General features: G+C 37.8%; 1 long non-coding RNA gene across 3 annotated transcripts; it reads right to left on the bottom strand.

Annotated features, from left to right (window-relative positions):
- Nucleotides 1–37899: 37899 nt before the first annotated feature.
- On the bottom strand, nucleotides 37900–97086 carry LOC116735571 (uncharacterized). Of its 3 annotated transcripts, XR_004342399.1 has the most exons (7): nucleotides 97017–97086; nucleotides 93211–93399; nucleotides 92417–92474; nucleotides 91072–91747; nucleotides 52583–52858; nucleotides 41540–41604; nucleotides 37900–39200 (listed from the first exon to the last, which is right to left on the bottom strand). It is a non-coding gene; the product is annotated as an uncharacterized LOC116735571 (long non-coding RNA). The 3 variants fall into 3 exon arrangements; XR_004342400.1 differs by lacking the exon at nucleotides 91072–91747; XR_004342401.1 differs by lacking the exons at nucleotides 91072–91747; nucleotides 92417–92474; nucleotides 93211–93399; nucleotides 97017–97086 and adding an exon at nucleotides 68796–69000.
- Nucleotides 97087–144179: the final 47093 nt, after the last annotated feature.

Here is a 144179-nt window from a genome sequence, read left to right on the forward strand (position 1 = left end):
ATCTTGTTTGGTACTCATTTTTATTAAACATTTCAATTTTGTGTTTGTTTTTACGTCTAATTATGTAAGGTGACCTTGAGTATCCAGAAAGGCGCGTACAAATAAAATAATTAAATAATAATAATAATAATTATTATTATTATTAATAAAACATATTTTTTATAAAATTTATATACTGCAGCTTTAAGATGTAGCTTTGCTAATGTTTAATTTAGCTTTTTCACAATTTTCTTTTGGGCTGTCACATATAAGACAAAATACATTTAAGTTTGTCATGTTTAATGTGACCAATTGTTAAAACGTCTCAGGGATATGAATATTTTTAAGGGTATTGTAGTTAAAATCACATCATTCAGGAAAAGAAGGGGTGTGCAAAAAAACTGACATTACACTGTCGTAAACATGACATAACACCTGTCATGAAAAAGAAGGCATATTCATGAATGTTTATGACAGTTGTCATTAAATGTCATTATTTACAGAGTTACATGTCATGACAACTTCAGGTTTATGACAGTTTCATGTCATTCTCATACGCGTTCCCTCAAATAAGTGTTGCCAGGAAGGAATGCAACAGAGTTAGTGTATAAAGTAGGTTTGGTTTCTTCTTTTATGTGTCAGTGATATGAAATTTATGACGACAACATACAGTATGTCACAATTTCAAAAAGAAAAACAATTATATTTTCATCCTTCTGTATTTTCCTGTTTTATGATTTGTGTTTGAATTATAGAAATGTGTTCACATTAATATGCATCAATCTTCATGTGTTAATCATGTATTTCTAAGTTCTAGATCATTTCTGCACATTTAAACTAGAGCTGAATAAGCTAAGGTGTAGCTTAATTGTTTATCAATCAGTGATCTACAATTCACGATAGATATGGATTTCAGTCAATTTGAAAGGAAGAAATTTAGATTTCAGTAAGTGACATTCCTCCCTTCCTGCTCCCCTCTGCCCCACTGGTGAAAGGCGCCTCCCACATATGACAGTACAAATTAATCAAGATCCCAGACAAACTTTCACCCATCCTGAAACAAAAGGGTTCCCCAGTAGGCCTCTCTATGGTCTCACTGGGTAATCAGCTATGCGTGCAAGTCCATGTGCATGTGAACACACAGTAATATCAACAACTTTATCCGGTGTCATAAATTATTTATCATGCATTAAACATGAGCAAATATCTGTGTCAAACCAGCAATGTGTATTTATGTTCGCATGACTGTGTTTGCTTTGTAGCAGAGTGTGTTTGTACATGCATGTGGAGGAGAATGTGTTTTATGTTGAAGGGGGAGAGGTCTCAGCAGGAGGTGGAGATCAGCTGTGTGCAGGTTGCCGTCTTTTACCAGCGATTGGTGGTGGGGGGTTAGGATATGTCGGCCCTGTGTGTGGGAACCCTGAGCTCCTCACTTCTCATACATTGTTCTCTGGCTCCTACAAACCGTTAATGCCACAAAAGATGCTCAACCTATTGTGGCCCAGGGACAGCTGAGGGGGGGAGACCGCTGGGGCGGAGGCAGTCGAGGGAGGAGAGGTCTAGCCTGACCTGATCCTGGTTTAAATGCCTTAGTTACAGACCCTCCTTTCCTCTTCTCTCCTGTCCTTGCTCAACCCTCTCTTCTACTCTTTATTGCTCTCTCTTCACTTGGCTCTGCCACTTAGCTCCTCTCAAGAGGATTTGGCCAGGCTGGATTTAGGGGGTTGATGCTTATCATACAAAAGAATTAAACTAACTATATGTAAAATCTTTCCGTTCTAGACTAGTACAGCTAGGCTGAGAATTTCTGGAGGAGGGCCCATAGGTGATGTTATATTTTCATTAGATTTTTGATGGCAAATGGGGCACCAATAGTAAGAACTCATGGGTGTTTGTTATGCAAATCCTGATTATGTCTTTAATTAAAGCTTTGGGTGGGGTGGGAATCAGGGATGGTGGGGAGGGGGCGGGGACGGAGGAGAATGTGTGAAGCTGACACTGATAGATCTTCATGTCCTTACAGCTATAAGACAATAATTCTCAAGTCCGACCCAAACTGCAGATCTGGGGCTCTGGGGGATTTGAACAGTTTACCAAGAGCAAGTTAGGTTTAGGGATTGGGGTCGAGTGCTTGAATCTGTGATACAACTCATTCATAGAGCACTCCTCTGAATTATTTACCGACCAAGTAAAAATTTGTAAAAAGTCTTAGAATAAATGCATTTTTTTTTATAATTATCATACAGTTTTAAAGTAGGAGGAAATGAATTTATGTCAAGAATATTTTTTTACATAAATTAAATACACTGCAACTGGTATTCCATGTTAATACTTTACAAAAATATTAGTTGTTTTTGTAAATAGAGAAGAATTTTTAACCATTTGTCTTTGAGTAATCTCTCTAGGGTGCTGAGTTCTCTCTTATAGCCTATTTGTTTTAACTCAAGAGCTTTTTCTGTATGATCTAGATCTAGGAGCTGGAAGTGGAGTCATAGGAGGTTGATTTTGAGTCTGGTAGACAATTCCCATTCAGTGATTACCTACTGTATATATCCTGTTGCCATGCAGAAACCACCAAGATTTATATTTGACATGTTCTGAAGTTTCCCTAACCCTAACCCTGGCACTCTAGGCCTTTAGAATGAAAACAAACTCAGATTTTCTAGACTTTACAGTTGGAATTAGGTGTTTTAAAGATAATCATTGTCTATGTTTCACCAGATGCAACTAAAATCTGCTGAAAACAACCAGTTATTTTCAGACGTTTATATTGAAACGACAGCCATATAACTACCGAAAGCACTTAGGTGACACACCAAATGGTAAAACCAATTAGACAGACAAAAAAAATTACCCTAATTAAAAAAATATAATTAATAGAAAGCGATAAATCAATTTAATGTAGACAAAGTCATTCATGTGGATTAGCAAGAACCTACAGTCTACACTTGGGTTTGGATAGACTTGAATCCACATATAATCTTATTTTTTTTATATTTATTTTGCCTTAAACTTATGCAATTATAGCTAATTTCCTGTAACAATTTACTTAATAGGACCAACACATCAACCCTATGGAATGGTGATTTAATGTTTCCTTTTTTACAGGTACTCATACTCGTCATCCGTTTCTCTGAAAGTAGATTGTGATGATAGCAGTCTTAGCATTTCCCTCTCCCAAACTTCCTCCTCAATGTGAGCCAGCAGAGCGACTTTGTCCTTCCAGTATATCCGGAGCCATTCCCTGGGCCTCCTCCTGGAGGGCAATGCCAGAAACACCTGCATAGGGAGGCATCCAAGGGACATCTAGAAAAGATGTCCAAGCCACCTCAGTGACCCCTTTTGATGTTGGGGAATAGGGGCTGAACAGATGGCTGAGCTCCTCACCCTAACTCTAAGAGGGTTACCCTGTGCAGGAAAGTCATTTTCAGGATATCATTCTTTCTGTCATACTTCATGACCCTAGGTAAGGGTAGGAACATAAACCAAATGGTAAACTGAGAGTCTCCCCTTTCGGTACAGCTTTCTCTTCACCACAATGGACCCATGCAGTGTCCGTATTACTGCAGTGGCCACACCTGTGCCCAAAAGAAATTATCCTCTGTGACGCATAATATAAACCAGGGAAACTTAATGTCTTATGAATTAAAAGTTGTTCAACTTAATTTTCTGTGTGACATTCTGCTACTTCAATTAGAGATTAATCTAGTTTTACAAGTTTACATCTGTACCAAGGAACAAATTCATTTGGAGGGTAATGTATATTGAAACACTTTTCTTAATATTTTTATTCAAGCCTCAAATTCTCAAATAAGTTGGACTGAATAATATTTTTCTTTTAAACTAGCATAATTGATTCTTCCAATAATGATCAGTTGCTCCAGGTTTTAGTACTTTAAGTTAACATGAACCACAAAAGAGGAAGCCAAAAAACATTTGTTGGGCTGTATCAATGGTCCAGCCTCAGGATCTGGGCTGTTAGTCACTACCAGAGTTCTGGTTTTCATGGGAAGATTCAATGCCTGTGGACCAGATGTGATTCTAATCCAACTGGGGTGAAAGACAGGAACCACTGCAGGCACAGCAGACTGACGGAGGAGGGGTCAAGTGTGTGCAAGACACCTCCCAAAACACCTTATTACATCCTCCTGTAGGTGGTGACTTCCACATGAATGTGTACATGTGTGTCGTAACTGACTGCTGCAGTTAAAGGGACACTGCCACTTGGATAGGAAGGGGTTGTTGCAAAAAATCCTGAGAACTTCTTTTTCTGCCTTTTGGCATAGCTCTGCTGCTCCTCAGAACCATGCAGTGTTGCCCCCCTGTAGCTTAAGCCCCTGTCTCTTTTTGTCCGCAGCACAACAGTCTGTGGCATTCCATGGCAGCAAATCTGGCTGTGCTGTCACATGGGGGAGATTAGCCAAACTAAGACCTCAATAGAATGCTCACTTTACTTAACCGTTCCAGCAGTACCACCCCGCCCGCCACCACCAACACCATCCACCCGCCGCCCAGCCCCAAACCATGCTTCTCTAACACCCTCACACACGCAGTTTAACCATTCATTGTCTAGACAGAGTGTTAATCAATTATTGTTCGTGTTATTAGGACTCATAGCAAATTTTCTTTCCTCATTATCACATTCCCAGTGATAGCCATAAAACTACCAAGCAATGAGCATCATATCCCAAAGGCCCTGTGCAGTGGTTCTTGTTACTTGATGCAGCAGATCTATTCTGTTATGCAACTGTGGCTTCATTTGCCTTTTGGCTCCTCCGGTCTAGTTCCCTTCTTCCATAATCCACTTATTCTCTGTCACAGATATTCAACTGATTGGTTTTTGCCACACTGCCACACACACATTTCTTAACCGGGAGAGGACAGTAGGGATGGAGGATCTTCCAGGGGAAAAAACACAAAAACAAAAATATACGACAAGGCATAGTCAGTCCTGTTACATGCAGGCTGAAGAGAACTCTCTCCTGAGGTACGGTGTTAGAACAAAGACATCTTACTATACTTGCAGACAAAAAGTAAAACGCATATGGTTCATGTTTGGAGCATGTCAGACTTACACCATTTGCCCCTATTATGCATCCCCCACAGATTCATTTGCATATGCATTCATGCCTACATGGGAATATTGAATTAGGATTTACCAGAAACTTTCCCCAGAAAACCACCTTTAATCCATTTTACATCAGATTGGAGTTAATGCGCTGAATGAAGACACTTTGCACTGTGTTATATGAACAGAATCTAATGGTTTTGATTTTGAGACTTAAGACCGTTTTTGGTTATCACTGAAGTGAATCAGTTTTTCAATTTGGATTGGCCCAGCAAAGATGGGAAAGGCCCAGAAGCAGATTGGTGTAGGAGCCTATGAGTTTGCAGCTGGAGACTTAGGGCTGTGGTTGCAACAGCACAGAAAATAATTAGGTTTATTTTCAAGTAATGGTCTGCTGCCCAGAGCAGCAACATAGCTAAGCACAGGCAAAAAAGTATTTTATCGCCGCCACATAAAAAGGATCTCTCTTACCGACTCCCAAAATGGATGTCATTAATGGACCAGGACTGGGTGCAAAGAGGTGAATGTAGGGACATTTGAGGCAGGGAGAGGGAGAGGCCTGATAGAATGGAGAAGAATGTATTAGTGAGAGCTGCCCATTCCAGAGTGGTGAGCCACTCAGGTTGCACCTCAGTGGCACTGCCTCTCTCACCTGTTTTCCATTATATCTGCAGCAAAAGTAACAGTAAACCTTCAGCCATTAGGCAAATATGATATATTTGCTCTGAAGTCATATCCTTTACCTGACGTACACTGTAGGTGAAGAAAATCATAAAACCTTAGCTAAGTGTGCAACACAAGCAGGGATTAGTCATGTTCTTAGGATGTTAATACAATTTCCTTCTAATACATATCTCTTAAACTTTTTCAGTCATAATATGAACATTCAATGGTTTTATTGGAATTTTATTTGTTAAACAAAAACAAAGTGGTGCATAATTATGAAGCAATTATGTGTGACTTATTTTTTTATTTTTACAAATAAATTTCTAAAACGTGTGAATAGCTTTTGCAGTCACCTCCTGTTGCTCTGACAACCCTAAATAAAGTACAATCCCAGCTGTTCTGTGAAAGGTTCAGGAGTTTTTCAGAGAACAGTAAGGAATGAAAACATCAAGCTACATAATACATAGACCTTTAAAGAGGAGTTGTAAAATAATAGATCGAATCACCTGAAAATAAAATAGGTATAACTCAACTTGAAACAAGGTTGTTCCTCAAAAATGACAAGTCAGGTGAAGGCAATATTAATTACAGGAGCAGCCAAGCGATCTATTGTAACCCGGAATGAACTACAGAGATCCAACCAAGAGTGGACCAGACTATTGCATCAACCAGTCTGTTGGCTTTAACAGAACACTTGAGGTCATGGCTTTGCACATGGAAGACGGTAAGACCTAACACACATGAAAGCCTCCAAAGGTAATTAACCTTCCCCTTCTAGCTAACCTAGAAGGGGAAGTGTGACTGGAGTAGTTATATCACATCACTCACAATATCTCTAAAGCACAAGCAACACCATCTTTGAGGATCAGATCAAAGGTCTGGTCTTGTCTGTGTCAAATTCTATATGGTCAAAATAATGAAGAATAATTAATTTATGCATTTATTGTGATGTTTGAAAATCCTGCTGCTGAACCTTGCATGTCCCTTAATTAATTTTTGGGTGGATGCCTCAGTCATAAAGCAGTATGAAAAATAAGGTGCCAGAGTTAAGTTTTCCTCCCCTTTGTCAGGATTTTGTTTCTGTCTTTGAATGAACTCTACCCCTCCTGTTGGCAGTTGACCCAGTTCTTATAGGCTGGCTTTGCAACATGGAGGCCTCAAGCATATCCAGCATGCTCTTTGTGGATTAATCCTAATTCATCACCGACAGGGTTATGGGATTATGTGAATAAAGAAAAAAGACAAGAAGAGGTATTTTTTTTAGGGAGACCATGGAATCTCTTGGTCATACATGACTTGTCACACATGCATGCATAATTTGGAAAAGGAGCGAAAAACGCTTGGCTTAAAGAGCTAGCTTGGGCACCTGAGATGTCAGGTTCCTGGCTGCACTGTTTTAGATTATTATTACTGCTTTCCATTTGCTCTCACTTTCCATTCACAGCAGCAGAGGTTTCACAAAAGGTTCACTATTTTAACACAAGTGTTTCACAATGAATATTGTTTGCAATAACACTGCTGGAAAAAAGCTGCTTTAGATATTTTGTCACATCACACCCATAAATTTTATTTGGGTTTTATGTAATAGACCAACACAAAGTAGTGCGTAATAGCGAAGTGGAAGGACAATAATACAGTTAGTGAAAACCTACTGTGAATTTGTGATTAGCCTCCTTTGTTTTGTTACTTCCAAATAGTTCTTAGCCTTAAAAACCAGTAGAAATTTGAATACATACAGTACAATACATCTAGTATGGGGATGCCTCAGGGGTTTGTTAAAGAAAATTAGTGAGCAAAGAGGATTATCAAGACCAAATAACACACCAGACAGGCCAATAATACACATTAGTTTTGGCAAGATTTAAAGTAGGTTTAGGTTAAAAAATTTTCTAAAACAATATATCAGACCCTGAACATCTTACAGAAAATAATTCCATCCCCACGGATGGGAAACAAACCGGTACAACTTCAAACGTACATCGACATGGGCACTCACCGAAACTGATCAGCAGGTCAAGGAGACCATTGATCAGAGAAAGATCCATACTAACTCTAGAGGAGCTACCAAAATGCACAGCTCATGCAGAAGAATCTGTTGACAGGGCCAATCTCATCATCAAGGATTAATAGTCAAACATTTGAGTTTATAGATCTGCAAAGCTGGTTTTGGCACACCAATGATGTTTAAAAATTTCAAAATTATATCTTGTTCTTCCATTTTACAACAATGCAGAACGTCATGTTGGCCCATCACATGAATTCCCAATTACACACATTGAAGATAAAATAAGTTCAAAATATATGAATACTTTTAATTGCACTTTAAATCATATCATGTTTGGTAATGTTATTCTAGACTAACAAACTTTTCACAAATTGTGTCACACTATCTGATGTTGGGGCTTTGTGGCTGGTCTAACAACAAAATTGGTATTCATAGCGCATCCTCCACTTCTGCTTGCTCGCTCTCTGCTGAGTTCTCACCATAAATTTGGCTCCCAGAGAATTGACTTACAAAGGTTTGAATACTTCTTGTTTCTCTTGCTGGACTGCATGTGTGTTCGGGTTACATGTAAGATAACAATACTTGAGGTTATACGGGTTTACTTAAGGTTAAGAAACTTTAGGTGCAAAACGTGTAGTCCAAGAAGTGAATTTAGAATTTCCAGAATAACCTCAACCTATTTGATTAATCTTTTGTTAATTTCTTTCTTCTTTTTATAAGGTTGCAGGGAACTTTTTGAAATTGCTTTTTTCAGTTCTCTTCTGGTCAGATTCCTTAAACTCATAATGTAGATCATATTTGTTGCAACCTTTATAACCAAGTGGGATTTTTTTTTAATCCTTGCTGTCATTTTGAAAAAGCATGCTACCATACCATGCTGCATATGAAGACAAGGGAATAAATGTGCTTAAACAGAAGCTGTAAATCCCCACATCAAAGTGGTGCTTTGGCAATGTGCGAAATCTGTACTATCCGTGGCAAAGGGAGTGTACCTCTTAAAGCCGCAGGACACTCCCAGCTAGCTCTGGAGAAAGCAGAAACACTGGCCACAGAGGTTATAGCATATACCACTCTGAAGTAAACTGTCACGTTCCTGACGTCACGACGCAGTGGAAATGAAACAAAAGGAGGGCCAGTTTAGACGTAGCGGCAAACTCATGACTTCCCGTTTAAGCCAGTAAAATGCAAAAAAAATGTGTTGAATGATCTCACTCTGTTCAGACAGACATGAGAACAAAGAGAGAAGTGAAAGTGCATGTGTGCAGTCAGGACATAGTGATGTTGTCAAAGTGTTTTAAAAATTAGACATCTTTCCAATGCTGCTCAAGGACACAAACTTAAATATGTGTACTTATCAGAGGTGGGGACTCGAGTCATTAAAATCAAGACTTATGACTTGACTTGAAAAAATGCTCAAAGACTCGGACTTGACTTTGACTTTCACACCATTGACTTGGGACTTGACTTGACTTAAAGCTCTTTACTTGAAAAGACTTGATATTTTACGCAAGTCAAATGTTTAAAACACATATTTATAAAGTGGCCCCATTAATTAATTTCACTCATTCCGTATTAACAGGTACAGACTGTCCTATTTTTCCACACTCCGTATATGTGTGCGTATGCTGCAGCACAAACGAGAGACGAAAAAGCGCTCAAAGCATATGTGCTCCTCTGAGTAATTTCTTTTGGGTACATCAATCATGAAATATCCAATTAAAAACGGAGTGAAACATGCAAAACCTGCAAGACCAGGATCTCAGATGGAGATACAACAACTTCCAACTGTTTGGCATTTGAAGTTACACAAAGAGGTAAGCGGTACTTTTCTTTTACTATGAGACAACTGACTAGGTAACATCGTGCTTGCAACTCTGGGTTACGTTGGTGATACCACTTATCTTTCACTTGTCTGCCATGTTTAGTCATGCTGTATATCCGGTGATTCAAACATATCCACATTAATGTGCACCGTGTTAGCACAGGAAGCCGGTGGATAGTGAGCGAGGCTCCCGATCAGAAAGCAGGTTCTGTACCTGAACTCAGGGAAGAGAGTTTCTCTCTGTCCCCTCATAATGATGAACCGGGTCCAGTTCCATCACAGGATGGATGGTGTATTCATAAGGGAAACTATGGTTTCTTACACCAGTTTCCCACCCTGCTCCTGTATTAGTATTTTCCAATAAATATCCCCTTCTCCCCCCATGGCTCTTAGTTTTACCCCCCTCTTCTCTCCTCTGACAGTAGCACCGGACAGAGACATTTCCCATATTCTCAAATCCAAAATTTGACAAGTATGGGTGTATCTGAAGACATCTATGTTGGGAAATTATATTGACAATAAATAAATTGTTTACTGAAGTCACTGCATTAAGTCTACTGTTTTTTCAGTTATAATTCTTCAAATGGCGGCGTGATGGCTGTTGAAATACCATCTCCAAGTGATATAATTTCCAAGTGGTATAATTTTGCTAGAAAAACAAATCAAAATCCAGTAATTTTGCTATCCTTCAGAAATTGCTGTAAAAGTAAAAAAATTGTACAATTGTAAGGATCCTGAATGTATCGTTGTGGGGTAATTCTGAGTGTTTCTGGATGACAATGCAGCACATTATTTTGTGTCTTGGTTAGTGATTCTGGCAAGCTTGATTAACGCAACATGTTTTTATCAATGCTGAGATGTGAATTTGGCTGTAGATTTAACCCCACTTGGACTGACATATTTATTTTACCATCACATCCAAATTCAAAACCACTGTGCTTTATTTACAATGAGTGCATTGTGTGTTTGATTTTAAAAAGAACACAGTTTATTATTTACATTTTGCATAATTGGAACATTGTTATAATGACTCCAGAGGACTTAAAATTCCAAGCTCCTGACTTGAGTCTTGACTTTACTTTCGCCTGTCTTGACTTGAAACTTGACTTGACTTGACTATCTTTACTTGAGACTTGACTCGAACTTGAGGACAAAGACTTGAGACTTACTTGAGACTTGCAAAACAGTGACTTGGTCCCACCTCTGGTACTTATTGCACATATTTTTATGCTGAATTAAAAAAAAAAAGTGTCCAAAACGGGGAAAAAAGAAATCAGTTGAAGGATTATTCCTCACAAGTACTTTATATCAACGCACATGACCGAGTAGAATCTGTTTTTGTGCTACTGAGACAATTTTGCTGTATGTCTGCATCACAATGTTGCAGAGGTAAGTAGTAAATCTACGAATACCTAAACGAAAACATTCGCTGTCTCTAAATCACACCAGATTTGACCAATGTCACCATCTCTGTGTAAACAAACAGTAAAGCACATGTTTTGAAAGTCCGTGGTGAACGGTGCACATGCTAGGGGGAAATACAGAAGCCACATTGAAGGCTTTTGGTCGCATGAAGTCATTTTCTTGAACACAGTGGAACGTAAGTCCCACACTGGGTATCCGTTTCCACTTTCCTGCTCCTTGCTGGACAAATTGGTTTGAGTCAAATTTAAACTCTGGCTTTGCTCCATGTTATATTTTTCACAGCGATTACAGATTACATGACACTAGAAATCTTATATAACCCTTTTGTAGCAATGTTCCTATGTCGATGGCTGATTAGAGTTGTTTCAGAAGATCAACAAAATCATTAAAAGCATGAACTGATCTTGGTACCAGCTGAACATTATTTACAAGCAAGAATATTTCAGTGCTGAAATTATTTGGAAAGTTTCTTTTTTTCAACCAGGCTCCAGAGTTATTAATTGGCCTCTTGTTAATGTCACAAATTAGGTCATCATGAACTCTGCAAGAAACATGGATATATGTTTTATATCACCATTGGTCTGATAATGTTACATTCAGAGGGTGATTCATGATCACGCTCATGGATGAATGAATGAATGGATGGATGGATGACTGTCTCAATTGCTTTTTGCTACTCTTAATATTTCGTCCATATTATCCAAAATATAAAACGATCATCAGTGACTCAGCATTTTTTCACAGGACTGTATTTTATATTAGTGGTTCTTCTGGTTTTTTTTTGTTTGTTTTTTTTGTCTGATCGCATTTTCCCCTCCATCCCTTAATTCCCTTTTTTTGTTTGTTTGTGTTTTTCACCTTAAATAGATTGTCAGCAGTTTTGTTTGGCAGATAAATTGCTGACCTGTGAAGTTCAAGAGAATTATTTATTAAAAATAAAAATATAGCCATTTCAGATCATGAAGTTGGAGATCATAGCGGTTCAATGTAATCTTAATTAAACGGTCAAAACCTCAACAGGTCCTCCCAAACAAAGAAAAAGTCTTCGGACTATTGGATGTACTCTATACACAATGGTAGTGTTCAACAATATAAATGCCCTGAGTTTGTGTTTAATGTGCATTCCCATGGTATCAACTGCCCAAGGTGCTTGCCAGGATGTTGCCGTCCCACACAGCCATTTCCTCTCAGGATTGGGTGATTGACAAAGACACAACAGGCCACAGAGCCAAAAAGGGCCAGTGCTTCACTGCCAAGCACTCCGGGTTACAGAGGCATTCCCAAACTGAACAAAGGCGTTAAGCAACTGGAGATACAGGCACATATCAATTTCAGTTTTAATGAGCACCTTCTGTACTCAGGCTTAATAAGCAGAGTCACCAGCTATCATCTGTGTGTGAAGAAACATGAAAAAACACATTTTATGGGTGCTGTTCTAGGACAAGCTTGCAGTTATAAGATTTATACTTTGATAATGACAGCTCAGTTTTTCTGGATGTCAGTAAATCACGTCGTTTAGCTATCAAATTCATCTCATCACAGCGAAAGGGCTTGATTGTGAGGTAATGTGTATCGGAAGCTAGGGAACTTCAGGCTGAGATTTTAAGCTGCCTCCTGGTGTAAACATAAGCATTGTTATCCAGGTTACAGCAATGAGACGTGACAAAGGCTCCTTCCATCCCCGCTCTATCTTGTAGGGTAACTTCGAGGAGCGATACAATCAGACGGCAGCGATAACATCATATGCAGGCTCCCAAACATCCCTCCATGAACAATATTGCTAATTTGTTTCTGTCATTCTCCTCCCCCGCAGTTCCTCTGGGTGTACGTAAGGTTTCTCTTCTTTTTTTTTTGTCAACCAAAAGTTATAAAATCAGTACCTGAGTGCGTGTGTGTGTGTGTGTGTGTTTTGTTTTTTTTAATAAACCTGCATCATCATGTTGGTGTGTGGGCATCTCAAACACAAGCCTTTTCCACTTCCACGCAGTAGCTGATGAGCTCATCATGTCTGAGGTAGATCGGCCTCTTTGACAGACACTGTTAATGTTTCAGTACGTTTGGATGCAGTGGCTCACAGTTGTCTATCATTAAAGAAAACACTTGACTATCTCCATAGAGATGGTAGCTGACAGGCCTTTGTCATCCAGCAGGCTGTTTATTATCACGTCACCTCTCCACCCACTCATCATCTTTGATGTAAAATATCCACAACATTCATTATTACACTTTTTTCACTTTTATGATTTACTAATTAGTAGAAACCCTCATCTCCAATTTTAACATGTCCCAACTGGAAGTAATGGTAAAAGAAGCAGCAAATCTTCTTTTAACTGCAATGTTTTTTTACCTTTGGCAAATGTAATAAAGTGAAAGTTTTCAATCCAAATGAAATATAAAATAGAAACATAAGTGTTCATAAAATCACTTTCAAGTCTAAAGACCTACATAAGCTGATTTTTTTCCCATAAAGCAAAGCTGGTAGGTATGCAGCCATTTCAACTCAATGTAATTTACAAGACAAATAAAGTAGCACATACTAGCTACCATGTGTCAACCACCCATCTGAGTTTGCTGAACTCAAACTATTAGCTCATGGGCTCTGTGTGACTCATATTTTCTGAATTGCCTCTTTTCGGAGATGCTGTGCAAAAACAAACAAATATGACGGTGAAAATGTTCTCAGAGGAAGGTACAAAGGTGCTTTTTAGGTGCAGTTGATTGACAACTATCTCTCACTCCTGGCATCCAATCAGAGTGAAGAGTGAGCTTTCCTCGTAAATAAATGAACAACAGGCAGACATTTTCCTAATTTACATGATATGGCCAATGAGACACATTGAGTAACAAATATTGTTTCCTTTTTTTTTGGGAGGTATCAGCGTTTATAAGATTATTAATAAATAAGAACAAATCAAATACAAACTAGCCTGACACCAATTTTGTTATGATAAACATGAAAAAAATTGCACTACGGACAAACATGGAGCTTGACAATGAAGACTCAAATACTCAAGTGTCTAAAGGTTTTGAGTAATCCCTTCAAATAACTGATTTCAGGTTTGCCAATCACCTCCCTGGAATCCAGCATTACAAACTGCTTCTGCTACTTTAATCTTAATCAAAAATAGCATGACATGCAGCACATGTATTGTTATCAATAAAATGCAAAGTTAACCTACAGGAAATATAAAAGAATAGTAAGGCAGATGTTTCTTCATCTCTATGGATCAGGAAAGAACAACCTACCTAGTTTTAAACCATTGCTGAAGTTGTAGTAATAATTAAATTATTTACAATGGCTGGAACTGTGACAAATTTCATCCGACAAATAGGTTGGATGATAACATACAATTAAATATCTTGCCACCATGTGAAGAAGGATGGATTAGAAGGAGAAGCAAATAGAAAATTAAATAAAATCAGCCAAGCTCTCTTTCAGAGAACCGTAGTAAAATTGCAGTCAAATCTTGAGGTCCACCAAGTATCTAGGCCAAGCTTTTTATATCTAACTTTATTTTAAAGGTTTAAAATATGTCTTTGCATGTCAAATTCAACACTATTTACTTTGTCTTTTTTAATTAGGCCTTTTATGCAGAGATGTCAGAAGTTAGTCTTCTAGGGTCAGTATCCTGCGTGTTTCAGTCAAAACGTTTAGGCAGGCTTCTGCTTTGACAAGCTGAGGAGGCATTTGGACCATTTTAATCCTCTGTGTTGAAGCAGACACATCTCAAACTGACAAGACACCAGTCCTTAAGGGTTGCAGCTGGACATGCATGTATTACATCCATCCACTATGTTTCCACACAAGACAGCGTCCTTGTGGACAGAACATATGTTGGATTCATAAGTTGGGATTTTTTGTTTTACCAATGCAAAATACTTAGCAGTGTGCTCTTGTAAATTTGATTATATCATAAAAAAAACTTGCACTGCCACACACCCAATCCGTTGATTTCGTTCTCATTCTCTTTTTAATTTCCACCTTAATTCCAAAAGCTATGCAGTTATAAAGTAGCCAGTTAGCTCTGGAACAAATTTAGTCTCCTTTAAACGTCAAAGCGAGACTTTTCAAGTGATTAATAATAAAATCTGCTATGTTTTGAGATATGAATGGGATTTATAAAGCTTGCTTGATCCAATCTGTTCATGAGCTTCAATTGTCAAAATACTCATGGATATAGAGGAAAGCACTGCTTTTGTGTTTTGTCAACATTCGGAAGGTGAACAACGCATTATCGCACTTTATATCTCTTAATTGCTCATTTTAGTTTGCAGGTCTTATGCATGCACCATGTGCACAAGCACAAGCAAGTGTACAAAAAACAAATATAGAGCATAGACTGGGCAATCAGATATAAACCTGCTGACAGTCCGTTTGGAGTGATATTCTGCAGCTACAGTAACAGGTCAAACAAGTCTGAGCAGTGCACTCTGTATTCATACACTTTTTCACTGAGCTTGGCCTGAAGCCTTCAACACAGTAGGCTGAGAGAGCAGGGTGGGGCTCAGCTTACTTATAAACTTGGTACCAGATCTGCCAAGGCAGCACAGTAGTCTTTTATATTTACTTTATATCTTCACTGTGAACTTCAATCTATCTTTATTTTTATTTTATTTTACTTTTCTGAGCAAGTTTTGTTTATTCTGTTATTTTATTCCTGCTTCTTGAAAATTTTGGAAATCCTAAGCTGGCCTGTGCTGCAGAAGAAAAAAAAAAAAGGAGTTGTGTTCTTCCCTCTTGCTGATTAGGCCGGATTCATTGTCAAGCAGTTTTACATCACCAAGACAACATCTACATAAGCCTGTCCTCCCAGTGAACTGTGATCTGCACCCTGACGAAGCGAAGGGGAACAACAGCCCTTATGGCTACGGGACAGGTAAATTGCACTGGGAGACAAGGCGCTGTTTGTGTCAGACAGAAACATGACACGTTCTAATGCAGGAAGTATGCCATTTTTCTTTGGATTCTCTCATTTCTCACTGTAAACTAAAAAAAATAAACCCAGAAAAATGAGCATTGCAGAAACAATGCTGGCACCATTGTGTCTGTGAAGTTGTTGTTTTTGAAAAACAAGGTGATATGTGACTGACAAGCAATATGTTCCCAAGACTTATTTTCATGTCCCATCATGTATAATATTTCAGCATGGTGTGAACAAGAGAAGGATATTGCTAATCAGCGTTGCATCGTGGAAAAAAGGCCCTTGAAGCTGCAGGGTGTAGGTCACATCATAGCACACATGGAAATGAAGCCAAAGTTATTTTCTTTTGTTTTTACAATTGCTTTGCACGTCACAAAGGGTAACTCTGTCAAACTGTTAAGTAAAGAGCTGGCTCAAACCAAATGCACTCATTAAAAAAAAAGATTTTACTTTCCTGTCACTTCAGTGTGCTCCATTACAAAATACTTTTTCTCAGTCATTTTAACATGAAAGTCAATAATCAGCATCCCATAAATCTTTGCCAATTTGTGGCTGTTTAAACTTGATCTGAAGAAAGACAAGTTTACAAGCCAGTGATGAAGAAACATTTAGCATCTGGCACCTTTAGCGAAAGACATGGCTAGACAGCAGAGCCTATAGCTCTACAGTGTCTTGCAAAATTGCTCCCAACTACTTTTCGAATTTTGATGTATTACAACAACAAAAAAATCAAGTATTTTTAGAAATGTAGATGAAAACGTATAACAAATTAATACATAATTAGATAGTTTCTAATGATTTAATTTTATATTTTAGTAAAACATTTAGAATCTGCCCTTTACACTAAAGCTCATTGACAGGGTTTAAACCAATATATAATAGTAAGGAAAGAAAAATGTCCAGTTATTGTTGGTTAAACTAAATTGGTAACATTATCACTAGTAACACAATCTAAATTAAATATTTTGCTGACATTGGGCAAATCTAACATCAGTACAGTTTTTCTACAAAGGCCTCAGAGGTTATTAGAGAACATTACTGGAGCAAGAAACGTGAGAAACAAGTCAGGAGTACAGTCGTGGAGAAGTTTAAAACATGGTTAGGTTATTATAAACATTCCTTTAGAAATTATTTTGTGCAGTACCACAAATTAGCAAAATTATTTTAAATTTCACATAGCCTTCTCTGACATAACATGGTATGCATTCACTTAGATCTCGACAGATTATAAATTATGACCAAAACAAAAAAAAATGTCATTTGGATAGACATGTTGAATTATTTGGGAACATGGCAAGAAAGCACATGCTGCTACATGTACAAAAATCACAAATTTTACCCATATTACACACAAATTTTAAATAGTAAAGAAAAGCTAGAAGAAGGGCATTGGTAAACCATGGTGGTCCTCTATGCTCTAAAGAAGCTGGTCCAAGTTCATTGAGAGATGCATAAAAGTAATCCTAAGAGAAAATCTGCAGAATATTGGGCAGTGGCTCAACTTGTAGCAGGACAATGAAACTAAACACTTCATCATTGTTCAGTGCTTTGTGTTGTTTTTTTTTCAATGAAATCTTAATACAAGCCTTTTTGTGTGGTGGTAATGTAATAAAATGTGAGAAATTCAAGGGTGTGAATACTTTTGCAAGGCACTGTATATGCCTTAAAATGCAATCCAAATATGAAAGCCATCATCATGTAGCCCATTTGACAGTGATTATGTAACACATCACATAATGGCACTATATATGAGTGCCAAAATGAGAAGACACCAGTGATTTTTGCTGTGTGAGAAAGCTAGTCCACTATTCATGGATGAGATCCTGAGAGATTTTAAGTTGAGTAATCTATATGAGTCTTATGGATCCCATATGTTCTGTTGCCTCTTTGCCAGACCAGAAGATTGCAGGATGATGAGGTGTTAAGATGTCAGATTTCCGAGAGAAGAGGACAAATGCAAACAGCATGAGAAGAAGATGAAATAGGGGGCTCAAAGTGTTGGAGATTCAAAATCAGTTCACATGCAGCAAGCCAAGTTTTAGGCTTGGGCTCAAAGTCTATGACCTCACTGCTCTGCGGAGAGTGGAGCTGTTCGACAGTCTTACTGAACCAGTCCCTCTGCTTTGTGTGGTTTTGTTCAAGACAGATCAAGAAAACAAAAATGAAGCACAGAACATGGAGGTGGCCTAGTGGCCCCAAAAAAAGTAAATCTGAGCCAACCATCAAGTGCTTGCTTGCGGTTGTCTCGTCTGGTCAATGCTGGGCAAGGAGCGGAACATTTCCCCACCCATCACAGAGGGCTTACCCTAGGTTCTCACACAACTATGTCAGAAACCCCTCTTTATGACCCAGACCTTACAGTCTGTGGAGGGGCTGAGCTGCCATGGTGTGGTACTGGTACAGGAAATGGAGCCAAAACAAAGATCACTGCCAAATAACGCAGCACTACATGAAAAGTAGAGAAAGAGAAAAATGGAAAAGCAAGAATCTTTTCTACAATAAAAAGTAGTGTGCCTGGCTCTTGGGCTGATAGAAGAAAAAAAACAAACTTGCTTTTGTTTTGAAATATCATCATGAGAGAAGCCTTAGCTTCAAACTGTATTAGTAAACAAGGGGGATTGTTGTTAAATCTGCATTAACTAGCAACTGCTGAAGATAAAAAGAAAATTCATGGGAGAGCTGCAGATATGCAATAATCAGGCAAGGAAGTCAAGGGAAAGGAATAACATTGAATTTCTATATGATGTTGTAGAGGTTTGTTGTTGTTGAATCAAGATGATGACCATGTGAGGAAAAAAAGGCAACAAAAGGCTTCGAAAGTTTTCCAGAGCTCTGGATATTTTTACATGTAATATTCGAGAAAATTTGACTCACCAGTTGCAGTTTTTTGCACCAAGATTACACCATCAGCAATCTATGAATTCAGTCTATCAATTGTCAGAGCACAGTTGTTTTTGCATCAACAAGGTCAACCAAAACACTGTTATACAGTGTTCATTATGTTATGCCTCAATGCATTTATATATGTTTTACCTAACCAAATAAATGAAATAAGATGCGGCTGTTTTTCTTTTTTTCTCCAACCATTTGTGCATTTGTGTCCACAAACTCATAAATTGTGAAACTTGTGGTCAAATATTTGTCTGCTAGGTCTCACTGTTTCATTTTGGTTGATCAGTGATAGTAGTACATTTGATTTGTATAATTATCCATCTTAATCCTTAATATGTTTCATTTCAACTTTCTATCCAATATTACTTGTAAACCAGGTCAATGACATTGTACCAGATGCACTGTAGACAAAGTGAGACATAAAGTGTGAATTGGTTTATAACTCTGACAAGCGACATGTGGTAACTTTCCCTCCAAGCTTACATTAGAAAGTAATTTCTCTCTTTGTAGATTTTATTTCTCTCCCACTGAGCTGAACCTTCTCCAGCAGCTTACTGTAGCTCTAGCCAAGATGCTAAATAGTCCCAGGTGTTGTCAAAGCTAAGCTAACTCAGTCAGCAGTTACCTTACCTTGAGCTGCTTGCAGCCTTCACTAAAAGATCCAAACTTTACCATAAAAGTAAATGAGCTAACCTTTGTGCAAGCTTGTACATTGATGTATAAAATGTCAGTCACAAAATGTGGTCGGTTTGTCTTGGTAGTACTTATGTAAGCTTTCCAAAAAGAGGCCTACTCTGTGCTTACTGACAACTACAAATGCAGTGCATGCAATATTGTTGGAAAACCTGACAAAAACAAGACAAATTGGTTGTCCTCTGTAAACCCTGTCTTGTTGAACCTGTATATTCACTTCCTTTCTATGGACTTCCTGATTCTCTGTGAGAACTGCTGCACTCTGCTAAAATTAGCAAGGAGGAATTAACTCTGCATTTAATCTGAGTTGCAGGCCCAGATGGTCCTCATACCTGTTGCTTTTTCAAGATTAAATGATATGCGTCTACTTTGATGCAATTCCCACCAGCATTGCGCTTTAACAATCTGTAAGGTGAGGGTTTTTGGTCATGCAGGCAAATGCGGTCTGCGCACACTTACGTGGCCATTTGCCAGCTGTTTCGGGGCAATCTGCATGCAGACATGGGCAAGTGGAGGCAGGAGTATAGCAGCTACGTGCCTCCAAAATGGTTTACAGAGGCCAGACCAAGGAGCATGGTGGGAAGAATATCTTCAGATAAATCCTCTATAACTTGCACAAGGGCCTACATTAATGTAGATATCTTACACACTATGTAAAAAGTAAGTAACATGCAAGTCCTTTCATATCAGATCCACACAGTCCTTTGCTGAGACATATGCTTTCAACCAGTCTCTCTTTTTGCTATTTTTACTGACCCGCTTTTAAGTAAATAGTCAATCTACAACTGTGCAATTTGCATGTACATGACAAAAGAGTCAATGACTATGTTCAGAGTTTAAAATGCTAAGAATTTATTTACATTCCTTTGTAACGTTTTCTTTTTGTCTTGTTTTTTTATGGCTATGCAGTTTTGGGACTTGTAGATGTTGTATACTGCAAGTATTGCTTCTAATATTTATGTGGTACACTAGTACAGAAAGATATTGCTGGTCTTAAATCTTTAGCTGTATTTAAATACAGCTAAAGATTTTGGCAGTTGCACAGAACACTAGTGAATACAATAAAAAGTAATAAAAGAAAAGAACACAAGCACTTTTCAGTGTCCTCTCTTACAATTCTGACATAAACCACTGAATTTGATGTGTTGGACGTGTAAAATCAATCAGATCAGACACCAGCTTTATCCAAGGTTAGACTCTTGATTGGGTAATCAGTCCCTCCAGATGTCTCCTCAGTATGCAGTCAAATTCTCAAGAGTCTTGCTAATGACCTAATTATTTTGTCTCAGTTGTACTGAAGCACGGACACATCTAAAAGGTGCAGGACGCCAGACCCCGAGGACTGGAATTGCAGATCCCTGGGATAGCTATTACGCTGCTTGATAGAAAAAATATTTTTGATTACTGTTTCTTGTTAATTATTTTTAGAATCAATGATTAGTCTCATTATAAAGTGGTTCTGAAATTAATCCTGACCCTGTGAAATATCCAAATATCGTGGATCAGTGGAAAGTTTGAGGAGTCATTCTTCAAACTGATTTTGAAATTCTGAGATTGATGGAGTTTGATAGATTATAAGACTGACTGTTTTAATACAACTTATAGTAGTCTAAGGCAACTTGCAAGGCAGCACAAATTGAAAAAAACTAAATATATAAGAGTCTGGCCTGTCAGTTTAAGCTAGAACATTTGATAAAATCCATTGATAACAGCTTTTAAAATGATGACATCATTATTTCCATTCTTGCTATCATCACATCACTTAAATATCTTTGTCACTATTTCATCTGGCTTCATGCCCAACATGGGTCGACTGTGCTCCTCATCCTTACCTCCAACATGACATAAACCGTGTACCTGCATACCCACACAGAAACGGCAACCTCTGCCCTGAAGACTGAGCCAGGGTGTGTAGCAGGCAGCGCCGTCAGAACATGCCACCGCACATCAGCCTTCTTACAGGCCTTTTTAACTTGCTGGGCTTGTCTAAACCTGAGAAAGAGACATTACAAAGCTGCTCTCTATCTTTAAATATGACACTAATCTTTTTGATATCAGTTTACATCAGCAAAACCCAGGAAAAGAAATGCACAAGGGAATGACACAAATCTCTTCGACTCCTCTCCCCACAGCTGCAACACTTAGATTAGATGAAAATCATATGCGAGAGCTCTCAAAAAGGAAAGGACATAGCCAGCAATCACAGACAATCTCTGCAAGCATTACAGCTTTATTCTTATTATCATGAGGTAATTTACTTAATTGTACTATCCCCAATAAATTCTCTGTATTTTCTATGTTTTTTAAATTTCTCAAGCCTTCAATTTCCGCGTTGCAGGGTCAACCAGGGGCTACAACCGACGTCATCTGATCTTGACGTCTGATTTGTTGTAGTGTTTACTTCGGCAGTAAACTCATTCACCTAATGTTTGTTTATTAAGCCACATAAGTACAAGATGCTTGTCAGAAAATATAAATGACATCATGACAGAAAAGCTGCTCATCAGAAAGCACTACAACCATGTTCTCCCTGCTTAACAAACACATGAGGCAAATTTGCAGAAATGTGGATTGCTCCCAGTAGGCCATGAGTTATGAGGAAATGAAACTCAAGCTCTCTTTTAAAGCAGTGTCCTGTGGAGGGAAGCCCACCAGTGGATGGGGTGAAAGGCCTTTAGGTCCTGTGGTCATCATTCGAATCAAGAGTCTAACCGTTGGGAGGTCGTCCAATTGTGCTAGTCACGTTGAAATGAATGATGTGCATCCTTTTAAAGTAAAAGAAGAAGTCAAATGATCGCAGTGTGCTATATTTGTTCCAGTAAAAGCAGCTAAGACCAAATTTACTTATCCTAAAATGTCTCAGTTGGTTTGTTTTCAAATGCTGTCTGAGCTGATCAGTAAGTGATGAGTGATTGAGTGAGTGAATAATTCAGGTGGAATTTGAAAAAACGTGCAAAACGAGTTCTGTTTCCTGTCAGCTTCTTGGAGCTTCTTTTTACGATAAAGGGAAATAGAGCTGCACCGAAAATCAAACAGTACTTCTAAAACACACACAGAGTTTGGCTAAAAGCTGATTTTGTGTTTAAACCTCTACAGAAGCTAAAATTGAGTCAATATGTCCACAACTGACAAGAAAATGATGTGTGCATTTCACCGCCTTGTCTTCACTTGCAAGTTAGGAGAGAGGGAGAAGGAACTACGGCTCTGTATTGCCTTGCAAAAAGTCGGTGGGTGGTAGAGGTGGAAGTCCAGTGGAGATAATCCTCAGCTTTTGCCCTAAGTCCTGTGCACGACGGCCAGATCAGGGGCTGATAGAGTAGCGGTCCTACCCCGTGGCAGTCTCCCTGCCTTTAGCCACCCACCTGACCAACCCAGCAACCCTGCAGCATACTGCCTCAAACACTCAGCCTTCAGCTATAATCAGCAGATGCTGAGCATGTCCTGCTAATTCTGGCTGAATACATTTTGAGCCAGCTTTTGGTGTGACTGTGTTCTAAACTTCCCTGGTCCACAATGTATAATCCACTCTACAAATGCCTTGCTCCTTTCATTATGATACCGAGCTGCTGCAGAAACAGAAAAATTAACCATCAGACTGCTACACAGCATTCTGTCTCAAACTGTTAAAATGTTGAACTGTTGTACCACCAATCAACAAAACCACAGCTGTCAATCCACACTGACAGGCCAGGCAAGAAGGTGTTAAAGACAAAAGCTTCCAAGAGACCCATGGTAATTGGAGGAACTGCAGAGGTCCACAACTATTAGTTATGCACTTCAAAAATCTGGCCTTTGTGGAAGGGTGACACAGACATAGCCATCATAGAAAGATAGCCATAAGATTCCTTGTTTGCAGTTTTCCACCAGCAATATCGAAGACACAAGCGGAAGTAGGTACTCTGGTCAGATTAGACCAAAATAGAACCTTTTAGTCTGCATGCAAAGCATTTGGAAAACTAACACTGTGCATTAGTCTGAGTACACCCTTCCAAAAGTAAAACACGGTGTTGGCAGCATCGTGTTGCGGAGATGCTTTCTTCATCAAGGACAGAGAAATTTGATGCAGTTGACCAGATTTCTCAAGAAAACTCAATATTGGAGGAAAGCTTGTTAGAAGGTGCAATTTAGGATGAAAGTTCACCTTCCAGCAAAGCAACAACCCAATTCATACAGCAAACGCTGCAGTAAAATTGTCAAGATTTAAGCATAGTAATGGGATAGAATGACCCAATCGAAGATCAAATCTAAACCAGTGATGGATCCCTTTCAATCTTAGAAAGACATTATGAATCCAATCTGACTGAGTTTTAGTTATTTGCTAAGACGACTGAGCAAAGATTCTTAGTCTTTGAATGTGCAACGATCGTACAGATTCACCTCAAAAAAGATTACTTTATTCCACCTCAGTTATTCAGACTTAATTTAAATATTTTCATAAGACCGTTTAAAGTTATATATATATATATATATATATATATATATATATATATATATATATATATATATATAAACTACAGCAACAGCTTTGAATATGTTTGCAAGGGACTGCAGCTTTCACATTTCATTGTTTTATTGGCTTTACATATTTGTGGCTTACCTAAAAGCAATATCTTGTTTTTGTGTAGACTAATTATTTTACAGTTATGTCAATAAGGCAGAATAACTTACATCTTTTATACTTTACCTGATGCCTGAAGTAATAAGGATTGTTGCAATTGAATGAAAATGAAGCGTCCCATGTATCAGAAGGCAGGACACACAGGGTCAATGGGTAATGTGTTCAATATGGCAATGGGTTTTGCCCAGGGGAGAGATGAAACTGAAAGGTTAACCTGGGGCAGGCAAAAGGCCGGATAACCCCAGAGCACCACTCCAGGCTAAGGCACAGTTCAGCTGGAGACTCTTAGGAGAGGCTTCTCCAGCCTACACATTAGCCTGAGCCTGGAGCTTATGACCAGCTGTTGCACTCACCAGCAGTGGGAAGAAGAGGTAAAAACAGGATATGCACCAATCCCAAGACACTCCTTCCCTCCTACACTATCTGTTAGTAATCAATCACACCACTTTCATGTGGAAGCATTAAATAGTTACAAATAATATCCTCAATTGTCTTTCTTAACACCAAATTAAAATAAGGTCAAGAACTCAAATAAAAAAATATATGCAGCTTTCCTGGCCAATAACTTAGTATATATCACGTCTTCCTGATAACCCCACCACCGCCATCGTCATTATGGTCATCACACTAATCATGTGATATGTGAATCTTGGCTCTGGCTGACTGTGGTAGATACAGCTTCACACTGTCTTTCAGCAGGACTTTAACCCGCCGAGGTTGTAAACACATAAAGCAGAGTTTAGCACATGTTATGCTGAAGGAATTTTTCAGATAGCTAAGATGACTGTTTCCCCAGTCTAGGCCACAATGTCACTATCACTTCCCTCTTTCTCTTATATTGGGTTGACTCTTGCTCTCCCATCAGTCAGGGGAGTTCCCAGGTGACTTAATGGGTGCAGAGGGTGAAATGTGAGAATAGTGTGCCATAAAATTGATGATTGTTTGATGTAAGGCATTTGATGGTCTTAACAAGAGCATTTAACAGTTTTGTTTTCTCACCAACAAGAAAAGCGGGGGGAAAAATGAACACAAATGTACAGTAATTTTCATGCTCCCAGACAATAAGTGGTTTCCTATATAATCCATGACAAACTTGGCCCTGGTCTTGACAGGTGCCAGATTACACTTACCTCCAAAAACTAAGACTGTCATTCAAGCTGGTTTGGGTGGAGATGAGACATTTGCTGGTCGTCGTTCTCAGGAAGATTTGCTGTGGGACTGTTTTTATCCACGAGTGAAAACAATGAGACTTCCCAGAAAGAGCTGAATCGTGGCATGCACTGTACCATACTCCTGACATAAAGACACAAATAAGGCTTTCACGGCACGGTTGTAGGTTTATGCTTTTTCTCAAACTGAGCAATGAACACAGTGGCAGTCACTCTAAAAGCCGTTTTGCTGCTGCAAGTGTGAGACATAAAACTATAATGTTTTATGAGACATAGGTTGCACTTGGCAGTTGCTGGCACCCTGATAAAAAAAAAGTGTAAAAAGCCATCTCGGTAAAAAGAGAGGAAAAAAAGCAAGTTTAAGAAAAGATCAAACCTGCTGCTACATTCAGATCTTATATTATGCTCACCATAACGTAAGATCTTCAACAATATGGAACACTGTTGTGTGTTAGTATTATATAGAAACAAAATGTCATAATAAAATAATCAATTTAAATAAATGGAACAAGATTTTTCTTAAAATTTTTTACTATAATTAAAAAAAATAATCATTGTGTCTCAATGTTTTAAACTTATGACGCTCTTTTCCTTGGTGCTTAATACTGTATGTCCCTTTGTGCAGTGAATAGAATGTTAAGGAAGGTAAAAAAATATATAAATATCTTCAGAGCTCACTGCTTAGAGAATGGCAGCTAAGAGCAGAACCTTTGGGTCATCAGCTTTCCATGACAACCATTAAATCCAATCTAACTGGTTATTTTGTGAGGTTTGTCCTACCATAACAAATGTAAGTGTTTTGAAAATGGTAAAAACACAACTAAGATTCTGTCCAAATGAGGCAAAAACGTAGCTTTTCTGTAATAAACATATACAATCTAAATAATATTGTCGGTGTGGTTGAAGATCACTCTGTTTTTATACTCCTACCTTGTGACATGTTTTAAAAGACTAAGTGGACTGTTGGGGTTATTCTAAGTATTTATGGTTATGCTGAAATTAAAGATTTGATTGCTCTATTTTTTTGTTTTAGATTTTGTTCCTGCAATTCAAGTTACACAAGCAACTTAAATGTTGTTTTCCCCTGCAATCCAGTAAGCGTGCAGGGCACTGTTTGTTATTTTAACCAAAGACATAAGTCACTTTGGATTTGTGGTCAATGCAAGTTTGAATAAATATTTTTGCATTGATGTAAAAAGTGTCACATTTCTTGCCAAGTAGATATCAGTGGGTTTCCTGATTGCTAAACATTGATAAAAACTGAATCAAACATTTTTTAATTCATAAAACTATTCTGAAGTATGCTTTACAACGGATGAACTCAATGACTGTCCTTTAACATATTTTGATTGATGATGAATGATAATCTGTTCCAACTTGTTCCATTTTCATCTGCATGAACTTATTTTCATGCAGATGAAAATTGTTCATATGTTCATATGTGAAAATTAACTAAACCATTTTAGCTTTAAAAAGGAGTTTTATTCTGCACTAAAAGCAACATCTAATATGCAAATTGGCTGATAATCGAGCATTGTCCCTGTGTTGTATATGACTGTGACATTCCATAAAGAAATATTAAAGGCGCTGGACCCTGAACTTTCAAAGAAATATGAAGCTCATGAATTTCTGGCAGGAACACGGACATTACTGGGCTCTCTGATTAGATCGTGAAACATCAACTTTCCCGGCTACATTTCAAGCAGGACGAACAGGTAGACAAAGCGGCCTTTGAAATACAAACGCCAGGGAACAAAAAGCCTGACTCCACAGGATTTCGACCATCTTCTGTTTCAAGATAAAAGCCGGCCTGAATTTCTGTGCACACACAGCGGGCAAGCTGAATGTTGAGCTTTTCTCCTCTATTATGAAACCAAAAATGAATATTTACAAAAACATATTGAAATGTTGCTTCTTTTCTCTGGCATTCTTTTAGTAAGAGTGGTAAGGTGGTGAGGTGAGTCAGTGAATTCACATGTTGCTGCCTTTGGCCCCACTGGCTGTCTAAACAAAGGCTCAGTACCGTCTGAACTGATGGCTATCGACCAGCGCCAGGATAAGAATGACAGATCTTATCTGGCTCAATGATTGGCTATCTGAGATCGATGTCTATTTAGCAAATATGTGCACAGTGAACAGGAAGTCTGTTTTCTGATGAGCTAAAAATTTAGATATAATGTAAAAAAATTTGTAAAGATTCAAATTGATCCACAATATTTAGACTGTTGCACCAAAACTTTGTGCAGTGTGATTCATGATCATAAGAGTTCTAGGTGTTCTTTAGCTCTCTGCCAGTTTTAGATATCAGCCACCTAAATTCAAGTGCTGCACATAAAAATGAATTTATGTGTGTGTCAAGAGGTCAATGCTTCCCCACCCAAAGGATTCCTGCAAGTTGGGAACCACCACAGTGGTCAATGCAAAAACATTGCATTGCTATGGCTACATAATGTCACAGTTTCTTGAAAAAGAAATAAACTAATCTTTCAAGCCAAATACATTTACTGTATTCTTAGATTTTTAAAAGTCATCAGTACTCTGCTGCATCTAGGATTAGTCTAAATTATACAAGAATTTAACCCTAAAATGTGGAATCTGAGCCAGTGGCATGCACATCTGGCTGAAAATGCTTTTACCCTTATTGATGAATGACAGCAACAACTGCTGACAATATTTTATATCTCATTAAATATGTTGGTTATTACTCTGATGCTTCTATAACCTTTCCTTTCTACAAGATCTATTAGGATTGGATTTTTATAATAAATATAGCGAAAGGTGTTTTCTCTGACAGTCCTCACATCTGAGTTCGCTATGCACTGTACTTTAAACTTGATGGCTGTGGATTTGAACAAATGTGTGAAGTTATTTTGAGGAAATCTGATCTTTAAACTGTAATAAAGTTGATGACGCAAGTAGAATGTCACCCGATTTCAAATTCAAGGTTTATTTTCTTCGCTTCCATACAGTTGATAGGCACTACAAAATACATTTAAAGATAATTTATCAAACACTGACAATTAAGTCACATCTCATGTGATGATTATTGGTAAAATCTGTATTTTTTTGTCATGGCTCTCAAAAGGAGCCATGTCTGCATAACATACAGACTTGCTCTGTATGTTATCCTACTTGTTACTATTCTGTGAAATAAGAAAATTTTGATTGATAATTCTGTTTGAGGACCCACATATGTGGGTCAGAACTCGCTCTGCTCTGTTCAGTCACGTTGTTCAATACCACACTCCCTCATCCATTCCATTATGGATGGATGAGGGATGACTGCACTGGTGTGGAAACAGAGTTCCCAAATTAAATTCTCCAAAATTATTTTTTTTAATGCGGCACTTAGAGTAACTATAATGCAAAATTTGGATATAGCCACTTGGGCATGGACACATACTCCAAGAAGCTCTCTGCAAACCATTCCAGAGATACTCATAAAGCTTGGAGGTCTGTCATTACTGAGTCTGCAGAAGATTGCTGACCTCTGCGCACTCTGCGGCACAGACAGCTTCTACAGACCCTGCTTTCTGGTTTTATGTGGGCTACTGTTGCATGTACGGGTTGCTGTCATTCCCAATCAGCTCCACTTCATTGTTTTCTAAGAGATTGAAGTTATGCCCTGGTGGCCAGAGCTGAAAAAAATATTGAATTGCAATTATCACAGAAAAATCCATTCAACCAAAATGATTATTCAAAAGAATACCAATGCAATAATTAGTAGATCATATTTTAAGTGCCATGGATGCAAATATGTCATGAGAATAATACATGTCATCTGTTTGTTGAGATTCATGCTAGAAGTATGTTTTTAACAGCTGAATTAATAAAGTCCAGAAAAGATGGTGGTAAGATTGTGATGGAGAAACACATGGGAAAAAAACAAGAACAATTTTGGTTCTTCAAAACTTATGGAAGTCTTCACTGCATTACATGTTTTCTTGAGATTGTCCAACTTTACCTGTGGCCATGGAAGTGCTTGCAACTTCAGTGATTTGAAAAGGTGAGTGGATGCTTTTGGCAATGTAGTGTTTCTCATTTAAGTCATGACAAACAATACAAAAGAGAGAGGGAGCAAAGTATGACAGATGCATACGTTTGTCTCTATCATAATGTTCAAAAAACCTTTCTAAAGATGGAAAGTGTTTCATGTAAAGCTATAGTTTTAGGGGCAGTAACTCTTCCTCTGCCACCTACTAAGTATCTTTATACATTTATTTTTTTAAATTTTCTAATTATTGCACAACTTAGGGTTTCAACAATGACTTCACCTCCCATTCAAGATATATATTTTTAAATCTACAAAATCTGAAAGTAAGATTTATTATTCAAGCTCTCATCTTATATCAAACACTGTGATACTTCATTTTGAAAGCTTCATGTTAAAACATCATTTATCTCTGCAGCTGACAACTTGACACCATCTATCTAAATTCACCACAGACATAATGAGACTTCCTGAACTGACAGTGTTTTCCGAGGTAAACTCCAAAATGTCCCCGGACCTTCTAGCGAAAAGGGTGAGTGCTGACCTGACCTTTGACTTTACTTTTTTCAAAGGGAGAAGAAATGAGCAACACTTGTAGAGAAATTCAACTCTTGAAAGTTCAAGAGTGTTTCACCTAAATGCAGTGGTTCCTCTTTGACAGCCAGTAAAGGTCAATAAAGGCTACTCAAAGTTAAAGAGGCAGAATCTCCCTCTGCTGAAAAGTATCTGGAAAGAATATAAATCATTTGTCATAATTCTTGCTGTCGGACAGAATTTGGCTCTCTCTCGCGCTTGGACGGAGTTCAGACGTGGTGTGCAGCAGGATGAGAGTGACGTTCTCACCGGGCGGGGACAACGCAGACTGTTTGAGGTGGTCTTTAAGTCTGAATTCTGAGTCCAGGAGTGAAACGGCCTGTCAGAGTGATGTATGATACATGTGGGCATGTCTATGTGTGTGTGTGTGTTTAAACAAGGAAATATAAAAGCACATGAATTCTTTTAGTCTGCTTTTCATCTAAGACAAACTGTACCTTGCTGTTGTAATATATATTATTAATATTTCCTTTCTTGTAATTACATGTCCAGAGAGCAGACAAGGAAAAAAGGGGAAATGTTGCACTAAGGGGTTCTTCTTCAGAGGGTGAGGAAGAACCCTTTCCTTTCCTCAACTTTCCCTAAGTTAAAAACAAACCTACATTAGCACCTCTCACTTTAGCTCTCATTGCAGTGCATTGGTTCTCCCAGTCCACCATTATTTTCCCCTTGGACTGACCCTCCCCCAGCCGCCTTTACTATGCCTAACTCCACCCTCCAAAACTCTCCCACACCCCTTTGCCCCCGCCACTCGCCTTGCCGCTGCCTCTCCGCATTGATGCCGATAATTGCCAATGAATGGATCTGCAGATTCCCATGGATGTCAGCAGAGCCTTTGGCCTGGTTTGTCACTCCCCTCCTCCTCGTCCTTTCCTGCTTTCCGAGTCTCCCCCTTTTCCGTCTCAGTGAGGATTAGGGGAGAGTGATGGAGGTGATTTGATGAAGTGGGTGAGACTGAATAATTAATTGCCATGCAGCTCCCTCATCCATGTTAACTTGCCAACCAAGTCTATCACCTTTTTATGCACAAGACATGACAATGTTCCTTCTATGACAGCGTTTTGCACCTACTGATCTCAATATGGTTTTAGGGGATTTTTCATGATAGATCAACATAACCTTGCATAATTGCAAAGTGGAAGAAAAATGATACATGGATTTGATAAAAAATATGAAAAGCGGGCTTTGTGTTTGTTTTCACTGCTCTTAAAAGTGAGACCTTATGTCTCAGTGAGATTTGCCTGTAAATTAAGGCAAAATAACAACAACAAAAAAAACAGCCCCAATGTAAAATCTAGCTCAACCAAATCCCTTCAGAGTTCCCCTAATAAGCAAATGAATCCTCCTGTATTTTCTACCAGCATAATTATAGTTATTCTGTCAAGGCCTCTGTAGTTTGTTAGCGAACCTTAATCAACACACATAATAATAGAAACCAAGGAACAAGTAAGAGATAAAGTTTTGTAGATGTTCAAAACAGAATTAAGTTAAACAAAAATTCCAAGCTTTGAACATCAAATATAGTCGTGATCAGTTCATCATCTGAAAATGGTTAAAATATAGTAAAACTACAAACCCACCACATAAAAAGACAGGTTGAGCAAGGAGAACTTTAGTCAGAGAAGCACTCAGGAGCCATATGATAACCCCTCGTGATCTGTACAGATCCACAGTTCGGCTGGGAAAATAACTGTCAGAACAACTAGTTGAGCAATCTACAAACTTTCTCTATATTAAAAGGTTGGCAAGAAGAAAGGGAGATCTGAAAGAAATCCACTTGAGATAAATGTGGAAAATGTAATCTGTACATGACATGAACTGTCTAATTTTTGGCTTACTTCCAAAACTCAATATTTGGAGGGAAAATGACATTGCACTGCCAACACAATATCATACTACACATGGTAGTGGCAGCATTATGTTGTGGGACGCTTTTCGTTTCCAGAGCAAGAGAACCTAGTCAGAGCTAGGTCAGATAGAATAATGGGTAGAGGTAAATACAGAGCCATCAATGAAGAAAACCTGTTAGGACTCACCAAAGACTTAAGTTGGGGTGGAGGTTCACCTTCCTGAAGGACAAAACCCCTAAACAACCAAAGCTCCAATGGGATTGTTACAAAGAACATAAGATAGTCGTTGTTGTTTATTTTTATTGCCGAGTGCTTTTACACGGATGTGCCGTCCGGTTAAACTGTAAATAAAGTAAGAAAAAACAAAACATCAATACTTAGTATTGCAGAATTCAATCAACACAAACTTAAACATAGATTTATTAGCTAGGCTTGACTAACTAGTTATAAGGCAGTTTATTCTTAGAACACTTCCGTCATATAATAAACATCGGCATTCAACTATCACAGCGCAGCAAACACAGCTAGCATTGGGCTAATTAGCACTAGCAAATTCAGCAAGCTCACGCTTAGAACAGATAACAAAAAACTCATCTCCCCACAGCTTACAGCATTAATAACTCACCACGTTGGGCAACACTCATGAACGCCAGTAGAATATGATTTTATTGTAGCTTCAGATTGTTAGCTTCAGCTAACGGCAGTCTCGGTGTATTACTGGCCTGCCGTAAGCTTCTTCTCTGGTTTCACCTCCCCTCCACTACCAATGCAAAACAACTACAGAGCCCCCTAGCGGAATAGGAGGAGTGAATCCCACAGGGATGGTTTAGATCAAAACATGTCCATAATGAGCAATAATGGCTCAAAGTCCAATCCGTAAGAATAACTGCAAATTTGTTCTCTCAGAGCCCTTCTGTCTCTTCTTACAGAACGGCAGCTTCTTTGTAAAGAACAGGTAAAAATGCTACTCGTTAGCTGTGCAAACTGGTAAAGACAAACTAGACATGCAAATTTAATTTCACCAATGTGTCATTGTCAATGGGGGACAGTGGGGTAAACAAAATGGACAGAATATTTTTCAGAACATATGTAAATAAAATTCCTTACATTTTAGCCGGAGTGCCCGTTTGTTATGGTCCATTGCATAAAATCCCACAGAATTACATTGAAATTTGTGGTTGTAGTTTGGGGAGTGCAAAGGTACTGTAAGTACTTTTTATATCACTTGTTTGCAGTCCAAGCATTAATGCTTTTCTTAATACATTAATGCATCCACTGTTGATAAAGTGGATGTTGATTCACTTTAAACATTCTCTAAACATAAACTTTATCAAGCACATTTGTGGACAAAAATACAAATGGATGACTTAGTAGTGGATTCCTACCACTTTTCATGCGCAAGAAGAGCTGAATGGTTCGACGTCATGAACACTGGAGGCCCACGCATCCTTTACATGCCAAAAGTAACCAATACCCAGTCAGTGCTCATCCAAGTTTAAGAAAAACACTGCAGAAATTTTGCCTTCCAAGAAAGTCCGAGGTGGGCGCTAGAATTAATCACATTACACCGGAAGAAACTGTAAGAACAGAGCAAAACAAACTGCTTCAAGAAGAACCTTTCATGGGAAATATAATTGTCTGGAGGAAGAAACAGAAGAAAGTATTTAAACAGGTTGAATGCACATCAAAACAAGCAATACAGTACATCTCGCAAAAAGTAACAATCAACATGAAGCATGGACCTGTTCCAAAACCAAGCGGTAATTTCGTCATTTTTCTTTCCCTTTGAATACCGCACCAATTTGAGGAAATGGCTTGGAGTGTGTTTAAAGGCGTCTATGTTGCAGGAGTGTTGGGAACCAAGACGGTTTGGCTCTGGGCAGCATGTCAACCTCAGTTCAAATTATCCTCACTAATGACAATTCCAAGAGGAAGTGGCCATTTGTATGTGTGTGATGTTAATATGTTCTGTAAGGGTATTGAATGAACACCAAGATAAAAAATTGGCCTTCTTAGTTAGAATCCCAAGTGTTGCCTAAGTAAACTAAGTGGGAACTTTCGCTGTTCTGAAACTTTAGAAAGATTATGACTTCCTGCCTTATGTTATAAATTGATTAAATAGGGTAAACTGCAAAAACTCCCACATTGTAAAATGACAGAACAAAGTAATTTGATATAAACAGATATAGGGAGACTAAAAAGTACAAATGAGGTATCATGAGGTATCATGAGTAAGACAGAGAAGAGAAAGCAGTTCAGGGAAGAAAAAAAATGGTCAATTAATGTGTTGATTGCTCAAACAAATTAAAAATACAGTTAACTTGCCTAGTTGAGTATTTACTATCAATTTAAGTCACATAAAGAGATCATTCTTTGCTGGCCTTTTCAAACTGAAAAGATTTTTTTTCTATTGACTGGTGAGTGTAAGTGTTGTAGTGTCACAAAGCACACATGTTTAGATGGTAAAAATGTGCATAGTTTTGATTTTATGTGCAATGTTGTTGTGTCTTTAGAGGTTTGCATATGGAAATTAGCTCAAAGAGTTAAAGTCTGGTACAACAAAGATTCTTGTTTATTGATTTTTTTTTAAATTAATGGTCTTATATACAATACCTGTCAAATGAATAAAATAAACTAAATCCACTTTGCTGTCTTTTTTTTTTTTGCCTGGAAAAAAAAGGACACCATTATAAATTTTTCTTTGGAAATTACAGAACAACAGTCTCATTCACATATTTGCACTTTAGGACAAAATAAGAAGAATAAAGGAGTGCTTACAAGAATAAACTCTCTTTATTTTTTATTACTAGTGCACTATGTCTAGGGGAAATTATGACAAATTAAATCAAACCAGAAGAGAGTTGACATTTCACAGGCATATTTTGTTCCTTAACTTCTATGCAGAGTTTGAATGGAAAAAAGCAACCTCTGCTTAGAACGTTGAAACTCAAATAAAATGTTTTTTTCATTTTACTTTTTGACTAAACTCATAAAACAGATCAGACCTTTCACACTGTTAAGAAGCAATATGTTTTTCTTTAACGTTTAGAATTCTAGAGTGTGTAATTGTCTGTGTGAAATGTTTGTTACCTTGTGGGTGTGTCCTCTGTAGCAGCCCTCTTGGGACCCTGCTAAGGAGGAGGATCACCTCAAACCAAGCTCTTTTATCAAAGGAGCATTAATAAGAGCTGGAGTTCGATTGGCCTGGGTAAATTGGGAAGGCGGGGTTAACCAGTATATAGGGCGACATTTTGTGGTCATTTTGAGGCTTAATAAACCAGCTTTGATGTACACCCCCCACGTCACCACACCTCTCAGTGTAAAACACACACACACACAAAAGCAGCATTTTTTTTATACCTACAAAGGAACCTTTATGGACCAAAAGTCTATTTATAAATATATATGGATTCCTGCAATAAATGACTTTTCAGTTTTTTAGATATAAATGTCACTTTTTTTGGTAACTTCAAAGATCAGAACAATTACATGTTTGAAACCTTGGATGTGAAAACATCTCCAGACATTGAACAGGTCTGTATCTCCAAGAATACTTTGCTACAATATTTTTGATCGAAAGAATGCATAAACAATTTAAAACCCATGCTTTGAATGTATTGGTCAACACAGCTTTTATGTTTCCTGAAGTCTCTCTCTGATTGACTGACCAGTTCTCCTCACATCTCCTACACAGAGAGCTGCTGGGTTCTGAGATGGCAGAGTTCTTAGTCTCGAAAATAAACCAGAACCAGCAAATAGACTGCTGATCAGTACAAAATGCTATTGTCAAAATATAAAAGTAATAAAAAATATACACCCACAGTTATTCTCTTGACATTCTACAACTCACTCAAGCTAAAGCTAATTGGCAACAGAGTTTTTGTTGATGGTTTTGTTATGTTTTCTGCCTGTGTAATGTTATCTCAACGTAAAGGACTCAAGAGAACTCAGACCTTATGTCCAAGAATGTGTTGCACATCCCCCTTCCTCCCATCTCTCTGTATCATTTCCCAAGACTGTTTACCACAAACACAAGAGCGGCGCTGCCTTGGCTCATTATGGACAGCCACGCTGCAATGCGATGTACTGCCAAGTCCTGCCCCACTGCTCAGGCCTTGCACTCTTGTCTTTACTACCCAGCATCCAAGAACAGAGGGGTAAGGGTGCTGGTGGTCATGTTAATGTGTTTCTGCGGGGCCTACATGATGTCATCTTGTGGCACGGAGGGGGCCAATCAAACCCTGAGAAAATTATGTCACCTTTTGTTGAGCCGCTCCATTCAAAGCTATAGAAGTGCAGTGAATTGAGAGCTGCATAGAGGTCATTTTTTTTCCCCTGAAGAGTTGTGTTTATGTGTATGTGTGTGAAAAAAAAAAAACAGAAGAAAAAAGAAGCGGGGGAGGCAGACAAGCAGAGAAATGCATTGTGGACATGCTAATGTTGTTGACTATAACCAGAGCCATAAAGATGTCATGAAGCTCAAGTTACAAAACATCAGCGAGAGGGCCCTCGGTCTTCTTTTCTTATTTCATTTTGTATTGTTGTCTCCTTCAGATGTAATTCTTAATTAATCCATATGATGTTTGACAAAACTTGTCAAAACTACAACAAGCTGGAGAATAAAAGCATGAAGCATACAGTTAGTTTTTCATTGAACTGAAAGTGATGACAATATGCAACCCCTCAAACAATGACTGCACCCTCTTATAACCTCCACCCACGCTCCTTCACTCATAGGGACGAAGCTCCCCGGTCTCAGCAGACATCGACAGTGAATGACATTAGAATAGGAAGTGATTTTGCTGGACTTATTCAGTCTAATTGAAAGCAATAATTATGTTTATGCTTTAGGCTGGCATGGGTTTCTACATGTGAAAAAGGCCCTGAGGGGATTTTGACTTGTGATTGGTGAAAAACTCCCAACAGTCTGACTCATGCTGAACCAGACTAGGATATAAGGTACTTCTCCGTTGACATTATAAATACAAAAGTGACATAAAAATACCTCAGTGCAGAAAAAAAAAACTGTGTTCAACATACTGATCTTCTCTCCTAAAGTCCCTAAGAATTTAACTTGTGATACATTTTCTTTTTCACTCCAAAATGTCTTCTTCTTTTGGCTGCTCTTGCCACAGAAGATCATCCTTTCATCTGATCAACTTTCTTATCACTTCAACCTTTGCCTTGTTGACCATTACTCCAACCTTTTCCATGCCCTTCTTCACTATATACATGAATTGTCTGGATTGTCTTCCTCTTCTCCCTCTGCCAAGCTGCTCCATTTCCTCCAACCCCCCACCTCCCCCCAATGTTTCCACTACATCTAAACTAACAGTTTTACTTGTACAAATAGGTTTGTGATTAGGCTGGCCTGATTTAAATGGGTTTGTAAACTCCCAATAATATTTGAATGAAGATATTTTGGCAGTATGTAGAAAAATTGTTTTTGTAGCCATCAACAAGGTTCTGGAATAATTCTGGCAGCATACTGACAATTTATGCAAACTGTATTATTTTGTTCAGAAGAGTGGTCAAGTATACAGTCAGAATTATACCAGAAGGTTAATAATGCTTACATAAAACATGTGTTTTGTTACCAATTTGCAAATTGACATGTATCCAAATATTAGTGGCTCTGTATGTGTACAATTAAATATGTATGTATATTTGAAATTGTGTAAATTGTATAAAACAATCACAATTTCAATCTTAGTTTTTAAATGTAATTCAAATGTTTAAATTTAGTTTTTAAAAGTGTTGCCGATGTATTTAGTATACTCATTCCAAATAGACACAGAACAGTTAAAATAATCAGCAAATGCAGAAAATTTGCATTACATTCCCATCCAAGATTGCATTAAAACCCCTGCCCAGAACTGAATAGTTTCTATTACTTAGCTTTGTGAGTGCAAAACTTATACTTGCCTATATCCTTTTAAACCAAAACTTCCCTGTTCCTTTAAAATAACTGAACCTAACAATGGCAAGGAAGTAGAAAATGAGGGTGATCTTGAATCTCTCTAAAAAAATAATTATGAGTTTTATGATTGAGACACCTCCGACAAAACCTGTAATGAAGCAAACATTATAACAGCAATAAAAAAGACGCATCATTAAGACAAACATCTCGCTGCATTAGTCTGCAGCTAATTAGCATTGGCTGCATTAGTCATATAAATCCCCAGGTGCAGTAACAGAACAAACAGACTTAAATACACTTTTTTATTTCTGCTAACAAGTTTTTGCAGACACAACAAAAGGGATGGAGCTATAAATCATCATCATAACGAACAGTGCGCCAGGACGATCGGCCTACATTAAAAGACTGCCAATGTGTCACAAAGAAATGCAGTTTGGGAGTGTTTTCGGTTGGCATTCATCAAAAACCTGCAACAATGGTGTCTTTGTGAAGGAAACTGGAAGACAGAAGCTACAGTTCCACTGAATAAACAAGCTCAGCACAGCACCTTGATCTCACATAGGTTGATTTTGTTCATCACAAAACGCATTGACAGCACTTAAAATTTTCACATTACAACCGCAAACTTCAATGCATTTTTTGTGAGCGCAAAGTAGTGCATAATTGTGAAATTTAGAATAATGGGCATGCATTAGTGGCTTGCATATGTCTTTAGGCTCCCTTATACCAACTAAGACAAATTCCCTCCAGAAGGTAAGAAAGTAACACAAAATCATTCCCATGGTAAAATATGGCAGTGGTGGCAGGTAGGTAATTTATTTATTTTAATTGTCAGTCTGTACAATAGCAAAATAGGTAGAGACATTCCCAAAAACCTGTAATTGCAGCAAACTGTAAGTACATGTGCAAGACAGAGGTTTCAGAATATTCTCAGTAATACTTAAAAACCATGCCATCCCACTCTTTCACATTTCAATTATAAACTATTGTTTTTATCGAATCTAAAATCCTATTACAATGTATTGAGGTTTGGGGTTGTAAAAGTTCAATGGGTATAAATACTTTTGCATGGCACTGTACAAAACTGATTTTATGTTCTTTACTGTACATGTGCAAAAGATACACAAAATGAAAAGTCCATCGAATTACTATCCTTTAAATTTTCCAGCGGTTGGTGATCCCTTTTCATGAATAAATGTCACAGAATGAAGAAGCACTGAAAATCAAGAGCAGATGCACATGGAGAAACAATATTTATCCAAGTTCAATTCAGGAAAAAATGAGAAAGTCAAACAATGTGTAGATGGTTGATGTAACTGTGGCATTAGCACATTTATTACATCGATTTTTCTACTGAGCATGTATCCAGATGTTGACAGATGTGTTCCACAATGTCTGAGCTGCTGAATCCTCTCCACTTTGCCTCAGAGTTTTTGTCACAGCTTTTTTCCGAGTTCTAGTCCTGGCTCGAACCTGACAGCTAGATCGTCAGGGAAGTGGCTCACTCAGTCATTTGCCAGGCCAGGAGCGCACAGCTGCTGCAGGAGGATGCAGGTCGACCGACCAGCTCATGATTAGGTGTGATCCTAGAAACATGATATAGAAAGTTATGATTGACTAAGGCCACAAACAACCAGTTTGAACATCCACATTTTTCTTAAGCCAATTTACAGAAAATTCTAAGTGTATAAGCTTTTCAGTATTTTTTTTTAGTTGTTGTGCATCATTTGTTTGCTAGTAATGTTTCTATGAAATAAATGTCTTGAAAATGGAACCTGATGTTTTAATGTATAATGTAGGTACTGAAAAAAATGAATGTATTTAAAAATTATATATGTTGAATTTAACTGCCTAATAGATGAAAGAGTTATTTAAAACAAATAGCCTGATAGTTCAGGCTTCAAATACTTGAAGTGGGGTTCTATGGAGAGATCTGGCATAGTTAGTGTCTTACCTCTGGCAGATATCAGAGCAACCTTACTTTAGCAAATACTAATCAGAGTAAATGTGGTTGGGGTGTATTTAAGGCATTTTAGAAAAAAATAAAATTTGAAAAATGTTACAGTAGTTCACACGCATACTACTAATCTATTAAATTTTGTTGTAATTTCTGCTTCAAAATGTAGCTATTACATATTACAGATGAGGTAAAGGCTGCTATTAAATTATCCTGGACTTAAATAAAACCCTTAGCAAAGTAACAGGATGAACGCCTGTAGGTAAAACTGCTTCGATGCAGTAATTCATACAAAAGAAGTCCAAAACAAATCAAGGACATGCGTTGAACTTCATCTGAACATTCATTTTAGTAAGACATTTCTGTATTTATAAAACAGTGCCTGTCTTTATACCTCTCTGATATTTGTTTGAGTGGCAGAAACCTGGTTTCTGCTCTACTAATCCAAGATGAAGAATTAAACATGTATAACATCTGCAGACAATTCCACTTCAGAAGCATCAGAACTATCCCTTTAGAAGTTCTTTTTATTAATGCAGGAGCTTTGAAATTGGCATAAAAAAGTTGGAGATTAGCCTCAACAAGTGCATGCTTGAAGTTCTGATTTAAAAGATTCTCATGTCATTCCGGAGGTTCGAAATAATAAAAAAAGTTTGTTTTTTTTTACAACGTTTTTAACAGAGGACAACAAAACAGTTAAAGATAAAGATGAGGTCGGTGAGCAATCTCAAATTAGGTAATGCAGGTAGGTGGCATCTTGACAACCCAGACTTTGCAGTACCTGCACTTGTTCTTGTAATCTCCCCAGAAAAAATGACATAATGCTGCCCACCTCCGCACAGCAGCCACTCAACCCTGCGGTTGTTATGGCAGCAAAGTGGTGTGACCGGCCCAGCCCGCCCGGTCTTTGCCGAAAGAAGGGAAGGAACAATGTGTCAGAGGATAAGTAGTCATCAATCACTATTTCTCATCTTCTTTCTGCTTGTCTGCACCGACAAGCTGGTTTACCTGCAAGGAATCACGTTCACCAACGTACAGGATGTGACTTAAAATTTTCTCACTTTCATTCCGCTGCAACTGAAAGATCACATGGCATCCAGTCTGTATGATTTTTGTTAAAAATCTAAGACCATTACTTGCTGCCTTGGTCAGATTTTGTGCTCTCGTAGCTTATTTTCTGGATCTTTCTCTCTCTTTGGCTTGCATTCTGGTTTTTCCCTTCCCACGTTTCTTTCCTGTGCCTCACCTTGGAGTGCAGCCAGTGAGAGCAGCATCAGCGCATAGGATCCAGGTCCCAACCTGCCTTTGAGTCTTTGCCTGCCCATGTATATCTTTTTGTGCCGGAGGCTGCAACTAGGGCTGGCAGCCCCTATCGCCCTACCTCAAAAGCCCATCTACTGTACCCGTCTGTTGGCGCCGTGCCACCTTTACACAGTTCCCCTTCACTTACTGACAGAACCAACTAGACAGCAGAAGAAGATATTATGAGCCTTAAAACAACTATAGAAAATGATTGCTCATCTGAACTCCACTAAAAACACTCACGACCACCGTGAGAGGTACACTTATACAGTACCTGTCATTCAGCCTGCTGGCTGCCCTGCACAATCCCATTACCGAGTTCCTTTGAAGGCCACCGACTCTGCGGTGGGCCATCAAAGCATATCTTCTCAGTTCCACTGAAGGGATCTGAGGCTCCTGTGTTTGAAGTGATATCTTAGTGCCACTGCATTCTTTACTTTGCTGTCATGACTTAGATTACACAATAAAAAAAAAAGAGAAAATGAGGGGTACAAATCCTGTGTCGTTCCCTGGATGATACGCAGTGATCACGTGTCTCAAAACGTCTGTTTTATTAGTAACCAACACACTGGAGTTGTGTGTGGCAACTGTCCGAATTAGTAATATGCCTGCAATGTGTGTGAACAAACTCAGTGATGAAAAAGGAGAAATCAGAGACATCTTTACCTTTTAAAACTGTTGAGATAGAGTTTCCATTACTCAGCCTCTTTTCGCAGCTCACCTGGGATGACCTGAAAAAGACAAAGGATGGGGGGAATGAAGATGATTCAGAAAGGCTTTCCTGGATAAGTAAGGAATCAAATTCAGTCTAGGTCAGCTCTACCCAAACTTGATTTCATAAAGTTCCAACTATGTAGAAACTGGGGATCATTTTAAAGAACAAAAAATGAAGATAAGACAAAAAAAACAACAACAACAACAAAAAACATCCTAGTCTGGGTAGTAGACACTTCTAGAGATGTCTAAACTTTAATATGTCTACCTACTTTGTATATACTAAACTTATTGGATATACTTGTTTAATGGCTTAGTAACACAGACAGCAAATCTGCCTTTGAGATGTGAAAGTAGGGGAAGGTGCTGTAGGTGTATTTTTTGGTTTGTGTAACTTCAAGGGAAACATGATGAAAATTATGTATTCACAATATATTATTTGGCCTTTAAGTAAAACCCTTTCAGATGCAAAATTCAAATATGTGGGGTGAAATGTGCTGGTAAAGTCAAAAGTGTGATTTTTAACCTCAGTGGCTTCAAATTGGCCAGGAAGAACAAACATGTGATACAATTATTGATGAAATGTTTATAACCTCAAATAGGCTCATACAGTCGTTCAGGTGATTTAATTAAAACTATAGATTCATAAACATATATTGCTGAAAAAGAACATCCTGCAATTTCACACTACCAAGTATCATCTATTGTCTGTGTTTAAAGTGTATCTCAATGATTTATAAATCTGTTTCTTCCCCTAACCTTAACCCTAGAAAAATATGATGGCAACTTGGAGTCTCATCACATTGAAATTACTACAAATGACTGTCATTGTGAACTGTCAATAGACATGCTATTTGTCTCAGGACTGATCACAGACATACCAGAAAACGCATTCAGGCATTCTGCTCCTCTAACTTCACAAAATTTTCAGGAGAAAATTAAGCACCCGTGAATTATTTCTTTTTTTTTTGCCACAAAATAAGAGCCTCAAACAGACAGGCATGTTGTCAAATACAAGCTTGAACCTATTTCACTAGAAGTGACACACTGACAGTACATGGATAGTGTTGATGAGAGTTGTTGTTGAAAAAAGAAGCCCACTATTTCTATTTTACCTAGCTTCTAAAGGCTTTTTGTCTTGTCTTGGTATCAGATATTTACTAGTAACAGCTTTAAATTATACAACATTGCAAATGGTGACAATTGCTAAACAGATTCATTTGTCTGAAGGACGGCAAGCATAATTATTTCCTTAATTCATGGAGTCATTTAAGATCATGTTTGCCTCAAATTAGACATGGTGGGGGATACCATTAGGATAGTTCTTAATCTTTAGGTTCTTTCTCAACCAGAGGTAGCTTTATAGTTACAAATAGTTCAGGCCTTTTTGCAGTTTTCCAATAAAAGCCACTAAAAGTAAAACCTTTATTGGAAAGTTAGCTCAGCCAACTCTGTTAAATTTAAAATTTTCTGGGGGGCCTACAACACTCTGCTTTTTTAATTACACATTATCAATGTAAGTTGTATCACTTTATAAGGTTACCAGGTTCAGGTCAGTACTGGCTCAGTCAACCTATTGTTATTTAGATGCAAAGAAGTTTCAGCCTCAAGCTGCACTAGCTAAAGTAACCACAGCCCAGGTCCAAATCCATCCAAACCAAAGTCAAAGGTGCTTGCTGAGTCTAAGTTTCTCTGTCCCAGACAGGTTACCTTGGCAACAAATGCACTATTTCCGAGTGACACAAAGCCCAAACTCAAAAACCTCCTTTCAGGTCGAAGGCTCCAAGAGTTGAGGGGGAAAACAGCAATAATAAGACGGTGGGGAGAGAAACTGAATACTGAGAAATTGCTTCACAGAGTTTCTGGAGGACATGGTAAAATGGTTCTTTCCTTTTAAAAATACCTTTCTCTGGCACCAGGCGCCACAGGTAGCTGTGTCCTGCTTTTGCTTCTTTTATACCCTTTCTAGTGTTTCAGCTTTTTTTTTCTAAGCTATCACACTGTGCTAAGTGAGTTATCATGTACACCAGCTGACTGGAGGTGCATGAGGTTTAGCTGAGCTTCCAATGAGGTAATGTTTAGAGAGGTTGGTGAGCAAGTAGAAGAGTTAGTCAGGTCTTGATTAGCTCAGAAGTGGGGGCCTTCTCCAATATTGGACACCCCTTTGTGTGGTGAGATTACTACCTTATGAAAAACTGCCCCCGCTGACACGCCTGATGGGATCAGAGCTTCCTGCTTATGAGCCCGCCATGGACAGAAAAGAAAACGCACAAATACCAAGCACGCACTTTCAAAAGTGTCCAGACCAGACAACCGTGAAAATTCTGAGGTCACTCCTCACATGCAAGATGTGTTTTGCATTAATAAAATGTCCAATGTGTGGAAACATTGAGAATTGTGTGGCACCAAAGATCACTTAGTGTTTCTTAAGCCTCCTAGTGTTTGTCATGACTACAAGTAATGATCTCAAGACTGAAAAGAATACATTTATTAACAGGCCAAAGAACAAACAAACATTATGCATTCAATGGTTACATCCTACAGCCCATCACTGATGAAAGTTACACAGTGAACTACTGTACTACTGTCATCTAAAAATATGGAAAGCATACAGCTTAATTGAAAACCAAAACAGTGTGTGTTGGATATCTGCCTAAACTGACACACTGTGCAAAAAATAAAAAATAATCAGAGAAGAAACCAATTTGGCCATAATGACTCTGGAGGAGCTACAGAGATCCACAGCTCTGGTGAAAGTATCTGTGGACATCTGCATTGTATGTCACTGTTTAAACCTCAACTGCTTGTAATGTAGTGGTTATAGCAAGAAGTTGCTCTGGTTAGATGAGATCATGCCATGTGTGGCAAAAAACTAATAATTCAACTTAGCCTGAACAAACCACTCCTGAGGTAAAACACAGTGGTGACAGCATTGTGTTATGGGGATGGCTTTCTCCAGCAGGGACAGGCTGATTTGTATGAGAGTTAAATACAGAGAAATACTGGAGGTAAACCTCTTCTCTGCTGCAAAAGACTTAACCTTTGAGTAGGAAAACAACATACAGCCAACACCATAACAAAAACAGTTTACAGCAAAAGATTCTTTTATAGTTGAATGATCCAAGCAGAACATACAGAATCAAGACCTAAGTCTAATTTGGACTTCATGGTGGGACTTGAACACAGATTTTTTAAAGATGCTCTCCAACCCAAACTGATTGAGCTGTGTCTATTTTGAGCTGTGTCTCTGTGGAAGATCGAGACATTCCCCAAATAACTGACACATTTCATTTTTTACGGTTTTATTAGCTCTTGATATTTGATATTTGATAGTGAATTGACAGGAAAGTGGGTTTTGAGAGAGGGCGCAACACATGCGGCAAAGGTCATCAGCCCGGTACTCAAACTTGTGATGTCTGTGTTGAGAACTAAGGCCTCCATATGTGGGTTGTGCTTAACCCCTGTGCCAAAAAACACTGCTTTAATTGCTGTAAAAGGTGGCTATATGAAGTATTGACAAAAATATTACCAAGCTATGCTTTTCAAATCTTTACTTGTAAAATATTTTAAAAACCGTGTTCAAAATTATGTGCTACCTTGTGTTGGTGTATGCACACATGAAATCCCACTAAAATACATTGAGGTTTGTAGTTCTAGCCTGTCAAAATATGTCAAAGGTTTAAGGGTATTAAAACTGTTGCAATTCACTACAGAAGATTATTTCTATTATTTGACATCACTTCTGATGGTCCATTAGTTCAAATTAATCTATGATTATGAGATAAATGTAAACAGGAAACTGCAAACAAAAACCTGCCTCGGACAGCAAAGTAGAGCTTTATACTTATTTCCAGATGTGTAATTGGCTGTTAATTAGTGGTGGCCTTAGTTCACATAACCTTCCCCAAACAAATCACAATTAAACCTAAGGCCAATGGAATAAATGTGGCAGCCTGGTTTCGTTGAGCTGTACCGCAAACTTCAACACCTTTCCACTTCTACTGTGTGGCAGCCTGTACCAACAAACACTCATATTTCCACAGAGTGCGTTGTGAAAACAAATAAATGCTGTGTGTGTGCGTGTTTTAGCATTTCTCATGAAGTAAGGCCCATTTTCCCAGTAAATACTACGTTATGAGGATCCACTTACCTCATGGGGCCCAATGTTCAGGCCCCATAAGAAGAAGTGCTGTTTTGGAGTTTGGGGTTAGGTTTAGTTGTGAACTGGATCTAGGTAAAGTTAAGGGTTAGCCATGTAATGGTGATGGTTAGGTGTAGGTTAAGGGTCAGGGTTTAGGCTATAGAAATGAATGACATAATGGAAGTCACTGTCAAAATATAAATGTATAATATGTGTGTGTGTATGCAAAGCATGCAAATAAAAAGCACACATACCAATCAGGGACACTGGCACAACCTTGCGCCAGCGGTCTTTTAAACCAGTCATGTGAAACGACCCATTCCCTTCTGCAAATCAGATTACATCTCCGAGCTGAGCCGAGGCCTGCATGTACACACCCACATTCAAAGCTAAGGGGCTCATGTCCATTACACAGGCACATGCACAGGCGTACACAACACTCACCCTAATCAGATTTTGTCCTACCAACCCTCCTGAAATTGTGAGAGTACAAAATCCGCCGGGGTCCCGCTAAGAGAGGAAATATTAACTCAAAAATGTACAACTCAAATGATTCAACAAATAAGACAGATTCAGGGACTGCATCCTAAGAATAATGGAGTTCTTTCTATGGAGTTCCCTGAAAATCGTAGTGGGCTCTGATAAGCTTCCTTTCAGCAGTGTTCCGACTGCTGTTTGGCAGGGCCGCTGTGGAATGAGCACATGTGGAAACATGTTTATAGAGCGTTTGGTCTGAATGCAAATGATAGATGATTCGTGAATGATTCAAGTTCTCTTCAGGTTACCACGTATTGAAAACACAAAAGCGCAGTCATTTATTCTGCTTCAATTAGTGTCAAATTGGCCTCAGTCAGTGATTTCAAGTTAAACAACATTAAACAGTCCAGCGAGAGACTCAGTTAGCAGATAAATAAATGCATGGATAGCTGAATCCTTTCAGAGTAGCAGAGTGAGTGTGCAAATATTTCAGGGCTGCTCGTGTCTACTTTGACTATCAGGTGATGAAAGTTTTTGACGCTCTGTGAGTGTACTGTAAAGTTTTTGGCTCAGAGAAAGGGTGAAATAAGTTGGTTGACTGCCTGTTGGGGGACCAGTTCTCTTAATCAAACCCAGACAGCAAGAGGAAGTACACTCTGCCATAAATAATATACATTACGTCCCTACTCATGCAAGTAGAAAATACACTAAATACAACACAAAGGGATTTCCTCGAACCCAAGTGACAATCAAATCTCTTTTTTTGTTTCTGATTTTATTAAAAATAAATTATTTCTACAAAGAACTGATGTAAAGTTCATTGTCTGTGCCTCCTTTGCCGTAGAGGTTAGGGGGTAGGAAGTTGTGGGTGGCTGGAAGTCGAGATGACTGTGCCCTCAATGGGGCGTCAGGACTCTGTCAGTAAGTTAAACTCAAGTTCAGCTCTAGTGGGCTTATCCTGTCTTCACAGCGACATCTGAGAAGAGCACCAGTGGAGATGGGCAGAGTGGAGAACAGAGGAGCTTAGATTGCACTGGATGTTCAGATAAGGTGACAGGAAAGGGCAAAACAGGGCCCGGACAACATGGGAAGCGGACTGTGGTTACTGTTACACTCGGAAGAGATCATTCAACCGTTGGCTCACCTTTCCCACCTGTGAAGGCCAGGATGCGACTTGGTCACAAAGTACAACAGCAGGGAATTGAGAATTTGTCATGTCACACTGAACCTCAGTACGTACAATTATCAGCAATTACAACCAATATGGCAGGGTGAGATGGTGGACCACAAGAGAGCAGGTCAAAGGAGTGAACAGCAACAAGAAAAACCTTTAGCTAGTAATAAAAATGTTGGATTCTGAAGCTGCAGAGCTTCTTAAGACAAGAAGCTCTGCAGAAACCCCAATAGAAATACTGGAATACTGGAATAGAAATACTCAGAATTCTGGAAGCTTCAGAGTTAATATAAGAAGAACCTATACTTCACTGCAATATTGCTTGATAGGTTAACCAATGTAATGCTAATGTGACAGATTTAAAATTAATTTAAAATGTATTCTTAATTTAAAAACAAAACTTTACAACAAATTTGAATCTGCAAGTAGAAATAATGAATGGCTACACATGGCCAAAAAGCTAGAAAAAAATATCTTGAACATTATTATTGATTCTTTTTATAATTTAGTTTTAAAAGCAAATTTGGAACCAAAAGTGATAATAGAAGGTCAAATGATCTTATTTGAAATAAAAATATCACAAAATATTTGTCTATTAGTTTTCCAAATAATAACAGAACCTGTGACCAGGAGCGGTCACCATAGCTGTGAGATGTTAGTTTTAGAGCATAGGTAAACGGCCTCATCTATGGTGGGCCGGTACCCTACACAGAGAACGCACATGTTTTCCATTGTGGTTAAAAGAGATGGGGATTAAAGTGTAGCACAGCTGGAGCCACAGCTATACACCCCATGGTGGGATCACAGTCCTCCCTGGTCTTTGAGCAGTGCTGATGCAGCTCAGTTGGAGGCCTGGTATTGTGTAAGGAGAAGGCATGGTCAAATCTACTTTATAGGCAAGGCCAAAAGGAAAATATATTTATTGGTTTTGAGGAGGCAGACAAGTAGGGAAGTTGGTAAAAGTGCCTGACAGAAGGTGACAGACCCTCACACAAAAACAAACTATTAAGGTTATGGAAAGGTGTTGAAATGAACTGGATATTGCTTACACAACCCCAAAACTGTCCCAGTAAAAGATAGATCACCTTCAAAGCTCATATTAAAATCCATAAAGAGGTGAAACAATGACGGTGGTTAGAAAAGAAAAACAATGGCAAATTGCCAAAAATTGATGCTGTTTAATGCTTGACTTTCACCTCAGTGCCTCTAGGTCAAATGGGCCACATTCAGGTACCACAGGGGATAGTTAAAGCAGGAGACTGTGACCGTGTAGCCAATTAACAACAGACACTTTATAAAGGCAAGCAGTGCAAGGGACATTGAGCAAGATATGCATAGTGGAGCATATCTGCGCTTACCAAAAAAAAAAAAAAAAAGCCAATTAACAAACACCACATGAAGTTCTGCTGTGACTGCATTGGCTACAGAGCTTTTACATGAGCAGCAAGTATAACGACTTTGTGTGCAGAGCGAGGAAGGATGTAGGGAGGGCTGAACATTCATTTTGTCAGTTCCACCCAGCAATAGTATCCACTGCTGAGTGGTTTGAGGGATGTGAAGTATTTAAGGGTTTGCTTACTTTCATAAGCCTATAAAAAGGGAAAATTAAACTGAAACCATTTTTACGCTCTTTACATTTTTAAATATTCTAATATGCTTGGGGTTTGGTGAAGAACATGCTTATGCGGACTATTTAGGTCAAATTTGAATTCTAGCTTAATTTTGTAACAAAAGCGCTCTAGATCACGTAAATTGAGTTACTCTGAATTTCCACTCAAACAAGCTAAACCTGAGCATCCCAGCAAATTAGGAACCTCCATTCTTAACCTTTTGGCATCCCATAAACTAAGATAATTACATGTTTTTCGTCTGTCAGTTCTGCAGCACTGGTGTATCCCCTTCTCTGTATGTTTGTGGGAGGAACTGGGCAGTGGGGATTGCATGCAGGGCGTCTGAGCAGATTTGCTGGACTTTCTCACCCACAAACACACTGCGGCTGAAAGAGGACGGCATGTTAATGAGTGTGTGCTAGGTTGTGTTTTGAGACTGGAAAGAGATTTACGAAGTGATTGGAATCAGCTCTGAAAAGGTCATGCTGAACAAGTTCATGAGACTAAGTGAATGCAGTTTCGTCTTCAATCCAGGTGACTCAAAGCCGGTAGCTTCTCTACACACTGGTACCACTCAAACCACTTATCCCTCCTCCATGACATCATTAGTTTCCGAATCCAGTGACGCCACACTGACATTTGGTCTCTTTGATTAATTGGTTCCTACAGGGCTCTAGGAGTATTTCCGACCGAAACCAGAAAAGAACACACTTCTTCAGCACTGATTTGTTAGATCTAAACACTCCTTTAGCCTAGAGAAAACCACAATCCAGGATGATCTAACATGAAATAAAAAGCATAACTCAATATAGCTGAGTTTTCTTGAACTCGGTCACAACTTTAAATAGGATTGGGCGTATCTGTCAAAGTACCTTGACAACAAACATCCAACAAAACACATCGACATAACGCATGGATCACAGCACAAACCTAAATGCATGCCTCTGTGCACATGTCCTTCATGCGTTAACAAGGATTGCAAATATTCCCATGTAAGATGAAAACTCTCCAACAGTGGAAAAAGGTAGAATGAGGAAAACATGTAATCCAGCTAATCCTGCAAGGATTAGGACCAGGCGAATATCAGCAATAATAAACAAATGACTAACATTCTCGGCCTGTGTGGTTTCAAGCCCCAGGGCTCCAGCTAGAACCCAGCAGGGTCTGGATCCAATCCCCGCTGTTTATCAGTGCACGTAGAAGTGGCCACTTGTGAAACCTCTGAGATAAACGCTTGGGGGACAAACAGAAAATGGCTAACAGAGGAGCCTAACCAAATCACTCCTCTGAGTTGAGGTTGCAGATCAGACCTCAAACACCACAGCCTGATATTCTGGCTATGTTCTTACCACTCTATTTTTCACAGCGACACAGTTTTCTATTACACATTTTTCTATGGCCTGATGGTTTGATATAACCTTCAACATGTTTTAGTGACAAAATACTCTAATCTGTCAGGCAACACTTGGACTGAATTAATTTACCATTACAAAAAGCAAAACTTTGCAAGTAAACAAACAAAGGAAGTTGACATAGTAAAAATCAGTTTGTTCCAAAAAGGAGTGCACCCACATTACAAGGCTTTCAACACTTTCAATAGATTTTCATTTATTCTAAATACATGTCTAATTTATATACTGACACAACTCAATCGTTTAGCATTATTTTCATCTGGATTGATTGGGAGATCAAACACTGAATAAATTAGAATTTGAATTGTGTGATTACTAAAGCCACAGATACTAAAGTTTGCACTTTCACAATCTTTTTTGATGCAACCATTTTAGCTTAAAGATATGCTTTGATTCATTAACAGAGGCAAACATATTTTTTTTAATTTTTTGCTGTATTCAAAACTACTCCCTTAATCAATGAACCTGCAGCAATTGAAATGGGCAGGTAAGATCTTGAAGAAAACCACAGAGTGGTATGATAAACAGTAATGACTTGTACTTGTATAGCAATCTGAGGAAGTCAGACGAAGGTGAGGTTGCCATGCAGCAGCGCCACCAGGCCCTCTGACTACCACCGGTACACAAGGTGGGTGAAGTGTCTTGCCCAAGCACACAATAACACAAGTGGACGGAGCGGGAGTCGACCCAGCAACCCACTGATTGAGTTATGCGCTGGTACCACGGTTGCCAGTATCGTCCAGCCAGCCATATTGACCTGAAATAGTCAGATCGTTGTATCTCTTAATCCACAGCATCAATATGACACAATTTTGGACAAAGGTCAAGTTATTTTCATTTGGCAAATTGACAGGAACATTTTTAACACATTTCTTTCCCTGTCTTATCAGAGGCAAGTTACACACTGGATAGGTCACCTGTCCATCACAGGACAAAAGACCATGGATGCACACAATCACATCTAAGGGCAATGTAATGTCTAAAGACTCTATTATTGCATCTTTAGGACAGTGGCACAATGCTAGAGTACTTTGATAGAGCTCCAGCAAGGGAAAAAAAGGGTTTTGATTTTTTTTTTAAGAAAAAAAAAACCTTGAAATAAAGTCAGGGACCCTCTTGCTGGATGGCAGAGTTTCTATAAATTTCACCATCATGCAACTTAATAAAAAAAAAACAAAGTTCTTTTAAGACTTCTGTCTGAATGAAAACATGAAACAGCAAACCTGTTTTGTTTATTGACAAAATATTGATTGCTGGTCACCATGGAGTTATTGCAGAAGAATGTTAGATGGGTAACATAATGGATCATAAATGCCCTGAAGGAGTAACAGGGTTGCTTAATTGCTCTGTGTTGTAAAACTACAGATCAAAGTCAAAGGAGTGAAAACAGGTTGTATTTTTTATATTCTAAAACTGCTTCCACTGGTAATGCAGACACAATAGCTTTGTTTTATTTGACATCTGAGAAAGTGTTTTTACTCAAACTAGGTGAATTCAGGTGCTCTAATATCGAAAGCATTAAAATCAGTCTTTTGCACTTTCAGATTTATTTTCAGATTCAATGTGGAAAAAGTGAATAATTTGTAACATCTTGCTTTCTCTGCCTGCCTCCACCACAACACCTTACCTGCTGTGCCCAGTGACTTACAAAGTCTGAAGGACTTTTCTGTCCCAAAGCAATTCCCTGGCTGGCACAAAAGCCATCTGGGGTGCGTCTGAGAGCTTAAGCAACAGAATAACTCTTTCAAGCAGAACTCTGCATGGTACTGACTGCAGGGCGCTGAGGTTGCCACTACCTAGACTCCAACTGTATCTCCTCCTCCCCTTTCACCCCTTTAATCCTGACCTACATGACTGACTCCAACTGAAAGCTCCACACGCCAGAGGTGGGAACCAAAAGCACTGTCAGATGTATATAAAAAGGCCACCTGCTCATCAAATTAAATTGCATCCACAATTGTGAATAAAGAGAAAGAGAAAGAAGGGGGGAAATGAGAAAAATAAAAGGAAAGACAAGTCACTCGCCTCCCTTTGTGATCTTGGCAGACAAAAGAACAAATTGTATGTCTGTGTCATGATTCTACAGCTCAAAATTGGCATAGGAACCCACTTAGAACTGCTCGCATGTGTAGATGTTGATATAGGTTCCCACCTGAGAGCGGAAGAGGTGCACGGACTCACCTTTCAGCCTTTCATCTTGGTTTCTTTTGTATTCCATGACACTTGTACATGCTGTCTCTTTCCACTATTGAGCAGAATTGACTGTTATTATTCCAAACAGCATTATCTTTATTAATGCCACAGGTCTCAGGACTGTGCACTTGCCGGGAGCTGGGTCTAGATGGAGCACAGACCAGTCTGGCTAGATAAAAGCTCAGCGTAGAGTGATGTATGCAAGCCAGACAGCTCCGACAGGCCTTCATCCTTGCTCTTCAAGCTCAGAGAGAGGCAGAGGACCTACAAAGACAAAGATATGACTTTAATCTTTAGATCAGGTGGAAACATTTGTTCTGAGAGTAGCATTATAGAAGCCTATCAAAGCCACTGGCAGTCGGAACAAACACATTTTATCATAAGCAAACATATTTCGTTGAAATTGAGAAAAAACAAAACAAAAACAAACTTCTGAAAGTCTAACATAAACTATGTTATGTTTTGAAAAAAATGATTCATATATTTCTATTATGGCTGGTATTAGCTTGAATGAGGCTCTTTCCCAAAGGCTGTCATGCATGACAAGTTATTTTAAAGGTGGTGTGGAGAGCTGACGTGTGGCCAGGGTTGGGCAGGGCAGCGGCCGGGGGTCTTAGCTTAATGCCTCAAGCCCCTCGCTCCAGTGAGGCACACAGAATCAGCTCCTGGCCAGAGTCCGGACACTGATTTATGGGACTGGGTGATTATGATCAAACCAGCCGTGAGGACCACCCAGATGGTGGCACAGGATGACAAACACACACCAAAAAAAAAAAAAAAAGAAGAAAAAAAAAACACACACCCATAAACCCATACATTTTTCTTAACTTTAATGGTCATAGAAATTATCATCATCTAAAAACAGCAACTAAAACGCCAAGATATACCAACTATTGAAGATCAAATCAAAATTTACAAGTGCTTTGTGTAATTAATCTGAAACAATTAGAATAAGAGAAAGAAATGCTGAGACTTCCTCATTCCTAACAAGTGAAGTTTACTCATCGGAGCTTATCTGTTTCTGCAGAATTAACTTTTTTAGAAAGCTATTTCTGCTAAAGCATTTCTTACATTTTTTGTCTGTTGTCTGTATAATTCTGTTCTTAAAGTGTTGTGACGTTTGACCTATGCTCCTTCTACACTCCAAGATTTCCAGATTAAGATACAAATTTTAATTTTATTTACCCAAAAAGTTTGTTCGTGTTTGGAAATCATTTCAATATCTCTCAAAAGATAATAAAAATACTAAATTTTCTGTGATGTTCTTATATCTACATGGTCTTTAAAGATAATCGGTAAGAAGTCAGAAATATTCTGGTCATTCCAGAGTTATTACTTTTTACTTTCTTTCTTACTTTCAAAGATCAGAACAGCAGCTTTCAAAGCAGAGAGAAAGCGAAGGAAAACATTTATCCTAAATTAACGACACTCAACTCACTCGCTCGACATTTTCTGTCATAAAACAGATCTTCTAGTTCACAGCCAGTTTGAAAGCCAGTTTTCTCTATAAGTCACATTTCCTGTCAAGAGCATGTGCAAATATGCTAAGCCAAAGAGGAAAAACCAAGAAAAGCAAATATTTCCCGCTTGCTGGGGCACAACGCGACCAAACCTCGAGGCACCAGTTGGATGAGCTGAACAATAACAGTCAATGACAAATCGGACGTGGTGCATTCCTTGAGCAAACACTGATCTCATAAATGGAGACAGGTAGACAAACACTCACCTGCCCTGAGCAAATAAGACACGCACACTAACACATGCATACTTTGAGAGTAGTCAATAGGTTTATGTAACTATGATAACATTTATTTCAGTGAAAATGTTTTTATAGTTAAAAAGGTGTTTGTTTTTTTTGCAAATTACAGTAACACTGTGCAAACCTGATGTTGGAAATAAAATCTTACTTTCTCATTAGTTTAAGGATTGAATTCAACCCTATCTGTAGTCAGAGGGAGCTGCATCGTCAATGCTTTGCATTTATGTGAACACCCTTTGCTGCCTTTTGATTGGGCACTCCAACAGAGAAGATGAAGAGAAGAGGAAGTTGTGGTGGCAATGAGAAGCAATGGGGATGACTGGTAGCGATCACATGAAGGAAAAAAAAACAAACTACTTGGTTTCTATGGAGATGAGTAAACAGTGGTTGAGAGAGAGCAAAAAATGGGGAGTGGGATGTAGAGGGAGGGAGGCAATGACTGACCTGCAGTAGTTAACAATTCATCCCTGTATCCGGATCTCGAATGATTGGGCAAACATGGAGTGCTACAGAGGCTAATGGGCCCCAAAGGGCTGAGAGAGGGGCATCACCCCATGGGTGACACAGTGACAGGCTCCCACTGTTTGGTGTGAGTAAGGAAAAGAGACTGCCAGGAAGGGAGAAGGGAAATGCAGGGGGGGAGGTGAGGGCATGATGGGTGATGGGAGAGTAGCTAAGCAAACAGGATCATGGCTGACTACAGTACAATCATCAAACAGCAAGGATGGCTGAAGCCTTGGAAAATAGAGTACAAGCATGAGTTGTGTAAAGATCCCATTCTGAGGATACCGGCAATCTTTAAAGTGTACCACAGCAAACATCAACCAATAAATTCTGTTCCAGGTCCTCGTGTTAAGTTAAAAAGGTAAGAACATTTGGATACCAGTTGTGCCAACAGAGGAAATAAAAATTTTACAGGCCTTAATCACAGTAACAGTATATGTTTCTGGCACATATCCACTTTATTACGGAACATTTTGCCCATCTGGGTGAGCCACTAAGGGAACACACATCACCTTTACAGGGATAGTTTGGATTTTTTTAAGTGAAATTCTATAAAGTTATAGGCAAACGTTCCCTTACCCCTAGTAAAAAGATAAAGATGTCATTCTCAGAGCAGTGAAAAAAACAGTTAGTAATATGAGGGTCCCTAGTTTTAGTTGATTTAGTTAACTAAAACCACACAAACTGAAAATTCTTACGTCTGCTTATGTCTGGTATGCTTTTTACCTGATTTGAACACTATACTTCACATTCAAGAGACACAGTTGTTAAGTGTATTATGGTTTTCTCAGCAGAAAAATGTCAGGTAACTATGGTAATCATGAGATCAGATGCGATTTGTCAGTCTGCTCTGAGGTTCAAGAGTGGACTAACCTTCTGAAACATTGGAGACAGTGTTGGCTTAGGAACATGTTCATTGGCTGAGAAAACAACCAAATGTTGCAAATACTTTTAATTTCGTTGTTTGAAATTGTTTAGTTGTTTCAAATTGTAGCTCATGTAGAAGGAGCTAAAACAGACAGTCTATCAGTGTTCCACCACTATGGAATCTCTTCATTTTTTTAGTAACTGCGAAATGACGTTTCAGCTCAAACTAATGGAACTATTTCACTAAAGCAGTATGATACTCGTGAGATTATTTTAGATCTGCTTTGCTGTTATAAACAGGTAAGAGAATATAAGTATTTTTGTCCAACTTTGCAGGTATATTCCATTGCCATATCTTTTATATCTTCACTTTACTGAGCTAGGTTACTCTAGGAGGAACAGAGTCAAAGCCTGTAATAGTCAAAGTTTGAACTATTTTATTAATCCCTGGGTGAAATTGAATAATATTGGGTACAAATGAAAAAAGGGATTCAAAGCCTGCAGGATCCGTTTCCAAAACACTGACCACTGAACAGCAGTGTGTAGTGCCGTCCATGACAAATCAGTGAGAGAAAAACCAGATGAGAGACGGATGGATCACATCATCCTAAAATAAAAAAACACATAAGACTTCAATACTCTTCTCATACTGGGCCAGACTTTACGTAGTGTTGTAATTGTTCTTGGTCAGGAGTTGTTCTCTTTTTGTACCTTCATGCACTGTCATAGCTGGGTTAACTCACAAGAGTGGCAACTCTCATGTTATCTAATTGCCTGGCTAAGTCTGAAGGGTTGAAATGCCACCATTACAACAGTGCACTGCCATACAAAGGGTGTGTAAGCAATGAGGACCTTTTACTGGTTCTTCTCTTCCACCCACGTCAGAGCTGAGGGCTGAAGCATGCTGTTCCTTTACTTTGAATAAGGCTACTCTTAATTATGATCTACGCAAAACATTTTAAGACAGAAAACAGGACAACTACTGTGCATCTGTCAGAGAGAGGGAGAGAAGAAAGGAACAAAAATAAGGAGGGAGAGTGGGATTATGATAATAATAGCAGATGTGAACTTGTGAAGAGTCATTTCTCGAAAGGTGTGTCATTCAGTAACTTTGGAACAAACTTCTGGCAGTGGCTGAACTCTATATTTAGCATATTTACTAAAATAAAAAGTGAGTTCAATCTGGCATTGAAAGTTTCTCCTCCCTGTTTATGACCTCAACGGTGGTGCTACCGTCACTAATGACGAAATAAGAACCATATAAAGCAAGAAAAAAAAGGCCTCCTCAAATAGTCAGTACATAAGGAAACAGTCCAAAATAAAGACTCCTATAAATGATCCTGTTGTGGAAAGCCAGGGCATGAGTAAAGTTGTTTACTGTGTTCTATATTTAGAACTGAATTTTGTTTTACAAAACGAAAACATTTGGAAGATGACCAATTTGACCATCTGAGTTAAGTTTATTCTCAAATGTTACAATGCCTTAGTATTCATGCTTCTGTAAATGTTCACATTTTGTTGTTGAAAAGTTTAAATCGGAGTTAGTTTCTAAAACAATAACCAAGGCTCTGAATATCGCACAAGGCACTGTTCAATTGAGCAAGGAGAGCAAAGGACCTGACAGAGGTACTAAGATCCACAGCTTCAGAATCTGTCAATTTGGCAACACGTACTTTGGATCTTCACAAATCCAATCTTTATAGTACAGTGCAAGAAAAAAGTTAAGGTTGAAAGAAAAACCTAAATTTTACACAAGTAGGTGGAAAGCTTTGACATTCAGAAGGTGTCCCAAGCAACTGAGATTTCCTCAAAACCCCCAAAGAAATTCATTGTATATGGGGGTTCAATTGGAAAACAAAAGTGTCTAAAGGTTCAAAGGATATGACTACTGTAAGCATGTACAGCAGGAGGATGAGGAAAATGCTCCTGGAATCAAGGTAATGACTAATTGTAACAAAGGTCCCAGATAAGCTCAAAAGCAAGCGGGAGTCAGGCCTGTAACTAAAACACAATCATAAACACAAGCGATGTTAGGGATTACACCCTGCAATTCGCCGCAGGAGATCACAGACGGCACAGGTGTAGCCATCTCCGCAGATGCATTCTTCTCTGTGAACATTGTGCCAGCATAGGTCTGAATGACACTTCATCATCTGCTCTTGCTGGCTGTGTGAAACTTGTGTAAACATCTTTGTGCCTGTGTGTGACTTGGGACACGCACAAACACACACACAAACAGGAAACAGTGGGATTACAACGGCTAATGATGTGTCAAAAATGCCTCGCACAACACAACGCCACACATTCATGGGCAGAGTGGAGCTTCTTTTCTTGGATAAATCTCGCTGGAACTGACATTTATTTTGACTTGTTTTGCTTGGATTTAAGATATAACTGAATAAACTTTAATAGTAACCTTTGCTTTATTCAGGATCAGGTACATATTCAGATGTTTAATATATTGGTTTTAGAAAGCAAAAGAGAGCAGACATTTGAAGGAGAACTGCAGGAGTGATAAGCTGTTTTCTCAGTAAACAGCACCCTCTAGAGCGACATGTTACTTTCAGTTCTGCAACTCTCTCTGGCTTTTGCGCTCAGTTTCTCTATAACCTCGAAAAACTTACTCCTAATAAGAAGATTCAATGCAAATAATTTTTCACATTCTGAAAAAGAAAAAAAATCACAGTGGATGTTTTTTGTATTTTCTCAATGGGAGGCACTAAGTAAGCAGGTTATCTCGTTTTCTGGCCTCCCTATGAGCCCACATTGCAAAGCTCAGGCTTAACCACTCGTTTTTCCCAATGCGAGCTGATAATGAGGCAGGCTGTTATTAAGATGTTTGCTTTAATCGCGCGGAGGGTTATTAGGTGCAGTTTACAGTACACGGGAGAGAGTTAGGCAGGCCACGCGTGACAGAAAAAAAAGCTGAGCAGGCTGATGATAAGCCAGCTACCCATTGCTGTTGAAACCGGGCTCAAAAATACGAGCGCACTGCCGTGCACCAAGCCCAGCATGACAGGGTGTTTACCCCCTCGATCTCTTTGCTTTCACTTCCATCTCGGTTTCTCTGTTTGCCCCAAATCATGTTACACAACCACAAAGGAATGCCTTGTATATCAGGGAGGAAAAGAAAAAAAAAGGGACAGTAAAGACAGGATTACAGCAGGGTCTATAAAAGCAGTAGATGTTTTTTTGTTGTTGTTGTTGTTGTTTTATGTTTGAATAAAAGACGAAGAAAAAAACATGCACAGAGTTTGACAGTATTGTTCAAGCCCAGACGCATGCACACCTAACTTCTTTCCATAAACCAAATAAGCCAGAAAAGTGCAGCATTCTGCATGCAGCCCGGGAGAGCTGCATGTTTCCTTTATATTTTCGGTGCCATTTAATAAAAAGAGCCTCTACAAAATTTCATTGCAGTTTGGAAGAATAAGGGGAGCACTTGAGAATCCATCATTTTAAATGCATTCAAGTTTTCCCACAAATTTCCCACCAGCTTTTCCAAGCATTTGACCCATGCACACAAGGGCACAACTTTTAATAAAGTCTGGAGCCAAAACACTGCACTCATATGTTACTTAAAAATGACATGCAGCACCCACCCTTAATGTTTATAAGAGCTGCGGTTCGCTAAGAAAACATTGCTTTTGCCACACATCAAGACAATAAAAACACATTCATTAAGGTGAATTAAAAAATTCCACGCTGAATGGTTTTGGGCTGTTAACACTGGTTCAGTATTTGTGTCAATAAAGCAAAAAAATACTATGTGCATTAATTATGTCAGCACAGCTAATTCTAGATAAAAGTTGACAATTTTCCCACCGGCGTGGACAGAGCAGTGTAAAGGTGTGTGCATGTTTGTCTATTTGTGTGTATCAAGTTAGTAGAAGGTCAGATTGGTGAAGTATTAGAGCGGTGTTTGCTCTCCCAAATGTACACTCGAGGACTGGCCTGTTCGAGAGTTTGAACAGTGACGTGAGAAACCCGTAAAAAACAGGACGTAGCACCGCTCTGTTTGCTTAAGAACACCCAAAGAATGGGCCAGCATTACAAAACCAATCTCTCAGCTAGCATTCCTCCTGTCTGTCAAACCTTGTACCCGTTCAACAAGATGTGACACAGAACGGAAAAAAAGTAGTTGAGGGGAGAGCTCCTTCAAGTTTAGGTGACTTTTCATTTGTCAATAGAAGGTCAGCCCTGTGGCCGTCTCTGACAATCAACAGAGAGAGGCAAGTATCTACCGTTTTTTTTTTACAGTCACATTATCAAGTTTGACTACACCTTCACTTTGGTATATCTGAAGCTGGGATGATTATGAGATAAGGTAGCATCACAGAAGAGGTCGTCGTAACTTATTAATCACCAAAAATCTAAAGAGATACTTTCAAGCCGTTAAAACTAGGCCAATGTCTTCCAAAAATGTAATGTTCATAAACCCCCCCCCAAAAAAAACTACAAGAAAAAGAAATATATAATATAAAACTTTGACAGTTTATTTTTGGTTGACCCCGAATCATTCTGTTTCTCATGCAGTCAACCAGGGTACAAATGCACAAGAAACCTAAGACTAAAAGTAGCTCCTAGTGACATCATTGTGAGAAAAAATATTAAAATATCTGCAAGTACAAAGTAGGACTTTTAATAGGCCCAAGAGTGTCTTAAGCAGGGATAATGGCAGAAAGAGAAAGGAGAAATACTGATTAAGTTCTATTAACTTAATCAGTAAAAGCTACCAGGCCATATTCTATATTTTCAATAATGTTTGCTTTTTTTGGGGGGTGTTTTGGTTTTTTTAGTCCACTCTCCTTACCAGGTGGTAATGCTCCATGAAGTTGTTTACCGATCGGCATTAGAGCTGAAGTATAAGAAGAATAAATCACACCCTGTAGAAGACAGCATCACACAGAGCAACAGGGACGCACTGAGATTTCACTGAGATAGAAATTTCTGTTGACTCCTGGCTTAATTACTGTTATCAATAAACATGCATATATACTGACAATTATATTTGTAAAGATCATCCTAGTCTTAATTTTGTTTAGAACAATTATGAGTATTACTTGTTTTTAGATGATCAGACAGTTGTTTACTTGATGGTTCCTCATTTAAACCAGGATTTAAGTTCAGTTTAGATTATGATGATCTTTTGAGAAATCATAAAGGTTCAATAGTCTGTGGTGGCATCTATTATGTTATACATGGGTAAGCTGTAGCTACAATAGCTATTTTAGAAAATTATTTGTTTAATTTAGCAAGACAGGGTAAGGTTTTACACGCATTTCTACCTGCCGTCCAGATGTACAAAACATTTGGTGCATTTATAGAAAGAAAAACACAAAAACAAAAGAGGAAACTGCACTTGAAACTATATTTCAAGATGAAAACTCAAAAACCTTGAACTATTGACCATCATTTAGAATTTCGGTATCACAAAGGTAAATGATCCCCTTAGTTAGAATGCTAGAAACCTTTGACTTACTTCAAAATACAAACCAGGAAAGTTTTACTTCTGAAAACAATATGATGTTCTAATTTTAATTATTGTTAAGTTGCACTAGACGTTTATGGCAATAATTTTTAATAAAAAATATTGTATCCTGTCTTTATTGTCCCACTTCAACAAGCAAGTCATTTTCTATGATCTACAAATAGCACACTGTAGGAAAATACGGATAAATTGCCACAATAAACAATATCCACAGGACAGGAGGTTGCTAAGAGCTATTTTGATTTAGTCAGAGGTCCGAATACCTTACATTTCATAACCAGCAACAAGAATCAAACACAAACTCAACTGAAAAAGTCTTGAGAAAATAAACACATTTAATTATGTAAGATTTAATAAATGTTTTAATCACATATCAAAAATATTTATCTCCATAGGAAATTAACTAATATGTCACAGTTCAAACATGTGAGAAGTGATTTGCTTACAAACACAAAACAGACATAGAAAGGAAATGTGTGGCTGTGAAGGAACAAATGGCAAAAGGCCAAATTTTAATAATTCTCACAAACTGTTTAAATGGTTTGGAGTCCACTGAATTACTGTGATATCAAAGGGAATTTGTTTAAGAAATAATGATCAAAATTGATTAGTGATCAGAATCAAGAATTAAAATTCAAATAATTCATTGTTAGTGATCATCACTTGCAGACTTAGGTACCCATCTTCATGTTAGCTAATTAATTCATCACCTGCAAACTGTTTCTTTCATTATTAAAATAAAATTTTACATCAGTCAAGTTTAATTTCTTATAGAAGGCAAAAGGTCAAGCTTTTTTTTTTTTTAATAAGAAAATTTAAATATGATCACACAGAGACATATCAAAACAGTTTGGCTAATGCATATATATACCAACTTGGACAGAGAAGCAAAGAGAGGCACCATGCAATTTTGGACCATTCCCCTTCCCTTGGTGCAATCATCCTTGTTTCGGAGGGAGCTACTGGGAAAACTGGGTGTGATTTGTATGTGTGTTTTTGAAGAGGGGAGCTCATAAACAGCCATGAAAGGGGCCCCTCTATTCAGCTCGCAAGCCGAGATGCGCTTCACTGCACCAGCCTTTTGTTTTCCCCTGCTCAAAAAAAAATAAAAACCTAAGCACAGAAAAAAAGAGGGGTTGATTCTCTGGATCTGAGCAGGTTCAAATGATGCCATTAGATTGGTGCCTGCTTTGAGTAAAAAAAAAAAAAAAAAGCCTCCAGTAGAGCTTGAAGTGATTTAAAAGATGCAGGAGAGAGCTTCCCACAAATCCTGTTTGAGAATAATTCAAGAGGAGAATGGGGAAGCAAGATGCCAAGCTAGTGATCACTTTATAGTATGCAAAACTGCTCTCAACTCCGAGAGTGCAGTGGATGTTAAAACAAAAGATGAGGAGCATTCCTTTATCACGTGATGAAGGGCAATGTGCTGTGATGGTACGTGGGGTCAGGAAGCTCACCAAACTTCCCACGCTGCACACTGCCCTTCATAGGGCCACAATTAATGCCTGCTACACTTCATCATGGACAGGGGAATTTTGTTTATTTCCATAGCAAACACCTCAATGCCTACACTGGGACAAGCTATCCCAAAAATACTTCCTCATCAGCATGACAGGGCTAAAACATCAGTTAGACTGAAGGAAAAATCGGGCTCAGAAATTCAAACTTGTAGAATACAGATGATTTTCTCATTTATCCATGCGAGTCACATAACAAAAACACATATAACCAAAACGGCCAAAAGTTCTGCAAGTGTTACAAACAAGGAAGAAGGATCTAATTTGACACTAAAAACACCACCAGCCAATGGAATCAGCCTGTGGTTGCTGTTTGATTGCTATCAAACAGGTGTTAGTGTTTGACTGTGTAAATCAACAGTCTATGCCAAAAAAGCCACCTGTGAACTCTTGATGAGGTAAAATGTCCAGTTTCACTAAATTCCATTCATCCCACACTTCCAATTGTAAACATGTCTGTCTGATATGCCTGCTATCAGGAAGAACAGTTGATTTACCGTCGGGGTTTTGAAAATTAAGTGCTAAATTTAGAAGAAACCCAACCTACCTGCTGCCACCTTCGGAATGACAATCTAGGTTTTAATTTTGCATGTTTGTTGTTGACAGGCCAGGACCTGTTAATTTAACACAGATATGTTTCCCTCCTCTTAAACTAACCCTGCTTAACAATCTTCATTCATTAATATTAAACCCAAATCAAAAGGTTTAGAGAAAAATAAATAAAAAAACAAGATGAGTTGTGACTATCAATTAAAGTTTCTTGATACAAACTATTGACACAAACTAAAATCATTTCTACACAGTGACAAATGCTTTATTTTACACAACTTGGCCTTTATATATGAACCCTACCTACATATGCATTCAGCATTTGCAAATTTACCTATTTGTGGATTTTTCTGTAAAACATAATTCCAGTTATATGCAGAAAATGTGCCTAGTCCTGGATGTTTTACATTGAACATATCTAAACTATTCAAAAGAAAATGTAGTGTAGGAAGCTGAAAAACCTATAGACACAATTCTACTTGACACTCTACTGGTTAGCAATTCCAAAGCAGCAGTACGAATGCATCAGAATCTGAATTTTTTCAAAAGCAAACGCCACATGACATCCCCAATTATGAATTTTCCTCAGTTACATGCAGAATCATATACTTGATTGTATGATTCTCTACATGTTGATTCTTCAGGTTGCCCTCCTTCTGCTTGTGTTGTAGTCAACATCGGATGTGAGGCGTGGTACACACTAAACAGGTTTCCAGTCCATCACGGAGTAAACCGTCTATTGAAACAAATTAATTTTGTATCAGAAGTTCCACTGGATTAGTCTTTCAATAATTATTTTTTATTAAGAACTGAGAAACTCAATGAAGCAATGATTTTCCCTGGAATACCTCTACTCATGAAAAATGAATTAGGTCGCAACACCTGTGAACGTTTTCAATACAGGCATCAGTGGAAATCATTATTTCACAATAAATACCTGGTGAATGAACAGTGAGCAAGATGGAAAAGTTGAGTGACTCAGAGAGGCATAAAGCTGATGGGTTTTTCCCATTCGGCATATTCTGTCCTGTCTGGCTTGCCACAAAACATACCTTCTACACGAACAAAAGGGTAGTCAAACGTGCAAAATACATTCCTTACCATCTGACACATAGTAGAAAATCTGAATCAAATGGGAATAAAACTTTTTATAAAAGGTAGCTTTGTACTCATATGTTATATTCCTCTGTGTAGATTATATTAGCTCTAAATACAATAATATCTCACCATTTATTATTCTTTAGCACATCAGCTATTTAAAATTGTAACTCACCTAACATATGGAATTAGTAAACAATAGAAGTGTCAAGCACATCAATACATATCAAAACTGTTTAGCATAGGCTACTTGCTTTGTAACCATGTGTAACAAATACCGCTTTAATTTAAACACAGGCTAAATGCTTTTTTGTGCAGAATTAACATGAAAAGCCATATTTCAGCACACAACGCAGCATTTAGAATTTAAACAGACTCTTGCTGTAAAGTCAGACCAGACCTGAGTCATAGCGAACACCATAGAAGTTGTTACAGTGGTGGACAGGCAACTATACTTAAAGTTATAAATCTTATGAGGCTCCGTCTAGTCAGCAGTTTGGTCAGCAAATTACACCACCTTAATGTAAGCGAGTGAAAGGTACTGTTGTTCACAACTTATCACACAGCTAATGGTAATGCTAATCTGAATTAGTATCTTATCAAAAACAGCATATGTCTGTTAAGTAAACCCTTCTAAAGTTGTATGATTTTAATTTTAATTTAATTTAGAGAATATTTACTGTGTGTTCAATGATAAGTAAGGTACAATTACGATTATAAAACTCACATTTTGTTTATTTCTGTTAATCGAAGTATTCTATTGTTTCCTCTCTTTGGTGAAGAACTCAGAGTCTTTGAGGTTGGAAAGCCTCATGCATAGCATGATTAAGGTCATGCTAAGCATGACCTTAATCTTTGGCTCCCCCAATCCCAACTCAAACCTGAACTTAGGCTGAGGCACTCCAAAACCATTATTCTAGCCAGAAGAAACGTATTAGTAAAATTGAGATATTGAAACCTAAGATCATCAAGGTTGATGAATGAATGTTTGCAAGAAGAACCAGCAGATTCCTGAGAACGGGCACAGACTCTGCAGGCAGTGACGTCAGAGGAAGTGATCTTCTGAATTCTTGATATGGGTCTTATGGGCTCCTGTTGATAAGATTGAAGAGCATCTCACTATGAGATTCTCAGCAGTCTACATGTTAGTGAACAATCATGCCTCAGTTTTGGCTATCACACAATCTCACTCAGACCACATGTGGGCTCGCCAAACACGGGTTATCGGTTTTGATACAACAGGAATGGCTCTTGCTCAAAAATGTTAGACCAACATCTACACCCAATAAAACTATTCTTGTTTGGGGTGGGAGGAAAGACACATTTTAAGAGTACAAATCAATAAAACCGCCTCACAAACAAAAGCTTTCATCTTCGATTCTCTTAAAGCTACAGTATGTAATTTTTATTTAAAAAATGTTTCTTACACAATTGTTAAAACTATCCCTTTGACATGACAGTATAGCATAAGACAGATATTCTGTGAATAATAAATATCATGTGCCTTCTCCCAGAGCTTGGTCAGAAACAACCAATCAGAGATAGGGTGAGGTCTTGGCGCTGTCAATCTTGCTTGTGTATTGTCTACTCACAATCTCCCCCTGGTTCTTTGCTATGCTACAGCTCCTTCCAGACAGTAAAGCCTGTCATGAATGCTCAGGCTAGTTAGCATGGCCACCGATGACGGTGGATAAACAATTTTTTTTTACAAGGGTAAACTGTTTCTCTTGTATTAGTACAGTGAGCAGTGCATACACAAGCCGGATTGACAATACTAAGACCTTTTTCACAGCTCTGATTGGTTGTTTTTGATCGGAAGTGGTGAATTTTTGCAGATCGCAATATAGCTCAGGGAGGAGGTGGAAGAGCTTCATTTTTTTCACAGATCTATCTCATACATGCTATCACAATAGCAACAGTTGTAGCAAATATATATATAAAAAACCAATTTTTAAAAAAAAAATAAAAGCTAGATATTGTAGCTTTAAATGACCCTCCTTGCAGAAGCTGGGCAAGGGACTCTCTGTCAAACCGGTTGGAGGCAAGTTGCAGTTCATTGTAATGTCCGTTGTCATGGATACATCCAGGTGTTGCTCATGAGCCAAGGCAGAGGAATCAAAAAGCCAAAGCTCTCACTAATCCCTCTCCATACCACAGTGTGTCAACAATCAGGAATGCACTGTCTAAACTAAAGCATTGTTCTTCTGCCAAGAGGAGAGAGAGAGAAAAGTAAATCACAAATATATCCACCGATACTGCCACTAAGAACTGCTGTCTGGTGGGTGGGAAAAGAAATGCAATGAGAAGAAACAAGTCAAGAATGAAAGAAAGAAGCTCTGGTATCTCTCTGTGAAGCTTTTTTTAAACACTGTTCATAGGGTGTGCGGTGTATATCCAAGTACTGCTGTGGGACTAACTAAGTAGCAGCTTCTGTAAGACAAAGTCAGAGCTTCTGAGAAGAACAGCTGCCGTCAACAGTTGGATTTCTTTGAACTAGCCATAAGCACCAAGACAGCAGGAAATATCCTCCTGATGTCTTTGATCTCAGCCCAGTGGAGTCATATTCAAATAGAAAGTCCATTATGAGAATAATCTCACAAGAACCTGATAATAATTCCTGATCTTTGTGGACAAAAGCCTCCAAACCAAATAACTGGTTTCCCACTGTTTCTCTGTCAACGGCTAGGATTTTTATTAATTTCCCCTTTGGTGCAAATTGTGGAATGTTGCCAATTTTAACAGGATTGTTTGAAAATCATTTGTTGTATGTGTCATTATCTTAATGTATCTCACTTTTAGAAAGTATGTGACATATTAAAGAGTCATCTTGGCATTAAGCACTTCCAGTTCAACTGCCTTAAAATCCGCAAATCAAATTTTAGGATCAGACATGCAGACATAAGCAGTTCTAGGGGTGTTCTGTGTAAGGCAAGACAATAGTTTGCCTGTTGTCTCTCTTCCTCTTGCTCTTTTTTCCGTGTATGCGCCTTTTTGCATTTTGTGGTATCACAGAACAGACAAATTCAAAACGGGGCAAAACGGATGCGGCAAGGGCGGTAAGACAATGGCTAAATTTGCCGGTAGAAAAAGAAAAAAAAAGGTTCTCCTCAGAGCTTTCTTGTGTGGAGGACGAAGAGCCACAGTCGGATCTGCTTCCCCGATACCCAAGGCCTTGTTACAAGCCACAACAGTGAGCATCTTTGTCAGGCAGGAATATTACTATCATACATGACTACCAGAAGAAAAGTAAATATCCCCTTTAATGAGCTCCAGTTACAGCTTCTGACAAAACCCCCTCCACAAAGCTAATTTAGAAATGAACAGATCCGATTTTAAGTTTCTGTCTGAGATGCTGACTGAAGAGATGATAGAGCAGAAATTGTTGCAGGTATATTGTTGCATTCATTGAGGTTTAGCTCCTAAAGTACAATACATAAGCTATCTAAATAGACTATCATTCAGAGTCAACTATTTCAAACTTTTTCCCCTCAGAAGTATACTTTACAAGTCTTTGACAATTTGAAGCACATGCTCATAGCCTTCCATAGAAAATGCAGTTATGTAACTCCAATAAATCATATCTATAAAAAGAAGAAAATATTTGCATTGTAGACTATATTTCAGCTATTTTTATTTAGCAAACTTATTTAGTGCAGTAATTCATTTAAAAATATCTAAATATGGGTATAAAACAGTTTGTTTAGCATTGGTAAATAGAATAATAGACACAGAGTCTTTAAATTTGGAAGGTAAATGTAAATTATTGAAGTATTTCAGTCTGGATTCTGGATAGCAAGTAATCATTTTCTTTTTGCATATTTTCAATTTTTGTAGTTCTTTTTCTTTTACTTTGAAGAAAATAAAACAAAGACCTGAAATATTAAGCTCCATATATTTCATTTCAAATTCAGATTGCAAATCAAATTTATACCAGAGGAGATAAAAATCGAATTAAAATAAACAATCATTTTTAAAAATGGTAAGTTAAAAAAACAGATACCAAAGTTACTTTTGGGTATAACATTTAATGGACGTTCAAAAACTATAATTCATGATGATCTCAAAAGAGTTACAAAAAAATATGTCTTCATGTCCAGGTTTTTGAGATCAGAGGGCCTCTTTCCAACTTGTTGCTCATCGCTATGATTGAGTCAACCTCATTATTTAAAAGAAAACCAATAACCTTCTGAATGATTGAGTTGTTTCACTTTGGTTCAGATGCTCCCAGAAGAGCTTGAAGATACAGATTATCTTGTTGAAAGATGAGGAAGGCGACTGACAGGAGGCACCCAATGCTCTTTCTGCCAAATTAGAGTTTAACCTCAATTTGACCCTTTTGTCAACTTAGCTGAGCATTTTTATTTTCTACAGAACAGGTTGGCTGACCCCGACTTGTAGAACTTAGCAAGTACTCACTCGTCCTGATATCGGGCATCTTATTGCTTGCGCTGTGTGGGATGTGAGAACGATACGCAGCCCATTGTTGACCGTCTTCGCTCTGTTGTGTGTAAATGTGTGTGAATGTCTTTGTCAGCTAAAGCCAAGTATACACTTGCCCTCAGCGACACATACACACACACACTCATGCCTTCACCAGCCAAAACCTATCATTACGGCTGTCACGTAGCCGCCTCCGCAGCAGGCCTCACAAGCCCCGACAACCACCGGCACACACACCTGGAGGGCCAAACACTTAGTTCCCAGCACTGTGCTTTATAACTACAGCCTCTTAACACACACGGACGCACACACATATATAAACAGACACACATACTTAATCAGGATCTGCAGCCAAGCTTCTTTCTTGCACCTCCCATTCTCTGTAAATCGTGTCTCACCTTTCTATCTCTCCAACCGCAAATGCTTTAGTGATATTTAATTTTATTTCCTTTGTTATTATTTCCACATAGGATGAGTAAAACAACGCACCACCTCCAAAGCAAGGTTTGTAGTTACTTCCAGGCTGCTGCAGTGGAGAGACAAACAACAGGCGTCATTATTGCTGACTGTATAAAGAAATGTAATCTATTCGCAATAGCTGGAGTAACTCAGCTAAGGAAATAAGATTTCCAATAGTCTCAAGTAGCAGATTATAATCATAGGACCTGAACAAAAAAGTGTAATTCCTTCTTTTTGTACATTTCTAAATCCAATGTTTGCTTGAGCCAGAGATACTTGAGAGTGCACACAGTTAAAACTATAAGTAAACATAACTGACAATGCACACTGTACTCCCTACTCACCTGCCACACAGTAACACAGAGTAACAAAGAGGTTCCACTGTGACAAATCGGACACCATGCAAAATCTCCTGACAGCCTACCGGTTTAAAGAAACCCAGTTCAAACACACCCTTCAGTCATGGTTAATCAAATGAACAAAAGAAGACCTCAGGAACGTGCTACCACTACAGAAGCTTTTGAAAATGACACAAATCCTGGTAATGTTTGCCCTAATTTGTCCTTTTGTCATGTTACAAGAGTTGTCTCGGGCCTCTGCTTGCACTTTCTACATGCTCTATTCAGAGATGGTTAAGTGCGTAGCAGGTAAGTCTGATAGGAGTGTGAAATCTGAAACTGACAAGCATTTGAGGCTCAGTGTGCAAATAAAAAACTCTTAGGTGATTATACACGGGATAACATGGGAAACTGACTGAATGTATCTAGACCGACTTGCAGAGTGGTGATTATAAGCTGCATAATCATATACTTTTAAATCAATAATTAGTCTCATCAGTCTCATAACCAAATAACTTTGCAGGATATTTGTGGTTTATCAAAAGATGTTGACCTTGACCTTCATCTGTCTAGTAACAAGCCTAATCTTGCATCATTTGAGACCCATATTCATGCCTCTTTTTGAGGCTCAAAGTTGTACAAAAATCTGAAACATCTCAACTAACCAAATTTGCTCTAACTTCTGCCATACAATGGTTAGTTAAACATTGTTCAAGGGAAAATTGACATACTACTGAAAGTAAATATCTTATTTGCATTTTCCTCCTCATATTGGCAACTAAAAACTCTCATAGTAGTATGTCACCGATAAAAAGTGATCAATTACTACTTTGCCTTGCAAATTTTGCACCAATCACCCAACACCTGGTATTGAGCAATGTGAAGTTTACTTCTTTCTTTCAGCGTTACATCTGGGCCTGCAACTTGCTTCTGCCTGTGCTCTGCTGCTCATGGCCAAGTGTGTGTACTGCATATTATGAATGACCTCATCAGACACTAAAATACACACCAGAGGGGCCTGGGCAACATCAGGTCTGAATTTTGCCGCAGAGCCTTAACAGTGTCTCCTTGCTTCATTTACATGCAACAATATACAGGTCCACAGCCCACTCGCAAAAACACTTAAACAAACAATTCATGGGATGCTAAACTCAATCTTTGTCAGAGCGTGCCAGCACACAGATGCACAAGAGCACAAGTGATGGCACGAAGGCTTTCGTTGCTCAAAAACAAAACCCTGTTCTAGATTTCTTATGACTATAGTTGGGTAATAAACATCAGTGATTGCACCGTCATATATGACTGCTGTGAGAAATATGCAGAGCTGTCTTCTAGCTAAAGAAGTGGACTCAGCCTCAAGACATATGGGTGATGTGGGCTCAGGCAGGATCAAACAAAGCAAACCCTGGCACAGTATGCCATCTGCACTCCTTCATCCCCCTAAAAAATCCACAACCCCACTCCCCCTATCGTATCCACAAGTTTTTACACTGTGCGAAGTATCAGAATGAAAGAGGCCTTGTCTAAGAGTCTAATCCTTGGGTGATTAGTCAACGCGTCTTGATTAAAAGCCCGTACTGCTGCCACACCCCCATCCCTCAACCCCCAGCCCCCGTCAATGGAAATGGCAGCCCACAGGTGTCCTGACAATGCATGTCTCATTGGGAAAAAATTGGTTTCTGGAGTGAGGATGGTAGGTTTTCAGAGCTGACTTTCACATTAAATAGAGGAGAGAAAAAAATAAAGAAGTCCTAAAGCTGAAGAACCAGCACAACATCCCTGCATTTTCTCTAACTTTTAAAACTTTATAAAGTCACTTTTACCCACAGATTTAAAAGGTTTTTTTTTTTTTCTTCAGAAAATCAACAGAACTCTTTGAGGCACAATGCCTGAGCCAAAGAAATACATATTTTCACAGATTATCCCTTCATCAGTGAGTGTTTTCTGTAAACAGCCATTTTGCATTAGATGGATTGAAAGAAAAGACGGGTATTTCACAGAATCATAAACCTCATACACCCTCACTTTCCATCAACATAAATACCTTATCCCAGGGGTATTCCCAAGTCTGAGCATGTTACGACTGACTAAAATATTGTAATGGATGGCATTATGCACAGTTTTATTGGTTAGAGGAAGGTTCAGTGCAGCAAAAACATAATTCAAATAAACAAGAAGGGATATTAGATGTGGACTAAAAAGAAATAATTTATTGTGTCCAGCACTGTAAAGGTCTAGTATAAAGGATAGCATTTTTCAATTCTCAATGATGAATTTAGCTATACACAAACAAGGTTGAACTCTTCTCTTGTCATTGTGAGTTTAAGACATTTCTCTTAATCTGGCCCTAGTTAACCCATGGCAGCGGGAAATGACCTGTGACCCTGGGGACACACTACTGTACTTCCCCAATCACATCCATCGTGCGCCTAACCCTGACTGAAAGCTCAGGAAGGGAGGGACCATGCATCTCAAGAGTCCTGACACAGAGAGGAATCACTTACCACTTCCCCAAAGAGACCCCAGTAGAGTTACAAAGAGGTGGGGGGATTCAAATAACAATGGCAAGAGGGAGGGAAAGAATGTTTCCTGAAATCACATGTTGTTAGGAAGTCCATATCCCTTGCCAACCAGTCAACCAGGCAGTGAGGCCGGCTGTGCTCACAGATCCACAGGGTAAGAGCACACATGGTTTCAGTTTGACTCCATGTAGGACTTGAAGGAAAGAAGGGGGCCTGGTAGCAGGAACCCTCCAATTCTCACTTCCTGCTTCTGCTGGAAACGTGATCTGTTCGCCTGCCGTCCCCATCAACACAGAGCGCAGTGTTCGCCGTGGCAGCCGGGGGAACGGCGTGTTAGTGCGAGAGGCAAAACACATCACACAGAATCAGCCTGTCAGCGCCCTAAAATCCAGGCGGGTGTTTTTCTAATGAGATGGTCGGGACACGGTAAAGACAATCCTGTGCAATCAGCCTGTTAATCGTTCTATATTGTGGCAGGAATTTGGGGGGACATTTCTTCATTACTGCAGAAAGCATATTTCAACCAGAGCACCCAATAATCAAACAATACCAGACTACTTAAAACAAAGAAGAAACTAGGAGACTCTCTTTGTTTTTTTCCAAAGATATCAACCAGATTTCAAAATAAAACTAACTTGCCTGTGACATCCATTTATTTTTGATTAAACTCAGGTCACTGCAATGAGATGTGTGTTTCTTCTGAATAAAAACACTTTGTGATTGATTTATTCAGGATTTAACCTATTTTTATTATTTTTAAAGACTTGAGACTTGGCTCGAATGTGGCAAAAATGACTTGTGAGCATCTCTGAATTTTAATATACCTTAATGCAAAAGTTGTCCTTCAGCATGTAAGGACTTCCACCAGAAAGATCACCATTTGTAATCAAAATTGTCCAGAAGTGTGCACATTTCTAACCATTGTTAAAACATGATAGTGAACATGGTAAGGGGTGAGAGGACAAACAGCTTTGTTAGTTAGCTAGTTTGCTCTAAGGTAATGATAGCTCAAAAACGTTGCTTTAGACCGATTGTCATTGTAACTCATTTCTGACAAAAGACTCCTTTGCATATTAATGTTAAAAACTAGGCTAACAAAAGGAACAACTGCAGGAAAAAAAATATTCACAGTCTGTGAGAAATAAATTCTATTTTGCCTTTGATAATAGATATGCAGAGCTTTGTGTGTTATGAAGGCCTTAACTTCAATGTCTATGCTTGCTGTGTCAGAGCCAGCAGGACTCTGAGCTGAATTCCTGCCTCAGCATGCAAAAAGTTAACAGTGCTGTAGAAGAAGGAATGATTACATATAAAAATAGAGCATACCATATGTTCTCCTGACAGGCTGCCTGAATAAGAATAGTGACATGGGTCCAACAAGGCCTCTGCCTCTTACAAGCTAGAAAATCTTTCATTTTGGGCAATCATCATAAAGTATAAGTGGGTAGAAAAATGGCTCAGAAAGTCACCAATATGGTGACCTTCTGTATTTCATAAAACATCCAGTCATCATGTCTTATCTTAAAATCTGTAAATGGTTCATACAAATTCACAATTTGTCAGAAATCAAGGAATTCCAATTAGGGAAAGGTACTAGAAGAGAAGAAGCCCTCTGGGTGAGTGTACACATAACAACCACCACTATAAAACCTACTAAGATTTTGCACATTAAATTGCCCTTGTCAGCATGAACCTTCCCAGAAAAGTTCATTCTAGTGGAGCCAGTTGACTGCCAGAACCTCAAACATCTCAGTCTCTCCCTTTCCATACTCTGTTTGTGTCCCATAACAAGACAGAGCATGCACACTGTAAAACTCTTAGGGGGAGGGCTAAAGGGATTGGGAGATTAAATTTATTTTGAATTCCTTCTCCTTAATGTGGCAATTACCTCCCACCCTTCCTTCTCCTTCACCTCATCTCTCCTCTCCGAGGTGCACAGTGTGGAGTTTGTTTCAAAGCACATCTCCCTATTTTGTACACAGATGTATATAGACGTATGCAGAGAAAAAAATTATTTTGCAAAGTATGAATTACTAAGAGCAAACAAGACAAGATAAGATTAGATGAGCTTGGCAGCTCATCCAGTTATCAAGTGGTTTCTGGCACTTCTGTGATAAATGCTTTCCTTGCATGGCTTGTCAGTTTGCAAACCTACAATGTGTTTTAGATTTGCACTGACTTATTCTTTCTGTTTTCAGATGATGGACTGAAAAGCGCTCCCTGAGATGTCCAGAGCTTGGGATATTATTTTGTAAACTTGCTTGCTTAGACCTGCTATTCAACTTTTTTTTTTATGCCCCTGTGAAAGTATTTCTCAAAGTTACCTAATAATAAAATAAAAGTCCTGGACTACTCTAAAGTCCAATGAAACACATGTTTTTGAATTAAAAACACATTGGTTGAAGCTTTAAAACTGTTATTCTAAAGTTTACTCCACCAGATTGTTTTTCAGAGCCATAATCACAGTTATTTACATCTAATAACCAGATGAGAAAGTTGGGGTGGACTTGTGTGTGCCGTTCAACATGTTGCCTTTTTTCTGCTTCCATAAGAAAGATCTGGAATGCTAACGTCAGTGCACCGCAATGTTACAGAATTATCTAATGGTGACGTCTACAATCCCTCATCTAGTCACTTATGTAACAAAAAAGAAGCTGCGGATGTAAGATTTTCAGGCAGTTTTAATCCACTGTTCGAAGGTCGGAGTCTGACCCTCGGTTGTGACAAAGAACATTCTTCTGGAAACCAATCCCACAAAAAAGCTCAATTTCACCTCCCATTCTGCAATTGGAGGGCTAGTCACAACCCACTTCTTTATTGACTATCCTTTCACACATTCCTCGCATCCAAAATGGTCTCATTTTCTATCAGCTAAGCTCCCTTAATTGACTGCTCTATGCGAAAGGGGATTATCTGATGAGAGGGGGAGGTAAAGAAAGCGGAGGAAAGCAAAACACAAAGAGGAAGTAAACGGTCAGCTGGGGGTTGCAGGACACGAAAAGATTACCCCTGTCATTTATCCTGTTCTTAAAAAAAATACATCTTCAGATGTTTCCCGAAAGAGAGGGGAAGACTTTGTGAGGGATCCAAGAAAAAGGTGCGCTATCAGGCACTTCAGAGGAACTCTCACTGCTGAAGAGAACAGAGGAAGGCCCCTGTAGTGAGGATTCAGGATTTCCTCCACCAGTAGCTACATTAGCACATTCTGAAGACCAAAAACGCTTTCTTTAGACCTGTCTGTCTTTAATTCTTCCACTGCATAGTCACAGTTCTGCTTCTTAAGTTACATGGGTATCCAGGGTCTGTTTTAATAGTGAGATATGTTTTCCCCACATTAGAGTGCAAAGTTCTAATCTTTTCCTTTCATTTACTTAACGGCTGTCAAGATGTGTGATTTTCTGTGGAACAAAAACATGAGGTTATGAAATGTTTCACACTGTTTTGAGATCTCCCGAACACTTTAGAGCAAAAATCTGTACAAGTGACTAATCACAACAGGGACAGATATAGTATAAAGCCTGGTTCCATTCACGGACAAAGTCAGCGGGTGCCAGCTGCAGAACTGACGTAGGTGAAGTCCAGATATCAAGCCAGCACAGGCCTTTATAATGGTGCTAGATTTATAGGTGTGGCCGTTCATGCTTTATATTTAATTACAGATTTTTGCAAAGATACCATGTTAAGCGAAATGTAATACAACAGGGTTAGACCCAGACATAGCAGCACATGAAGCCCTACTTTTTAATTTTACTATATAAGGTTTCATTAAAAAAAAAAAAAAGAAGTCTGGCTTGTTTCCTCTGCAGAGCTGCAGAGGTGAAACTTGGCATTGTCTCCATTTTCACAGTTTTTTGATGGGTGCATCATTGGTATTCATCCATGAGGACAGTATTAGAGGCACGTCTTCTCACATGATTTAATTAAGGTAAAACAAATAACAACACACAACTCTCACAGCTGGGAAATTCCACGCAGGGATGATTGACGTTGCATTACTGAAGTTGTTCAGACTGACATGCAGCATTAAAGTCACAGCACAGATAAAGATAAATGTGCACCGAAGCGTTACCAGCTTGTGCTAACAAACCATAATCTTTAGAGGATAATTTTTGCTGAATGAGGAATATTTATTTTATTTTTTTTTATAAAGCTGTATCTTCCAGAAACACACGTAGGCTTGTAGTTTGGCTTCAAAACAGAATGCCGAGCTCTTGCAGGTGCTTGTCCACTGTCACTATGTTGTTTCCTAATTAAAAGGAGCTTTCTGCACATCAAATTGCATCTTCCTTGAACATTTTTTTGTTGAACTAACAAAACTTAATTGAAAAAATAACAAAGACAAAATCATATCTTAATATTTTGCTATATAAATCTATATATTTCGTGCTACTATTGTGATAACAATAAAAATGACACAAATAACTATTTAGTATTTGTTTTTTAGGGTAACTGCTTGCAGCAATCATAGCCAAACAAACAAATACTGCTCTTGAAAACACAAATCATATAAAGTGTGATTTGTGCCACTAAAATGCACAGTACCTGCATTTAGTCATTTTTAAATTTGTTTATCTTTATTCATATTTATCCTTTTTTTTAAACATTTTATATGGAATTTGAAATGATGAAGATAAATCAAAATTCTTCTCATGGTAAGTAATTTATCACAAGAAATTATAAATGACATAATAAACGCCCAATGGGGGAAAATGGCAAAAAACTGTATTAACAATTACCTCATATTATTAAGACTTTTTGTTCTCTGGCATTACACAGTGTTCTCACAATTCTCCTTGTGCTTTAGCATCTACTAAAGATGTGCATCAGGTTTAGAGATCTATAGCAGTTAGAGTCCACAAGGCACCTAATAATAAAAGGAATGAATGCTAATGGCAGGAATTGTAGAATTAATTAAACATTTCATATGCTGTTAGTTATATATTCAAAAGTAAAATGAAAATGCTTTTAAATTAGTATCTAAACCATAGATCAAAATCTGGCTATAAGACTCTGATTGGTGCATCTCTAATTTACGTACAAATTAAAACTAAGACACTTGATAAAATACAGGCTCTATGTCCAGCATGCATTTGGGGAGGAGATGTCTAGCTCAAAGGCACCAGCAAAGCCTCACAACAAGACAAAGGTTATCACATTTAAAAAAAAAAAAAAAGCACTATTTAATTTTCAAACAATGACAAAGCAAAACCTTGTACACTTCAGGATGGCCAGGAAAGAAAAAGAGAAGTCCACTCCAGTTTGGGCACATATCATAGATCAGACTATTTATGGGCCAACCTGTAGAGACCAGGGGCTAAAGGCTTGGCCACATGTTTTACCGCTCTGTTTGAATAATCAGGTAGAAGTAAAACAAACAGTTACAGAAGGGATGTTTAGCAAAGAGCTCAGGATCCAGCCCAGGCTAATAAGTGTTCATTAGTTTTAATAGCTCAGCTCCTGGAGCAAATGAAATGAAGACCAGGAGACCATATCCAGCTAATGTAAATAAACCAGAAATCTCCTCTACTGTCTGTCTTGACAAATCTCACTCACTTTCTCAAACAGCTTGCAGGAACAAGACAATTAAGCTGCCACTGACTGAAAAGAACAACTTGTGCTCTGGTGTAATTATAAAAACAAAACATGTTTGGGCACATTGTGCATCTCAGTAAGACGGAGGATAAAGTGACATGACAATACATTTAAAAATATATTTATTTAATAATAACATACAGAAATATGCTGTGGCTTGCATTCATAAACTTGATATTACTAATTGCAAAGAGAAAGAAAAATAATGCATGGCTTGCAATTGTTTTACTAATTCAAGTAAGAAAATATGACATTGTGGTGGCAGCATCGTGTTCCCAGTCAAAGTCTGGAACTAAATCCTAATCTGTAGGAAGAACTGCATACTTATTTTCATGGACCACCATTATCCAGTCTGACTGAACTGAAGCTATCCTACAAAGACAAATGAGCAAGATATTTTACAAGATATTGACACATGAGGGCTGAATGCAAATTTACATCACACTTTTAAAAATACAGATATTACAAAATCATGTATTACTTTCCTTCCACCTTAGAATAGTCATTGATTTGTGTCATTCTACCATATTAGACCTCAAGAAAATAGAGTGAAGTTGCATTTGTAATGTGACAAACTTTGAAAAGTTTAACAGTTGTGAATACTTTTGTCCCTGTATCTTTTCTTGCCTTAAAGCACAAAAGAACAGGGCTTTTTCTCCTCCTTTTAAACACCTGGCGATGTTCTAAAACAATAAAATGTGTGGAATGTAGGTCAAGGATTGTTTAATCCTCAATAAAACGTCTGAAAAATATATCTCCCAAATCATAGAGTGTGTGTCTTAAGCCCGTGTCAGTTTATTAAGCAAACCATAGCTGCACATCTTGATTCCACCTGAACTCAAGCAGAAGGTGGTGAGGCAGGCTCAGTGGTCCAGATGGCCCCCTTTCCTAGCACAGGCCTGAACATAAACATGGCTTGGGTCTGGTTGAGGAGGGAAAGACCCTGTTTATTTATGAACATGTCTGGGTCTGGGACACAATTATAGAAAGATAGATAGAAGAGATGAAGGACAAAAGGAAAACGGCAGAGGAGCAGTTCATCCAAACCACTGGTGTGGTCATACCATGCAATATAGTCCACCTACAGGAGCTGGATACTAGTCAGAGACTAGATGAGGTTAAAAGTACACATTCCTACATACTGTTCTTTCTTATCTACAGATTTAGTCCAACGTACAAACTATAAAGGGTTCTCAGACTGCAATGGCAAAACTAACGAGGCGTGTATTTGAAGAACTAATTGAACTCTCGATGACGTCAAATGTCCAACAAACAAGCGTCCGTGCAGCCAGAAGCACTAGGTGCAAAAGTAGAGCGAGGGTGTGAGACGGGGAATTCAAAGAATCTTCCTGTGTACTTACCGGTTAAAACCAAGCCCAGTAGAGGATTATGAAAGTATGGCAAAGCAAAGTTTCTTTTCATCTTTGCTGCACTCTCCTCAACTCTATCAGTCGAATCAAGGCTTTTACAATATGGCTTTACAGTTTAATAGCTTGGCTACAGAAACCCAGACATCGTAAGGTGTTTTTATGGTTCTTGTTGATTCTTTATGACCTGGGCAAACATGATTGCCTCACTGTACAGCTTAGGTGTAAGCAGTTCTTCGAAAAAAAAAAAAAAAAAAACACATTTATGGTTTTGTTACTACTGGCAGTTCAACACTAAAGCCTATGTTGGACCAGTGCAAACTTTATTAGAGGAGTAAATCTGAGTCCAATGATAAATTAATCCATCGAACATAAAGAGTAAATAGCATGTAGCCTCTAAATGGCAGTGTGACCATTATCCTTCTACCTCAGTATGAAGTGTATGTGCTCGCCTCCCCTCAGCATCATTGCAACATTGCACAGGGCAATAAAACTAGGGTTAGGCGATTAGCACGGTGGCCTGACACAGCATGCACTCACTTGCACACTGAAATAGAAACATTACACAATTGCGGCATATATCCAACTAGCTTTGGCTAATTAGGACCACGCTGCCTTCCTAATGAACGTTGATACCAGAGTGCTGACCCTGCTAAACAGCAGTAGTATAGGAGGAAGATGTGGAGATGAATTCCGGCTTGGAAACAGAGGTGGGTCAGTATGACATTCACATAGTTCTGAGTAAAATTATCATGTTTTCTCCCAATTTGCCAACTGCGGTTTCAAAGTAGCAGTACCTCATTAACGATCCTCTAGTTTCCACGCTATGATGTTTAATGTTGTGTTGCAACTGGAAATATTTCTAAACTGCCAGACTTGTTTTTCTTGCCAGAGAGGGAAAAGTGTAATCACCTTTTTTCACCTGACCTGGGAGCAACACGTATCTGAGGGGTGTGAAACTGACACAAAGCAGTGAATAATTATTGGAAGATGAGAACGTTTTGCACAAAAAAAAAGAAGAATGTGGTGTGCATTTGCATTCAGTGGCCCTGAGTCAATAATGTGGAACCAAATTGTGCAGCAATTATACCTGCAGGTCTTTAGGGGTATGTCTCTATGACATACTGCACATATGTTTTTTTGTTGTTGTTGTTTTTTTTTTTTTAAAGAGCAAACTGGGTGAAATTGGGTGGAGACCATCTGTAAAAAAAAAAACTATGTTTTTGTCTTTAGGTTCTCAAGTGGATTTGATCTTTAACTTTGACTGGGCCATCAAACATAAATGTTTGACTGAAAAGGTGCTACTTAAATTCAGACCATTAACCAAGTACCATAAATTACCTTTGCTCTCAAGTAGATCATGTAAAATGTCAAATCACAATCATCATGATTAGATGCAATGTTTAGTAAATGAGAACATTTAAGGCATGCATCAAATTCTGCATGGCAGTAATATGCCTTATTTGTACATAGGCAAATGGTTCAATTTAGTCTTGTGGATTTAAGACCCAGATGATAAAGATCTCAGTACAGTAACTGGAACATTTTGAAACCCTGGTAACGGACCGATGAGAGAGGCAAACAATTTTGCTGTAAACTAAAGATTTAATCCGTTATGATGAATTAAATATTTTGAAATATTGATCAGAAAAAGGAGTTTGTCCTAAGACAGGATTTTAAAAAATAATCTTATTTGCTTTAAAAAAGACCAGAGAAGAAGTTAATACCTCTCAATCAATACCATGTGGGGCTTTATTGGTGCGCTGCTACCATTCCTATTGCCTTGGCGGGCATAAAGGACACAGAAACTCAGGGGGCGATGGACTGGCCATCGCTCTCACATCATTAAAGTTGATAAGCTGGCAGCTGGCTTGAGGAAAACTTACCATCTGTAGCCACCGGGTCCCCGACCACCTAACTCACATTTTCCAAAAACATTTTCAGTACAGTCCACCTTCTGGCTCTCCTCCCTGGTTTCAACCAGACCCGGCCTTCCAGAGCTGAGGGCCTGAAGTCTGTTGTGTGGCGCCACAGTTCTGGGAGGGCTGGAAAAGTCAAGTCTCACCTGAGTGACTTTAGCCTGGTCAAGGCCACCTGGATTAGACTCCAACCTTTTAGTAGTAGCTTGCAATCAAAAATACTCCATTTATTTCTTCATTTGACATGCATGAAATCGTGCAAAGTGTCTCCCTTCCTGGTTTACTGTCTACACATTGTGCTGCATAAGCTTTGAAATTGCAGCCTGTATAGAGGAGTATAGCAATGTGCATGTGTGCTTGAGTGAGAGAAGAATAAGACAGATGTCTGAAAGAGGCTAGGCTTGCATAGTTTACACTGAAGGAAAGCTGCCTTTTTAAACCATTGGAGGAACACACACAAACACATGCCCACCTGACTCAAACCCCGTCTCCTTTCACCACACTGAAACGCCCCATGCATGTACTATTGTTAAACTTGCTCCTTTATGACTAAACATGTGTCCACTGAAACAACACAAAAGATCAGGTTCCGTTTCTACAGCTGCTAATACACCTACACACGTGAACCGCATTTAGCCCTGCTGCTGATTGAGACCAATTAAGGCTGAAGGGAAGCAGCAGATGGAAAAGACATAGATTTTCATTTTGCAGAGGTGGCTCCTAGTTTCTAATTGCCTCTTTTAAAGTGGAGGCGACCCCGGTGGAAAGATGAAAACGTGCACTGCTTACTGTAGGAAAAGCCTGTAAAGGAGCGGCTGCCGCTAACAACACCCCGTTAACATTGACTGCAGGGAGCAAAGACGCGGAGCGATAATAAATGCTTGGGGAGAAAGGCTCGCCATGTGACGCTTTATTGCACAGCTGCAAAATGCGGGTAATGCAAGAGCCACCATTCTGAGGTTTAAAATATAAAACATGCAACTAATGAACAAATGTTTTCCTAAAGCGTTGCCCACCTACAAAGTTCAGAGTAACAGAAAAGTCCAGCATCAATGATTAACTCAAACAGTAGACAGAGGTCTACCCGAGCCAATGACTCGACAGAAACGGACATAAAAATACATTGCAGACTTCCTCCTCAGTATCTCTAATGCAACTCCACCTTAAAACCTGCCTCCACAGATTGTCTGCAGCAAACAGCTTGGGGGGGAAAAGCAAAGATCTCTTGGAGTTGTGACAGTACCCGCCTGTCTGCTCAGAACAGGCCCAGTCAGGTTGTCAGCTCCACTAATCTGCAGTAGCTGTTATCAAAAGCTGATGAAGGATTTCAGCGATCATTTATTAAGAAAATAGAAATTCTTCAGACAGCAAACATACTTCTAGAAATAAACTCTCAAGTTTCACTATGGGTCAAAAGGAAACAAAAGAATAATTAGACTAGAAGTAGTTAACAGTGACATTGATAAGCAATGTGTTGGAATTCCACCTTTGCTTTAGCAAAACAGGTCCTGGATAGCATACATACAAAGAACTTAGTGCCAATTCAAGCAAGACTGAGGCTCTGTGTAAATCCCTCCTGATCTCAATATATAATATAAAACATGGATATTACAAAATGAGAGGTCGCTTCACAAATGAAAACTAAAGTTTAGAAAATTCTATGAGCAATATAAAATAAGTTTGCTTAAGTTTGACTTATAGTGTATAATGTTCTTTCTTCTTTTGTTTTTGCAAAAGAAAGGAAAAGTTTCATGAATGTCAAATTATGTTGTAAAGCAAAGAAAGAAGAAGAATCCAGTTCAGATTTGACCAACATGTTTATTTTAGATTTAAAACTAGAGCTGAGTTCAGATTCCTTAAAAAAAAACCCTGTGAATTAGCCCTTTACTGCAATAACTTTGGTATCATTCAATGTCTACTTACAGTGTACACACTGTGTACAATAAAGATGTTGCAAACCCTAATAAGCAATGGAAAACATATACAGGGCACTACTGATAACTTTGTTTTTACTATCTCATCGCACAATAGCTTCCTGGGAGTGAGCCATATCACCAATACTGAAAAACCACCAATGAAAGAAGCAACCTCCTATTAAAAAAAGGGAATGTATGTCTTCCCTTCAGGACTTTTCCAGTGTGCCTGTATGCGAGTCCACTTAATATACAATGAAACACATTAATCCAAGATGAGATTTCTAGGGTCTTCAGGTAACATGTCGACAGGATTTTTTAAATCTTTTTTTTTCTCTACAAAACAATACAGACTGTTGTTTTGAAAGGGTACTACATTGGGCCAAATTTACAAATGTATTGAATATGACTATAACCGAGGTTCAAAAGAATCAGATACAATGCAAAATGTTTGGCTTCAAAATGAGTTGATACTAATTAAAAACAAGAAAGAACCTTCTTGACCTGTACTTGTATCCAAAACCAGCACAAACACTTTTATAGATGGCCACTGTGGGAACAGAGCGATATCACCTGATCTGGCTTTGTGTTGTCATCCAATCACAGTCTGCCACACCTGCTCTTTAACCAAGTCACCAGTATCTGTTACCTTCATTCATAACAAGATTTACAGAGGTGGAGTAAAGGTAGCTTAATTACATTACAATATTTCTACAACCGAGACTGGTTGATGAATGTTGTAGCCACATTCTGTGGTCCTGTTGATTGTAACTTATTTTCATATTTTCAAAGCTACAAGTTTGAAGCTCCTATCCTCACTTACTTTGTGCAACTGTCATAAAAAGTTGAAGTCTGCACTGTTCATTCAATAACTTTTCTTGCAAGGCTGGAAAAGCGGGTCAAAACAGCAAGATGTACAGGGTGAACAGTTGGATTTATTGAAGGCAACTCTGGTTTTATCAGCGTCGGTACACACAGAGGCACTTTAACACTTTGATCTTCAAAGGGAGATGAGCTGGAATGAGGGGCAATAAGAAGATAATAATGCCAATCTACATCCATTACTCCATAGATCACAGAGTGACCGTAGAGTGAAAACTAGGTTAATCTTAAAGCAGGAAAGCCATTTTCCCTGTAACCACATTGCCATCTAGTGGTACTAAATGTTAACTTTTGATCATGCACTCTTGAATCAGTTCAGGCACGTTTTAAGTGTAATCAAACATTAATTATTTTTTTTAGCTGCAGTCAAGCCCTTTTCCCTGTAACCACATTGCCATCTAGTGGTACTAAATGTTAACTTTTGATCATGTATTCTTGAATCAGTTCAGGCACCTTGTAAGTGTAATCAAACATTATTATTTTTTTTTTTTTATTTGCAGTCAAGCATGGGGGTAATGTCAGCAAAAGTCATTGATGCACAGCAGTTATCTGTGTGTCTATCAATACTAATGGGATAAAAGTTAAATTCAAGAAGAAAGATGAATGAATGAATGAATGAATGAATGTAAAACTAACATATATCAGAATTTTATGTTTAGATATAACAAACATGTTGCTAAATAACATTAAATAGCATCTCAAACTGGTTGCTGTAACTCAGTTTAGATCCTAAAACAGGCAAGACTATGTGTACATTCTTATAAAGGCCTTCAAACTGAGGATCCAAACCGCAATATTATAATCCTTGAGGTAAGCAGTACACAAGTAATTAGTTCTTAGGTAAATTGATAAACACTTTTAAAGAACAGGTTCCAAAAGTTTAGGAAAAAAAATTTTTATCTGAAGGGTTTTGTAAACAAGTATTACTATTAGCTCTTAGGCCTAAAGATGTAGCCATGGACATCAATAACAAAATCAAGAGGTGTAAAAATGAGCTGCAACCATTGGGGATTGGAAATTTTCTTACAGCTTGATTAGAATCAGCTTTCTGTTAAAGAGGTCGTTCGTGTTTCAATTTGTCTAACCCATTACGTCTTACACTTTGTTGCCCAAAAATGTAAAACAGTGTTTGTTACATTCTTTCTGATCTTCAACCTGGCAGGGACTGTAGCCATATCTGCCTCAGCTACAAAATGAAATGAAGCACACTTGTTAAAATAAGTGCATTTTCCCTTTTATGTTAGCGACTAAAGCATTGTCAGCAACTAAAAATGAATTTTGCTGCAAATGTAAACAGAAGTTGTGAAAAAAGTTGAAATATAATTTTCTCTTTCAAGGTTTTCTCCTGATATTATAAGGAAAAATGCTTTTCATGGTTGTGATTGCTACCAATTTTATGTAGAAAAATAACCAAATTGTGACATCTAGTGGTACAAGAAAATGATATTCTATTTTCAAACATCCCTGTGAAAACATACAGTAGTGCATAAGGAGGTGCTGTTGGTCCTGTTCTAAGAGATATGGCCATTTAAGTAAATGCCCCAAAATAAATGCTTTGACATTAGTTTCAGTTAAGTTTCATATATTTGTAATTATTTTGGACTGCACTAACTATATTTGTCATAACCTTTATTTTCCTACTTGTGTCAGGTTTGCTGGAAAACCAAAGTCCGAACTTTCAACATTGAATTAGGGACTTACTTTACCAAAGTATCTGTAAGTAACCTTTATTATTAATTAATTTGCTACTTTATGCATAGTTTAGAGCAGCTGTCATTAAGATTTAGTTGGTCTGATGACATGTTCTGCTTTCAGGAACATAAGGAGATTCATCTATAAACATCTAAAAGCTGAACTGAAATGAAAAATAATGTGATAAGACAAGTTTATGTTTATAAACAAGTTTAGGACATGCTGATATTTATTCAATGTAAATGTTGAAATATGGATTTAAAGTCTGGTTATATTCAATAAATTAGAATATGTGTTATGATTTGACTCATTTGTCATATTTAAAGTACCTTTACAAATCTGTAAAGTATTTCAATTAGTGAACCAAATTAACTAAATAAAAGAACTTTTCAATATTCTAATTTATTGAATATGACTGTGTAGTAATAAAAATAATTCATGGTCTGAATTTATTTCTACTTGTCTTACATACAAAAAAAAGCTTTTAACATCAAAAGAACAAGGATTTTTTAACAACTACATTTTTACTGTTGGAAAAAAAAAAAAGTTTTACATTACATTCTTCAAAAGTTTTAGATTATTGCCATGGGTACTAAAGTGGCCAAAATGGGGATTGCAGAGAAGTGAACTCCCACTTTAGTGTAAAATGTTGCGTACAATGTCCACAAGGGGGCAGCAGAGTTCAAGAAATGCGTGTCTAATCTGAATTAGTGCCACTATTTCTTTTTTTTTTTTTTCATTATAGGGCACAGAAGAAGTCCGTTCTGGAAAACACACTAATTGCAACTTTTCAGATATAGCTTCTTATAAACTAAAAGTTTCCTAAATAATCTCAGAAGAAAGTCTAAATTCCCCAGTATTTTCACTGAAAGAAGTGCTTCCAGTCCCACTGTAATGGGCATTTTGAAATTAAGGTAATACTTTACAGAGGGTGCAAAGAGAAACTCAGAAAGGTCTGCAAATATGTCACAAATGTTCTGATTATTATTATTCTTATTATTATTATTTTTTTTAAGACAAAGATTTTTGTTTCATCTTCCTGAGAAGAAACATGACGGCGTGGCCCACATGAGGATAGGTCATTTGTTTCATTAAAAATGAAGTGAGGTTGTCATTGTTAACCTTGCTCAGCAGAGAAAAAGCCATGTATGACCACAGATGCACTGGAATGTGACAGCTGTGAGTAAGGAACACACAATTAATATTTATTTTTTTCCCCTTTAAGACAGAGATACAAGGCAAAGTCACTTTGGGAGAAAAGTCTGGAATTTAAAGCTTTTCAAATGCGTAGATAATTCCACCAGGTCTTTGTTTTTTCTTTCATGCAAGGTAAATGAAGGGCATTATTACTGTTTGAATGCATCATTCCTTTTTTGCACATCCATAATGTCATGACAGTTAGTCGGGGTGGTGAGTGGAGTGCAGATAATCTGAGCCTGACTCTGAATGGAGTGATATTTTCCCATCAGTACAGACACAGATGCCGCTGTGCTGGGCTACATAACTTTGCTCTACAGTTTGTACACTTGCGCTTGGTCGGGTCAAGGGCAAAGAAGTAACGCAGCATGAGGCCTTCACAACATATTTTTTTTAAATGTTACTTAGATGCAGTACCCATAGAAATCCCTCTATACCATGCTAAGTGAAGCACAGGTCTTCTCAAACCAGCATAATTCCTCTCAATCCCAATATAAACACATTCTCCCTATTTGATTCCATTTTCCAAGCAGGTATACTTAAATATAAATGTGTTTCTCTTCAGCATCCACTGTCCTCCTGTTTCTCTACCTTCATTTATAGTCTTTGCTTCACTAAAATAAAGGCACCGCTCACTAATAAGTGTCACTACAGAGGGAGCAACTGCTGTGGGCCTGTATAGAGGGAAACAAAGAAGCATGCTGACAACTATGGCAAAGATCCAGAGAAAAACAGAAAAATAGCTAATTAGTCTAAAAGCTGATCTGGTCATGGCATCAGAGGAGGCTAAAGCTGTGGGTGGTATCTGTGACAAAGAGGTTAATGAGAGGAATCTTGACACTCCAATTGAAGGATATAAATTTTTTTTTAAAAAACAGGTGAAAGCTTTGTTTCACAACACAGTGCATCTTTGCTCTAAACTTTAATATTTCATGCACTTCGACAAGAATGAGATATGCAAACAACATAAGAGCCCATCTCAAAAGTTAAGGGAAGGAAAAATCCTCAGTGGAGCACATGGGGAATAAAACACCCTCACTCCAAGCTTTTTCAAAACCTCTCCACTTCTCTCTTTCACACGCACATAAACAAATAGGCACAAACACATACACCTCGAAACAAAGGTGCCATTTTGCTCAGGAAGGGTCAGCAGTTCTCTTCATCAGACAGGGGCTTGTTCTTGGTCCGAGGCTGCTGCCCAATCTCAGGCCACCCTCCCCTGGCTCCACAGACCCCCCAACTAAGCCCCCACCACCACCACCCCTGAGACAAGCTCCCCATTGTTCCTCCACGACTAATAAATGACAGTTCTCCTGTTTAGACAAACTTTAGAGCTGATTCTAAACACACTTGAGCAGAGCTTAAATAGTGTTCAACAGGCAAAGGTATACAAGAGATATTTCAAATGGAGGTTTATAACCTCTCATTCAACTATACTACTAGAAAGATTTATACTGCGATACATGTTTCTGCCCATTCATAACATGATGTAATAATTTATTTTTGAGATGAAAAAAATAAGCATATGTTGCTCAGTAAAGGTTACAAAATACTTATTCAAAGCTCAGGTACTGTATTTGCACCACTGAGCTCCATCAAAGTCAGGAAACCAGACATAAATAGAAATCACTATTCAACCTAAGCTCATAAACACACCATTAACACAAGCAACCACAGCAACTCTATCTGTTTGCCTAAAGCACTATGCAAGGGGGGCTATTTTGCTCTCTTTTAGCATGTATCAGCATGCCCAGAAGGTGTGCTAATGCACATGTGCCTTACTTGGGCCACTTGAATTGACCAAGTTTACTACAAAGTTTCATTTTCAAATACATTGACCATGGAATTATAAACACTTAAGGTTCAGTTAAACTCATTGATCTATCAAACATTGTTTTCAGCAAAGTGAAATTGTTGAAATCAGGAGTGGAACCTCATAAGACAACTGCAAAATCCATCCATTCTATTCAAATACGAGACAATAGATTCAACAGCAGAAGTACAACTAATGAGAAATTTCCGCTAAACTGGTTAGCAAAATAAAACCAGGGCTGCTACGTCCAACTCTGTGCATATTTTTCTGCTGCGGTTCACCACAAGTATATCATATGACAGTGCAGCCGGCACACACACAGCAAAGAGAAAGTGAATTTCTGAGTAATAACTCATGACTATAGAATCAAACGTAAAGATAAATCTACAAATGTACATATTTTTCCAATAACTGATGTCCATTTTTGGGCGAGATGAGCCTTGTACAGATGCTGTGCGAGTAGAGGTCACACCAACAGACATGCTCCCGCTCTGGTAGTTAAATGACAAAAGGAGGAGGAGGAAGAGAAGGCCGGAGTTGTGAGAAGAAGCGTAAGAAAAAAAAAAACTCCTATGTTTAGTCAAGGCTTGCTCACTGACACAAAGTCTGTCTTTGTCTGCCTCCCAGGGTGCCAGATAAAGGAATTCTTGTGTGTCGGGGGGCTCTGACCGAGTTTATTTGACACTTCAGTCCCCTTTGAGCAACAAGTGTCCCTCCGTCAATGCCGGCCATGAGAGTCACTTGGCATTAGACAGAGGGTCCCTCTTCAGCAGAGAAAGGGGGTCTTGTGTGGAGAAGATTTTTAATAAAAAGGCAGGGTGATAACTTCCTTTAGTCTCTATGCATGCATACAGTAGAACTTTTTTTTAAAAGTTTTAACAAAGGGAGCAATTTTTTGTTTGTTTTGTATTGCAGATGAGGTGTATGAGAAGATAAAGCACACCTGCATTGTCAGGTAGAGGGAGCCATTGTTAATGAAAGGCACTTCACAGCACAGGATGATCCTGACACAACCAGGTTACTGTCACCTGAGTGAAGTCACTGCAGTCTAGGTGAAGGCTTATAATGACAAACATTGTACATACATATTTTTGTTCTAGGTAGTCTTTAAGAACCTATAACAGGTCTGGGCTGGGATGTTAAACAGGTCCATGGCTACTTTACCTAAATGTCTGAATTTTAAACAATGGGTTTACAGTGACACTGAACGTGCCAACCTGTTGTATAATATAATTAGAGGAAGTGTGATTAGATATCCACACCCAATATTTCAAACAGAGCAGCCTCTATGCTCTATTCCCAGAACAAGTACAGATTATTTTTACATACACAATAAAATGAAATTTTGGAAGGTGTCAAATTATAGCAATTTAAATAATTTTATATTCAACCAGACATAGAAGTTCATAAATGAGATATTGAATATTGCATACATTCTAACAAAATTACCTGGTCTGCTTTGGTAACAAAACCAAAATCTTTTCATTTGAATTTAGAAAAATGTTGGGTAAGTTACACTTTTGCCATTTTCACATGTCATATGGAGTGTCCAGCAGACTACAGTAAAGCTGATTTGATTAAATTATTTAATGAATGGGTGAAAACATTAATTTACAAGAATACTTCCTGTGTTGAAGCAAGAATTTAGGTTTGCATCCTGCTTTAGCTGCGTTAGCTACTTTAGCTAGGTCAACTACTTTAGGGACACAGCTAAAGCTATAATAAAACCTGCTAGCAAGGCAGTCATTGGCAACAAAGCAACACATCTTTAGCTGTGGTTGTCACATAAAATTCTTAAATATCATATTGTTACATTTAATTTTTTTTTTTATCCATAAGTTGTTGCATTGTGTAGAGGTAGAATAGTCACCTCTTATCTCTCTCCTTTCACCTCTTAGTGAAAATATTGATGCTAAAGTATAGGCACCAGCAAATCTTATCAGTCATTGAAAATGTTTTCACATATATATATATATTATGGTAAGTAAAACCAATGACCAAAATTATCCTAAAAATTAAGAATTGGTTCGATTTTTCCTGATTTATATGTCTTTTTGCTGTTGGACTTGCATTGTTTACACTGAAACTGATTAAAATTCACCCAAATAAAATGTATTGGGTGAATTGAATTATTGATTAAAAATTTTGTTTTAATAGCTTAATCATCATCATAAATTATTGTTTTTATTTTTGTATTATTATTATTATTATTATTATTATTATTATTATTATTATTATTGTTGTTATTATTATTATGTCAAGCTTTTAAACTACCACTCAGCAGAAACAACTATTAAGAGTCACATAATAGAATTTGACTTTACGGTGCAATTTGGTACGAGAAATTGGCCAAAAGGGTGTGTTAGGAAGATAACGATGGGACCTTTGACCAAAACAGACACTCTGGACATAACAGATTATTCCAAATATACATCTAATGGAGAAGCTGAACAATTATCCACCAAATAAGCTTCAGAAAAGAAAAAAAAAACTTAGTCAGCACTTTCATATTAATATTTTACGACCAAAAAGCAAGAAGTTGACTTTTTCCCACATACCTGCTTGTTCAGGAGAATCATATTGGTCATATTAGTCGCTGGACATCCCCTAAGCACAGCTTTCATATTCCAGGATATTTCTCCATATACGTTTCCTTTTTATACGTCCAAATCCACAAGTCTGCATAGGTTACAGATATCCAAAACAGTAAGGTGGCCATAAATATCTTCTCATTGACCACTCTGAACCATGCGTGTCTCCCAAGAGAAAAGAGTGTCCGTGAGCCGACTTGTACAACACCAGGGGTAAGACAGGAATAGATCCAACTCACCCCGGGAAGAATAAAAACTCTATTCCATTCAAAACGATCCGTAGTTGTACTTTGTTTTAATCCATCAGCTGATGCGAACAGATGAAGACAGAAATTGTAACTTTCCCTCACGTGTCAGCGCTGAAACATAACTTGGTTGTAAACCGTCAAATCCGGCATATAAATCCTCATCCAAATTGGATCAAATGGATCCAGATTACTTCCGTTCAAGATTTAAAGATGTTGGATCCTCCTTATTGTTCAGGACAGTGATGTTCTCCACTGCTGCTCCGCTGTTATGATGCTCCCCCGTGAAGCGCCGCAGCCTCAATGAGCCATAGTTTGAACAGAGCAGCGCGACACATGCTTCTGACAGGTGACGTACGCGCGAAAGGCATTATGGTAAATGAAGTTGAGTAAGCGATCTGCAGCACGAAAGAATTAACATCAAAGTAAAACACTTCTGAAGGTAGGAGGACAAAAAATATAATATTTTAGATGCTTATTAAAATTCAGTGATTAAAATTCTGTTCATATAAAAAGCGACACATTCATAAAAAAACGACAGTTTTGAAGATGGAAGTGACTTAAAAAATAAAAAATGTAACTAGGGGTAACATCTTGTAATGTTTTCCCTTTTTTTCCCTTCCTGTTTATCTATGTATCAGTGCCCCAAGTTCTGTGTGTTGTATGTTTCATTGTAATGAAAAATGTTAAATAAAGAGCATATATATATATATATATATATATATATATATATATATATATATATATATATATATATATATATATATATATATATATATATATATATATATATATATGAAAAATGTACATAAAAAAAAACATTCTTTAATAAATATTTACTAGCCCTAAAATAAATGTCTATGTTGCTGTCCGGTAACAAAAACAGATTTTTTTAGGTGAGAAATTAAAACTATTATATTCTCAATATAATCACTTATCATCTGCTGGACTGACTCCAGGTTGCGTGTGAGCAGTGTGTGTGAGTAATAATGATCATCTGTCGCTGCGCAGAGATACAGAGATGCCTTGAGTCACCTTCCCATGAATGAATCTCTTGTCTCTCTTACCTCACTTTCATGTCTTAACCACCTCCAGGCTTGCTTGTATATCTGGGATCATAGCTTCCTTTAAACATGAAAAAGAGAGAAAACAAAAAGGACGACTGGATTTTAAGGAGTGGAGCGCAGAGTGAAAGAATAGCTATAACCTGCTAAGTGATTGCCTGTGATACCTGCTTCAGGTAGTGCAATAGAGCTTCTTTTCTACCTTCTGAGCTCTGCTATAAAATTTTCTTTATTTGCAATTGCCTTAACTTCTCAGACGTTAAGCTGTCTAAAGGTAATGTCCTGGACACAAGAGAGTGTAGTTGTCACATGTTTTTGTTGTTAGCAAGGTAAAACAATGCAAGTTAATTGTGAATTGTTAATATCAGCAAACGCAGCCATTGATTCTTGAAGTATTACACCTTTTCCACTTTTATAACCACAAGTCCTTTTGTATTTGTTGATATTATATTTGATATATATATATATATATTATAAAACAATTTAAAAAGTGTCATTGAACTTTAAAAATTACTGTATATATATATATAATCTCAAAATTTGAGATTTTTATTCTCAAATAAAAATCTGAGAATATAATCTAATTTTAAAGAGGAATTCCCAAAGCACGATGGTGCTACTATTTCACTATAAAATGAAGCTTCCATCTCATTAGTAGTACATAACGTTTGCTATACATTAGTGTGTAGCAGTAGATTTACTTTTTAGTTTACATATAAATTAAACATAAAATTGGGCCATAACATCTGACTTCTCTTAACTAGAGTTACAATGCACCTCATTTCGCACGCTCATACTTTCTATCTGTGCATCAGCAGGTGAAGCTCCACTCCAGCTTTTCCTAAGCTCCTTTGGCTTTGCTCCAGCAGAGTCCAGGAGTACCAGAATTGCACGCGATTCTGTCAATTGCAGGTACTTGATGGCTTTCTTGTGTGCAGGGTTGAAAAGTTGCTGAGGTTTGCGCCCACGGCATTGCGTGACTAGAGCTGGAGATGAAAACACAAAGACATTGTTTTCAGTGATCAAACCCCCTTTATAGTAACTCAACAGCATTCCTGCCTCACATTCCTGAGCCACCGCTGCTGTGTGAAGGGTTTTCTTTTCCTTTAGAGAAAAAAGCAAAAGCAAAAGAGGGTTATGCATTTTTGTCTGGTTCACTGTGTTGACCTCGCTTCTCTCACACAGTGTCTCACTTTGTTCATTATTGACGAATTGCGACTGAATTAAGGATTAGCAGAGGCAGATATCTTATAAGGGTAATTAACTGGTAGCAGTCTTAAAACCAAAACTATGCGGTGAATGCAAATAACATAGCCAGAAGCTCTTCTTGCTTTAATGCTCAGTTTTAGAAAACAGCGAGATTAAATGTTGTTCATGTAATGCATGTGTCTGTAATCGTACCATGCATGGACGCAAGAGTCTGCAAATGTGTGTGTGTCCAGTTGTAGGCATGTAGTAATCAGCACTCAAATGTTTTCCAGATTGGTGTGACAGGGCTAATCATCTCCAGAGAACAAAAAAATCATTCTGAAGTTTCCCCCCATCTGCTCCGACAGATGGGAGGAATGCATGTGAAAATCCAGGGAAAATGAGATACAAATAGTGTAGGGAGCACCTGGATCACTTTAAGAACCCTTAGTCTTTAGTTAGTCTTTTTCACAGAGATGCAAGTGTAAAATTGACAACACATGGGAATCTGCTGTAGTCTGATGAAATATTTAGAAGCCACAGCCTCTATGACCGCCATACAAAACACAGAGGACAATCAAGTCACTCATATCTCCAGCGTGAGCTCTGAGAGTGATTAAGACTGAAGCACATTCATTACTAGCCCAGCTCAGACAGAGAGGGGCTTCAGAGCTGAGCTCTTGTGTTGGACTGTTTGGATGTCCTATCCCCTTGTATCTCTTTGACTACCTCCAACACAAGGCTCCATTCAACCAGAGTGGGAACAAATGTTTCCTTATGTGGCTCTGAGTGGCCAAGCTTCAGCAACAGGATAGACAACAAGGGTCTATGAGACCAGAAGACACCGAAGGATGCATAAGTGCGTTCTCTACAAGGACTTCCAGTATCTTTTAATATGAGACCAGTAGTGTTTTGGACTGGAACAAGACAGATTTAAAGATAAGACCACAAAAATGTTATTTTTCCAAGATTATTTCCACATTTATATATATATATATATACTGTATGTCTCTTTTGATTAGAGTAAAAGAGCATTGATTTAAGAAATCAAACAGAAAACCTAAGGCTATGTTGGCACCTGGTGTAATTTTAAGTTCAGCTGACTTGCAGAGTTCTGTCTGTTTTCTAGACCACAATTTAGAAATATTTTAAATGAAGCTGAGCATGGGTCACAACAAGGCCTCAGGGTGACCAGGGTAAGTTTTTTTAATGTGAGAATGGGTCAATATAAATCCTAAGCATTGTAAGAAATGTCCTGTGTACACGTTTTCTTCATAAGCACACAGGATGAAGAGCTAATCCCTCTGTACTATGACACTGATCAGGCTGGATTCCTTCCAGCAACTCACACTCAGATCTAAAGAAGAGTCAACCTTTGAAAGCAAGCTGTAATTAATGATTGAATCAGCCTCCAGCCACTTTTAGATCCATATCGACTAAAAAGATTTTGTACACTGAAATCTTTTGTTCGGAATAATTGCTCAGCATAACTTTCATTTCACTAACATTTAAATTGAAAACTCCAGTCACATTTTAAAGATGGCACAGCACTGAAATACATATTTTAAAGAATTTTAAATGTATGTATTTAGCACTGACACTGAAATTCGTTGTTGTTAGATCTATATTTCACCTTTGATACAGTATGTTGTTGCTAAAAGTGTGTTGACATTGTAAGCTCTGCTTTAAACCAGTTTAAATCCTACCTGACAAATAGTTTTTTCCCCCCAGTACACTTATATGAGGCTGTTATTCAACTACACACTTCTCATTTGTGGGGTTTCTATCTTAAAACCTCTACTATCCATTTCATTGTTTTGCATATAACATCCTGTTCTACATACAAATAAGGCTTTGCTTTAGACATTTCCTGGAACCACTATTGAACTGTGAAGGTTAAATAAAACTTTGGATGAAGTTGAACTGTTTTATTGTTCAGTGTTTTAATGACAATAAGATGGAAGTCATTTGGTATGGAAACACCAAATTCTTAAGTACGTTCCTATAGCTGTTGTATTGAGATGAATCTAAGTATGGTACTTGACAGCTTTTTTGAAGTTTAATCTACTGACATTTACACATTCAACAGTTTGTCTTTGATATAAAAAAAATGTGATTGTGCCTAAAATATGTGATTGTGTTACAAAATCATAGAAGAGTTTACTGATTTATAAAAACAACGCTCAGACATCATTAACATTTAGATCACTGCTCAAGACACATCTTTATACCTTTACATTTGATTCAACTAGAGCATAAAATCTACAAGATAGTGTATTTTTGCTGTGTTTTTGGTATTTTATTTTTCTACATATATACTTATTGTAAGTTTCAATGATTTCATTACTGCAAATCTTTGTCTTTATTTTATATTACTGGTTTCAAAGAAAGCCACATACCAGACTTTTAAACTACAATCTATACACTGAATGCATGAGACTGTTCTTTTAATCTCCTCAGTAAGAAACACACCAACTAAATGTCTGTGATTTAAGCAAAGCTAACCTCCTTCAATATACAAACAAATACCTAATTATTTGCACCAGATGTACTACATCAGTATATATTCTTAGCCTTTTATGGAAATAAATAAAATTTTGTTGTGTCATAATTTATTCCTCTCCACTGAAAGCATTGCTAAGCAATTTTGCAGAAATGGTAAAAAAAAAAAAAAGTCTTTTGATTACTGTACGAATACAAACCCCGCTAATATTTAGTTAAATTCAATTTGAAAACTGCAAAGGAAATCTGACCATAAAACGTTTCACCAAAAGACATGTAGCTTTTCCATATGAGACATTACAAATTTTTAGTCGAGCATGAAGGTGTTAGTTTTAAAACAAATAATTATTTCTTTGAGAGCAGACCCTTAGGCATGACAATGTTAAGTTCACTTCAGGCTGATTAGTGGAATTTTAGCATTTTCCAGTTCATGGTACTCATGAGCGTTGGTGGCTCCGGAGTTGCTCTCGAGAACACCTTAACTCACTTTCTTTTGTCTAAGGAGCTCCAACAGGACACCATGTGTATCTGGCTGATCCAACAAGACCATGATCCCAAAAATATTTGCAAGGAAACCAACCAGTTAAACTGAACTGGTCAAAGCGGTCATATGCGTGATAGAGGTTCACCTAGTCTTAGTTGGGCTGATAATGCATATTTGAGCCTGTGTGTATAATTTCTATTCTAAAACACAAATAAGATTAAGCATTGAAACATTAAAATAAAGAGATACTGCATATTTATGCACAAAATGACAGCATGTAAACTTTGGACCTGCACAGTACTTGAGTCTAATCCAGAGAGGATATTTGAGTTCAACCAACCTTCTGATGTTCAGTCAGAATTATTTTATATGTAAAATATAAAAAGGGAAAGATCTTGATTAAGATAATATGATAATTTTCTAACTCACTCTGTGTGTGTGGGGAGAGCGGGGGTTGCTGATGATGGTGTCAAGCATTCTGCCGGGAGCTGGAAGTGTGGCAGGGCATTTGCGTGACTAGGAGGAATACACCTGTCTCTGTGCTCAGGTATGGAGGGGGAGTCGGCACGCAGGGGCCTGCCAGCTGAACAATGCTCTCTATTGTACCTGTGCTCTGACTGAAGACACTCACTAGGGATAAAGTGTGTGTGTGTGTGTGTGTGCAGCTTTCTCGCGCTATCTCAGCTCACACAATCACACAACTTATACAGCCAAATTATTTATAGTACACATATCGTTCTGACTGCAGGCGCGCTGGGTTAAATCCAAGTAACACCGCCTTTTACACGCTAGCTGCCAATCGCCATTGAAGCAAATGTAAACTATACTCCCAATATATTAAACCAAGTTGAAAATAAGCATCCTCTTTATTAGGACTTTAAAGAATGATGTGTAAGACTTAAGACTTATATAACTCTTAAACAAACACACAACTGTTAATAGTAATGTGTTATCTCATCTACAACAACCAATGGTATTCTAGGCTCTTTATTTAGAGTTCAGATAATGAAAGCTTAAGATGAAGTGTCACGATTCTACAGATGGGAGATAGAGAAAGCCACAGAAAGAACCACAATGAGAGTAAAAGTGCCTGTTGGTAATTTACCAGGACGGTCTGAATGCTGACTTTTATTCAGTTTGAAGGTCAGCATGTGATACAAAAGAAACTATTCCAAACTTTCCAAATAGAAAGTTTGGAATAAAAGTTACATTTCACATTTATAGCTTTTGACTAATATAAGTTCAAGATGTTAGGTTTATATATCTCATTATTAAGTCACAATTCATTTTTACTCCTCTTCTATGCATCTGAAATCTCTAGCAATTCAGTCATCTATTTCTGTTTAATTTAATCATGTGTGAGTGTCTCTGATACTTTACGTGAGTGTGTGTTTGGGTGCACACTTGTGTGCTCTCTGACTAATGCAATACAGTCTTCATAAAGGTAGTATTGTTAAGTTGCGTGCGAAGCTCACAGATCCCCGCCCACCCCTGTAAACCACGGCCTTTTTTTCCTCTCCTTTTTCTGCCTTCTACACCTTCCCCTTTCTTTTTGTTACAGGTAAACATTTGATGTCCGCACGCAACCCCAGGAGAGTCTCCTCCCCTTGTTCTCTCCTCAGCTCCTGGGCTTCTCCTCCATTATTACTCACACTCTCTCATACACGCACACACACGCATTCTCAGCACTCATACGCTCATCTCACACTTTCTCTCTTACCCATACCCACACGCAATACTTCCCTCCCCATTCTTCTGACATTCCTTTCCTCACTGACTCAGCACCTGTTTCCTATGGAGGTTATGAAGTTGTTGGGTTTTTTTTTTTGAGTGGGGGCTTTATGTGCTCACTGACTGGTAAAAGGACTGGTTAAAACTTTTTTACAAGTTCACTTTAATGTTTTGAGTTTTCACTAAGTTCTGCTATTCTACATTTAACTTACAATGTTGGTAAGATGATGGTCTGAAATGAGCAATATATTGTTTTTCCCTAGGTTAAAAAAAGCTAGTTTAGAAACGAATGATTATAAGGCTTTAAACGTTTTTTTATTAATTTGATTTTCATGCATGTTTACAATTCTCATGAACACAACTTTGTCAGTTTCATGATGACATGACATGCCAGCCCAGTAGTCTTTCAGTTGAAACACAAATACATTGCTATAAAAATGAAAAGGAAATACTAATAGTAATTTTCTACAAAGGCATCGAATGTGCATAGTATGAAATCCCTTTATGGTTAGCTTGTTCCTTTCCTCTTTATGCTGTAAATAAAAATATACTTTTTGTCAACTTTTTTGTGCAGTCGTGGTGAAACTAGTTGGTTCCGGTGAACCAGTCACCAGTCTGCTTGTTTGGCAGGTCAAGGGGGATGATGTGGCAGTGTTGCAGTTCTCTGTAGGATTTTTATTTGAAACGTTCAAGTAAATTCTACCTGTTCAAGTCTGTCTTGCTGCCATTCATGACAGAGCTCCATGCAGTTTTCATAGCCCAAGAATCCAGAAATGTATGTAGTGATCTAAAAAGTAGTACAGGTTTTTAATTAGATGTATTTATTTATGCGGTTGTATAGAACACAACTTAACCTAACTGAAAGACAAGTATAAAGTAAAAAAATATATAAAAATACAAAATATATATACTGTATATATGAGAGTAAATGGTCATATTTTGAGTGCATAAGTCGGATTCTTTGCAGAATTTGGTTTGTACATTTTATCCGGTTAAATCAAAATTTTCATTGGCAGGGCAAAACAAAGTGAAAAACCAACATTTATTTTTTTTATAGAGGTTGAACTCTTTCCGTACCAACTGCCAAAGATTTATCTAAGAACTGGACAGATCTGAACAACAAATAGAAATTTTATTTGATACATTTCTATGGATTCTATGGATTTACCTTGAAAAGTTATAAAAGTTTTAAATGTTAAACAAGCATCAAGAACTTCTAATTCATTCGAAGGTCTCTAAGGGCAGGAACTGTTCTTGAAAGTACACTCAAGAGTATAAATATTTTCTTATTTTTATTAACACAGTAACCACTTTATTATCTGAAATGTTCCAATTTGTTACACTTGCTTTGCATTTGTGAGGGAAGTGTGCAAAAAAGCAACAATAATACAATTTTTTCCAACACAGCAACAATTATAAAGCTTAGTTTGATACATCCCAATGCATTTTGCTTGGTCCACCTGCTGTTTACTTAAACAAGCAAATGGACAACAAAAAAATAAAGAGAGGATTTGAACATGAAGTAGTAGTTTGCACATTTGCTTCACAGCTAGAAGGTTTCCAGTTAAATATTGGCTGGGGCTTTTTGTAATGAGTTTTAATGATTTCCTACTTCCCTCAGTCCAGATACATGCATATTAGTATAAATGGCATCTTTACATACAAGTGTATTCGTGCATAGCTAGCTCTCTCTACAGACGAATGCTGATGCTCTACAATGCCCTAGAGGTGACAAATATAATGGATGTCAAAAAATTTTGGTTTCTTTAACCGTTTTTACTAAATAATGTATTTTAACAACAACAATGGACTTTGTCAGTTAGTTTTAACTTTTAGAAACTTTGCTTTGATGTATTGTGCCAGTTCAGTTTACAGGTTTAAGAAAAAATAAAATACTGTGTGTGGGTATCATTGATGTGTGTGAGTGATTGCTATCTAACAGATGTTGAACTCTTGCAGAAGGTAATAAAACAAGCCCAAATGTGGAGTATGAGAGTCAGCTTTGTTACCTGTGCCAACCTTTGTCACGCACTTCCTTAAAGGTGCTCTCCAACACAAACTGTTTTGCTTGAGGAGAGGTCTGACACGTTCTAACACACCGCAGCAGCCCATCATGCCTATGCCAGTTTTGCAAATCTGACTTTGCTAACTTTTTGTGAAATATTTGCAAAATAAATTGTATAATTGTTATTTGAGAAAGCACACAAACAGACTCCACACAGTGCAGACAAAATAAATTATTTTAATCCCTGCATTGTTGTCTCCTTTGCTGCCTGGCTTTGGTCTTTGGTTATCAGAGGCCGTTTTGCTCTATCCAACTGGCCCAATTAGCGGTCGTGCTGAGGTGAAGTGTATTATGCAAATACAAACAGTTACTGTACCAGTGCGAGCAGCCCCCACGGATAGCCTACAACAAGGCTATGTTAAACGAATATTAGATTTGTTGTGCCTACAACAAGTTACCTATTGTTATACTGGCCTCTCTGTTGCTCTGGAAAAGCCATTCAAACAAGATAATCTGTCTGCGTCTCGTCAATGCAGTGTACTGTTCAGCTTTGCTTGGACAAAACATTGAGACAAAGGGGCTATTTGATTGGGAGTATGAAGCAACCAACCTGAAAGAAAGAAGGGATACTTCTTTACTGTTTGTTGGCTCACAGAATCTGAACTAGAAGCAGACAGTGAAATGCTCCGACCAAACAGACTTTTACAACTCCCTTGGCTTTGCTGTAACTTCAACCTTTGTGATTAGTCTATCTGTCGTGTGATGCTCAGTTCATTGCTGCTCCTCTGGGAACAATCGTCTTTGTCCCTGGAGTCAGTGGATGCCCCTGATAGAAGGTGTGACAGCTGGGTCAAAGCTGTGAAAGAGCCGATTGTGCTTCCTCACACCCCAAGGTGTGCCTGGAGACTGACTAGCAATGTGGCAACATTATGGTGAAGCAAGTTTTCTCTCAAAATTTGCACACAAAGCTGCTGAAGGAGCCATTGTTTCTTTTCATAAGGCATATCGGCTAGACAAGAAAAAATTTAAATAAGCATCCAAAATACGCAATACAAATTTTCAGTAATGCAGCTGGAGGATTCAACAGTTTGTTTGACTTTTAGTGCATTGTGGGTCGAGTCAGCCGTATGGGAAACTCGCTTTATACTCAGAAGTCAGATTTTCCAAATTCCCACTCAAAAATAGAACAAACAATCCATTTGAAGTGGGAATTCCAACAAGGGATGTCAGTTTGATGAGTAGCACTAAGTTCAGAATTAAAAAATGAGTGACTTAAACATTATCAAACTTGCATATAATTTACTAGCACTTCTGTAGCACTAACAGTACTGTGAAATCTTCAATTGAGAACAGTTTCCTTTAATGTTTGAATGGATGCAATGAAAAAACAAAATAATCCTATGTTAACATGTACTGATAGACTACAACATGTAGACCTCACTATATACTGACATCCCTTTGCAACTTTATGTACTGTGCCATAAAGTACATATTACACAAACAAGCATGTAATAAATCTTTAGAAAATGTTAGGGATAATGAAATCAATTTTCACGAGATTTGAAACATTGCATTTTTATTATTGTGCCATGAGAGTCATGTCAGACTGTGAATCTGTGATTTAAGCTCCACCTTCTTTGACAACTGTTGATTTATAGTCAGTCATCTGTGACTTAAATAAATATTATCTGTAAACAGGCAGTTGTTTATAGTTATTTTGGGTTTATTCTGATATAGTAATATATTTGTAATGCATTTCACAAGACTCAAATGGTCCAAATGAGGAATAAAAACCACGATTAAACAAACAAGCGTGTAATAAATCTTTAGAAAATGTTAAGGGATAATGAAATCAATTTTCACAAGAGATTTGCAACATTGCATTTTTATTATTTCATCAAAAATCCTAGCCAAGAAGAGGAACATGCTAATATGCAAGGGTTTAACAATTTTTTTAAAAAATAAAATTGTTTCAAAGTAGAACATCACAAAATGGCAATGCTTAGTAACAAAATTGGGGTATAAACTAGCTAAACGACTGTTTGATTTAAACAAAAATCTGCATGATCCTTAAAAAAAATTATTTTGTTATTGTTTTTCAAAGTTTTAACAGATTTGTTTATTTTTTTTCCTGTTATGTAATATTGTTTTAATTTTTTTCTGTATTTACCTGAAGAAAAATCTTACCCTGATGACTGTTGAAGGACATACTGGCTGTGTCCCATTTTTTTCTCTGGTCATGTCTGGCAGCTGTTTGCTTGCTGCACCTCTACCAGCCTTGTCATTCAGTGACAAGGTTAAGCAGGAATGCACAGGCTTCTACTTGGCACGCTATAGCAAGCGTGCTTGCTCTCTCTTAAAAAGAGAGAGAGAGAAAGAGGGATAAAGAGAGACAAAGCAGCCATGACAAAGCATAAGTTCACAAACAGGGAAAATATGTACAACTTATTTGTGCATAAATCTACAAGAGCATTAGTGTAAACATAGAGGCATTCAAAGTTTCTAATTATTGTGCAAGTTTAAAATAGCAAACAACTCACTTACATTTATGTACAAAAAAGGATTACCATCATACTGAACGGAAAAATTATTCTCAAAACTGAATTCCATGGCAAAAAACCCCAACTAGCTATGAGCTAAATATGGGTGTTTATCTGTGAATTTTGTATATCTCATTCTAATGTATGCACACTTATAATTTCCCTTTTGATGTAATTGCTAGTGTTTGTCGCTACTGACAGAGGCACCACCATTTGTGTTGAACTCTGCACTATCAGGGAATGTTCTTGTGTAATATACCCTCCAAAAAAACTTCAAAGCAATAATAAACAGTTTCCCTGACTGACAAATCCAGTATAATTAGCCATAACTCTACGGCTGTCATTATTGTTTTTCAGGGTACCTGGTAACACAAAGAAGCCTTGATTTAAAGCATTTTGTTCCTATTTGGTCCACTGACCGCCTTCTTTTGATCCTGTTCATGCCATGCCACAAATGCTAGCCGTATGGAGTCACTTTGGCCGGCTCTTTTGAAGTGTGAGATTGGCATGCCGAAGTCTATCATCCCCTCTGACGCTAACTCTCCCTCAGCTATAAGTGTAGCGTGACAGCCGAGGCAAGTTAATGTGTTTCCCCTGCGGACAAATGTGGTGAAATATGACAGATTGACTGATGCCCTCCAGCAGGGTACAAAAAGTTCTCTTTAAGCAAGCCGAGGATTTACATTTGCAAGTCTTTAAGAAAACAATTACATTACAAGCTGGAATTAGCATGATGTACAATGTAACACACCTACTGTGCACATAGCAGGTAAGGTTATTTGCATTTAATTTTCACCTTGTTAGTCACCAAGCAAGCCGCAATGTGATTAGCTTTGTAAGTACACATCAATCATCCTTGTATTTTCAAAATAACATAATATAAAAAATTGGGCAAAGTAGGAAATTTGACTTTTTTTCTTCAAAGGCCTTTACTGGTGAAATCAATGAAATTTGAATCTACTCTTTCTAGATGATGCAAATAATTTATCCTAAACTTTTTTGCTTTTGATTTTTGCTCAGACTGTGGCACAAACATAGAGATAGATGCTTTCACCAAATAACAGCAAGTGTCATAAGGTGGTAGGATCAAAATACAGACAGGAGTTTGGCATGGAGAGTTGAAGAGAGATTATTAAACCAAAATAGAAGACTTACAAAATCAGAAGCACGAGTAAGAGGGAAATAACAAGGTTACAATGGAGGATAAATGACATGACAAGTAGTAACAGCAGGAGCCAGTGAAGAAACATGAAGGGAGCTTAATATACTGGGGAAGAGGTAACGAAATGACAGTGGAACCAGAAGAGATAATCAGAGGAGAGATGAGATGATAGAAAACAGCTGGGAAGGGGAGAGAGCTGGCAGTCAAAGAGAAAGAGAAAAAATAAGAACGAAAAGGGGAAAAGAATCCTGAACCATATATAATCAGTAAGCAGAAATTTACTGTTAAAACTAATCTAAAGAAACACATCTTGAGCACAAAATGAGAACATTGACATCAGAATAAAATATTTTGAATGCTTCTACTATATATTTAAAGGGGACCTATGATGCAAATTTCACATTTTACAATTCTTTTGTACTTCCATTTTAATTTCTTCTGCTTCAGTAAGTTGATGCTTTTTGGTGTCTGGAAAACAAGCCATTTCAAAAACCTCCTGATAACGTCAAAATCTGCGAGCGCTCCCTCTCACATAGGAACCTCAGCCAAGCCCAGCCCCTTACATACCAAAAGTGAGGGGCCCAACCCAGCCCAGCCCCTCAGCTAACAACCCAAGCAGAGCTCAGAAGAATGTTTGGTCAGCTGGTTTTACCACTGTATGCGTACAATGACTGCTGGAAAAGACAAGAGTTTTGTTGTTGACTTACCATCCAGAAACCACTTACTGCATTCTTTATGGTTGCCCAGAAGGCTTGAATTCTCATGTTTCTGGGTCTGACTCAGGGCCAAGATGTACTGTTGTAAAATTGGGCAGCCATTCTCACTTGTAAAATGCAAGTGTAGATACTGAGTATCATCAGCACTTTATTTGCATAAAAGTGAAGGAGCCCTATTAGCTCACTCTGAAAGGAGCTCAATAATAACCAGAATTGACCAAGTGAAATCTCAATATCTGAGAATAAGTCTTTGGAAAAATGCAATTAACATTTTTCATAGAGACCATAGATCTATCCTAAGTTGTTTAAAATGAAGCATAACAAGCATCCTTTAAATTAAGTTGTGAAATATTTTGTTCTATCTACTTTTTTCACCACCAGACAAATATGAAAAAATAGAAACACACTGAAACCTTGTGCTGCTGCGTTTTGTGCAAGCATGTTAAATGAGGGTTGGTTAATACAAAAACCAAGCATATCTCCATTTATTTGTAATCCCAATTACATTTCAGAGATGATTAAATCCATGCTACCCAGACCGACATCCTGAAAGCATATGTGCAGGTGTAAATGATTTCTTCTGGTTTCCTCAGAATGAAAATAATATAGGAAGTAGTTAAGGGTGATGTGATCCGCAGTTGCAGTTGCAGGTGTAGGAAAAGCAGTTCAGTAGATTTTTTTTTTCCACATCCTGGTTGTTTTTTTTTTCTTTCAAAATTAGTGCATAAACTTAAATAAGAATCAACATCACAATTTACAGACAAAACACTGAAAATAAGAAAACAGAAAAAAAGACACAAAGAAATTGGTATTGGCCACATTTCCCAGAAGGTGCATGTAATATTTTCATCATTTGAACCATCGGTTATCTCAACATCAAAGCTCTTGTGTTGTTTATTGTTACAAAGAACATAAGATAGTCGTTGTTGTTGTTATTTTTATTGCCGAGTGCTTTTACACGGACGTGCCGTCCGGTTAAACTGTAATTAAATAAGAAAAAAACAAAACATCAATACTTAGTATTGCAAAATTCAATCAACACAAACTTAAACATAGATTTATTAGCTAGGCTTGACTAACCAGTTATAAGGCAGTTTATTCTTAGAACACTTCGTCATATAAGAAACATCGGCATTCAACTATCACAGCGCAGCAAACACAGCTAGCATTGGGCTAATTAGCACTAGCAAATTCAGCAAGCTCACGCTTAGAACAGATAACAAAAAACTCATCTCCCCACAGCTTACAGCATTAATAACTCACCACGTTGGGCAACACTCATGAACGCCAGTAGAATATGATTTTATTGTAGCTTCAGCTTGTTAGCTTCAGCTAACGGCAGTCTCGGTGTATTACTGGCCTGCCGTAAGTTTCTTCTCTTGTTTCACCTCCCCTCCACTACCAATGCAAAACAACTACAGAGCCCCCTAGCGGAATGGGAGGAGTGAATTCAACATTTATTTTTCCATAAAGTTGCAAGGATGATTCAGATTTTTTTTTTTAAGTTTCAAGATTCTTTTTTGTTGTTATTGAATTAGATATCCGCTAGAAAAGAGACTTTATCAACAGTCAAAGCTTTTAATCTGAGTACCTACACATACGATATTTCAAATTTTTTATGAGTTGGTGTTACGAGTCAAGTCAATTACGGGTTTGAGAACAGAAAACCTAAAAGAAATACAAATTCCCAAACACACATGACTGCACATTTGCAGCAATTTTCACCTGATATTCACGTCTGCAGCATGTACACAGCCCACAAACGGTGCAAAGAGAATACAGGAATTCACAAAAAACATACTTCAAAGACTGAAATGTCCCCGCTGAAACAATTACACATTATGATCACTTTATATTTATTCATATGTCTGAACTGTGCTTAAAGTTCCTGTTTTTGGATCACTGAAGATAGTGGTAATGTTTCAGTAGAAGCATGGTGGTCTGTCTAGACTGAAGCAAAAGAGCTTTGAAGGATCTAAGAGCAGAGGGAAGCGGGTGAGTTAAGTAGTGGGTGGTGGTGGTTTGTACAGGTTGGCTGATGTGCTCTAAGAGGGTATGTGTGTGTTTTGATGTGGTTGATGAAGGCTGAATGGTGCACTTGTTGTTCGTAAGTGATACTGCAGCACAGCTATTGCTGGTGGCCCCTTATTTGTTTTTATTGTGCAGATGACTGTATCTCCTCTCACTGAAGAAGGAAATGAAGACCGAGCAGGTTTGCAAGAGAACTAAAATAATGAACGCCGCAAAAGGGTAATTGAAAAATTACAAATCCAGTTATAGTTGAGACCAGATATTTAAATAAATGGCAAGAAAAAACACAATTCTGTTTTCTTTTCACTAACATTAAATCTGATTATTTCTTTATATTTGTCCAGAATGTCAAACAAAGGAGCAATATGTTAGAGTTGTTGCCTTGAAATACATCCACGTGTGCCTCCACTTAATTAAGAAATTATAGTCAACCTGTCAGAAGCTTATAAAGCCATGAGATTAAGATCTTGTATAAAGGCAGAGCAATCTTAAATGTCTGACTTTGAAGGAAGCAATCAAAAATATTTTCTCTCATTTCGAGTTTCGCTTTTAGAAAGCTGAACTGAAGAAGTTTAGAAAATTGGACTGGAAAAATTTGTTCTGATTTAATGTCAGAAAACAAGATAGACTCAGAGTTTTAATACAGAAGTCATATGTTGTCATTACGCCACAGCATTTCTGTTCCTCCATTTGTCTCTTCTTTCTGACATTTGTACTGGCAATAATAAACTATAAATCTCACAGTAGTTCTTTGTGATGGCAAAGGACCCGATTTTTATGACAAGCAAATGCTACAATTACAAGTCATTCTTCTCCTCATTGCTGCAGTGTGTTATATGCTGTCTGAGACACAAAGTCCAGAGTCTGCTGCCAACACACTGAGGATGACGCTGTGGCTCAATTCACCTACTGAACTCAGCCAGTAAGGTAAAGTGTGCCTCATCTAGGACACTAACAAAGATTAAAGAAATTACAAAACGACAGTTTGCACCATAACACTTATAAAGGTAATTGAAGACTTATATATTTTGTGACAAAAAAGAAAGATTTCAAAACTATGGCATACAGTGAATTCCATTGCAGAACACAGTGCATGCTGAGAAGGAAATGTTTCTGCTCTTTGTTTTTTCTTGTAAACAGATGTGTGCAGTTTGATCGTATCACATGCTGATGTCAACAGTGGCTGATTGACACATGTTGTTGTAACAGATTTTTCTCCTTGCATGCTACTGTGTTTGTGTTTCCAAGGTTCGATGCTCTAAGGAGTGAACCAGAAGAAATTTGGCAAGGATTGCTGGAACTTTAACACAACATATTGAAAGGATGATTAAAAAAAGAAAGTAAGTCATCACAATTGTAGAAGGCATGTAAAGTGTCTTGAAAAGTATTCAGAATCTTGAGCTTTCTCACATCTTATTATACAACCACAAACCTCAGTGTGTTTTATTAGGGTTCAATTTGAAACACCAATATAGGGTAGCACACATTTGTGAAGTTGAAGGAAAATTATACATTGTTCCAATTCAGAGTCTGTGGTGAGATCTGAAACCCGCCATCCCCAGATGTTCTCCCACAAATCCAACAAAGCTTGACTTATTTTGCAAAGCAATTTTGGAATACATTTGAGTCTCTGGATGAGCAAAACTGATAGACTCAAACCAAATGTTGTGCAGCGGTAATCAAAAGTTTTACAAATTAGTTGAGACTAGTTGAAATATTTAAAGAAACCATATATTTTTTTTTCCCCCCACTATCACTCAATTCCTAATAAAATGTATGTGAAAAAATGAAGGATAAAGGGCTATGAACTCCAAACATTTCAGTAAAGGTTTACTCCACTTGGAATTGTAAAAAAAAAGACAGAGAGATGTGTGAGTATTCTTGAGTTCCTTTTTATATAAATGAATGTAAATGAACATATGCACCAAGTTTTAGGTGTGAGATTGCATGCAGACTCATTCCTTTGTTGTGTGCCGCTACATTGCCCAAAGGGCTGCAGCAGTGTGAGTTTTAGCTACGTAGTGCTCTGGAAACAAGAAAGCGTCTCTGTTTGGATGTCTGTCTTGGCTTTGTATGAGCACCTCCTGGCATGCAGTCAAGATCCTGCCCCTGGAAAAAGAAGATTAATGACAGCTAGTCACGAAAGGCTTTACAACCGCAGAGAGCAAAAGAGATGAGAAGAGTGGGAGAGGAAAGATGGAGTTCAGGGTAAGAGGAGTTGAATGAAAGTGAGGTGCAAGGGTTCGAGTGATAGGTGTGCTTAAAAAGGGTGTGATTCTGAAAAGAATTAGGCTGCTCCGCATAATCCCCATAATCCAGTCACACTAAAAAAACATAGTGTGACTGGACAAAGCCCTCAAAGCACTCATCTTTGAATTTCATCATGGTAATCCAGCTAATGTTTGTAAGTCGTCTTAAATCTCACACTTTTCATAGAGCTGTAATCAAGCTCAGTGTTCTTAAAACTGTTGCCAAATTATTGGAGGGTTAAAAGACAGCTTAACACTGGTTTCGTTTTGTTGTAGTCTAGACATTGCATCTGCTCCTGGAGCTGCAATTGCATTAGAGGCCATGTGGAGTGTTAACATCTGGCACATTTCTGTCCGATTAAAAGAAGATCTGCATAGAAAAGTTGCAAAATGCTTGCAATAGAAAACCAGCGAAACTGACATTCAGACAATGACCAATTGGAAGGCCACATACACTCATCAGAGTACCTTGGTGGTACTAAACTGGAGTCCATTTTGCCTTCACATTGTTTTTAATCCTTAATGCAGGTGTCAGAAATAATCCATCAGAAGCTTTTTCATATATTGGACATATGTAGGCATTTATGTGCTGGTTCGTGGGATCCTGACTGCTCCAGGTTTGTCATGGTTTCCGGGTTTCTGGGAGGGTGCTCATTGGTCGAGTTCTCCAAGTCTGCCTTGGAGGATCCCTAGCTACAGTCTCCACTGTGGTGGTATGGGCAAGGGCAGAATGTGGCTGAGGCATCAGCCAGTTGGGCAGCTGGCCCCCAGCGGGGGACTTTTACTGACACCTCAAAGTCCAGGAGGGAAAAGTGTGACGTGGACCTCTATTGTTCCCACCACTTTTGTTGCTTAAATATTTTAACAAATATGTCTGTAGTGTTGTTGCATGCCAGTAACACCATATTTTAGAGTGAGTGTGGGCTCATGATAAGCAAAAGTAGACAATTGGTCAGGAATGGGGTTGTTTTGTTTTTGTGTGATTAGTTTCTCTCTGGTTTATCCACTGGAGGGCACCATGGAGATCCACCTCAGGGCTGGAGCCAACCTGAAGCTCATTGACTGTACCAGCAGGATGATAGAAGAAGCATTAGGAGAAGTCTTAACCGTCCCGATAACTCAAGCCCTCTCCCATGTATTTGAGATTAATTTTTTACCAGTCTTCTCTAATTGACTCATTGTTAAAAGTTTCCTCCATGCAGCTCATTCCCTCTGAGATCTCTTAGATTTTCTCATCATTCAAGGCTGCAATAATTCTCTGGATCCTTCTCACATGTGACAAAAGCTCTATGCTCCTCTGAGGTTCCAACTCAAGTTTGAGACTCCTACTCAAGTTCTAAAAATAGTATTTTATACACTGTCTCATTAATGCTTTACATATATGTCTTAAATGTGAACATATTCAGTGTTTAAAATCCAGATCAAACATTTTAAATGTGAATTTAGAAAATATTTTTCCCAATATTATTAAAATATTTTCTAGCTCAGAATGAAGAGAGAAAAACTCTCAAACCCCTGTTTGGTACAATACAAAATGTCAAAAACTAATGCATGAAATGAAAGTATGTTAGAATGAATTGGAAAGCCAATTCAAGAAACAGTGTTTCTGCCCATGATGATATCCTAGGGACGATTTGGTCCAAAGCAATGAGCAGCGTTAGATCTGCAAGAGTGGGCACAGCTCGCTTTTTTTTTTTGTTAACATATGTTCAAAAGAAATGATTCCATTCCATATTCTGCAGAAAAAAACCTTACTCCTGCCTTGTCCTCCTCTCATTGAGAAAGCAACAAGCACTGAAGCATTGAAAACAAAAGAATCAGAGCTCAGCTATGTTTTCTTTTTCTTTTTTACAAGTAACTTGGATGAAAACATGTATGAGGAACAAGCCAAGAAGCAAAGAAACAGCCGTGGTTTTCTGGCTGAACTCTCTGTGTCTCCCAGCTCAAAACCTAAACCAAAGTCCAGGACTGCAGGGCATGTACAGGCCATGGTGAACTCACTCTCCTCATTCGCATTTTCTTTTTTGTCATTCACAGAGCCAAGAACTTTGTTTGTTTTTAAATTCCTAGAGAAGTGAAGTCTTTGTATTTGATTAAAAGCGGTTATTGACAAAAAAAAAATCCTAATTTTAGACTGTAACATCCCATATGTCGCAGTGCAAGCATATTCCAACCACAAAATGTTGCTCAAAAAAATCATGTGTGGCCAAATAGCAAACAAAAAGTCCCACTTGATTAACTTTGGGGAATATACTTGGATAAATTTGGAAGTACAGTATATCATCTTACTAGGATGGAACAGACTCAGTGGCAGTACAGGCAGTGCAGAATTTTGTCATTTGGTCTTGTTATGTCAAATGGCTGTGTTGGCATGAACTGCAATAGTTGGTCCCATTCTCTTATCTTCTTGTAGTTTTTAAGAGTATTTTGTGGACAAAAAAAAAGCAATAATATTTTTTTTCTGTTTCTTGCTTGTTTTAGGACCTCCACACAATGAAACTGCAGAAAGGGATCCTGCTGGTTCTGACAGCAGAACCAGTGCTACAGAATTCTGGAAAGGAAAGGTTCAAAGGCACGTAGCTTACAACATTCTGCTGGTGCACCCAAAGGAAGTTATAACAGCCAAGTGCAGCAGTTAAACCTTTCAACACTATTTTATCTGGCAAGCTCTCTATTCTCACCATTCACAGCTGGGAAGTTTCTAGTTCAGACCCTGGAGACCTCAGGTTAACCTCAAAGGAGAACAGTGTTTCTGCCCATAATGATATCCCAGTTAAAAATATTTAACACTTATTCTCTTCTGAAAGCAGTTCCACAGATTATACTTATTTTCACACTGGCAAATAATTGAACTCAAACCCTTGTCATCTCTTCTGCTGATATCGTTACAGCGCGAGCAGAGAAGGTGGTACAGAGAAGGGAAAAAATGGGAGGGCAGCTATTATTGGAACACTCCGCAAGTTCTGCATGCTGGAGAATGTGCAGAGGTGGAGAGGGGGGGATTAAAGAGAGTAAATATTATTCTTTCTAAGGACTGCTTTGAATTAGAACAGAACACCAAATTTAAAGCTGCGGGGATTGGATGAGATCATTTATGGGATAAGACTGCAATAAAAAGGGGAGGAAATGTTTGCTGAACTGGGTAGAAATGAAAACAGGTACACATTAGTGAGAGGAAAAACATAAAGGGAAATAGAAATGATTTGGTTTTAGGTTAGTGCAAGGGCAACATCATTTCAAGCAATTTTCAAAGACTACGGCTAGCAAGTTGCTGGAATTTAAATCCTTTAAAGGTCAAAAAACAAATATGTAGTCAAAAAAATCATGGAATGTTCACAAACTAGATTTCTTTTTTTTTTACCACCTTACGGTTGCAAGAACCATTTTGCGTTTGCAAGAATGATGTGTTTTATGTTGTTGTTTCCATCACTCCTTCAAATGACCCCTTATGTTTATGGTTGAAAAAAAATTATACATTTTTTAATTGGCTGAGATAAAGACTGTTGACATGTTGGCAACATGTCAACAGTATGTTGCATGTTATGATGCACATATCCATTTCCCAAAGTACAGTGAACCCTCACTATAATGCGGCTCACCTTTCACGGCCTCGCTGTTTTGTGGATTTTTTGTGCAGCTTTTTTTCACAGTGCATTGTGTTCTGCGTCCTGATTGGCTAAACAGTCTCCACGCTTCTTCTCTACCTGTGTGTCACTAACATTATGGTATTTAAATATACGTAATACAGCTTGGCAAATTTTGGCAAATATTTACCCAGAATGAAAAAGACCGACAACAACTACCGACAACTATGTTCTCTCGAAAAAACACACCTGCACCACAGGCTTCAGAAGAAAAAGACACTACACAGCAGAGTCAGGCCGCAGCATCACAGTCAGAGTCACAATTTATCCTACTGTACTTTGTATTGATGATTAAAATGATTATTTTACTGTAGTTATTTGTAAGAAAGCATTCTATTTGTTAAGAAAATGATTGTGCCTGAAAACAGGTTGTGTTCTTTGGTTTCAGTGTAGTATATTTAATTATGCTGTATAATAATTGTAAAAAATAAAGGTAACTACTTCACGGATTTCGCCTATCACTGGCTCTTTTCGGAACGCAACCCCCGTGAAAAACGAGGGTTCACTGTACTCCCATTAGCCATCTTGATGGAAGACTTACACACATTCAGCTATAGTCACAGAAGTAAAGAAGGACAACTGGTCGCATGGTCAGACGCAGAGAGGACAATGTGCAGGGCTTAGAGGGACGGTTGACTTTGTAGCTATCTTTATGTGACTCTGAAGGTTCAGGTTAGAGTTCATCTCTACACCCAGATTTCAGGCCTGACCACTAGTTTCTAGCTGTAATTACTGAAGTTGGGTACCGACTTCAGAGCATTCCTCTTGAGATCCAAAGATAATAACTTCTGTTAAGTTTTTTTTCTGTTCAGCCAGAGAAAGTTATGCCTCATCCGTGCATTAATTTGTTCTAAGCATTGTTCAGTGCATGGATGGGTTCAGAGCCACCTGATGACATCGTAATGTAGGGCTGGGTTTTATCTGTGTAGTTATGGTAACTAATCTTAATTTTGTTGTTATAACCTGAGCTAGTGGGAACATATAGATACTGAATAGGAGGGGTCCTAGGATTAAGCCTTGGGGTACCCCGTATGTGACTTTTGCTGCTTCGATGAGAAGTTTCCTATTGAAACAACAAAATCCATGTTCTTTATATAAGAGTAGAACTAACTGAGTACTGGATCAGAGACTCCTACCCAACTCTCAGATATGCACCTTTGCAGTGCAAAAAACAGTAAAGCAAAAAACAGTAAAGCAAAACTAATTACAAACACATTAATGGATACACCCCATTTGATTAGAAGAACTGCTCTCCAGCATGAATTCTTTGTAATTATTACAACATTACCTGTAATTATTACAATGCATTTTTAATGAGGTTCACCATATGTTTCTTCTCTGCAATGTTGGATAACCATTGAAAAAGGTGTGCAAGTTTATTTTGCCTTGCTTTGATTCGCTATAGTACATTTATCTCTCATTTCCCTGCTATTTCTTATTTCATCGTCTCTCATCACCAGTGTCAGCACATGTTGCAATCCAAAAGTTTTAGACCCAACTCCCATTGTAACACTCTCATCCAAAACCATCACAGAAATCCCATTGTTCTCTAACGTGCCGCACTAACCCACTACATGTAGGCTCCTAATTATAGATATTAACTCACTGTGCCTTGCAAACAAATTCATACCCTTGAATATTTTCACATCACACCATTACAGCAGCAACTGGAAGTTTATTTGCTAGGACAATGAAAGTAAGTATAACTGTGAGGTGGAAGAAAATAGACTTCACTTTCAAAGTAATGTTGACAAAAATCTGAAAGTATAGACTGGCATTCTTCCACTTTAATCTGGTACCTCACAATGCTGCCACCAGTTGCCTCTGGGAGTCAGCACAGTAATAAAATGAGGAAGCTGTTCTGCACAGACTTCTGGAAATGCTTCAAACGCTTGTTGAACAAGATTAGTTCAGAAACTACATTGAGACAAAAAAACACACAGGTCAGGATTTTTTATCTGAAAATGGAAAGGCTAAATACACAAATGTACTGTAGATCTACCAAGACATAGCCAACCAAGTATGACAAGTATTAACTAGAGAAGCAGCCGACAGCAGCCAATAATAGCTCTGAGGGGATAAAATGAATTTTTTAGCCTATAAGCAAAACAGTAAGTGTGCTGGAAATCTAACTCTGAGCAAAACATCTCTAAGATAAAAAAAAAACACACACAAAAAAACTGTGGTGGCAGCATCATGCAGAGGAAATGTCTTCCTTCAGAAGGAACAAAATAAGGTAAGAGTTGATGAAAAGATGCATGAAACTGTGAAGAAGAAAACTTATTAAGGAGTACAACAGATGATCAAAGTCTATGAATACTTTGAAAGATGCTGTAAAGCTTTACTAGTGAATCGTAAATGCTAATTGGCTTATACTAGTATACGTAGAGCTTTATCAAGTGCAGAGGATCCCAAAGCCCTTCACAGTCAGAAGTGTCTGACTAACTGAAGGAGTAAAAAGTCTTCATGTCACGATTTCGATCATGGCATGTAATGGTAGCACAGTCTATAGTGACGTACACTTACCCCCTGGTGTATTACTTGTAATACGTAGTCTAAACAAGCACAAATGCTAAGCATTCTTGAAACATTACCACTGTGTATTAATATCCCTTTCATGCATAGTGGTCACTACAGTGGACAGCTATCTAAAAGCCATTTTCTTGTGCTTCCTGTGGATTTTTATGTTATAAATGCACACAGACCACTGAAGTGGACACTAATGCATCATAAAATATACCATCAACTACTGGCCATCAGCTGCAAATGCAAGAAATTAGTTTTGTTAAATACAATATGGCCGACAGACAAAAAAGCATGAGAACCGACCCGGTCCCTCCTTCTACTGTAGACGACTCTTGCAAGTAAAAAAAATATTGTGACATCAGAGAACCCCTAAGGAACAATACTACTGATGTATTTTTCAAATAACAACTTTGTATTTGGACAAAATTACAATTGATCACATAAAAATAAAAAAAATAAAAAAAAATTATTTTTACAAAAAAATGTTCCTACCTTTTTTATGCCTTAAGAAAAGAATTTTAAAAAATGGAAAAAAAATTCTGACACAAAGGATCATAATTCATGCATCAGAGGGATATGTTTCATAAACACAAAGCAAACAGCCAAAGGTCATAATCACATAATTTTGATCTTCTCTGTGTTGTTTGTATTTAGTTACCTATTGATAGTGACCCTAACCCATCATAACTCTTGTAACCTTTGCAACACAGATGTAAGTAATACCTTCTCTAATCATTTACTCTCTGCCAAGCACTTGACCTATCCCTCTTCTCTAATACCCCAGTGACCTGTGAAGCTCTGTCCTGCCTTCTGCCCCCTGCACTTCCCACCCTCAAATGCCCTCCCTAGCACCTTTGCCCCATGGCCTGGCCTCATTCATCCAGCCAACCCTTCTCCGGCCAGAAGAGCTGAAGGCCCTCTTTGTATGGCGCTCCCTGGGAGATATTAACCCCCGTCTCCGTGCTCCCACCAAACAAAGGAAGTACTTACTAACTGCTAAAGCCTTAACAAACAGTGCCTTTCAAATGAACCCTGCTCTGAGCAGTGAAGAGGAGGGGAGAAAAGTTTGAAACTTTGCTTGTTTTGCAGGGTACAGAAAACTCAGCTGGGTTGGACTCCTTATCTTTTAGAGTTGACTCTCAGCATGTCAGGTTCCTGCTTTGGCTTCAATGCTTTCCAGTGAAATAAGGATGGAAGAAGCCTTAGCTACACATAGCACAGCTCTCAGTAGGAGCAAAAACTTAAAATACTTTAAAAAAGAATTTGCCTCTTATAGATGCCTCCTTTTTTACTTTAACTTTTACATGTGTTATATCATCAAAAAGATCTACATAACAGAACCTGAAAAACTTAAAGCTACAAATGATAGGTTCATTTACTAACCCTCCAGTAATCTTAAGAGGGGGTCAACTGGACCCCTGTGAGCTTCCCCGTTGTCCGACCATGACATCTGCCATGCTCTTCCTGTGCGTCACCTTAACCCTTAAGAGGGTTAAGGTAAAAAGGGACCCAGAGTGATCTGGCCTGATGTAAAAATATAAATGCCCCCTCCATCAAATTATGAACTAACTGGGGATAATAAAAAATGTTTTGGTTCAGCTTCACTGGCCCCATCCAGGCCTGAAAACCTCAAGACCCATAGAATTAAGAAATTACTTTAATAGAGCCCATCTGGCAACAGGAAGTAGGCTAAAGAACTCAAAAAGTCACATAACAGACGTCAATAGCTCTCTTAATGATCCAAGTAACATGACTTAATGGACTGTAGATGCTCCAGGAACACAGTAGTCAGCCCTGCCCTTCTTGCTGTCCAGTGATTACACCATACAGACTCAACCCAACCCACCCATCCATCCGTCCGTCCGTCCGTCCGTCCGTCCCTAGTGGGTTCAGGAGGGGTGCTGGTTGCCTATCTCCAGCTAATGTTTCAGGTGAGAGGCGGGGTCACTCTGGACAGGTCTCCGGTCTGTCACAGGGCAGAGCCCTCATAATTTGGAAAATACTTTTCATTAGACTTGACAAAGATTGAGTAATCGGGCCACAGTGACAGTTGGAGGAGTCAAAGTGAGGCTTTTATGCCTAAAAACAGTGTACCATCAGCCAAACCTGGTGGTACTGGTGCAATTTACAAAGTGGATAAATTACTAAAAAAAAGGAGTAACTCCAAATTCCTCAACTTTGCTAAAAATAATGACTTGATATTCTACATTTGGATATTCAGTATTTGCTTGATGATTTTGAGGATGGCTTTTGACAAAATTTTATGTTTATTGCTTGTTTCATAACTGTGTACGGTATTATGCTTTTATTGTGATAAACACTTTGAACTGCAGTGTTGTAATGTGCTACACAAAAAGACTTGACTTGGTTCGACTAGATTCTATCTGTGCACATCCCTGCTCAGGAGATCTTTCTTTTTTTATTACAATTTTCTTTGAGATCATTTTGAACTATTCCATCATGGGGGGAAAAAAATGGTTCTAAATATCAAGGCCAAGTTTAGTTAGATTCTTGATTGAGATGGGTGTATGTACACTTCTGATCAACACTGTAATTAACATAGCTGAATAGAAAAATCTAAAATCTTGTACTTTTGAATGAACTGAAAGGAATATGTTTCTCGACTAAGGAGGAAAAGCCTTGTGATTACCCCAGAGGAGTGGCTAGGGAGAAGGAAGTCTGGGCCTCTCTGCTGGCTGCTTTGGGGACCCAATCCCACCACCAAATGAACGTTTGCCTTAGATCTCCAACAACTTTATTCTGAGTCAGGATAGACTGGTACTGTATGTCTTATATATCATAAGCAAATATATAATGTTATTTAACACTGGTAGACAGGAAGTCTCCTTTGTGTTGACATAGGAAAACGTTTGTTGGTTTTGTTCAAAACCACTTATTAATGCTGTAAAAGCAAACTCACAAAACTCAGCACGCCCAAGTTGAAAGAGTCTATTGAAGTAAAGCTGATCACATGTGCAACTTTACACGTGTATTTTTGAGATGCGCTTTTAATGTTTACTTGGGGTTGGGGGTAAATCAACCAGTGAAGGTTTTATCTTAAAACAGGCAAAGAGGGGGACTGTTTTTACTGCTGGTGAAAGATTTTACAGAAGAGAGGATGATTGTGGAATATTAAAACAGTGCCAATCTAAGATTGTATGGTCACACATGAGCTGTTTATGTCAGAATTTAGTTGTGCTACAGGTCAACAACCTCTAAACTTGATTTAATATGTTGTTCTGCAACACTTTTACAATCTGACTGTAAAAGCCAGTGCAGTAAAGAGTTGTTAAATGTCGTTACTGCCATTGTTGATGTGATAATCACAGTGACCACAGAGACCTAAATTTCTTACTTTTTCTAACTCACTGCTATGTTTGCATTACCTTTGTCTATGTCTGTCTTGTTCTTAATATTTGGGATTTTACTTATGTGTGGTGTAACTAATCATCCAGGAGTTGCTGCTCCCCAGAGTCACACAGTAAAAAAAATAGCTATTTGGATAAGGCTGTCATTAGGAGCTTTTTTTTGTTCTGTTTAACACTACATATCTACATTTGACAAGGATATACATTTACTTTGTAGGCAGAGCATAACCAAAGAAGGGCCAAACCCAAATTGCGTAAACAAGATAATGTTACTGATGCACTGTAAGTGATCTAAAACACACAGGTCTGTTTGTTCGTAATATAAGCTTATCAAAAGATGATGCAGATAATTTGTTCCTTGTAAGGTACTTTTATTCATTTATTTATTTTTAAGGCCGAATAAAAATATGATTTTTTTTTCCTACTGTCTAAACTTGGTTGGCTTTAAGTTAATTAGATTTACCTAAATTTTCTATTTGTTTAATGCCAGAAAACTTGGTGAGAATGTTTTTTAGACATTTTTTGTTTCTTTCTTTAAGTTCAGAAGTTTACATACGTTTGGTCGCTATCCAGAATAATTGACTTCTTCTTGGGTCAAGAATGTATATGTACATGTTTTGAATAGCGACCCCACATCAGATGAGCTTTAACTTCCTTATATGCTCTCTCTGATGGAACAAAACTCTTGTAAGCGTTCATATTCTTCCATGTCTAAGTCAACATTCTTCTACTTATCCATGTTACAATAACCCCACAGCTCAAAGGACAATGTGAGCAGGGAGCAGAGCGTACTGGCTCACGTCCGGCTTACAAAAATCATCTTCCCACATCTGAGCTGTCTGCCAGTGAATAAGGCTTTGTCTGCAGAGGAATGAGATCCATATCTCCCATTTGCTGTTGCTAATGTCAACACTAATCAGAAGCAGATGAGAATGGAAGTTTGCATTGACTGTGTGAGGGGTTTACTTTGGGTCAAGGCATGGATGATTTTGCTGGAAATAGTTTGTCATCATCTGGGTTTTTCCAATATGGCAATAAACTTCTAAAATTAAATTATGAAAAAAAAGAAGTTCTTTCATGTTCTTTATTCTGGTATTGAGGAAATATAAATATTTTTGGTAATCCTAACTGCCCTTAAATAGGAAAACTTCCATTTGATTTAATATCAGACATTACGCAAAAAAAGTGTTCTGTATCTTTTATGCAGTGTATATGAACATTGTTTTGTCAATTGTAGCAAAAAACACTTTTACACACAGGACTGCATCACAGTAATTGGTAACCTATACAACCTGTTTAGGCTGCAGTGAATCTTTCCTTTTAGACGTGTGCAGAAAAGACTTTGTATGAGCAGGATTGTAGGTGGCAACTTTGTAAGGTTCATGAGGACAGCAAAAAGGGATTATTTGTCATAATGCTAAAATTAGCTTTAAGTAAAATCATCTACCACCTTGTTTCAGAAGAGACACGCAATAGGTTTTTGTCTAGTATAATAATCATGCGAGCTTGAGTCCAAAGTGAATTGCTCTATTGTATAGAGAGTACAGAGGTTAATACTGATGTTGTTCATCTTGTGTCACTACTAGCAACCCCCACAGTGTACACAGTTCAGCTAAATCTGAAAGGCAAACTGATGGTGTAAGAAATAAAACAAAACTTGAGTTGTGAGCAATTACGTAAAACAAACAAAAAGTTGTTGACACTAAAACAGGTAAATCTAATTCTTGAAAAATAATGTCAGTCTAACATAACAAGCAGCAGGTAAAATATTCTCTTTTCATATACCCTGGGAATGTGCAATGTACAATTTATGGGTTTGTGAGAAATAATGTTTGAACATTTGTGTGGATGGTAACAACCTGTAGTATTGACTGCCCGGCTCTTCCATCACTGTTTCAAGTTTTAACAAGTAAATGTTCCACAGCATCAGAACTTCTTTGCTGTAGACCCACCACTTTGTCATCTGGATGAAAGAATTCTAGGTGCCAGTCCTTAAGTAAGCCCATCTGGGTTCAAATGTGTTGCCAGAGAGAGAGTCATAACCAAAACATGGCAGTCTCTTACTTGCAGGTGTATATGTAGACTGACTACTTGAAGCTGTAAATAATCCATCTTGCAAACCAGGGAACAAACATTTGTTGGAAAAAAAGCACTGATGCATTGATGTAGAAGTTTCCAGTGGCTGTAAGCTATGTCAAGCAAATGACTCAAGTGCCCAGCCTCAGTTTCAAAACACCTCACAAAAAAATGTGTACTAACTATTCTACTGCATTCAAAAAATTCAAAAACAAAAAGTTTTCTATAAATGACACTGCCATCCTCGATCTGTGTCCAAGAAATCTGTTCAGCTCAATTAAATAGTTCCAAAAATCAAATGTTTTGAGATTCAGATGCAAATGTGACAAATACCGCCGTGTTAATGAACTCTCTCTATCCATTGAAGCTCTCAAATTTGTGATCCCAGCACTAACTTGCATATGTTATTCAGTGCACATTTTCGGGGAAAGGTAAGTTCTCACACTAACTCCATGTTGTTGTGGTGTAGGGCGACCAGCTCTGTAAAAGCCGACGCACGGCCTATAGGGTCAGCCTTGAGTTTTGGCGTTGAAAGTAAAAGTTTGTAATCAGTGGGAAGTTGCTCTTAAAAAGCAACTTTGTGATGCTTCACAAACCATGCTGCTTCCAAACGTCTCATGGCCACATTCACCCAGTACAAAGGATCTCTGTTCGTTTTGGCCTCTCTCAGTATCCCTTTGTGAACTTAGTCAGCAAGCCCTTAGCACTGGAATGCCTGTTCTCAGGGTGAGGAGGTAAAATGCTAACTGAGGGACAAAGTTGTAAGCATACGCTTTCCCACGGATTTCTCAAAGACAGTCACATTTGGACATGTTCTGGAGACCAAAAAACAGGTGCACCCCATCTACTTCCAATCCTCAGCCCTCACAGCTTCTAAAGTTTATTATTGGAATCACCTTACCCTAGATCGGCAAAAAGTTTAAAAGAGAGCAACTACCTGAGAGAATGACAGGTGATATAAAAAGAGTGAGAGCCTGTGAGCTTCAGACAGTCTCCTCACCAGTAGAGACTGTATGAGCGGAATGAATGTAGCTCTTTGTGCTGGGCAGACTGTGGCCTCCAATGTATGTGTGTGTGAAAAAGAAAGCGAGACCAAGGCGGCCCAGGCTCGGGGCCTACAGATGTCTGGAGCTGCGCCGCTCACCCCCGGGCTCCACAGGCAGCGAGCAGCTGTTGTCGGAGAGAGACAGGCCGCCCCAGAGAGACTGGGAGGGGGCCAATGGGCAAAAAACAAGAAAGAGCCTCTTTCACAGCCTGGTATGTCCTTCTGGATACCCACACAATGTATCCTTTGAGGGCTCAGAAGAATAACATTTAGATTTAAAGTTTTCTCATCCTGGGAAGTTTAGGTTGTCCCGATGGCCAAACTGCAGAGAGGTCAAACCTGAGGTCAGGACTGGAGGTCAGGCCGATCCAGGATCTCTTGCAGATACAGTTGCTGAATCTTTAAGGCATGTCCGTGAGCTTATGGTGAGGCTGAACATATCTTATTCGAAATAGCTAACAGAAGTATACAGAATATGTTTCCTATGCTGACGAATGCATTCCAGTGTCAGTCAGCCGCAGAGTTGAACATACTCCAAACTCCCAGCAGGTGTTCATGAAATGAGCTCTTGTAGCACCTGCCGAGTCAAAGAGAACTTAGCGACTCTCTGTTTCCATGAGTTCAGAGTAAAAAAAGGCGCAACAAATCACTCATTGTAGTCCAGGTTGTACCTTGGCAGTTGTGAAAGTTTACATAAATGTTTCATTGAAAAAGTATGAAGGCTTTTTCCGACCAGTTCTCAGGACTGAAAGATTTTACTCAAGACTTATGTGAGTACATTGTATACAAAAGAATTCAAGAAAGAAATCTAATGTAAAAATAAGGTACAATGAGGGTAAACGTGCAGTGCATGGGTTCAAACTTGACAGGACATTACTTGGAAATCTAAAAAATATAGAATATTGCATAAAAGTGCTATATTTCTTGCCAGTCATCTTAGTCAGCTATCAAAGTAATCTCGGTTTCCATTACACCTACGCAGTGACACAAGTTGATTGCCTCTATGCCATGACATATAGAGCATATAGATGCAGTAATTCATGCAAGTGGAGGCCCAACCAAGTATTGAGTGCACATAAATGTACATTTATGCATGACAGCTGTTTTTGATTAGTTCAATGTGATACTCAAATTTTCTGAGGCACAAAATTTTGGGGAATCTGTACATGTGAGCCACAATCGTTAACATTGCAAAACCAACAGCGCTATGTGTACTGAAGCTCCATAAAATGATAAGTTGACATTCTGAGATTACTGGCAAGAAATATTGCACTTTTACACAATATTCAAATTTTTTTATATGTACTGGTGTGGTGTCGTTGTGCTAGTTCACAAGAATACGATGTCACTCTTAAATTACAAGGAAGCTACAAGTGAAAACTGTCAATCTAATTCCTGTTTAAGTTATTAAAACCAGCAATTTGTTACCACCTCTGAATGCTGAACAGTATCAGCCACATCAACTATTAAAGTTGAGAAATTATATGTTTGTGTTAATTTGTGGATTAGCACAAACATTACCGTTCCAATTATCGATTTCATTGGTATAACAGGCTGACAATGTGCTATAGGAAAAGACAGCGTGGCTAAACTGATAATAGAGTAAGAATCTGCCAAGACAAGTGCCAGATGAGAGACAGAAGGCCTCCAGCCTGCCTCCCAGATAAGGTCTGATCAAAGTCAGACAGGAGGCAAACTTAATACGATTAAATTTAATCCACAAAGACATTTAACTTTTTGAAAGACAAAACTAAAGGAGTAGAGGAGACAGAGTCCACAGATTTGGGATATAACCTCATTCAGTTGAGTGATACAAATTTCTTAAACAAATTTGGTCATGGCTTACAAAAGATGCACCTGATGAGATGGCTGCTGCTTTAAGAACAAGAGTTGTCACTTAAGGTTTCCTGCCTTACCAGGAACTTTCATTCTTAGTACTGTTTTTGTTTCAGCCTATTGAAAACAGCTTATTGTTTTCAACTGGATGAAGAGAAAACAATAAGAGTGGTTTGAGTGTTTATCTGTTTATCTGACTTTCTCTATATAAAACTGGTTACTCCTCTTTGGTCTTCCAACTAACAAAAATAGACAGTGTCCTCCCCAACAGAGACTTTACCCCTCTATTCGTAGAAACAAGCTGTTCAGTTGGATTCACACCAATGTTCGAGCTCCTTGTCCAAACAGATATTTCTCCATCAGCAGCAACATTCTTCTTCTTCAGCTGTGTGAATACTTGATTCTTTGACTAACTGGAATAACTTGTTTTTACTAGTTTTGTTTTTTACGTGCTAAAAAAAGGAATAAGACCATCATCAGATTTTAGTATGGCGTGTGGATGCAAATTGCATGATTGCAAAAAAGACAAAGTTAGTTTTTATTAACTTTATTTGTGTTCCTGTCATGTATCTAAATGATCTCTGTATTGCTCTCTGAGTTATTTGTGTCACTATGCAGCTATAGAATTAGACCCCTTGACGACCTAAAGACCATCTTTTGTCACTGATCTTTTTGCTCGCTAATCTCCACTTATGCACATTTTTACTGGCAATAACTTTTCCATCTTTCACTTTTTTTCTTTCCCAAATCAATTTAACTTATCAGCTAATGTTTTTAGTTGTGCTTTTTTCTCATTGATGGAGTCATTAATGGAACTATTGTTGCCATTAACTTTGTGTACTCTCTATTTTTATTTTCAATTAGAATCTACCTCTGGCTAAGTCTGTTAATAAACATGTCCCAGAGATAATTCATCAAATCATTTCAGAACAACCCAAAGAAAGAGTCAAAGCAAGATAAATCTCTCTGTAAATAGAGATTGTAGTTAAGTAAGATCAAAAACATAATTTGGACAATTGTCTTTCTACGTTAAAAGACCTTGGTTTTGAAACAGTTTGTCGCCAGGATTCAAACAATTGGCTAGAACTCAAACTTCTTCATATTATGTGATAAAATGACTCAAAAGAGACAAATATATGAATGATAAATGGTCTTTATTTAAGTAGCGGGTTCAACAAACACTGAAACCTGTATATCATACACTGCTCAGTATCTTTTTTGCATTGTTTTAAAAGAAGTAGTTTTAGAAATTAACTTATTTATCATTATGTAGTCTTATTTCACTATTTTTTAATATGATGCTTTGTATTATTACTTTTAAGAATTAACTTCTAATAGCCAAACAATAAACTGGGCCTGTTAATTAACCCTTTGCTAGAAGGCCATTGGGAGCCAGTCATAAATGGTGTGGCCACTTATCCAGAGCTTGATTCTGCTGGATGTTATTTCTCACCACATGGTTGTACTGGAATGATTTGTACTGATCTCATTTGAGTCTACACAGAATTGGGATGTGCATAACTGGTAATGAATTTTTGTTTTTGTTTTTTTGTCTTGTGCAGTTTCTCTCATTTGTTAAAAAGTTATGCCATACAAATAAACTGAATAAAAACTGCTATTTAGTTAACAAAGCCCATTGATTTAGGTTAGTGGACTCACAGGAGGTAAAGTAATGGAAACATTCCACTGAATGAAAGTAGTTTTACTGTTTGGAGTCAAATAAAGATGGAAGAAGGAATCTGGAAGAAGAGGGAGGAGAGAGCATGGGAGGAAAAGGACCCCTCTGGGTCTTACCGAACAGTCCAGGAATGTAGTGGTAAAAATGAGTTCGGCTCTCTGGCTCAAGATGATCCGTGTGACTGGGCTTAGATGATGGCTGTGACAAAGAATCCTTTCTTGCTGACTTTAATAACTGCAATGCAACACAGAGTGTTTAATCATGCAATAGTGACAGAAACCAAAAAATTCCTCCAAAACATTTTTGTATCCGTTTATTAACTCCAATACTAACCATTTCAATCAATATTTGTGCAATGATGTTTTTTTTTTTCTCAGAAATTAAGGATCAATGACGACAACCAACTCATTTCTCATTTGGACATAAAAAATGGAATTTACATTTTTAATGTCCACTGAAAAAAACCTAGACACAAAAAAAACCTATAATTTTCTTGAAATTGATCTTTGGTAAAAAAAAAATTATATTACATATTTTTTTATTTTTCAATGGGTGATCTTTATAATTGAATTTGAGACACACATACTGTTCAGGGTCAAAATGACCCACTGATTAAAATCAAGATAAATGAGTCATGCAGAGAGTATTTATGTTTTCCTCCACTTCTGCTGAGTGTCCACTCAGTGTGGGTGGAGTTTGTCCACAGGACCAGAAAAGGTTCTCGTCAAAAGTTGTGTGAACACCTGCTTTCTCGCTGTTTCCTAGTGAAGTAAAGAGAGTAGTGAGAAAGTGGGCTTGTGTGGGTGCACATGTATGGGTGTGGTGTGTTTGTGGTGAAATATGGTTCATAGCTGCAAGGAAACATATAGAAATGGAAATTTTTTAATCTTTTTTGCACTCTAACCTGACTGCCGAGTCAAATTGACCCAAACAGTATCTATGTAAAAAGTAGACCCAGGGGTTAGTACAAATGTGTAAAATGAATAAACTTTCAATTTATATGTAGAGTGCACCTATTAAGACAAATAGAAAAAGTTTCATGCAAAAAAAAAACTTCCAACTATTTTAAAAAAATTTTTAAACTTTAAAACGCGTCAATTTGACCCAGAACATAACAGGAGGGTTAAAGGAGACTTAATCAAAATTGAATTTATGAAATTATACTAAAGAAATAAAAGCTGAGAAAGGAAAACCTGAAATGAGAAACCAAAACAGATTAATGCAAAAATCCATAGCTAACCAGGAATAAGCAAATGCAAGACAAACCTAACAAAACCCAACCATAAGATACAAACCCCACCAAATGGAGTTCTGAGGAGGGAGAGGGAAAATCTCCTGTCTGCTGCTTTAAATCAGCAGAGCACCAATCAGGGCAAAACATAACACCTGCAGAAGGCCTGTCTCCAGAACCCTGCAAGGAAAAGGGGCAGAGACCTTTTTAACATTGCTATGAAGAAAAATTATTTGCACTTACTTTACTTTAGATGCTTCATATTCCTTTCCATTAAATAATTATTTTTATGCATAATAAGCACAAGGTTTGAACTTGACATTTTAAACTTTGTTGCCCCTTAAACTGCACCACTTCCAGAGATTACCATAATTATCCCTTTTACTGACTTACCTTTCTCAACTGTGGTTTCTTCTGCATTCCACAGGGCCCCATTCCTCCCAGTTATTCTTGCCACATCCCCTCGCCGCCCTGCACTACATACACCTTACACATGTGAAAAAAAAATATTCCCAACCCACCAAATGTTATTGCATGTTTTTCCTTGTTTTTGTAAGGAGAGATCCAAAAGTCCCAGCTGCTGGCCTGCTAAAACATACGAGGGCACAAACCTGCTACAAAAAATGAGCAATACCATAATGCATCCCATCTGGATGCATTGTTTTATTTTTTTTGTTCCCACCAGGGTTTGTTACAGCTAAGTCTGGTGGAACAGCTGTGAGGGTGGAGGTCTTAAAGTTTTCAGTGGCTCCGCTTTGAGTTTTACAGACATACTTTGTCCAAAGAAGCTGTCACATCTGAACATGTTGTAACTGTAAGACCCCAAATAAAAGCACTTTTTTAATATACTGGCTATCATGTTGATTTATTACAACACAATTTATTTTACTGAAGCAGCTTTGTCAACCTAAAGGGAGGGACAGACTTTCACCAAGCCTAAGCATAGAACTGGGAAATAAAATTAAATGTTGAGTTTGAGATGAGTTATCTTCTTTTCCTTTATTTATTTATTTATTTATTTTTATTTTATGTGTTAGCAGAGAAAATGATTTTTACAAAAGTAAAAAAAAACACTTCTTGCAATTCACAGGTCTAGCCTTTTAGAGTGATAACATCGGTGTATTTTTTTTAAATTTTTTATAAAAGACATAGGAGTTCCAGCAAACATCACAACTACAAACATACAGCCAGAACCTAAATCTAATTCCATCTTAAAATTGTATTATGCTGTGTTTTTAATCTGACTGATATTTAACTATTTTGCAAACAAGAACTGTTAAAAAATGTAAGTCTTGGGGTGTGTAAAGTTGGAGGTTGTGATCTAAAAAAATCAGAAAAAGTTCAAGTTCTGTTAATACTTTTGCAAGTAACTGTAAATCATATTAAACACACTTTCCACATTTACCTGTTCCAAGTTTTCCATATTCAGCTGCTGTTATGTTGTCAGCAGCATTTCAATTTCTATCCCATTCATAAATCAGGGAACATACTGTACATAATACTTAAGGACTTTTACCAAACGTGTTGTTTGACCTCAGATGAACCATTTCCAATCTCGCCTCAATCAGTTTCCATTTCTCCTAGAAGTTCAGGTGTTACCCTTCACACCAGCCATTCTGTCCAAACTGTCGCCCTTCACATTCCTAAACCCTTGTAATCCCAGCCCCACTACATCATACTGTTACCACAAATGACGACTATCTCCAGGAGACACAGTACACTCTTTGTTCCACATGTCGCTTAGTTTCCCTTTTTTTTTCAAAAGGTTCATTAGTAATTTGAGACAAACACAGGTGCAGAACTTTGACACTGACACCCAACGTCTGAAAGACATATCACTTCATATTTCCTTTCTTATGAATGAATGAAATCCTGTTTAACCTCCTTGGTGAGCATTTCCAGAAAGTGAGTGAATGCAGAAGTTAAATAATTACAACATGTACAACTAACAAACATATGAACAAATTGCTTGAAAATGTTTTGCAAAGATGATTTTTGCTTAGGAAATGATGCACAACCATGCTACATCCAGAAGGGGGCGTCACCACACAGCACAGAGACTAATGGATGTTTGTATACAATAATACACAAAGCTATTTAAGCAAACTAATTATAAACAACATATTGTTTGTACTTTTCACCACTTGCAGAGTCTTTTGTCTTCTAGATAAATCATTTGTTCAGGTTTTGTTAGTGTTTTTTGCAATATATACACATTTCTAAATTGTACAGATCAGAATGTGTTGCCTCTTTATCATTATGAATAGCTTCCAAATACATTTATTTACATTTATAAAATAATTACCTGAGAAATCCTCAGTATAACTACTGAATGACCAAAAGTATTCACAGCTGTTTACAATATCAGTTTTTTGTTCTGTCTTATTCATTATTCTAATTTTGTGAGACTGTAGATTTGGAGCTTTTAAATAGTCATTAAAATTACAAGAAATAAAGGGTACATGTTTCACTCTACATGTGATAAATTTAAATAATAGCCCAATATGAGTTTCACTTTTGAAAGAGTGACAAAAAATATTGAACTGTTTTATGATATTCAATTTCTTTTAGATCTACCTGTATGTAAAACTCTGGAAACACCATCTCCATAGTTAAATATGGTGGTGACAGTATTGTGCTGAGAGGATTTTGTTTTCGTCAACAAGGATATGAATGGGGAAATGGATGGCAGTAAATAAGGGAAATCCTGAAAAGATAAAACTGTTGGAAGTTACAGAAGAGTTTAGTCTGGGGTGACGGATCAGCTTCAAGCAGCATAATGACTCCAAACATACAGCCAAAGCTACAGTGTAACAGTTTAGTCTAAATTATATTCTTTTGTTTGAATCATTCTTAACACGGGTTCTCCATCCAATCTAACTGAGCTGTTTTAGAAAATTGTCACTCCTTTGAGAATTTTCATTTTAATACACCTTGTGAAACAACGTATCTTTCCTTCAGCTAACTATATAACTGTTTGTTTGTCTATTTAATAAAATCCTAATGAAGTCCATTCACATGTACTTGTAACATCTCAAAATGATAAAAAAAAAATAAGCATGGGTTATTATCATGTTTGTACTTGTGTGCAAAATAATAGAATATCTCTAAAATATCTGAGCAGAAAGTCTAAGAAACAAAGGCAAAGACTCAACTTTGCTTTTTTGAAGTGCACCATAAATACTTTATGTCTATCCTGAGGGCTAGATGTAAAGCTCACAGAGATGACTAGTTTGTTCCCTCCTCTAGTCTCACCATCTTCTGCAGTGACCGTTTCCACCTCTGTACTGACTCCACAGGATGCTGGTAACACGGCACCACCATCGCCAGCAGCCATCTGTGAATCTTTGAAGCAGATTTGCTTGCAGAGCCTATAATCAACTAATTTCTTATGTCACTGCATGTTTGTCAAGACTTTCATGAACATAAGAACAAGAGGCCCACTTCGAAGGAATTGTGAAAGGATATCTGAAAGAATACACTTTTTAAAATCTCTTTTGGGGTTGCATGGAAAATCAAACTGTTATGACTGACATTTCATTTATGTTCAGATAATTCCGCGTGAGGTTTGCCAGATCAGTCGGAGATCACAGGCATCCATCAATTCCTGAAGAGAGATTTCTCTTATCTCCGATGTAGCGCTGTAAAAAACAGCAATAAGGACCAGTTTAATCTCTTAAATCTCTCTCTCTCTCTCTGCCTCCACCTTCCCTCTCTCTCTTTTCTTTCTCTTTCTTTGTGAGATATGTGCCTCTAGATAGAACAAATCTCCTCGATAGATCTGCTGTGCTCTTTCTTCAAGCCGTCTGCTCAAAGAAAATAACTGAAGAGTGTTTCTTTCAGATTTGTTTTTCTCCCTCGTCAAATCAATACTGCCACATCTAAGCATGACTGCAGGATATTGCTGTGGTTATCATAAGTTATAGGGGCATTGTCTTGGGTTATTTTTTGTATCTCTGCCCTGCTCAGGTTGTTGTTTATTTGCTGTTGTATCAACAAGCACATCTAAAGCTCTGGATGTGGCGGGAGTAAGTGCAGATAGTGGCATTTTGATGGAAGTGTTGTTGTTGTGTGGGCGCTAATCACGCATCTCGGCATGTGCAGCCGAGCCACATCGATGGCCATCATTACTGACACCACTAAAGATCAGTCAGCAACATAAGTGTGAAATATCTGGGAAGGAAAGCTGAACAACATCCCCTTGCATGTGCTGGAATTTGCAGGGAACAGATACAGAACAACAGCGATCACTTTAAAATACAGGTTCAAAAATTAGTTTATGATCTACACCGACTTCCGGAAAAGCTGGGAATTGACTTCAAGAGGAGCTTATTTCAAGAGGCTCAAATGAAGGCAGGCCGAAACATTAGTCTTTTCAGTCCTTAGAGGATTGATCCAAGACACTGTCCATCAGCCAAAACCACCATCTGCCTTTTACGCCTTCCAATTTACTTTTTCTCCTTCCTGTCTTATGTGTTACATTGATTTTAAGAATAAAGTCTGGAGTACGAAATGAGAGGCACTGATTTTCTGCCTGATGGTTGTATCTAACAACCAATACTTCTTTCTTCATTTTGCAAACATGAAACTATTGACAAAACTAAATTGCTACGAATTTAGTGAAGCACAAAACGCTGGAGGATGCAATCGTGACTAGGCACAAATTTTAGGTAAAACTGCTATTCTGCATTGATTGTGCATGTTTTTTTTTATTTTCTAGCTGTTTAAAGGAAGAATGTCTTAAAAAGAAGTTTTATTACTGCATATCTGACAAAAAGCACAAACTTTGTGCGTGAATTCGCATTTTATGTAAATAATTCTTCTAAACAAAATGCCCAACTGGGCTTTCATGTTCAGTTTAAACCATTAATGCTGATCTTTGGTAAATGGTGTGATTGGACAGCTTTAATAGCAGAACAATGACTGTTATCTAAAGTTTACTCTCTGAGCTTTTTAACAGAGTGACTTTTGAGAAGATAAAAAATCCTCAATGAAATAAATAACAGTGTCTTCAGTCAGGTGCTTCTTCAGAACAGTTGTGATACGGACTGACACAAGACATCCTTCAGGCACATAGCCATCAGCATCTGTAGCAACTTTTTGAAAATAATTGTATAAAATAAGTTACATAATTTGATTCACCACAGGAAATAAAATATCTTTTCAACAGAACTGAATGGAATATAAGGTTCATAATTTCAACAGTATTTAAGTTTTTTTACAGGTTAAGGCAGAAAACTCAGGTGATAACAGTCGGGCAAAAGCAGTCTGGTGATTCTGATTTTAATGTGTTGGTTCTGGATGCCAAATGCAAAATGTTCATTCAGAGGGTGTGATGAGTGTCTGACAATGTTTAGAGTCTTGTTCCTGCAGAATCTCTGACGTAGAAGAAGGTTAAGAAAGGCACATGATCTTTTAAACTTTTCTTGGTACCTTAGACAACATGGGCCTTCTTGGCTGCCACATTAGAGTTGTAACACCACATCCTGTTGAACATTGTTAGGTAAGTAGAGAGTAGAGAGTTAGTAGGGTGTTGAAGTTTGCTTAATTTTTTTTGTGAAGTTCATAGTTGACCTGTTTTATGATGTTCTTGACAAGGTGAGGTCAGAGATACAAAATCCTCAATTTCCTCGATAAAAAATCCTCAATCTGCACTTGGAGCAACTTCTTACTATTCCCTCTCACTGCAGCACAGCTGCAGAAAAATACATATGTTTCTGTTGAGACCTCTAGCAGTTTAACTTCCTACCTGTGAAAAGTTTACATAAATGCCAGCAAATTTAGTAAAATGTTATGTTTGGATTCACAATTACGTTTTCACAGTGAGAACAGCAATGGACTGAGTGCACAAACCCTGACATTGGTTCCATTTTCTTCTTCTCCTTTTTTTTTAATCCTGAAAAGCGTATGTGATTACAATAAAAAATATTAGTGTTTTATGCCTCATATTTCATAAAGGAAAGTTAAAAAATTTATTGGTCACATGTCTTAAATGTAAACATTTTTGAAAGAATTGCACAGTGTGCTAAAAGAAAAGGGAACGGCATGACAGAACTGGCAATGAGCAGAATAATATTAACTGAAAAATACCTGAGGGGACATGTCCTATAGCACATGAGCAAATAAAAGAGCCTTTGTCTGCAATGCAAAAGGAATTTACCTACTGATGAGTGAAAAAGAGGGACATGGAAATCAATAAACTGAGAGAAAAGCCTTTTTTAGATCTTTTAGTCCTCATTTCTTTTACCTTTGAGTACATGGTGATAAAGGAAGATCATGGTTTGAAAGAATATACACAAATATCCCAAACTGTGACAGGGTGGAAAATATATTTCCAAAAATGTGTAATACTTTTATATTTCATAAGATTCAAGTAATTTCACTTCATCTAATGAAATGTTTATTGATAGTAGTGTCTTTTCAGTGCCAATTAGTATTTTTGGTTTGTTTTTATTATATTAAATGCGTAATATGATATACTTTTACTGCATAGTTTTGCATGTTGGCATGCTGGCTTTGACATTTACTTTAAAGCATCGTCGTGTTTAAATACTGCCTGTCAGAGCAGCTGGGTCTCTTCCTAAATCATTCACAGAAAGAATAAGGATCAACAGGTCAAACCTGTGGTATTTAACAGCAGCTAATGAGGAGATATTCATTATAATGCCAGCCTTTGAAAAGCCTTTATTCTTGCCTGACATTTGAGATTACAGCCAAGTAATTGCAAGTTGTCAGATACACGTAGACATGCACACCCTCATAAGCATAGCTGGAAGATGAGTGTTTCTTATGTCTTTCACTTTGTACTAAAAATAATCTGGAAGAGCAAAAAGATCACATCCCACAGAAAACAATATATACAGAAAAAAATGTTTTTTTCTGTATATATTTATTGAAGATGAGGCAAAAAGAAAAGATAAAAATGAAAGAAAAAAACACAACGCTCATTCAGCGAAAGGTGTCTGTGCTACTTGCTGAGTTTGTGACACGTTGCTCCTTTCTGCTCACCTGTTTCCTGCTTAGTTTTGTCTAATGTTAGTGGAAAATCAAGATGCTACTGCTTTATTTCACTCGTCATGATAACGTTGCAATTGGAATAGATTACCTTCTCGGTCTGTGTGGTTATTTTGCAATTTGTGCCCAAACAAAACTAAACTCCAGATTGGCTACCAGCTGTGCTCAGATATTTTCAGAGTGGGGAGTCATAGAATATTACTACATTCATGTATGTGTAGAAAAATTAACATGACGAAATACTATTTCAAAAGTTTTGCTAAATGGAAACTGCTCAAGAAAACAAATTCACCAAAAGTTTATCAAAAAACGAGAGTTAACATGCTAGCTTTAGCCTAGCAAATTAGCCTCCAAAATATTTTTGCTGGTTAATTCAGACCTCAATACCAAAATACCAAATTAAATTAGTGGTCTTTTGTCATGTTAACCTTCCAGTTTTTTCTGTATCCCCAGCATCCAAACCGAGCATGCGGTTACAGTATTCAATTTCTGTCCTCTGATAATCTGGAACAAACTTTCAGAAAACTGAAAAAATGCTGAAACACTGAGTTCCTTTAAATCCAGGCTAAAAACACATTTGTTCAGCGATACCTTTAATTCATATTAACTGGAACATCATGTAGTTTAGACTCTGATGTAATTTTCACAACTTTCCTTTATTGTCACTGCAGAGTAGGCCTACTGCATTTTTTTGGTCTTTTGTTTTTATCACATGAAACATTTTTAATTGTCTTGTTGCCAAAATGAGCTAAAGAACTAATATTTATTTGCCTCGTTTATTAAAGCCGTTCTGGCCAAAAAAAATCAAACATAAACATGACACAATGTTGTTTCCTTCCCTAATTGACACATTTACCTTCAGAATTGTAACACACAAATGTGTTATGTAGATTTTATTTATTCATATTTTATGAGTAAATAAAATTCATAAAATATGAATAATATGTTTAAAAACGTACGGCACTTTTGACTGCTTTTCAAATCTTTGCACTTTTTTCCAGTATTCTGTCCTGATATTGTTGAATTTTAAATTTATAACTATGCATATTACTTATACAAAGTAATATGTTATTATCTTGTTGTATGTTGTTGCTATTGTTAAAATAGCATGCCGGTGAGATTTTTGCACCTTTAAAATTTATAACATATGTTACATGATAAATAACAATCACATGTTAGGTTTTCACCTTGATATCTTTGATTTTGAATTTTAAATTTTGCATTGTACTTGTAATTAACAATTTATTAACACAGACAGATATACAAATATAGTAGATTCTAAAATTAAAAGAAAACAAAGAAAGTAAACAGATCCACTTCATATCTCCTCCCTCATATTTCATTATTCACCAATAATGAGAAAAGGCAGCATACAGAAAGACCATGAAAACATGAAAATACTGCCTTGAAGAGCCACTGAACAGACATGTGATTAGATTATTAAAGGCAAATGTTATTCAGAGGTGGCCCATTGACATTTACCACATGAACTAATAAAGCGCTCTGTGAAAAAGCAATTTTATCCACAATCTGTAGAAAAAGGTTTCATATTTAACAATCAAAAGTAAACAACATTTGTAATACACACAGGTTTGCCTCAAGTGGTTCTTGGTGTGTTATGGTTGTCAAATATGGTGAATTTATCAGGATGATTGGATTTTCCTCTTATTTTGCTCTCGCTCTCTCTCTGTGCAGTGTCACCTCTCGGTGGCCCATTTTGACTTTCTCTTCAGGCAAACTTGATAATGATTTACTGCGATGTGGAACTGGGAGACATGATGCAATAATAGTATCTCAATTTTAAAGTTACAAAATAGGCTGAAAAGCACAGCAGTGATCTGTGTACCAAGACATTACTCCCCTAAGAGCAATTTTTTTAAATTGCTTTTTTACATAAACACTGATAAAAAATAAAAAAAAGACAAAGCACACAGTGCACTGGGGTCCTATGGACTTGATAAACACTACACAAGTATAAGCCATTTACCAATCTGTTTCAGACTTCATACTGGTGCATATGAAATCATTGTCATCTTGCATGGCCTGCTTCTCACGATCTTATTTAGCAAATATGATGTGTTTTTATGTGTGTCTGACTTCTGGCCCTGGAAGGCTCTTGGGGGAAGTTTTTGCCCAATTTCTTTCTTATTGTTGTATCATGTAATGACGTTGACATCTGCTTTTGTGTCCGGTTTTTGCCTTTCAATATAAAAGTGCTCTTGATGCTAACATGTTAAATACCTTCAAAGTTTGAATCATCAACTGTTAATGCAGACTGAGAGTTTGTTCAGACTTTCTCTCTCTGATTGACTGGGAACAGTATGTCTGCCATGAGAGGCAGCCGGATCGACAGGAATAGCAGGAGGTGAGAATTTCCTGACTCCCTCCGACTGTTCTGATGACCTTGTAAATGGCTACATCTCGATTTCTGCATCACATTTTGTAACCACAAGGATGGTGTTGTAAGGACTGCCAACAGTAGTTAACCCTGTTTTTAGCACATTTGAATGTATGGAAGAAAACAAAGGTGAGGATAGTGTTAAAATCGGACCTGACATCCTTGCATCTTAAAAGCAACCATTTTTTTTCTGGCAGTTATAAATACATGTGTATTAGTCTGTGTGTAGATAAAAGCACCACTGAGCTGGTCAGTAATATGGTGTCAGTGTCTAACAGGGCTCTCTAAATGTTATTGTTTGTACCCTTTTGCTCTTGGTTTATGTTGTTGTAGGTTTGAAACTTCAAACATAAAACTTTAATTTCAATAAAAGCTTCTCCATTTATGTCACATTCAAAAACCTACATCTTGCTGTAAGTTGGTAGAGTTTTCCTTACATTTCAGAACAAATTACTCATATCATCATGAAAAACTAATATCTCAAAGTAGAATTTGCTCCATCATAAAACTGACAGACTCCAAATGACTCATGGTTTGAAAATATTGATTCTTGTAAGCTCTGTAATTAGGTATGTCTTACTTTCCAGTGATCTCTCTTTTAGGCTGAGCAACTGTTCATTTATGCAGTTCGAGATGTCTGCCTGAGGGGTTATTTTCCAGAAAGACTGGTAGTTGGATCTGAATGTAAAAATAGGTTCTTAGCTGCACAAAAAATTAAGTAACGCATAGACTGAATGACTGATTCGTTTGGTGTGTAAACACATTAAAAAGCATGTTAGATTAGTCACTTATAAAGGTACTTGAGGCCTTCTCTGTGGGAATACACTGTACAAAGTAGTGCCAACTTTATACATAGCATTTACGAGGCAGCTGCACCATGTGTAATATCTAGGAAATGTCTAGGATGACACGGTTAAAGACACTGTTTGCTCTGCATCATTCAGTAATTTATTCCTTTCAGAGGAACTGTAGATATAGCAAGATATTAGGAGGAAAGTGGTGACCAACATCATGCTTGCTTCTGATGTTTACCATTCACATACAACTGTTAATCCCTCTGCACATTGTAAGAAAACCTTTCACACTGCTTATACCTGATTCCACCATGACACCTATCTTTCCATTTGGGGGAAACAGATCCAAGAATAATGTTGTTGTTGCTGAGACCTAGAATTAATTCATAGACAGTACTTCAGTTTGATGGGATTGCATAGATGAAGCTTGGTGGATGTATTGAATAAAGCTGTTGCTGTGCTCACAGTTGCTCTATAGTAGAAGCAGTGGGTACATGACAGCCTCAAAACATTGTTAAGGTTCTAGTCAAACCACATGAATTAAGGGTTTTGTATCCAGTGCCCCGCATTAAAGAACCCTGTAACATCTGCTCCTGCCATCTGGACATGGAAGTTAGACTTTTTTCAGCACACTGAAACTCTTCTATTCTTCAGAAAGAGGGAGAACAGTGGCTCCACCTAGAGGAGAGATAATGTGTAGGTGCAATCTTCTAAAACCACTGGATCCTTGAGCTCAGACCTAGCAATGTTGTACATCAGGTACAACAGTCTAGTTCACAAGGGCTGCTGTTCTGCAAATTGTAGGTGAGTCTCTGCTTCATCGCACCTGAGGCAAATAACGAGGTCATTAACTGGACTCTGGAGAACTTGACTGGACACGTAGGAGGTAATTCAGTCATTTGAATAAGATGTATTGCATCTTGTAGTACTGGAGCTTTTTGGTTAAACTTGAATGTTAATTGGAACTATTTATTACTTTACACAACAAAAACAAACCTATTTTCATGTAAAGAAAACCAATCCCAGATTACAATGCTCCCATTATCATGTTTCACAGTGAATGTTTTTGTGTGTAAGTACATTTTTATATTTGTAGTTCAAAGTTCATATTTGTCTGCAACAGAATGTTACACTATCTACCACACAGTTTTGGAGGACTATAGCCAAGCCTGGATGTCTTTTTCTATCTTTCAACACTACAGTTTAGTCCAGACAAATTGAGAATACAGGAGATAGTCAACAGAAGAAGAAAGCAGCCGGTGTTTGGCAGCAATTGCAGCAGTCCTTTCAATGTCACTGCCAGTCTCCCTGACACGTTTCTGTCTTGGTTTCTACAAATCCTAGAAAAATATGTGCTTTGATATAAGCTTAGAGAATATATCTTCAAGCAACAGTATAACTGAGGAAGCAAGTGACAAAAAATGCTGTAAAAAAACCCAAAAATTTCTCTACTTGGCCTCCAACGTATTGAGTCAGAGACCATGTGTTGTGACTATAGCACTACATTTCACAGGCCTACAAATTATAGTTATACAAATCACATAATACAATTTCAACCTGCTTTGCTGAAAAATGCTGAATTTGCTGAATATCCATCAGTTGAAATTGAAATTTATGGATAACAAAATTAATTGGAAAAGAGGAAGTAATCAGAAATCTTAAAACAATATTTATAATATGTTGCAATCTCATCACATTCCTCTTTTGAATATTTTATCTAACCCAAACTTCAAATCACAGCCCACTGTTGTGTTGTTTTGCTTCTATATTGACTGTGGGGGAGAGACGGGACACCAGAACCTCTAATGAAAGCAATTCTCATCAAGCCTGCCATCCGTCTCCATAATGAGTGTCAATGAATACATTGTTAAATTCTAACCTTTCAGAGAAAAAAAAAGAAAAATGTCAGCAGCGTTTGTTTTTTCACAAATTTACACCTGTTTGGTTCAGAGTGTCTGTTCACTATTGTGTTAGAGCAATGTAATAAAAGCTGATTAGATTTGGGGTAATGTTCAGTGGACTCTGATGTGTTGAACATCATTATTAAATAATGTAGTTGACTTTAATAAATTTGTAATCAATATCAATGCCAGCAGTAGAAACCATTGGCAGATATTTTACAGTGTTGCTGCACACTGACAGAACAAATATCAATACACTTTAACAACATATTCAATAGCAGTTATAGAGCAGACACAGCGTAGCTGGAGATTTATAAATGGATCTGAGCAAACCATTAATACAACACTTACTACAAAAAAGTGTAAGTGCTGTATGATCAAACTGCTATTGCATCTCAGTACAGAAGCTACAGGCCTGAGCCCTGTACACGGATGATCCCTCTCAACTGTTATGGTCTAATAAAGCCCTCTAGCCTTCATTTGGGGCTTATTTTTTTCTCAGAACATGAAGGGATATGAGCTGGGCCATGCAGAGCACTGTAAGAAAAAATCCTGAAATATGTAATTTATCAGACCGTTAAGATGATGGTTATAAAAGTCATAATGGGCTTTGGAAAAGAGATGCTTTGACGCCATGTGCACTCCATGAGGTTGTTATTTTGACAAAAATACACTTCACATCAAGATGTGAGAAATGAAATCAGTAAAAAGAAAATAGAACTAATTTTTAGCCTGTGATATCACACGATAATTTACTAGACTTTTGAGATGCTATAAAAAAAAATCAATACATATAAAAGAAATCTTAGGTCTAACCAGCACACTTTTCCTGGAATCAGAGTTTTGCTGAAAAAAAAAAAAACTGTTGGCATTTTGGCTGTTGTTCTGATGGACTCTGAGTTTGAGATTCTGAACACATGTTCCTGTCTCCTGACACTAAAGCTTTTTTTTTTTAACTCAAAAGCATAAGCTAGCAGGACTTAGGCGTACACAGACATGTATGTGTATAAATAGGGCAGCAGAATGAAATCTTTATCCCAGCAGGCTTAACCTAATTGGTGATGGGATGTTTGAGATCTGTCAGGACATGTCATGAAAGAGGTTACTGACATAATTTCATATTATGTTGGAGAAGGAGAAAACAGGAAATAAGCGTACATCTATAGATATCCCTCCAAGATGAATATGGTTTGTTGGGCTGCAAAATGGGTATTTTAAAATAAATCGATGGCTTCAAAATAAGTACTTCTCACTCAGTAATTAGTATGTAATTATCATTTATATTATTTTGCCAGAATGTGCTTTGAGAAATGACACTCAGAGTTTTCACCGTTCATTTTTTTATCCACTTTAACATAAATCTTTTTCAAGTTCTGTTGAGAAACTGAGGCCACTTTTCTTTCTCAACTTCATCTAAGCGGTGTCATGTTGCTGTTTGTACATTATTCTGGCACCGGGATCTTCTAAATATTAGAAAGTGTTAAATGAAAAACTAAATGAGGAGACTTTCAAAAAATACCCGGGGAGCTGCACAGAGCAGTCACAGGAAAGAAAGTCATTGTAACCAAGGGCAACACTATAGAAATCAAGAATAAACTAAGCTGAAAACAGTAGAGTGAACTGATATGAAATATAGGTTGAGCACAAATTAAAAAGATAAAATAACCCCAAATTAATGGATCATGAAAAGCAGGTTGTTGTGTTGACATGCAGAACTGTTTATAGAAAACAAATTGTTTGAAACTTTATCACACCTGTCATATCAAATAATTCATTTTATTAATAGATATATCTTCTAATGAACTTCAGTTACATTACTTAATGTAACTGATAATTTATCTTGAAAGATTGTGAATACTAGCTGGTACACTAGACTTCTTCCTTACGTTCTAACAAGCAAAATTTACAGTTTCTTCACATTAGACGAATGCAAATCCCCACCACACTTATCAGAGCTATTTCGGTAAAAGAATCTCTGATAATAATAATATTTCCTTATAGTGTAGAAAACATGTTCCTTGTTTCCACAATCAGTCAGGAAAATGGCAAAATTACATCATTTGATCTTTTTCAGAACGTCTGATAAAACATTTCATGCAAAATGAAATATTGCTTCATTATAAAGCTACTGATAATGATGACAGTGATGGAAGACCATATGAAGCAGATTTAGCAGAAAAATAGAAACCGTTCCTAGATCTCCTGCTCATCGTAGAGAAGAACTGAACTTTTTACATTCAGACGATCACTTGCATAAATCACAAGCAGTAATATCCCATGGCTATACTTGATTACACTCCTCACCTTGACTATGAGTCATCCGTGGCAGTTTAGCAACACTTTATTATGCCCTGTGGCACTTTGTGTGTGTGAGATTAAAAAAAAAACAAAAAACGTTTGAGTTGAAAACCAGGTGAACTGTAGGCTTGTGCAACTGAAGCTCAGGAGACCTGAAGTTTGTGTTTAAAAACCTGAAGTATTTTATCAGGATGTAACTGCAATCTCCATGACCTCATATTGTTCAGCAAGCTGCATATGTTAGTACTAAAGGAGGTTATCATATGTGACAAGGAAGGTCATTTTTAATTAAAATGTGGGAGCAACATGAATCTCTTCACATCCCTGATGTGGCAGAAGAGAGCTGTTCTATATAAATGTTTAAGTAGTGACAAAGTGAATTCCTCAAGTTTTTGATGCAATCACTGTCACAAAACACTATGTTTTGTGACATTTTTTTGTCATAGTATTTCACTGGGATTTTATGTGAATCGCTACATAAAATCCCATTACTGATTTATTAGTTCTTTTAGATGAATATAAATCTTCAAAACTGTGGTGCTCATTTGAATGTAGTCCTCCCGAGTCAATGATTTATAAAGTCAGCTCAAACTGCAGGTGTTTTATCTCTATGGCAGGGATGTCAAACTCCAGTTCTCTAGGGTGAGTGGCCTGCAACTTTTTGATGTGTCCCAAGTCCAACACACCTGAATCAAATGACTCCTTATGTACTCAAACTCTACAGAGCCCTGCTATAGAGAGACACATCTTAAAGTTGCATGAAGCCAGCCCATTAGGACTAAAGTGTTAGAATAATTATGTTTTGTTATCATTCTTACATAAGTAGTTACCAGTTTGTTTTTCATTTAAAGGTTTAGTATTCACACCCCAGAGAATAGGAATTTGTTAAACCGTGTGAAAGACAAAACTTGCTTTTTCCCTAAACCTTGAAGGTGCAGCTGCTTCTTATCTTGGGATACTCCTTAAACTGCTTGTGTGTGGAATGTACTGTAGTTCTTCCTTGTTTCAGAATAGCCATTCTTTGATTTATCACTCTCCCACATTTCACTCTCGACTCCCTTCTTTCTCCTGCTTAATAAAAAGACGGGCTCTGCTGCAGGGAGTCAGAACGCATGGTAAACACCTTGGAGAAGTGGTTTGCTATGTTTTCTCCTTCTGCAGAAGCTTGGTTGAAAACTCATAAACGTTGTCTGTGGTTCTTTCTTTGTATTTAGGTAAACAAAATACCTATCATGAAGTTTGACACCTGTGATCTGTGATATCTGGACCAGTTTTGAACAACCAGATACCGAAGTATTTGCTCGTACAGGGTCAGACTTAGCCTGGTAAAAACCAGTTTGGTATATTGTTGTAAAGCCTAACAATGATTCAAGCATCTTCACAACTTTCTCCCTGACCTGTCTCCTGTGTTAATTGGTTTTCATGTTGCCGTTTGTTCTCTATGGTTCTCTAAGGCCTGCACCAAACAGCTGCTTTTATACTGACATTAAATGGCAAATAGATTAACCTTTTTAATCTGTATCAAACACAAGTTGTAGTAACTAGTTATAATAACTTCCCCCTGAAAGCTGTGTCATATTCAGTTTATGTATATCAGAATGCCAGTGTTAGATGCAACCAGCTTTCTAAAGTCTCCTGAACTCTGTGAGGTAGTGAGAGGAAAAAATCAGCCCGCTCTGCTTCTACAAAAAACAGATACAAAAGGAAGAAAAATAAACACAGAGAAAAAAAAAAAACAATGTTGTTTTGCATTGCCAATCTAAGCTCTCTGTTTCACTTCACTCCAACTTCACTGCTGACTTCAGAATTGCTCATGAAAACTAACCCCTTGTCATTACTTGAAAAAAACAAAGAAAAAACTATTTTCAGTCCCATCATGAAACAGATGCCTCTAAAATAGCAGCATGGAATATAGTTTCTCTTGTAGAAATCTCTGTGAACAATATGTTGCCTGTTGTTATTTTTGTTCAAGTTTTTTTTTTTTTCTGCCTCCACAAAGATCTTTACACATTTGTCAGCTCAACTTTATTTTTGCACTTCTGTGTGGCTCCACGACAGCTGGTTTTTCCCCAGCAAGTCATATCGCAGTTTCAATTTGTGTCTCACTTTCTGCTTCGTGCTTTCAGAACAACACAAATTCAACTTTCTTCATGAATTAACATCAGTGCTTTGCTTAAAGTCAAGAAAAATAAAAGGAACGAGGATAAGACGTGTGAGCATATTGCCTTTGCACATTTAGATTTGAATGAATCTGGACACTTGCTGTGATTAATGTGTATACAGCTCAGGGGTGACTCTTGCTGATTTGGAGTCCAGAAATGTTGCAGTGCTCTGAAAGAACAAACATAAAAACTACAAACAAGGCTCTGATGAGGATGATGAAAATATTCCAACACATCATATTAAAAATTGTAGTCATAGTCAAGCAGGTACTTTAACGTCCTGCAATTTCATGATTATTCTATTAGCTCTCTTTCTACCACATACAATGCAGATTGAATGCATTCTTGTTTTCACAGTAAATATTTTTCTAAATGGCCTGTTGACATAAAATACACTCTCAACTAAATAATCCATACAAATTTCTTAAGACAAATATTTAATTAACTTCTGATAACTAATGCAAAATGGCACAAGTATTTACCTGTTTACTGAATTTTTTCAAAATGTCTCCTGGATGGAGAAACAGACAGGGTCAAAATAACACCTGAGGGTTATTTTGACCAAACTGTCTTCAGATCTGGTTCCTTCCTTCAGAAAGACATGTGTCTCTGTCATTTACTAAACATCAGCCCCTCATCTCCAAACATTCCTAATATTAAACATAACTTTAGTGTGATGTAGTGTCTTTCCTATTCTAGATTTCCAAGAAGAGGAAATGTTGGTATTATCTAACCAGACTACATTTCTCAAGAGCCCCCAAGAGCCACTTTCCAACACAAACATCCCTGCTTCAGCACACCTGAATCAAACGACTGAATTACTCCATCAACAGGTCACTCAACTCTGGAGTGAGGGATTGTTTCTTAAAAAACATCCAATTTCAGATATATATTTTTTTGCTTTTAATGCCTTTTTGCTTCTTCTTTCCTTCATCTGTTCAAAGCTTTTCATATGTTGATTCCATGATTTTACATATATATTACTGAACTTATTCATTTTAGTCTCTTTTTATATGCAAGTCCTTGTCTACTGATACCTGGTGTGATTTTCCTATCAATCGTGACATTAGAATTATATTTATGGAAAAAAATTCAGAGTCCTTCTACTCTCATGTTCCCCGCTGGAACTGCCCAGCTATTGAATAATACAGCAAAAGATTAGTTTACTGCGGACAGGATTAAATGCA

The sequence above is a fragment of the Xiphophorus hellerii genome, chromosome 16, assembly GCF_003331165.1.
Source record: "Xiphophorus hellerii strain 12219 chromosome 16, Xiphophorus_hellerii-4.1, whole genome shotgun sequence".
In the NCBI taxonomy this organism is placed as follows: Eukaryota; Metazoa; Chordata; class Actinopteri; order Cyprinodontiformes; family Poeciliidae; genus Xiphophorus; species Xiphophorus hellerii.